Source organism: Suncus etruscus, chromosome 15 (assembly GCF_024139225.1).
Source record: "Suncus etruscus isolate mSunEtr1 chromosome 15, mSunEtr1.pri.cur, whole genome shotgun sequence".
In the NCBI taxonomy this organism is placed as follows: Eukaryota; Metazoa; Chordata; class Mammalia; order Eulipotyphla; family Soricidae; genus Suncus; species Suncus etruscus.
The window spans coordinates 12,818,087-12,928,940 of NC_064862.1; the positions used below are offsets into that span (position 1 = coordinate 12,818,087).

General features: G+C 38.7%; 3 protein-coding genes, 2 non-coding genes and 1 pseudogene across 6 annotated transcripts; 5 read left to right on the plus strand and 1 right to left on the minus strand.

Moving 5' to 3' along the window:
- Window positions 1-1,006: 1,006 nt before the first annotated feature.
- LTV1 (LTV1 ribosome biogenesis factor) lies at window positions 1,007-16,302 on the plus strand. The gene is made up of 11 exons (XM_049789351.1): window positions 1,007-1,116; window positions 1,998-2,129; window positions 2,913-3,086; window positions 11,177-11,264; window positions 11,850-11,991; window positions 12,320-12,572; window positions 13,477-13,604; window positions 14,472-14,611; window positions 15,170-15,222; window positions 15,396-15,596; window positions 15,697-16,302. Exons 1-11 carry the CDS (start codon window positions 1,114-1,116, stop codon window positions 15,805-15,807), a joined length of 1,425 nt encoding a protein of 474 aa, XP_049645308.1. The 5' UTR covers window positions 1,007-1,113; the 3' UTR covers window positions 15,808-16,302.
- A 12,672-nt stretch (window positions 16,303-28,974) lies between these two features.
- ZC2HC1B (zinc finger C2HC-type containing 1B) lies at window positions 28,975-57,785 on the plus strand. Its single transcript, XM_049787762.1, has 7 exons — window positions 28,975-28,978; window positions 29,131-29,192; window positions 32,082-32,201; window positions 33,328-33,466; window positions 47,876-48,015; window positions 51,615-51,723; window positions 57,721-57,785. The coding sequence occupies exons 1-7, from the start codon at window positions 28,975-28,977 to the stop codon at window positions 57,783-57,785; spliced, it is 639 nt and encodes a 212-aa protein (XP_049643719.1).
- LOC126031491 (uncharacterized) lies at window positions 46,749-46,929 on the plus strand (annotated as a pseudogene).
- A 3,864-nt stretch (window positions 57,786-61,649) lies between the features above and the next one.
- Window positions 61,650-110,158, minus strand: PLAGL1 (PLAG1 like zinc finger 1). Of its 2 annotated transcripts, none has more exons than XM_049789353.1 (8): window positions 110,092-110,158; window positions 95,499-95,540; window positions 84,705-84,778; window positions 83,476-83,507; window positions 79,549-79,618; window positions 77,737-77,795; window positions 69,439-69,932; window positions 61,650-64,002 (listed from the first exon to the last, which is right to left on the minus strand). In XM_049789353.1, the coding sequence occupies exons 7-8, from the start codon at window positions 69,588-69,590 to the stop codon at window positions 62,772-62,774; spliced, it is 1,383 nt and encodes a 460-aa protein (XP_049645310.1). In that variant the 5' UTR covers window positions 69,591-69,932; window positions 77,737-77,795; window positions 79,549-79,618; window positions 83,476-83,507; window positions 84,705-84,778; window positions 95,499-95,540; window positions 110,092-110,158; the 3' UTR covers window positions 61,650-62,771. The 2 variants fall into 2 exon arrangements, with proteins under 2 accessions (XP_049645310.1, XP_049645311.1); XM_049789354.1 differs by having other exon boundaries at window positions 110,096-110,142.
- LOC126031616 (U6 spliceosomal RNA) lies at window positions 73,889-73,995 on the plus strand. The gene has a single exon (XR_007503448.1). It is a non-coding gene; the product is annotated as a U6 spliceosomal RNA (small nuclear RNA).
- Window positions 86,243-86,349, plus strand: LOC126031714 (U6 spliceosomal RNA). Its single transcript, XR_007503546.1, has one exon. It is a non-coding gene; the product is annotated as a U6 spliceosomal RNA (small nuclear RNA).
- Window positions 110,159-110,854: the final 696 nt, after the last annotated feature.

Below are 110,854 nucleotides of genomic sequence, written 5' to 3' on the forward strand. Positions count from 1 at the left end.
AGTATTGTCTGGTGTACAGTGGGGAAAAATTCAATTTCATCCAGTAACATGCGGCTTCAGCTAACAAATAGACCAATCGTTAGATCCTTTCATAATCAAGTAACGATCAAATAATTTCTTTGTGTTTATTTGATTCCTGGTCAAGAGAATGACTTTATTATCTAGAGTCCGTACAGGCACAGTTAAATTTTTGTTAACATTTTCTAATGGTGGGGTGCCTAGTGATTTTTTTTTTCAGGATAAAAAGGGTGCCTTTTCGCGGAAAGACTGAAAAAAACACTGCTCTAGGAAGTGTGTCTAGGTGGTGACAGACACACATTGGGGTCCAATGTCCCAGGACTAGAGGGGATATATATATATATATGTATATATATAAAATATATATATGTATATATACATATATATATGTATATATATAACAAAAGTCTGCTAGAAGACTTGAAAAGAAACAACTGCAATGCTTGGGGGGGGGGGGAAACATTTTTCTCCTTCCAAAAAAAGGAAAAAGAAGTTCAAAGAGTTTAGTATGCATGTGTTTGAATGCAAGTTACGAATCCACAGAAAGCTAAGAGCTGATGCAGCCTCAGGTTGCCAAGGAAACGACTCAGGACCAACCGGAAACGGAAACGCGGGGACCAGGCAACCAGGACTCCCCTGGGCGACACAACTGTCTAGACACCTTTGTGATTCTAATCACCTCGGGACGAGAGAGCACTTTAGGGACGAGCCCCCTGGCCACCACGACCCCCTCATTCCCCCAAAGTGGACCCGGGGGAGGGGAATCTTTTGTCCCCGGCAGGCAGCCCTCTCAACAACGACCACTCCCGCCAGCGAGCCCAAATTCGGCTTAAAGAAGCCCCGCCTCTTCGGGGGCGGGAACATCCGCTTCTGTCTGCAACGTCACTTTCGTCTCGTAACTTCCGGTAACGCGACCTTTCACCTTTGCAAAATTAGCGTTGATTGGCTGATTCCCATTACCCGGACTTCCGCCTCGGCTTTCGGCTAGCTCGCACGTGTGGTGAGGCCGGAAGAAGACGCGTCTGGGGATTCCTTGGTTTCGGGTGTCCCTTCTCCGGCAAAGGCTGCACCTGGGCCCTTCCTCGAGGCTGCGACATGGTGAGGAGGTCTCGTGTGGGAGGAGGCAGAGTGTTTCTAATAGCTGGGGACTGCTGCCTGGTAGTGGGACGTCCGGGGTAGCGGGAAGTGACTCGAGAGAGAATGGCTCTCCCCGACCTTTAACCCTTGGGCCTTGACCTATGACCCCTGACCTCCTGACTCTTGACCCCAGCCCCCTCTAGTCCTGGGACCCTGGGCACCCATGTGTGTCTGTCACCACCTGTGCTTACTAGAGCAGTGTTGTTTTTTTTTTTGACCTTTCCGTGCAAAGGCACCCTCCTTTTCCTGGAAAACAAAAAAATCACCAGGCTCCCCACCATTAGAAAATGTTACCAAAAATTTAACTCTGTGCCTATACGGACTCTATATAATAAAGTCATTCTCTTGACTAGGAATCAAATACACACAAAGAAATGATTTGATCATTACTTGATCATGAAAGGATCTAATGATCCGTCTATCTTGAGCCGAAGCCGCATGGTACTGGATGAAATTGGAATTTTTTCCCACTGCACACCAGACAATACTTAACTTTGTGTTAACAGTGAGTGAGATAGTGACAGGCGTCTGTCTACCTGTGGGCTCTGACCAAAGGGTGTTTCTCCTAGAAAGGAGGAGCCTCTGGGTGGGTCCAGAGCTAGCTCTGAAGGTGGCCGGCCTGTTCAGATGGAAAGATGCAAGTGTACAGCTCTTAGGTTATTAGCACATCATTGTATTTTGTTTCGTTGAAGAAAGGTAAATACGTTTTATCGAAAAATAGTTGATGTTACCTTCCTAAGAGCCTACACTTTAAAAATCGGTTGATCCTTTAGGTAGCCTGCAGTGTCCCTTTCACTTTTTTGGTTTTAACGGCTTGTTCTCTGATTCTCTTTGCTTTGAAGCCTCACAGGAAGAAGAAGCCCTTTATAGAGAAGAAGAAAGCTGTCTCTTTTCATTTGGTCCACCGAAGTCAGCGAGATCCTTTAGCAGCAGATGAGACTGCACCTCAGCGGGTTCTGTTGCCCACTCAGAAAGTAGGTCCAGGACATTTGTAAGTGAGCTGTTGGTAGTTTTCCAATGAATTTTGTTGACCAGTAGCTGTTCTTAGATAATTTAGACTATCATCTGTGGAGACAGATCTGTGATTAATTTTTAGTGTGTTGATTTTTACATTGGGCATATTGATTTCGATCAGAAGACACACTTTTGTGAGCAAATCTTATGTGGGCTAATGGTAAGTATTTACTAGCCCTCCAGCTCCAATGCTACATGTAGTATATAAGGACATGTAGCCTCAGTAAGGGTACAGCCATATGCTGATCTCTGTTCCCCCAACATTCTGCCATTTCAGAATCATAATTTGCATTTTTAATTCCTGGTCACTTTTCTTCATCTGGAATGTAGAATATTGGAATTAATGAGTTTTTTCAAGAAGCCTGATAATTTGCTGAATGTAGTTAATGTGAAAGGGGTAATATTGGTTTTAACATTTTAGTAAAACCAGTTTGTGTTGCATATAAAAAAATAAGGAAAGCTCCTTTGATCTTTTCTTCAGACACCCCAAGAAATAAAACATTGTGTATTGGGGCTGGAAACATCATACAGCAGGTAGGCACTTGCCTTGCACACAGCTAACCTGGGTTCAATCCTTGGCACCCAGTGCGGTAGCCTGAGTCCTATCGGGAGTGATCCCTGAACACTACTGGATATAGCCTCAAACAAGTAAACAAACAAAAAATTGTGCAGTTTGATATTAATTGTTGTACAGAAATCTCTGCTGGATTGGATGCTGATTTGTTTTTGTTTTCTCACCTTAGATAAATGATGAAGACAGACGAGCAGAACAGAGGAAGTATGGTGTGTTCTTTGATGATGACTATGACTACTTGCAGCACCTGAAGGAACCATCTGGGCCCTCTGAGCTTATTCCTACCAGTTTTTCAAGTACATCCAACTGGAAAGATGATAAAGAAGAAACTTTAGTAATTCCAGTAAGACTCTTGTATAATTTAAATGTTAGAGTGTTTAGATATGTGTAAATAAGATCATTTAAATTTTGTTTTAATTTTTGGTTTTTGAACTACACCTTGTAGTGCACAAGAGTCACTTTGGCTGTGGTCAGGGGACTCTGTGGGATGCTGGGGATCAAAGCCAGTTGAGTCATGTAGAAGGCAAGTGCCTTACCTGTTATACTATATCTCTGTCCCCAAAAAGCCACTTTTTGAAAAAAGTTTTTAATACTGGTTTATGAGAATGTAAACGTATGTTTTAAGGATGAAGTGTTACCATATTATGCCTGCCACCAAAATTCCTCCTCCACAGTTCATTGGATACCCTTCATTCTTTCAGCCCATCTTCCCTCTATGATCATCACCACCCCCACCCCTACACACAGCATACACACACAGCGTATCTTGCTTAAGACTCTAAAGATGTACTTTTGTTGAATGTTATCTTGTCCCTGGCATTTTTGTAACATACCACATATGAGTGAGAGTGTTCTGTAATTGCTTTTATCATCCTTATTTTTTTTAGCATGGTCCCTTCAATTTCATCCATCTTTCAGCAAAAGATTAAGTTTCACCTCTTTGAGGCCTGAGAGATGGTACTGCTGGTAGGGCACTTAACTTGTACACAACTGACTCAGGTTCAATTCCCCACACCCCGTATGTTTCCCCTGCCAGGAGTGATCCCAGAGTGCTGAGACACTGATCCCTGAGAGAAACTTCCAGAGCCAGGAGTACATCTTGAGCACTGTTGGGTGTGGCCCCCCAAACAAAAAATTCATAACAAAAGAAGATAGGATTTTATCTTCTAGTAATGAAGTAGTATTCCATCATGCAGATAAACTGTGGCTTTACCTGCTCATTAGCTCGTTACATCTGTAATTTCCCAATCTTGGCTATTGTAAAGTGAACCCAGGTGGACTTCCATCTTTCAAAATTTTGTTTGTGGGTGCCACTTCTTTACTGTTAGTGATAGGGGTTTACATACATACATACTGCATACAAGATTGCAGTACCATACCATTCACTACTGTGTCTCCTCTCCTCCACCATTATTCCCAGGGTCCCAATTTTATGTGTGCCTTTCGCCTGTCCTTGATAAATTCATTTCTATGGACCATTTTTCTGTTGCCTTTAGTCATGTGTTATTCCCTACTGTTACCTTATAGCCCACATATGAGAAAGATCATTCTATTTTTGTCATTTTCCTCTAACTTCACTAAGCATGAGACATACCCTCTAGTTCCATTTGGCAAATAGAACATTTGTGAATAGAGAATTGATGGATTACATGGTAGTTCTGTTTTTACTGTTATAAGAAATCTCTATATTCTTTTCCATAAGAACTGGACCAATTTACATTCCTACAGTATATGAGCATAACTTTTTCTCTACACCTTCACCAACACTTGTTACATCTGGCCTTTTTGGTGTAGGCATTTCTTTGAATTCTTGGTGTTACCTCATTTTCCTGCGATTTGCATTTCCCTGATAATAAATGACGATGAACACTTTTTGTGTAACTGGAGGTATCTATATGTCTTTTTTTAAGAATTGGGGCCTTTTCTTGAGTTTTGTGATTTCTCCTGGCAGGCACGGGGGACTTATGGGACACCGCGATTCGAACCAACCACCTTTGGTCCTGGATCGGCTGCTTGCAAGGCAAACACCGCTGTGCTATCTCTCTGGGCCCGGTTTTTAAAAGCTTTTTAATGTTTTTTTTTTAATGTTTTTAATAACTAAGTGATTACAGTTACTATCTGGGTATTTGTGTGTATTTTATGGTTTGGGAGGGGGATTTAGGTAATTTCTATGCATAGTGTGATCCACTTTCATGCTTCTGATGTTATGGCTGCTCAGTTTTCCCTGCACTGTTTGTTATAGAGACTTTCCTTTCTTTATTATCTGATCTTAGCTCTTTTTTCTTAGAAGAGCTGTCCATACAGTATTGAGGATTTATTTCTGGACTCTTAACATTTTTCTCTTGGTCCATGTGTCTGCTTTTATTGCAATGCCATACCATGTGATTACTGTATCATTGAATAAATTATTTTTGGTTTGGGGACACAACTTCTGAATTTGTTTCTCTGGTGCTCAAGGGGGCATGGTGTTGCTGGGGAATGAACCTGGACCTTCTACATGTGCTCAGACCATTGAATACTTTCTGGCCACATTTTGTATAATTTAAAATGAAGGAGCAGCATGTCTTTGTTCTTGTACTATGTTCTCAGATTTTTTTAGTTATTTGAGGTTATTTGTGGCTCCATAGAGATTTTGGCAACATTTGCTCATTTCCTTTACAATAGTTAATAGGAATTAAACAGGTTCTCTGCATCAGCCAATGTAATACTTTGTACTGTGGTCAGGTTAGCAGTGTTAGACCATCCTTGAACATACAATATTTTTCCATTTCCTATGTTATCTATTTCTTTTAACAACAACTTAAATTTTAATATACAGGTCTTTCACCTCCTTTGTTAAGTAGGTTCTTCGGTACATAATTTTGTAGGGAATGTAAAGAGAGACTACAGCTATCCCAGGATGTAGAGAAACTCTGGACCAGTGCCACATGTGGAGGTGCTTGGAATCCTCTAGGATGTTCTGGAGCTCATGCAGTGCTGGTTATTAAACCAAGTTTCTGTGCATGCAAAACAAGTACCTGGGATCCTTGTGCTGTCTTCCTAATCCCTTAATTTTTTTTTTTTTTTTTTTTTTTTGGTTTTTGGGCCACACCCTGTGACGCTCAGGGGTTACTCCTGGCTATGCGCTCAGAAGTTGCTCCTGGCTTGGGGGACCATATGGGACACCGGGGGATCGAACCGCGGTCCGTCCTAGGTTAGCGCAGGCAAGGCAGGCACCTTACCTCCAGCGCCACCGCCCGGCCCCCTTAATTTTCTTTTTTAAAAATACTTTTGGGTTACTTGTATTCAGTAGTGTTAGTGTTTAGGAACTTTGGTATACAAAGATGTAGATGTAATTGGAATTGTTTTATTGATTTCCAGTTATTTGAATCTAGGAATGAAGCATACTTTTGAATATTGATTTTATAGCCTGACATATTTCTGTATTAATTTGTTTCTAGATTAGTAGTGGGGTCTTTTTGTTTATTGTTGTTTGGTATGGGGGACCCTTTCTAGCTCTGCTCAGTCAGATCATTCCTAGTGGTGCTTGGGAGACCATACAGGGTTCCACAGATTTGGGAACAGGCACGTGCAAGGTGAACACCTTGCAATACTATCTCTTCAGTTCTCTTTTTTAATTAGATTTTTAGATTTTTTTTGTGTGTGTGCATCATTGTAGTATCTGTAAATAGTGATAGATTTCTTCTTTCTAATTGGCAATTTGTTTCCCTTACATTCTCCTCCCACCCCCACCCACTTTTTTCTTGCCAAATTGTTATGACTAAGTACTTTGAGTACATGTTGAATAATAGTGATGAGAGTGAATATTCCTTGTCTTGTGCCTGGTCTTAAACGACAAGCTTTGATTTTTCATCTTTTTGTATTCCATATTTTGTATTATATGTGGCTGATGTTGATACATGTGCCTTAAGTTACCATTTTGTTGCATTCCTTTTTTAACTCATGGGTACTGAATCTCATCAAAATTTTTCTGCACTTACGTATTTGATCATATGATTTTTTTTGTTAATGTGATATAGTACATCAAATAATTTGCATACATATCGTCCTGGGAAGAAATCCCTCATGGTCAAGATTTATGATCTTTTTTTATACTATTGGACTGATTTGCATTTGTTTGAATGTTTGTGTCTATGTTCACTGAGTATATTAGCCTGTAGTTTTCATTTTGTGTGTGGTGTTTTTGTCTTTAGTGACTAAGTAAAGTTGACCTCATTAAAAATAATTAGAATGGCCTTGCTGCTTTTGGAAAGAATTTGGAGAGAAACCACCTTTTTCAAAAGTGAGCTAGAGAAAGGATTGGTTCCAGTCTTAAAGGCAAAAAGATAGGACATTACTTCACTTAAAATCGCCTATGTGCATAGGGCCCGGAGAGATAGCATTGCGGTGTTTGCCTTGCAAGCAGCCGATCCAGGACCTAAGGTGGTTGGTTTGAATCCCGGTGTCCCATATGGTCCCCCATGCCTGCCAGAAGCTATTTCTGAGCAGACAGCCAGGATTAACCCCTGAGCAACGCCGGGTGTGGCCCAAAAACCAAAAAAAAAAAAAAAAAAAATGCCTATGTGCATAGATTTACCACTGGAATAAACTAACCACCTAGCCTGTGGTGATGGGTGTCAAAAGAAATAAGCTGAAAAAGTTAAGATAAGTTAAGGTCATGTTAGATAGCACTTTCAATAGAAGAAAAGCAGCAGAGGTTCCATATGTTAAGGATATAACTGCTTCAGTATCTTAAACTACCTTAAGATTGAACCTCAAATTTTGAGTAACACTCAAATCTTTAAAACTTGAAAAGCACGGAGTGGGATTGATAGCACAGCGGTAGGGCATTTGCTTTGCCGTGGCCGACCTGAGACAGACCCAGACTCAGACCCGGATTCAATTCCCGGAGTCCCATATTGTCCCCTGAGTCTGCCTGGAGCGATTTCTGAACAGAATCAGGAGTAACCCTTGAGTGCCACACCCAAAACAAGCAAACAAACAAACTTGTAGAAGCAGAGACCAATTATAAAATAGTAAAGAAGATGTAGACTTAAATAAAGGTCCTGTTACTCTTCTCAGCAAAAATGAGAAGAGTAATTTTCTTAATTTAATTAAACATTGTGCTTCTAATTGAAATTCTACTCTATACCCTTTCTGTAAAGGATGCTTATGTTGCTTATTTTTGTTATCTTATTTTTTATTCCTTGTTAATAGAGAGTTGATTTTCCTGTGAAAACAATTTGTGTACATGTGCGTTTGTGTGTTAAAAACTAATCCGTTTCTCCTGCTTCTCATTCTCCCATCTAGTCATGGTCTAGGCATTCTTTTCCTTGGGGAAGTTCTGATTACAGCTCCTGCAGTCCAAAGCTTATTGCTTAAGGAGACTCAGAAGGCTTAGCTGTAGTAACATCTATCGCTACCACATGTTTTTCATGATAGAATCAACTCCTCTATGTCTTATTGACTACTTCATTGAGGGAGGAAAACTGGTTCAGTAGTATCTCAGCTTTTTTACTATATATAAAATTTTTCATGAAGTCCCACAGTTTTTTGTGTATTTGTTTTTTTTTGTTTTTTGTTTTTTGTTTTTTTGGTTTTTGGGCCACACCCGGTAACGCTCAGGGGTTACTCCTGGCTATGCGCTCAGAAGTCGCTCCTGGCTTGGGGGACCATATGGGATGCCGGGGGATCGAACCGCGGTCCGTCTCCTAGGCTAGCGCAGGTAAGGCAGGCACCTTACCTCCAGCGCCACCGCCCGGCCCCTTGTGTATTTGTTTTTAGGCCTCACCCAGTGATGTGTAGGGCTTACTCCTGGCTCTTCTCTCAACGATCACTCCTGGCAGGGCTTCAGGAGGCAGGTGTGGTGCCAGGGATTGAACTCAGGTTCATTGCATGCAAGGCAACTGCATGCAGGGCAAGCTAGTAAAACTTGGAATGGTTGCAACAAATTAAAAATAGACCCTTTAAAAATATCATTCTCTAAATTCTGTGTATATGGTTTCTTTGTAAATTCGAAAATTTTTTCTAAAAGTAAATTTAATACATTTTAGTCCTTCCCCCGTTTTAGCTTAAACATGCAAGAATAATTTCAGAACAGCATTCTTTTTGAATGAATAGAAGTAACATTTTACCACAATTAAAATATTTGTTATATTAAGAATAACAAATGAACACTTTATATAGGTGAATCATACATTATTATGAGTTAGGCATTACCAAATTATGTTATTGTTGTAGGGGGTTTGTTTGGGGGTTCAACTGACTGTTCGTTCCGGTTTTACTCCTGAATGCACTCAGGGATCACTCCTGACAGGCTCAGGTTATTTTATTTTTAAAAAATATCTTAGTGATCTGGGCCACATGTGCACAAACCCTTTTAATACCAGACCCTACTTGGTACATGAATGTTGATATGTATAACTTTTGGAGTGCCCTGCCCCAGCAGCACTGCCTCAGAGGACTGAACATTAAGCTCTCCTGCTCAGTTGGTTAAGTATTTCAAGGATATGTGGTTTTTGGAGCTTGTATTTGGTTAGGAGATTCCTACCCTCCCCCTTAACTTACCCTCATTGCCCACCCAACCCTATAAAGGGCTTCATAGCAATAAATCTACTCTGCTTAATCATTGTCCAATCTCTGTCTGTTCATGCCAGTGGAACTTAGTTAAAGACCACTGCATAGCTCACTAAGGATACACCTCTATATGCAGCCTTCATTTTGTTCTCTAAGCTAAGGGTTATGTCCATTGCAATGTGACTGTTAGTGGAGCGAGAATAGGGTGAGTGATGAGGTTCTTGGCGATACATCACTTGAGACAGTGGCCCTCACATTACTGTTTGGTTTAGAAGATGAAATGAAAGCATAAGAACCAGTCAGAAAATATATGCCAATAAATATAAGGGCAATACACACAAAGGAAAAATCTGGGATAGTAATCAGAGGGACTTCATGGAAGAGGAAAAGAAGAACTGTGCTGGATAGTAGAAGGTGGGTTCTTCTGAATGGATAAGAAAGAACATTCCAGTTAGAAAGAACTTCTAGTACTGGAGATTATTGTGTTTGATCCACACATACTTTATCAATTTTAAAAGTCTATGACATAAGGACTTGGATTTAACTTGCACAGAGGTTATATTTTGTTGGTGTAAGAAATTTAGTTACATAGAATCAACTTTGATTTTACAGAGCATTGGAAAGAATGAGAAATCAAAATCTTAGGAAGTCATAATAAAATATGACTCAACTCAAAAGTTAACTGAAATTTTAAAGAATCTAATCTGACAGAGATAAGAATATTGGATAAGTTTAGACTGTTGAAACAGTAGTTGTGGTAATTAAGTCCTGGTTAAACATGAATAAGAAGATGCCCAAAAGATTTGTTTTGAAATCACTATATGCAGAGTTAAAAGGCATCTAAAGATAGAGATTAGTAATTTATGACTGTCGTAGGATTTAAAACATTCAATTCAAAGAAGAACTGAGCTGTGCTATTAAAGATTGGAACATTATTAGTGCTTTAAGAGGGAAAGATTAATTTTGTTTTGAAAATTGAAAGTGGAGTTAAAAGATGTGATTCTGAGAACTCAACTTGTTTCATTGAAATATGCTGATATTTTATGAGGAGTAAAGGGAACAATATACTGGAGAAAGCATAATGAAGTACTAAAGGAAAGTTGCTTTTTTAAAATGACAAAGTAATATACATCATTAAAATGTTACTGGTAACAGGCCATATCTATGTTCAGTAGTCCAGAGAATGACAGTTCACAAAATATACTCTGTAATTGAATACCAAACTTCTTCTTACCATTTTTACAGTGGATGAAAACCACTTTGCTGATTGTCAAGTCAGATTATAAGGTAGCTTCCTAAAATAAAAATTTAGTTTTTTAAAAATATATGTGTGTGTTTGTTACTGGAACACAAGTGATAGAGAACATGAAATGTAGCTGTCTCAGTTTCCCAGGACGACCAACATAACAAGTTATGCTTTTCCACTGGGTGGCTTAAAACAACAGAAAATTCTTCATTCGCAGTTCTGGAGATCAGGATTTTGAAATCAAGATTTGGCTGACTTGGTTTCTTCTTAGGGGATTAGAGGGGAGATGCGTTCCAGGCCTGTTTCCTAGCTCTTCCTGATGGTTGCTGGTGGTTGCCAGCAGTTCTTGGTGGTGTTGGCTTGTTGCTTCAGACTCCCAACTTCGCAGGTGTACTCCCTTGTGTCCCTGTCTTCACATGAATTTCTTAGGAGGACACATCAGTTGTTTGGATTCAAGTCCACAGTCCAGTATGACTTCTTAATGAATTATATATACAAGGATGTTTCTTCTGAATAGCCTTATTCTGAATTTCTGGTCATGACTTGGGGGAGGGAGGTAGTATGCCTTTTTTAACTCAATATATTCAGAATATTTCTAAGTAAATCTAATTCTGTGTAATTTATTTTTCAAGAGCACTGGAATTAAATTGCCTTCGTCGGTGTTTGCATCAGACTTTGAGGAAGATGTTGGATTATTAAATAAAGCTGCTCCTGTTTCAGGTGTGTTTGAAGTTTTTTGATCGATGGAACATTGAAAAAAAGAAATGGCAGTAACATTGTAATTTAAAGCGAACACAAAAGTAGTAGTCCTTGGTTTTTGCTTAAAAGAAAATTTAAATTTAAAATTTAAAAATTGACTTAATTAGTGACTACCAGTTGCCATGGTGCCTTTATCCTTTCTACAAACATTTGAGTTTCCACTATTTGACAGCATTTTGAGGTTCATCATTTCCAAAAAGTGATAAGTGAGATATTATGATCACATACAATATAAAGGATGAATAGTGGTAGGCTTCAAAGTCAGCCTTGAGGTCTGAATTTGAGTTAATTCTAACTTGTGATACTCACTTCTAAGAATTAAATTTAAAGCCCACTTTCTTTACAGTTTTGCTAAATAGATAGATTTTTATTGTAGATTTGTAAGGATAAATTATTACCAGTGATTGTTGAGGAAGGAAGGAAGATTTTTTTTTTTCTGTTTGCAATTACCCATCTCTTTCTGTCTATACTGGTCTTAAGGTTCACAAACATTCATAAGTAGAACTCAGGTTATGAATTTCTGCTCAATTTTTCTTTGCTTTTCAGGCCCTCGGCTGGATTTTGATCCTGACATTGTTGCAGCTCTTGATGATGATTTTGATTTTGATAATCCAGATAATCTGCTTGAAGATGATTTTATTTTTCAAGCCAATAAGCCAAAAGATGAGGAGGAAGGATTGGATCTACCGTATGTGTGGTTTGCTTCAAAGTAGGCTTGACCTGTCTCATGCTTCAATGGGATGTTAGAGTGGAAAGAGAATTTCTCAAGTTAGAGCAGAAACTCTAAACTTGAGGTCCGTCCAAACCATCAGTAGGTGGGGCTAAAGTCCAAGTTGCCCAATTGCTAGTTCGTTGCTTTCTAGCAGTAGCAGATGGGTCCATCAGCGCAGTATTTGCCTGTGCTGCCTAAACAAGAAACCTCCCTGAAGTCCCCGCAAATGTTCCTTGTATAAAATCGTTTTTTCGTTTTGTTGCTTTTCAGATTGTTTTGACAGTTTGTTTGACTCTGGTTTTAGGAAAGCTGAAGATGGCAATGAGTGGGAAGATATGGATGATGATGAGGAGGAAAGTAGTGGCAATGAGAATGATGACTCTGCAGACTCATTATTAGATGAGGATATATCTGTCCCTGGAAAACCTCTTGGAGAACTAGAAAATCACTTTTTCTGGGAAGAGGAAACGAAAAGTCGCTTTACTGAGTATTCTATGACATCCTCTGTCATGAGGAGAAATGATCAGTTGACTTTGCATGATGAGAGATTTGAGAAGGTAGAAGGCCCTTAAATAAGATCTTTTAATGTTAGTTTCTGATAAATTTTATATGACTGTAGAACCAAAAAATAGAACTATAATAGATTAAAAAGTCTTATCTTTTTATAAAAAAAAAGATAGTAAAACTATCGTAGTTGTAATTCTGGAAAGAATAGATCAGAAGATTGCTGGTCAAACCTGACGTTTGTCTTTGAATTCTAACATTTTGATTCTGAATCTCTGACCACAATCCCCAGGATTAAACATTGGCCTGATTATAAACAAAATTCCACTCCTTTCTGAAATTCGACTTTATATGTATTTTTCTTATTCATTATCCTAACACTGCATCACATATATCATGGTAGAGGTTTGAGTTGCTTGAGAAATGAAGGTACATTTTCTTTTTATTTTCAATTGAAACTAAGGTAAGTGTTCTAACTTTGCTGTGTATTTACTAGGAATGATTTTCTACCTTAAAGTTATAGGTAAACCGGTACCGCAGTTAATGTCACTTAAATTATATCCCTCCTTTCACAAAGCCAGTGTTAATAGTGTTTAGTGCAGCTAAATAAGAATGGAATCAGTACATTGAAAGTCTTGTTACATGATTTATTTTAGCTTGCATAAGCTGAATATGAGATTATCAATAAAGTGTTTCATGGTGAAGATATCTGCTTAGTATTTTATTCTCCAAGCTGAAAGAATATCTTCCTTTCATTTTCATATTATATGGCAACCTATTTTTAATCTAAATGTAAGATTAAGGTGCTGGGTAAAATGTCTTCCAAAACATTGCTATTTTAAATATCCCTGCTGGTGATTAAGTATGGAAAAAAACAATTATTGTTAAAAATAACACTTGTAGCCATATTTTAATTAAATACATTCATTTCTTAATGTCACTTTTCTCTTATTTAAGTTTTATGAACAATATGATGATGATGAAATTGGAGCACTGGATAATGCTGAATTAGAAGGTTCCATTCAAGTAGACAGCAGTCGTTTAGAGGAAGTTTTGAATGACTACTATAAAGAGAAGGCAGAGAAGTACGGTGACTTTCTTTTGTGTGTAACTTTTCTCATTCTCAAATTATCTAGTTGTATAGCTGAATCTAAACAATCATCTGGTCAGTGGTACTTTCTTTGGAACTTTTGGCTTACCTTTTAAAACTGTTTTTTGCACTTGAATAGGATAGTGGGCAGAAACATTGTAAGCAGCCTCTTCTCAATGACTTTACCTATGCCTGATAGAATTAGCAGAAATTGTACAGTATAAGATTGTATTTCACTTAAAGAATCAGACCTTATAGCCTCTTAAACTACAATTATTCTGACTTCTAAGTGCAGTCAGCATATTTATTCTTGTTTTCATCTTTCTGAAAGGTCAGGTGTTCCTTAGAAAGAGGTATATATGATTTAGGAAAGGTAAGAGTTTTTCTCTCTTAGGACACATAACCAATCAACTGAATATTCGGGAATCAGCCTCTACGTGAAAGTTATTTCCTTGAGAAACTAGGAGTATTTACATAGGCTCAAAATTATCTGGTTCTTGATTATAAGTATGTTCAGATCCTGCAACAGGACAGGGACTGTATACTTTAAATGAATATTTTGAATACTTTGAAGAGTTGGGCCTAAGCCTTTTTAAAACTTTAAAAATGTCCATGTTTTAGGAAAGCTGTCATCTTGTTTAAAATATTACAACTTTGCAAAGACATAGATAACTATTTCTGTCAGCTGATTGTACAAAATATGCTGGAAAGGCAAAGTTGGGTAGAGCTCATTTTTGTAGGAAATGTCAGATAAAGATTAATGAGTAGATATGTGTTTTTTAATGCTGTGATTTCTACAATATAATAATTGAAGGATTTTTCTTCCTTTCCCTATTTTCATTTTTGAAAATTCAACCACAAGTTGTGTAAAATTAAATACTCTTGAACCCTTTGAGGATCAAGAGTTACCAATGAATGAACTTGATGGATCTGAGGAAGAAGAGATTGTTACTGTAGTTCTTGAAGAAGCCAAAGAAAAGTGGGACTGTGAATCCATTTGTAGTAAGTATCTTAATATCCATTTTATCATTAAAAATATGATATTAGAATGGATCAGGGAGATAAAGGACTCACAGGAACATAACTTGTATGCGCAGCACCCCGAGTTCAATCCCCAGCATTATAGGGCCCTTTGAGCACTGCTAGGTGTGTCCCACAAGGACCCCAAGCACCACCAGGTATCCCAGTAGCTCCTAGCACAGTTGGACTAAAACATTGTCTTAGCATTAAACCATTCAGCCCAGTTGGCCAAATATTACTAGGAGTAGACCCTAAACCCCTTACCATTACTTGGGAGACCTCCCAGCCTCAAAAATATGATAGTATACTTAAGATGTTGAGTATTTTATTTATTTGAAAAAGTAATTTTGTGAGAAATCACATGGGGATAAAGAAATACTCCTGTCACTGTCATAAATAATTTTAAAACTTATAAAAGAGACTAGTGTTATTTTGAACTGTGGAAATATCAAGATTAGGGAAAGTAGTAGAAACTGAACAATTGTTTTGCTGAAATAACTGTGCTCTTAAATTTAGATACTTAAACCTTTTTTATTTTAGGTACTTACTCAAATTTATATAATCATCCACAACTTATCAAATATCAACCAAAGGTAAGTCATTGGGACACATGATTAGAGATAGAAGTAGAGTATACCTATTATTTTCTCATAGTACCGTGATCGTTCTGGGATCACTTTGGGAAAAACAATAAGGATATTTGTTAGTGAGCCATTTTTAAATAGAAATGGAAAGTAACCCTGTGCTATTTTATCTTTTATTTTAGCCCAAACAAATTCAGTTATCTTCTAAAACAGGAATACCTCTCCATGTCTTACCCAAGAAAGGACTCACTGCAAAGCAAATTGAACGAATGCAGATGATTAATGACAGTGACCTGCCAAAGGTGTCCACCCAGCCACGTTCTAAAAATGAAAGCAAAGAAGCTAAAAGGGCAAGAAAGCAAGCGATCAAAGATGAGCGAAAGGTAAAGTACTTCCTCAGTCTGGGAGATTTTTAAGGGTCTTTTATTTACCTGATCTGCATCATTTTGTTGACTTGAGTAACAAGAATTTGTTTTTGTACAGGAACGAAGGCTGGAGAAGAAAGCCAATAAGTTAGCCTTCAAATTGGAGAAAAGTAGACAGGAAAAGGAATTGCTCAACTTGAAGAAGAATGTAGAGGGTCTAAAGTTATGACAGTGTGACAGTAGGACCTTTTTTGTTTTATTTTTTTGTTTTTAATGGGATATTTGGGGGTCATACCCAGCTGTGATCAGGGGTTACTCCTGGCTCTGTGCTAAGAAATTGCTCCTGGCAGGCTCGGGTAACCATGCGTGATGCCAGGAATTGAACCAGGGTCTATCCTGGGTTGGATGCATGTACGGCAAACACCCTACTGCTGTGCTATTGCTCTGGCCCAGACAGTAGGACATTTAGGGTAAACATACTGCCCATTAAGACTACTAAATAAGTTCAAGATCGAATGAAGTTCCTCAGAATCACGAAAATCACCTGTTGTTTTTATGGACAAATACTAAAAACAATACAGTATTTGTATTTTTATCAATAAGCTGCTCTGCTTTCTTGAAAATATTGTAAAAATTTAAAAATGTACTATAAGCTTAGGTTTGCTCTAAAATAATGACTTCATGAATATGAAATGTTTGGATAAAATAAAGGAAAATAACTTAATCTCTTATATGAAATTGGTGTTTTTTTTTCTTAATATCATTGTCCCAGTTGTTTTCTTCAGATGTTCTCAGATATTTCTTTGAAACCTCTCCATTTTTTTCTTAGGAGTGAAATGGTTTAAGTTTTATTGTAGAAGTGGAACAGTTAATTCTCAGTTTTGAGATGCTGAGTGGTGATTTCCTGAAAAGTTTTCACTTTCTAGAAACTTAAGTTTCCCCAAAAACAACCAAAGGGCTATTTTAAAATGATGGTAAAACTTGAATATTATAGTTGTTTTGACTCAGTTCCTGGATGACTTGCTTTGGGGTTTTAGGAATAGTGAAGGGAGGAAACAGGAGACATAATCAAAATTTCCTTGGCTTCAGATAGCACCTCGCTCAAAATTTAAAATATTCAGTTTAAACAAGAAAGTTTGTCTTTTCACCATTATTTAATAGCTGGAACCATTTGTACATGATTAAAAATACATAGTTGAAATTCTTCCCTGTTTTCAGTGGGTTTTTTTCTTGAAAGTTTTTAAAGGTTCAAGCAGACACACCATCACAATTGTTAATTATTTGGTAAACTGTCACTTCCCTGGCAGATAAGTTGTCAGTGAATCTTGTCCACATGTCAGTGCCCAAAGTGTTTGTCTAGAAGCTGATCTAAAAAAAAAAAATTCATGAGCACTGTTGGACAGAGTTGGGGGCAATATGGCAATGACACAACCATTCTTAGTAGGTGAGCTGCATTTGATACCTAAATTCCTAGAAAGCGTCTTCATTTGTAATTTATTTGGCTTTTTTCTGTACATTATAACTTTTAAATCTAATTGTAAGGGTTTTTTTTTAAGAGTTGTGAAAAACTATATATTTAGTACTCTACAATATTGATAGTAAAAAAAAAAAGACTTGGCTGAAGAGCTTGTTATTACAAGAATAGAATACTGACAAGCATGTGCAAATTTGTCACTAGTATATGTTTGTTTTGAAAGTGCTAAATCCTAAAACATCACCTCCATTTCTTTTTGATAGTTATCTCAGTTGAAATTTTAGTAAGAGTAAATTAGTAAGACTAACAGATGTGGGAATCTACTTGTTTGTGCTATTGGAATTTTATCTTAAGCCCCCTCATTTTTGCACTTGACCCAAAGTGCTTAACTCTGCACATTATATATTTTGTAATTAAAAGAATGTGAATGGATCTTGGAGCAATGTGCTATGATATAGGTTATTTATCCTGCAACTTAGTTTTTAAGTTTATCTGTAGAACAGATTTTACATAGTTTACATCAGCTTATATTACTTTGGAACAGATAAGATTTTGCTAGATACAAACAATATTTGAGAATTTAACATAAGCTTTATGCTAAATATTTGGAGTCCAGAGTGATAAAGCTGTTGCCTAACAAGACCAACCTCTGAGGAGGTAGGATGTGTGTGGCCAGTGCTAAATTGCTATGATTAAGGACCACATGAACTGATGGTCTCAGTACTGGCTGTTTACCCTAAAGTGCACTTATTGCAAATAAGCCTTCCTCGGTGTTGCTGTGCAGTTGTTGCCTCCCTGATAAACTGTTTCCCTGACCATGCATTTAAAAATTGTCCGCACATCTCTCTCCTGAATTCTCTGTTCTTTTTCTCTACATCCTTGTCTATAATACGACTTGGCATATTGATGCTCTAAAAATATATCTTGTCTTTCTATCTCAGAACAAGCAGGATAGGGTATTTGGAAATGGTAACTCTTCTACCACCCCAGTATCTAAAACAGTATCCAGCATTTGATAATTCGTCATCACTAAGTAGTATAAAATGAAATAGTTGGAAAAAGCATTCATTTCAGAAAAGAATTGCTTAAACTTGAAGGGAACAATAGAATCTAATGTTTCTCAACCATTTCTAGCCTTGTCTCCCAACTGTTTCTTTCCTGTAGTCCCGTAGTCCCCCACTCTGTAGGGTTGGTTTCCTCATCTCATTCTGTATACCCCCATTTGTGTGATTTTTCACTTGTGGCTTCCTTGAATATTGTGGAGGACCATTGAGAAATGCTGATGGAGAACTGGTATTAGAAACTAGTAAGGCCTAAGGGATCCCAGCTAGGAGCCATAATTATCAATACTTTTTCTGAATAACTTTTCAGATGTGAGTTCAGATGGTTTCTATCATAATAGTATTATCTGCCACTCGTGTATATTACCTGTGAGGCATACAGCCACCTGCCATTGTGATATCATCAAGTCACCAGGATGAAGGATAACTAGCCCTTCCTGTTCCTTTATCAACACTTAGATGTAGATAGTTTCTTTCTCTGTATCTTTATTAGTATGTTTTATCCTGTTTGTTGTGGGAGAAGATAAATATTCTAATAGCCTTTCATTTTATTTGTGAAGCAGCAAATATATTTTAAAAAGCTTGTACATACTATCCAAATAGAACAGGAGGCACCAGTTTTAATTTATTCCACTTGTCTTTGTTTTGATCTGAGAAGTACCAGTTAGCAGCAGCTTTCAGTGGTTAGTATTTTCTACCATTTGATGAAGGCAGGCAGCCTTGAGAAAAATGAGCTGAACTGTCTCATAGTCTGCTATAGCTTCTATAGTTAAGAGACCCAGGAAGACATACAAGGCACAAGATGTGAGTCCTGGGGAGCACAAGTCACCATGTTTGGGAGCCTAATGGATCTCCAACAGAAGCATGCATTGACACCATATACTTGCTTTACACATTACACACTGTTTCTATGCTCACCTTGGCTTGCCTCCATCAAGAAGTGAAGATTTGTGCAGCACCACTTGAATGAAATGTATTCAAGACATCAGAATACAAAAGGCTGAGCAGCCACTTCAGTGGTGCAAGCCCGTATCTAATAAAATGGGAGCATGATTTTACCAGTGTATATTAGGCAGAGACTGCAAAGGCAGTGAAGATGTTGACTGGAACAGCACTTGCTTGGTAGGGCTGGCTTTCATCACCACCTTTGTCGTGCACTGGTTGCTCTAGTAATGTGCAACCATTGTTCTGGGTTTTTTTCTCTCATGTGTTGAATTGCTTTTCATGGAACTTTTATTAATCTTATGGAGTATATTATCTAATAATATTTGACAAAGCACACAGAATGAAAATTTTTGAAAACTCACGTCAGAAAATGGATTCCTGGCCCGGAGAGATAGCACAGCATTGTTTGCCTTGCAAGCCTCCAATCCAGGACCTAAGGTGATTGGTTCGAATCCCGGTGTCCCATATGGTCCCCTGTGCCTGCCAGGAGCTATTTCTGAGCAAACAGCAAGGAGTAACCCCTGAGCACTGCCGGGTGTGGCCCAAAAATCAAAAAAAAAAAAAAAAAAGAAAATGGATTCCATGTGCATCTTTGATAGCTTGCCTGGTTATATATTATAGATTATTTCCCCTCAAATTTAAAGAATTTACCCTATTTCCATTTTACTCTTTGGGAATCTGAAGACATTCTGATTCCTCATACTTTATGTAACCATTTTTCCCTTCTAATTTGCTCCTGTTTCCAGCATTCTGAAATTTCATATTTCATTTTAATAGATATAGTTTTTTTTAATTTTTTATTTTTAGGCCACACCCATTGATGCTCAGGGGTTACTCTTGGCTATGTGCTCAGAAATTCTGGTTTGGGGGAACCATATGGGATGCCGGAGGATCGAACTGCGGTCCATCCTAGGCTAGCACTTGCAAGGTAGACGCTTTACCTCTAGCGCCACCACTTCGGCCTCAATAGATCTAGTTTGTGCTGAACCCTTTCAACATTCAACCTTACGGCCTAGGTTAAAAATTGGTTACGTGTTATTTGGTTTTCCTCTTTAATCACTTGAACTATTTTGAAGTAGTTCTATTTTTGGTGGGTAAGAGAGGGGTGTCACAGTCTGCAGTTATCAGGGACTACTAATGGCTTAAGGGTCACTCAACAGTGCTAGGGATCAAAGCTGGACCACCTGCATGCAGAGCATGTGCTCAGCCTGTTCAACTGTCTTTCTGGTTTTTGGAGTTTTTCCTTCTTGATAAGTACTTAAAATTTTTATTTAATTTATCTCCATTTCTGTGTCATTTTTCTTAGGCATTTCTCTAATTTTACCTTTCAAATTTTTGTTGACTAATACGTTTTTCCTACCAGGTCATTGATTTCCAAAAGCCTTAGCTTTTCTTGAAGTTTTTATTAGAGACTTTGTTTAAGGGCTAACCTGTTAGAGATTGTTCTTGGGTATTTGGAAATTCCTTTTCATTAAGATTGGAGATGGAGGCATTTTTCCCCTCTGGAAAAGCACATGTTCTCTCTTGAACATGTATCTCTCTTCCCTTGCACTTCTCAAGTATATTTCTTTCAATATAACTACTTTGCTGCATTAAAAAAGAAAAAAGCAAGTATTAAAGATGGAAAATGTGTGAGTAGCATCTGATGATTTGACTTTGATCTAAGTTGGTCTGTGTTTGTTTAGGGCTCTTCCCAATGTCAATGTCTATATGGATCATTACCAGGGAAGTGCTTGTTGTGACTTGACACTAAAGGTCTCAGAAGAATCCTAAGCATCATTGAAATTCATCCCTAGTTTAAACACAGAATCAGTTATTGTTGGGAACTCTTTGAAAAGTGCCTACTTGCCAAAATTTATCAACCTATTAAGTCAATATATATGGCACATATTTTACTTCACACACAGACGCACATGGCCAGAAGTTGGATTACCCAAAGTTCATGTTCACAGCTAAGGAAGGAGCAGATTGTATCTGTTTTCTTATCTTAATGTTCCTACTATAAACAAGTGTCTTTCTCTAATCAGTCCAGCACCACATTTTTCATGTTTGTGTTTTCTGGTGGTCATTTTTAACTATTTGAAAATTGGAGACAGTGAGGTTACATAGCTTAGGGCTTGACTTCATTTCTCTTATTCCAGTGCCATCAGTGTACCACTAAACCAAACATTAAACTTTCTAACCTAGTTGGCCAGGTTTTGCCAGAAGTAAACTCTGGGACCCCTGAACACTGCTTAGGATTCCCACCCCCAAAATGAATGAAATAGCTCCAACAGTGTGGGATTTCTGTCTAGGATTTTAAGCAGGCAAAGATTGATATGCCTTAGGAAGAAACAGCATCTGTGGAATAAGCTTCATTCAGATATGGATTAATGTTATTAACTAAATTTAGTGCTATTCAGAGTTAAGTGAATTGGCATTTTATAAATTGTGTTTAAACAGTAGGACATATATAACAAGGTTGTGCACTAAGGCTGACAGACAGGCAGAATCTCAAAGAGAAACCAGGGATCCTAACCTCATGTCTTGCTCTAGGAGCAATAGTTTAGCATTTGCTCATTTGAACTAATAGCAGGCTTATGGAATATAATTACAACATCAATGAGACTCAGCCATACAAACACACACACTGCTTGTCCATGCCTTCGCCTGTGTCTTACTCCTTCACAGACCTGTCACTGTTTTTGGAGATGAGAGTTAGGGGGAATCGTTTTCAAATATTTCTTTACTCCATGTCCTCATAGTTTAACAGTCTCATCTTGTCCAAGTTCCAGGGATGCGTGCTGATCCAGGAGTTCCTATGCCTTTGAAGAGATCACTACAAATCTGAGTGATTCTCTGTTCTCCCCTTGTAAGCTTGGAAAGTAGATTTATATGTAACTTTTAAGTCCTCTGGATCAGCAAGCTACCAAGACCTTTGCCTCCCCCAAATTCCTAAGTTTCATTATGGTTTTCACTCTTCCCTAGCCTGTGGGTCTCTGTGTCTCTTTTCGTAGGCTACTGATACTTTGGGGGTAAAAGTAAGACTAGATGTGGTACTCTCTCTGACATCCTAGACTACTAGCCTTTATTCTTTTTCTTGATTAATATAACTCATGTTCCTGAGAGAGGTTTATAAAATTATGGTCAGTATACCACTCAGTTGTCATAGGGTTGTGAATTATTGCATGTTTTAGACTGCAAAGGACTTACGAGGTTTTTTACTCTGAGCACTAAATGAAGAAACGTCTTTCTTTTTTCAGTCTTGACCATGCCCTTATAAGGAAATGTGAATTGGTTGATGCCTTCACAAAGCATTTCTAACTTCCAGCTCAGAATGTCTAGTTGAAAGAAATTTTCCCAATTCACATTAGCACAAATCCTCCAGACTTGTTATAAAAAAAATGTTAACTTCGATCTTTATGGTATCTACTTTTTTATTTAATTTAATTTATTTATTTATTTTTGTTTTTTCGGGACACGCCCGTTCCATGCTCAGGAGTTACTCCTGGCTAAGCACTCAGAAATTGCCCCTGGCTTGGGGGGAACATATGGGACGCTAGGGAATCAAACCGCGGTCCTTCCTTGGCTAGCGCTTGCAAGGCAGACACCTTACCTCTAGCGCCACCTCACCGGCCCCATGATAGCTACTTTTCATGGTCAGTAAGCTAAGCAAAATTGTTGCTCACTTTCAGATCAGTTTTCTCATTTTGAACATTACCTAAAATTATAAATTAATTTATAAAGATAATAGCCATTTTAATAGCTGCTAAGACTCCCATTAGAATAAAGATAGAAATAGTTGCTACTTGTTGTCCTTAGAATCTATCAAAAGGTAGATATTAGGTAATATCACTGTAATTTTTAAAACATCAATGCTTAACTTTGTAGAAAATTAAAAATGCAGGAAACTAAAGAAATAACTATACTAACGCTTAGCACTCAATCAACTATGTAGTGTGTATCCTGTTTATGTAATGTATATCCTTTCCATCATTATTGTAAATATATAAACATTTTTCATATGAATAAAATGATTATTTATAGTTTTACTTTTTGACTTTGGGGCCTAACTACTCTCTAGCTGTATTAAGATTTTACTCCTGGCTCTATGTTTAGGGACCACTCCTGACGGCCTTGGGGGCTCATACAGAGGGCTCAGAATCAAATGTAGGTCAGCTGCATTTAATCAAACACTCTAGCTTCTGGACAGTCTATCACTCTGGCCCCTTTTCTGCAGATAATTTTAATTACACCAGCTTCATTCACTAGTTGATAGCCTATTTTTATAAAACTTCAGTACATGTCCATGCCCTCACTGGGGGAGGCACACTTGGCTGTGGAGTGCACACTTAATTGGTTATTATTAATGTCTGCAGAGATTAATACTCTGACGTGATTTCAGGGATTCTAAATGGTAGTGTTATGTGACTGTAATTGCACTAGCATATGTGATACCAGGAATCAAACTGTTGCCCTCACACTTGAAAAGCAGGAGCATAATTATTGTTCTATCCTGGAATAGCCTTAATATTTGTAGAGACAGACTCAAATTTCCAATCTTGGTGTTACTACTTGTACCAGTGGTCTTGAATAAATCATCCAAACTTTTCTATTTTCATAAATTACCAGGAAAAAGAACCCACTGACTCACAGGATTACTGCAATGAATAAAAAGATCACCTCACAAAATGTTTGAATATAGAAAAAACCTGTACATATGTTATAGTAATATTCATAAAAACAAATAATCCTTTTCTTGGTGGTTTAGGACAAAGTTGCATTTTTAGAATTGAATTTGTTTTTATTAATAAATAAGTGAAGGGGTGGTATATTCTTATTGAAAAGGGACTTTTCAGATCCAGTCAGAACTAAGAGAAGAGAAGGAGAGTGATGTTTCTGGATGCTGTAATGGATTACCTGTGTTGCAAATGCAATACCATCTGGCATATTTGAGAAGAAATTTAAATCAACAATGTCTGTAAAGAGCTACCATCTGATTTATGTTAATCCAACCATTTTTCAAACTGTCTTTTCTTGATTTCCATGACCCTCTTCTAAGTCTTCTGCTTCTCCTTGCTTTATTATCATCATCATCATCTTGGCCCTTTAATATGGAGTTCTCCAGGGATCATCCCTGTACTTCTATTTCCATGACTTCTTCCCTGGCAATATCATGCCTTTACTTCATTCTCCAAACAAAACCTACATCTGTGTCTTTAGCTTGCACCTCCCTTGTTTCCATCCTGCTGGCTGGATTGCTCGATCTCAAGCTCTGTATTTCCAAAGCTGAGGTCATTTTTTTTATACTAACATGGCCTTCTTTGCAAACTTTTCCCAGCATCACTTTCTCCTTATTTCAGTGTTCTTCACTACCTCTCAGTTTTTCTCAAAATCAGTCATGTGAACTTTGAATAGGGCTATCTTTGCCTTTCATTTCAACCCTACACTTTAGTTTTTTTTTTATTTAGTCACCATGAACGTAATAAGTTATTCATAATTGGTTTTCTGCCATACAATTTTCCAATATTAATCTTTTCACCAGTATCCACATTTCTACACCAATGCCTTCCTCTTACCCACCTACCTGCCTCTCTGAAAGGCACTTTGGTTTACAGTACTGGTACTGAGAGGGTTTCATGTATAACACTTCTTTTCAGCACTCTCCCTTACTTCTAGTTGACCACTTCCCTCCACCATTTTTGTAGCATTATATCCTCTATTCTATCTCCTCCCACCGCAGCCCCTTATTCGGCATGCTTCCTTACTGAAAAACATTTCTCATTACACTTGTTTTTCATTAAAATTCCATACTCCCTCCCCTGTGCCATCTATTTATCCCTCATCTCTATTGTATTAATATTCCACAGCTTGTTCATTTTCTTCCTACATAGTGTCAATTGCTCCCCTTCTTTATAGGCTAAAAATGCCTATATTATTTAGTATAGAATCTCTGTAATCAATGTTTCTTTTTAAAAGTTTAACATACTCAACACAGATGAATATAGGACTAGAAAGTAAAAGTTTTTCTGAACTCCTTAAGTTTTACTTTTATTTCCTCATTTAAAGTAATTAATATATATACTTTCTCTCCTTTCATGCCAAACCCCATGTGTATTCCCCCAATCTTCCCACAGATTTGCATGTAACAGGTACTTAGTTCTTTAGTGAATGAATGATTAGTCCTGTGATAGAGGCACAATGCTTGTTTTATCACATAAAAATGTCTAAGAATTTATGAGTGCCCCCAGGCTCCATCATAGGAGCAATGTAATGACCAAGACCACCAACTATAGAAGATGGATTAAAACGACACTTAAGAAGCAGAACTGCTAGAACCACGAAGAAAGACTTCATCATAACCTCCGTTTCTTGAGCTGTGCAGACACTAAGATTTCTAGATACAAAGGTCTGATTTTACCATCCATGACAAAGCAGAAGTCTTCCCTACACCAAAAAAAGCACCAAGGGAAGAGTAAATGATCATGCAAGGAGTCTATAGTTAATCCCATGACAGTATACTTCAGGGGTGGAGAAACCCTGTATTTCCTAGGCCAAAGGAATTCCCTCTATAATATCCCCAATAATTACTGTACCTATGCAGGGAGAAAAAGAAAAAGCACAAAATAATCATTTTCCACATATAAATTTATTGATTGATTTTTATTGACGTCTTTATTTTGGTGTAGATATTTAGGTTGATGTCTCCAATTTTATTTTATTTTATTTTACTTTATTTTATCTTTCTCTTTTTGTACTCTGGCATGGTTTGATTTTAAAACCGAGACACTTGAGTGGTGCTTGTATTTATTGCTGTAGTGCTCACTGGATATTTAATTTGATATTTCTTTCTGTATTGATGTGGTATTTCAATTACCTTTTTCATGTCTTCGCTCAAACTGAGGTTGAAAGCCTCTAGAACGACTCTGCCATGTTCAGCTTATTTGATTTAATTTATTTTACTTTATTTTTATTTTTTTCTTATTTTTTACTCCATTCTATTGCTTTCCTTTCCTTCAAACAAAACCACATAACTCGAATTATCTAGCTCCACCTCTCAAATAGAGGGGGAAACAAGGGAGGGTACCAGGACCAAACAGATATATGATCACTAATAGTAAGCTAGACAAAGAGGGGACCACCTACTCTAGCAGCTCTGTGGTTGGTGGTGGGGTATGTTTGCAGGAAGGGAATTGGGATGGGGGGAAGACAAATTTGGTGATGGGTATTTCCCTGAGTCAATGTTAATATGTACCTAAAATACTACTGTGAAAGATATGTAAGCCAATATGATCAAAATAAAAATTAAAAAAAAATACTTAAAAAAAAAGAAAAGAAAATGAAAAAAAAAAGAATTTGAGTGCCTCTCTATGGGTCAAACAGTTTGAGATACTGCATAGTTTCAGCATTTACTTCTATGTTTGGGTTTATTCTTCAGTATATTTTATTTTATTTTTTGGCTGTAGGAGTTGGTGGGGTTGGGCCAGGCCGTTAGTGCTCAGCAGTCATTTTTGGGATGGTTCTGGGGATTGAATTAAGGTTGGCTTCATGGAAGTGTCTTAACCACTATCTCTCCAAATCTTCATTTTACTTATACTTCTTGTTTTGTTCTTTTCGTTTGTTTTGATGATGTTGTGTTGTTGTTGTTATTTTGTGTGGGGGGGGTTGTTTGTCTTGATTTGGGGCCATAAATGGCAGTACTCAGGGCTTATTTCTACTTCTTCGACTGGGATGACTCTCTGCCAGGAGTGATGGGTTTACTATATAGGGTACCAGGAGTTGAACCTGGGTCAGATGCAAGCAAGGAAAGTAACTTGCTTGCTGTACTGTCTTGCTGACATTTTTATTTAATTTTTAAAACACTGTTATAGCCCAACATTAAAACCAATAGAAACAACTATGAATATTAAGATTCTGGCTTCTGGGCCAGAAATTAAGGCACTTGCATTGCATCTGAAAAACATGTGTTCAATTCCAGGCCAATTATGGTCTCCCGAGCACTTGTAGGAATGATCTGTGAGCACAAAGCCAGAGTAAACCCTGAGCACTACTGAGTGTGGCCTAATCCTCATTCCCCACAAATAAAAGTATTATAGTACTTTGTTCATTCAACAATGAGTAAAAATGCCAAAAATGCTATTTGCAAGTCTCCTTAAAAATTTTGATGCTAAAAAATGTTTTGATGCTGGTCACCATCTTAAGATGATATTCCTCATCTTCATAACTTTCTATCTGTGAATGATATCGTTCTACTTGATTTGGATTCAAGTCCCCTAGTTCTGTTCAGTTTATTATAGCAGTCACTTTACTTAATACAAGTTGCTCCAGCAAATAAGTTTATCTGGAGTGAGAAAGACATTAGGAATGATGACCCTAAATTCATAATAAAAAACCCTTTCTAGATGACTTTGTATATATTGGATTACTATTATTTACTTCACATATAGACCTAATGGTCTAGTAGGAATCCAAAGATGTTATTATTGGATTATTTAAGACTTTGACAACTGTGACTGAACAGAGCCTACCTTGGGACTAATAAGGAAAACCCTACCCTAGGTTGTAGTCCAGGACACATAAAAAACAACAGCAACAACAAGATGTCTTAGTGCAGAGGTCCAACTTGGACAACAGAGACTGAGCAGAACCTTTAGACCCATAATATCCTAAGCTTCGGTTTAGGGACTGAACAAAAACAGGGAGCAAGTGTTACAGAAGACTGAACACCACAGAACGATGGATAGGAACCTCTAGAACCTAGAGACTATCCTAGACCCTGATCTATAACCTGTGCAAATACCAAGATTGCTAGCTACAGTGGCTTGATTTTCTCACACACAACCGAGAGGGAACTTTCCTGGCATCACAAAAAAGCCTTTGGGATGGGGTAATGAGTATATATGGAGCCAGGGGTTGATCCCATGATGGTATGCTTCAAGGATGGAGAAACCCTGAATCTCTTAGGCCACGGGAATTCCCTTTCTTCCCCAATGCTTACTGTGCCTATGCAAAAAAAAAAAAAAAAAAAGTTGGGGGAACGCCAAACCCTACCACTCCAGCACCCATACTTTTTCTTGTTTTGTTTCGATTTGTTAGTTTTTGACTTTATTTTCCTTCTTTTTTTTCTTCCACTTTTCTCTTTCTTTTTCACGCTTGTGGTTATTATTTAGAGATTTATTTTTATTTGCCGGGTCCATTTTTTTTCTTTTTTCTTCCATTTTTCTTTTCTTTTTTTTCCTCTCTCTTCTTTCTTTTTTTGCTAGTTGTCACCAAATTTTTTCTCCCCTTTTTCTTATCCTTTTTATCTCCAATGACGGTGGAATGGATGCTCAATCTACAACAAGCTGTAAAGTGGAGACCAGTTGCACTAGCATACTGGGGGGTAGAGGAGGGAGATATGGGATGCATACTGGGAACAGGGGCAGAGGGAGGACAACACTGGTGGTGAGAATGCCCCTCATTGTCACTATGTACCATAAATGATGCAGTGAAAGATTTGTAATGCACTTTGGTCACAATAAAAATTTAAAAAAAATTTATTGGTAGGTGATAACTTTGTATTAATATCTAAAGCAAAGCTAGCAGATACAGTTTAAGACTATATTAAATAGAGGCAGGAAGATAGTACAGCCATTAGGACATATGCCTAGAATGAGCCTGACTTCATTAGAATTCTGGCAGTACCACATTGTTGTCTCCAAGCATTGCCAGCTCTGGCCCTAGGGACATTATGAATGTGGCACAGTCACCACAGGAAACCAAAGCAATATCCCATTCTCAGACCCTTGTACCAAACTATCAGGCTTATTGGCAGATAATATCTATTGGGGCCTATGGGCCTTCTGAGCACCACTTAGATGCCTTCTCTACCCAAAGAAAATATTTATACTCTTTCTGAAGCATGTAGAATTTTGCTATGAAGTTAGAATTTAGAAAAATGGGTAAGTTTACAAAGGATCTTCCTGAGAAGTAGCTGATGGAAGCAAAAGGAGGGTGAGCATATCAAGCTAGTGAGATCTCCTGCAGTTAGTCATTTCTTCTCAGGCAGGCAATTCCATGAAACTAATATAATGTGCTCTTGGATCTTATACAGATGGCAATCAGGAATTATTTCCCTGTGAAGTCTGTGGAAGACGCTTCGCAGCAGATGTTCTGGTAAACATAGACATTTTGTAGATGTGTTTCACTGGAGTTAAACGAACTGTCAAGTTAGTGAGGAGGCCTCAGTGGCAAAGATTAAAGACAGATGTGGAGGGGGGAAGCAAGGAAAGAGAAGTATGTAACCAATGGCTGGTGCGCCCAGAGGACCCTGAAGTAGATCAATACTGTCCCATTCCAAAGGAAACTTATTTAAAAACATCTTCTTACTCTAAAGATGCCAGATGAAAGTGTCTTGGCACAGCTGACTGTCTCATGAGAGATTTGGACTCTTCGTTTTTCTATAAGCATCAAAAATTCAAATTTTAAGGCTAAAGCACCAGGGAAATTAGCTAGCTGAGAGGAATGAACATTGAGTTCAGAGCATCTGGAAGCTTGGCTTCTGGCTGCATATTTGTCACTAATTCTGACAAGTCCTTTAACCTCCCCCTGCTTCCTGCTTTGCCACATAGAAGAACAGAACCCTTGGATTTCAGGGGATTTATATAATTTCACAAAATGAATGTAAACTATTCTAAGATCTTATTGTCAATCAGATTCAAGTTAGCTGTATGTCAAATCTGATGGAAGGCTAAAAAGTTGAATGAAAGATTCATTTATTTCAAAATTAGGAAACCAAAAAAGGTATTTGGTTTCATTAACACAAAGGGATACCTAGGTAAGGAGGGTTTTTTCTTTTTAGTTTTGTTTTTTTAAGGTGAAAATGCATTAGTTGGGATACTGTAGATCTAGAAATCATGTCAAGATTATAGAATTTGAATGATAAGCTTAATGAAAACGGAGTTAAATGCCTACAATATCAGGCTAGAGATTTTTAGTTCTCTGGGGAAATTTGAAAAATGAAATTTCAGTTCTTCTCATTTCCTATAATTAGAACTTAGTGGAACTAGACTGAGAGCTTACCTACTCTATTATGACCCAGGAATGGATCATTAGCCCTTAAGAATACACTACATTTGAAACATAAGAAGCTACACTTAAGAAGGCTCATTAAACATTAAATATGTCTTGTGGGTCGGGATGTCACTTCCAGTGGTACTCAGTGAACCAGTTAGAGATTCAGTGCCAGTCAGGGCCTGAATATGTGGCACTGTTCAGACCTTTCAGGACTGGGGCCCATCAAGACTACCCTCTAAGGTACTTTGATGTCTCCACAGTTACACCCTGTAGTGTTTAGAAGATCAAGTCATCTCAGGAACTAAGCATGCAAATATACCCTAACCCCTATATTTTCTTCTTGGCATTATTTTATTTTTTATTTATTAATTATTTTATTACTTTATTTGAGTTTTGCTTCCTAGACCTATCGCTATTCTAATGAAAACCCTGATCAACAGTCAGATACATTGGTTTTTATAGACTCTTAACACACTTTATCTGGACAAGGCACTTTTGTAAACAATTGCAATTTTAAGTTCCAAAGGCAAGGCAAAGTCAGTGATATAATCCATAACGATGAAAGCAAAGCTCTGGGTTAGTTTCCTGATTTCTATAGGGTTAATAAAAGACTACAGTTGGAGCAAAGAAGGTTTTCTCTATTAATCTTGTAAATATTATAATGTAATCTAAAGATGTAATATGATAAACTTAGATTTGCTTTGAAATGACTTTATGAATTTGAAATATTTATTCAAAGGAATCTTTCTTACCATATTTTCCGGCGTATAAGATGACCGGGCATATAAGACGACCCCTAATTTTACAGTTAAAACATAGGTTTAGGCCTATATTTGCTGTATAAGACAGAATGTTCCTGTGCTGCAACTGTATCTTCCACAGTGAGCCAATCACAACAAGTAAAGGTCCAAAGGTTATACTGTAATAGACGTCCTCTCTGACTCTGGCCAATCTGAGCAGACTTTTTACATTGTAGATTTGGGTACAGAACACTGTCTAATTTGCATGCATCAAAAGCCTGCTTGGATTGGCTGAGTTAGAGAGGCGGTCTAAGCAGCCTGGCAGTGATTGGTGCAGGATTGAGTTGGAAAATTTGTTTTGTGGCAATATTCAGACAATTTTCATTTAGTGGCATATTGAAACATTTTTCGGGATATACTCGGCGTATAAGACGACCCCAGATTTTCAGTTGATTTTTTTGTTTCAAAAGTTGTCTTATACGTCGGAAAATACAGTAAGTGGAATTGATGTAATCTTCATTTACTTATTTATCCCATGTGTTTCCTGAAGAGATTCTCAAATATCTTTCCAACTTATTTTTAGGGTGAAGTAGTTTAATTTGCCATAGATATAAAACATATATAAAGCATATAAAACATAAATAAAAGATAGATATAAAAGTTAATTAGACTTAACTTTGAGGTGCTGAGCTGTAGGAAGAAGATTATGTGGGTTTCAGTGGTAGATAACTGTTCTCCTAGCTGTCCAGAAAGGGTTATTTTAAGAGGATGATAAACATAAACATAAAGGATATTGGAGCTCAAATTTCCTGTTCCACTGCTGGATGACTTGCTTCTGGGATTTAGGAACTGTAAAGAAAGAAAACAGAAGAAATGATCAAGAAAAATTTTATTGGCTTCATTTAGTACCTAAATCAACATCAGAAATAGGTTGTCTTTTCAATATTATTTTATGCTTGGAACCATTCACAAAACCTAAGTGGGAGAGTTCAATATGTAAACCTCTTCTTTTGCAGAGGCCTTTTGTTGTCCTTTGGTGCCCAAACATAATATTAGCAATGGATAAAGGATAAATGGATAAAGAGGGCCAGACAAAATGGTTCAGCTGTGATTTAAGAGGTGGTAGGAACAAAATTGGCTCTGAAAGTGCAACTCAGTACCCATATTGAGAGCTGACCAAGGCATTAAACATTTATGAGAGTATATTAAAAAAAAAAAACATTTTAATCCCCACTCTTTTTTTTTCTAGGAAAGGCATGGACTAATATGTAGAAAACTCTTCAACAAAAAACGTAAACCTTTCAGTTCTTTAAAACAAAGATTACAGGGCACTGACATTCCCACTGTGAGGAAAGCTGCTCAGTCCAAGGTACTCTCACTCTTCTTTATGTTCCTGGTCACATTTCTGAGTTTCTTAAATCCCATTTCTGGCTCTTGGTCTCATTTTTGCTTGATAGTGCAGTCATATAATGTCATATAAGCATGATCCACCTTCACTGTCATCTTTTTAATCGTACTCTCTCAGATCTCCAAATGTATTTCAGATACTTTTCATATGTGGCCAAAATAAAACATCTTAAATTTATATTTTTATTATAGCAGTACTAAATGTAACAGTTAGCTTGGGAAAAGTCACTTTTAATGCCATATATGTTTTCCATTCAAGATGTGTCATGGCTTTGTTTTTTTGTTTTCTTTTTTTCTTTTTTTCTTTTTTTTATCATTTTGGGGTGTGTTTTCCCCTCACTATTGTGACTTGCCATTTTTTTTTGTTCCAAAATTCACTCAATTCTTTTGAAAACAAATCATTTGATCCAAATCCCATAGTCCTGTGAATTCAAATCCCAGCTTATATATGTGTGTATGTGTATAGTATAAAGAATTATATAGTTATTGTCTAGGTTATTAGGTGCTGGTTTTATTATTTATTTAATTTTTAGTAGGGGTCAGATCAAGCCTGGTCCTGGAAATACTGCAGTAGAGGAAGCCATGAGTAGCTATACCATTTGATATATACTCTCCAAGCCAATCTTGTTTTAGTATCATTATTATTTATTCTAATTTTGGGTCAAACTAGGCTGTATTTCTGACTACACTCAGGTCTTAATGCTGGTGATGCACAGGGGACCAGATCAGGTGCTGGGAATTCAACCTGGTTAGATATGTCCAAGTCAACTGGCCTACTCACTATAAGATCATTATTATTATCTTTATTATTATTATTACTATTATTTTATTATATTTTATTATTATTTTGGTTTGGGAGCCACACTTGGCAATGTTCAGGGCTTACCTTTGACTGCATGTTAAGGGAATCTCTGAACAGAAAGGAGACCACATGTGGTACTGGGGATCAAATTTGAGTTTGCTGCACGCAAGAGAAGTGCTCTATCCATTGTACTAGCTTTCTGGTCTTGGTCTTTTATTATTTGTGTGTGTGTGTGTGTGTGTGTGTGTGTGTGTGTGTGTGTGTGTGTGTGTGTGTGTGTGTGTAGCCTCCACCTGTGAAGAAATCTAACTGGAGACAACAGCATGAAGACTTCATTAATACAATTCGGTCAGCAAAGCAGTGTATGCTAGCCCTTAAAGAAGGCCGGCCTCTTCCACCCCTGTCCTCTTCATCTGTCAACCCAGGTTGGTGGACTTTATGGTATGCTTCTCACAGTTTACTCTTTAGCTTAACCCAGTTGAAGCTGTGCTTGATTCTTTTTTCTTTTCTTTTTTTTTTCTTTTTTTTTGGCCAAATCACCATTCTGTCATGCCTTTTTTGTGCTTCAAAATGAAAAATAGCAATTAAATTAGATAAAAATAATTTTCTGAAAAAAATTATTTTATTTTTCATGTTTCCAGAATCTTCTTTTTTTTTTCTTTTTACTCTGTCTCAACTTGGTACTGCCACTTTTCCCCCCTCATGCCCACATCCCTCCAGAAGCCCCCCATGACATAACTCCAGGGGTCACCATTTATATCCAGGGTTCTGAGATGGTGCTCTGTGGAGTTTTTGATAATGCCACACTAGTTATATAATGTCTTTTAATCACAGCTGTTTTTATTTTTGAAACAAAATCTCAGGGCCGGAGAGATAGCATGGAGGTAAAGTGTGTTTGCCTTTCATACAGAAGGTTCAAATCCTGGCATCCCATATGGTCCCCCGAGCCTGCCAGGAGTGATTTCTGAGCATGGAACCAGAATTAACCCCTGAGCGCTGCCGGGTGTGACCCAAAAACCGAAAAACCAAAAAAAAAAAAAAATCTCCACAATAACATTCACACTTTAATTCATTTTTTGTTGTTTCTGTATGACTTAGTGACCCATAACTTTTCTACCCCAAACTTTTCCTTAGAAAAATTTCAAATCTTGTACTAGCAGCCCAGGAGGCAAAGGAGGGGCGATATGGGATGCAGGTTGGGAACAGGGGTGGAGGGAGGACAACATTGGTGGTGGGAATGCCCCTGATTCAATGTCACTATGTACCTGAAATACTACTGTGAATGATTTGTAATCCACTTTGGTCAAAATAAAAATGATTACTATAAAAAAGAAAAATTTCAAATTTGTATAAAAGGAGTTATACAATGATAACTTATTATTTGAATGTCTATACTACCATAATAACTGTAACAATATATTAGTAGTATTGACTGAATAGAAAAGGAACTCTAGATATATTTTCCCACCACTTGGCCCCATATAGGAGCAATTAATATTTTAAAACATAAATTATTTTATTTTAAAGCCATATATTTCATAATTGATTGTAATACTTTTGTTTCCAGATTAGTGGGAATGAGTTATTTAAAAAAATAAAGTAAGCAAGATAGGGGGAAAAAAGTATAGCAACAAGCACATTTGTGAAAATCATTGCATCTTGCATTGAGGTCATTAAGTCATTATCAGAATACTAAGCTCTTGTTGCTAGTTGATTTTCCTCTTGCTTCTTTTGTCTTTTGGTGGATTCAAACACACATTGGTATCTGAATACATATGTTTCTACTTGGATGACAGTATTAAAAGATTCGAAATTTTTGTGTGGCCATGTGGCTGTGTTCTAGGAATTCCAAGCACTATGACTGATATAGTGGCTTATGTGGTGTGTATTCTTGACTTCCAGGCCTTTAGGAAGACAGGGTAATGGTGCCCACACTTACTCCACAAAGTCTAGGCGATGTCAGCCCAAATACTGGTATACCTGGAGTTTGGGTCAGATTAGTGTTTCTCCAGAAAACTGTAGATCTGTGGTGAAGCTGGGCCATTGGTGAAATGGCAATTGTGGTGACAGTTTTAGCTTGTGAGGCATTAGCAGAGCAGGTAATTGGCCCATCTCTCCTCCTGAAACTGCCATCTTTCAGCAGTGTAGCTGATATACCATCTTTTTTGATGGCTTGGTTTACATATCTTTCAAGAAGAGGTTGTGTATATGGAGTTGGTTGGATGCAGAAAGGCAGCTTCATTCAGGAATGTCTGACCAATTGATTTTTGACAAAAACAAGATGATGAGATCATCTTGGACCTGAGAGTATAGGGAAAAGGACAGAGAAAAGAGCAAATCAAAGATGATGAGAAAGAAGATGAGAAAGGAAAGTAACGGAGGAACAAGGATTAGGGGTGTCAGGTACATTAGTAATGCAGAGGAGTAGTATCACTGTATATCCAAAACACACTCAACAACACTGAGAGCATGAGATCCAAACTATAATCATCAAACTTTAAAATGTATCTGTCAAGGTGGCATATTGCTGGTTATGTGGAAACTTGGCATTATTGCTAGATAGAAGTTTACAGTGGTTGTGAGATTGGTGTTAGAATGCCAATATCTAAACACCAGTGTCTAAAACACAACAATCAATAACTTTGTAAATCATGTCTATTTAATTTTAATTAAAAAACCTCAAAAGTTGGTTAATATGGAAAACAATAGTCTCATTAACAAATGATGCTGAGACCATTTAATATCAGTATGAGGAAATGAACCTTGCCCTGAAACAGATACAAAAATTAACGTATATAAATTACTGACCTAACCTAAGTAGCAAAACTATAAAATTTCTTTAGGCAAATAACAAAACAAAAAAAACAATCTTAGATCTTAAGTTTAAGAAAGGTTTATTATTTTGTGGGATTTTTATTGTTTGTTTTGCTTTTTAGTTTTTAGGCCATACCTTGCAACACTGAGGGGTTACTCCTGGCTCTGCCCCCACACCTGGCAGGCTCAGGGCACCATATAGGGTACCAAGGATTGAACCTTTGTCAGCTGCATGCAAGGCAAAGGCCGCTCCTGCATTTCTACAACTCTGGCCCCAATCAAGAAAGTTTTTTTAAAGGAGACAAAAGATAACATGCCAGAGATGCAGATTTGTGACGTGGAAGACTGAGACCCAAGATAGTGTGCAGCATTCAGGCAGAGCTAACTGTTGTGCCCAAACAAACAGACCTCAGCCTGCCCACACAGGTCAGAAGCTATGCCCATAGGCACAGATATGCCACCTGGGATGAACTAGCCTCTTGAGTATACAGCCACTTATGTGACCACAAGGTAATCTCTCACATATATAAGCTCCCCCAAGAACGCACTTGCACTGGGATAGGCTGATGGCGACATAAGAAATAAGTACCTTGAGACTGCAAAAGGAACCATGGAAAAACAGCACAAAATACCACCATTTCTTGTGGGTCATGATTGAAATCCTGCAGACCACCCTGTAGTAACTTCTTATATAACCGCTCCAAAATACAGTACTGTATTTTCCAGCATATAAGACGACCCCTTAATTTTACAGTTAAAACATAGGTTAAGGCCTATATTCGCTGTATCAGACAGAATGTTCCTGTGCTGCATGTGTTCCTGTGCTCATGTACCACAGTGAGCCAATCATAACAAGCAAAGGTTCAGAGGTTATACTGTAATAGACTTCCTCTCTGGCCAATCTGAGCAGGCTTTTTACAGTGTAGATTCGGTACAGAATATTGTCTAATTCGCATGCATAAAAAGTCTGCTTGGATTGGCTGAGTTAGAGAGGCGGTCCGAGCAGGATCGAGTTGGAAAATTCGTTTTGTGGCAAAATTCAGACAATTTTTGTTTAGCGGCATATTGAAACATTTTTCGGGATATACTCGGCATATAAGACGACCCCCAATTTTCAGTTGACTGTTTTTTGTTTCAAAAGCCATTTTATACGCTGGAAAATATGGTAGCTCATAGTGGAATGCTTATAATGTTTATCAAGCTCAAAGAAACAATGGAACATATTGAAAATAAAATATAAGAGAATATGTGAGCAAAAATGAGAAATAGATACAACAAATGCCCAAATCAAAAAATTTGGAGATGAAATGAAAGACTCATTGGAAGAACTCACCAGCAGAGTAACAACTTCTGAGGACAGATTCAGTGAGCTAGAAGATGAAGTGCAGATAACCTTCAGAGAACAACAGAAGGCAAAAAAGCCTCAAAGTAAACTAACATATGACAAGAGAACTTTGGGATAAATTCAAAATCAACAACATAATAACCATTGTAATCTTAGAGAGTCAGGAAGTAAACCCTCTGAAGAAACAATAGTCACAAACATTGCTAAGAAGTTCACAGAGTTGGAGAACACATGCACCCACATCCTATATGACCCAAGAATACCAGATGAAAGAGACCCCCCCCAAATACTCCAAAAAACATTGTAATTACAATGATGAAAACCATAGAGAGAATACTGAAAGCAGTAAAATCAGAAAGAAAAAAAAACATACAAAAGAGTATCCTAAGATTTACAGCAGGGGCCAGAGAGATAACATGAAGGTAAGGCGTTTGCCTTGCATGCAAAAAGACGGTGGTTCGAATCCTGGCATTCCATATGGTTCCCTGTGCCTGCCAGGAGCAATTTTTGAGCACAGAGCCAGGAGTAAACCCTGAGCGCTGCCGGGTTTGACTCAAAAACAAACAAAAAAATAAATTAATTAGTTAAAAAAAAAAAGATTTACAGCAGATTTACTAAGGTAAAAATACAGGCCTGAAGATAGTGGGTGAACTTTAGTGAAAAAAAAAAAAAAACCTCAATGAAATGAATATCTCACCAAGAATACTTTATCCAGCCAGACACTCATTCAGATTTTAAGGAACTATGCACAACTTCATGTATAAAAATAGTTCAGGAACTTTAAAGATTCAAAATCACCTTTATGAGAAAAACTAAAGAGACTAAGGCAAGGTGAAACTCACAAACACACCAAACTTCTATTGAAAGACAGCACGAAACTCCATTGCAATAATCTCTCTTAAGGTCAATGGACTAAAACCTTAAGACAAACAGAGTGGCAGTATTGATTAGGAAATTGAATCCAACATTCTTCTGTCTACAGGACACTTATTTGCATAGCCAGAGTGAACTCAAAATCAAAAATTATAAACAATGATTCAAGCAAAAAATAAAACCTTAGAAAGGTTGTGGTGGCCATACTAATATCAGGCAACATAGACTTCCGGCTTAAATAGGCTATAAGAGACAGTGAAGATAACTTCTTATTGAGACATGTACATCATGAAAAGTCCACACTTTTAAACGAATATGCACCTAATGAGGGGCCAGCAAAATACTTAAAAACAACTAGAAATAGACTTGAAGGAAGACATTGATAGCAACACAATAGTAATAGGGAACTTCAACTCTGATCTGTCACTTCTCAATATATCAACTAGACTAAAGCTTGGTAAGGAAATACTTTGAAGGAAGAAAAAAAAAATAAAGGAACTTAGTAGAACTTTTCATCCCTCAAAAGTTTAAATATGCATTTTTCTCTAGGGCACCAGACATTCTCTTCAATAGATCATGTACTTGGATACAAAGTATATTCACAAAGTTAAAAGAACAGAAATCATACCACAGTTACCTTCTCAGACCACAAGACATTGAAAATAGGTGTTAATCGCAATCAGGAACAGAGAAACAATGCAAATAAATAAAAACTAAATAGCTTTTTCACTGAACAACCAATAATCCTTAAAGATTCCTATAAACTAATGAGAATGTGGATATGAACTACCAGAACTTGTGGGAAAAGCAAATGCATTGTTAAGAAGAAAGCTTATAGATTTGCAAGCATTCTTCAGAAAGGAAGAAAAGGCCCACACGGACAATTTGACTGTACAACAAAAGAAACTGGATAGTGACCAACAAAAGGACAAAATAGCTGGAAGGAGATAAGAAATTATAAACTGAGAGCAGTATTCCAGTCAATTATGCCTAAAAAAAATTAGATGTGTATGAGAGTGAAGAGAGAGAGTAAGAAAGAGAGACAGAGAGAAGTTTCTATCATAGGGGAAGGCTAGGTTTTGGTATGGGATGATGGAACGGTAATGGGGGAAGACTTGGTTGTGGGAAATTAATGTTGGTGAACATTGTCTGACCAAAACTCAACTATCAACAACTTTATAACTCTGTATGTGAGATTTAATTAAAAGTAATTTTTATCACACAAAATATATTAACATTTAAAATATAAAATTGGTATTTATTTTAGCTCCACTAAAATAAAAACACTTCAGGTTTGTTTTTGTTTTTGTTTTTGGTTTTGGTTTTTGGGTCACACCCGGCGGTGCTCAGGGGTTACTCCTGGCTGTCTGCTCAGAAATAGTTCCTGGCAGGCACGGGGGACCATATGGGACACCGGGATTCAATCCAACCACATTTGGTCCTGGATTGGCTGCTTGCAAAACAAATGCCGCTGTGCTATCTCTCCGGGCCCTCAGGTTTTTTTTTTTTTTGTCACACCTGGCAGTGCTCAGGGCTCTATGCTCAGAAATTGCTCCTGGCAGGTTCGGGGAACCATATGAGATGCTGCGATTCAAACCACAGTCCTTCTGCATGCAAGGCAAACACCCTACCTCCATGCTATCTCTCCGGCCCCTAACACTTCAGTTTTGTTAAAAGTTAAAAGTCTACAGAGATGAGCCATAGGCTAGGGGAAATTATTCCTAATATATTCATACAACAAAGGACACATTTATGATAGGCTAACAATTCCTACTTTTCAGCAAAGAGACAGACAATGCAGTATTAATTAGGCAAAATGTATATTTGAACAAATATATGGCAGAATAATATTCAATAGGCACATGAAAAAATACTCAACAGGGGTAAAAAAGAAAAAAATACTCAACATTTTCATAGAGGGGATGCAAATTAAAATTACAATAATATACTATTCAAAACTCACATGAATGACTGAAATTAAATGGCAATATAACCATTGATTAGGAGGGGAGGTCAAGATTAAAATGTCTGATATTCGACTAATGAGAATGTAAAATATTACAGCCACTTTACACTGTTATTTGCTTATTACATTTTAACATAAAGTTGTCTATATAAAATAATTCTACTTTTAGGTACTTATGAAAAATAAAAATCATGTTCTTAAAAATAACTTAGTGCTCATAAAGCTTTATTCATGGAGAAGTAACTAGAAATAATGATGGTGTCCATAAAGTGAACAGCAGTACTGAAAAAATGCAGTAGGGGTTAAGTAACCAACTCCAGTTCCACCCTCCTTACCTCTTGTGTTTTCTAAGCATTTCCTAGGAGTGAATTCTGAGCTCAAAGTAGCCTGGAATAGCCTGGCAGCATCACTAGGTATGGCCAAAAAAATCAAATCAAACCAAACCAATCAAATTGATAGGCAAATTGTGGAGTATTTACAACTCAGCAGTAAGATACGCTGCTGCAGATGGAGTAATAAAGATGGTCTATTTTATAAAATTATAGAACAAGTAAAACCGTTAGAGACAGGAAACCACATTAAAATTTTTATTGAGTCACCATGAATTACAGTCATTCATGATTGAGTTTCAGGCATACAGTGTTCCAACACCAATCCTTTCACTAGTGCCCACTTTCCTCCTACCCATTGCCCACCTTTAGGTAGGCACCTTTTGTTTTTCCCTTTCTTTTTAGCTATGTGGTTTACAGTACTGTTTCTGATAGGGTATTATTGCATATCACTTTAGTGTTCCTTTCCCTGTCTTATCTCCCTGATCTCCCCCCCCCCACACACACACACACCCTGCGACATTTTTTTTTTACTATAGACCAGTTATCATAGTCCTTGAGTCTATTGCCTTTGGGCATTTGTTATTCCCCAAATATTTGTTTCTTTATCTTCCACACATGAGAGAGATCATTCTCTGTCTATCCCTCTCTGACTTACTTCACTCTGCATGATACTCTCCAAGTCAAAAACTGTATGTTTGAGATTGACTTTCTTTGAGATCAGTCTGGACCTCGACTTGGGAGATAGTGACTAAAAAGGACCTGGCTTTCAGATATATAGTGACTACAAAGGGCATGTGAAACATTTGTGGATGATACAGTTATTTTATATTTTAATTGAAATAGGTATTTTATACATATTGTTGCATTTATCACAATTCATTGAACTACCTAGTTTTTAAAAGGTGGTTTAATTACATGTAAATTGTGATGTATATATTCAATGAAATACAATATAGCAATAAGAAAAGCTGAGGGGTCAGAGAAATATCTCAGTGAGCTGATGTAGATGCTTTGCATGGAGGGAATCAGGTTTGATCCCAACAACAAATAGTCCCCCAGAGGGCCCACAGCACTGACCTAGGAGCACCATTGCCAGATATGACACAAAACAAACCAAATAAAGAAGGATAAAATCTTACCTTGTTCTACATTGTGAGTGGAGCTAGGGAATATTATGTTAAGTAAAGTAAGTCAGAGGAAGGGCAAATATGTCATATCACTCAGGTAAAGTATAAAGAAATAAGGCAAGGGAATAAACAGTGTAGTCATAATACACCTGAAATTTTGTCTGCAGACTAAAGTTAGCAAAAATTGGTGGGTGGTTATGTTCAAAAGAGGAAAAAGTGGACTACAAGTGACAATATATGGACAATGGTGGTGAATCTTTGGAGCTTTGGTTGTTGGTGAATGTGCAGCAAATATTTACGCTAAAATCATAAATATTAACACTTATTGTAACCATGTTTACTTAAGTATAATTTTAAAAGAATAATTTAAATTTATTAAAATTATATAAAAGTAAAAGTAACAATCATATAAAGATAAACCCCCACCTGTCAATCTAGGGGTAGCTTTATATTGCTCTGGGGACTAAATTTGAGGCATGAGGAACATGTGTTGAAGAAAGAAGGTGGGCTTGAAGATGAAATCTGCCAATAAACAGAGACAGAGGATAAAAAAAAACCTGGAAAACAAAACAAAACAAAACAACAACAACAACAAAAAACCTGGCCTCAGATAGCAGGCTTGAAATGAAATTTTGAACAGAAACATTAAAATAGTCACCTTCATTGTATGTAATAAATAAAGATAAAAGTGCGAAAATAAGAAATCCATGTAATCATATTATAAAATCACCTGAAAATTAATCAACTGAACTTTCATGCCAGAAAATAATCTTTACATCGTTCTGTTTTTTGCTGAGTTGTAATGAGAATGTAGCTTAGTATAACATGTTCGAAACTTAAAACAAGAAGTTTTCTTCGGTTTAGTAAAAATAATCATTGAAACAATATGAAAAAGATTAATAAGAGCCTGTGTGAGGATAACACACACTTTGCAAACATATTCTACATTTTTTAAAAATAAATAAAACCTTAAGATTAAAAGAGATGTTTAATAAAAGGATGAATGACTTTGATATTGATAATATTTTGGCAGTGGTCTTCATACAGAAAAACTCTGAGAAATGATTTCACTTGAATAGGAAAATCTACAAAGCTGTTGATTATTTTTAGTTTCTTCATTGACTGCGTTGAGTATGAAAACCCCTGGGAAATGCTTGGCTATTTGGATTTCTTTAATTTCTATTTTATATTTAAATTGTAGGCAGTGTTTCTTTTAAGTAATTAATTCCATGCAGTAGTTTTTCACAAATATACAACTTCTTTTTTGCCCTTGGTATTTTTATTCTAAAATATGCCTTTATAATTAAGTCTTTCCTCTATCTTTATTCTAATTTTATGAACCAAATAAAATTATTATATACAATAGCACATTCTCATTACTACTCAATTATGGGGACTCTGTAGGGATTTTCTATTATTTTCATACTTAAATGGTAGAAGATATTTATACAAGTATAACTAGAGTTACGTGCAGAGGACCTTGAATGCATGAGTTTGCAAGTAATTTCCATTCCCCCCTCCAGCATAATTTCCTACTTCATGACTCGATTTTTGTGACATGCATATAATTATTTTAATTCTTATTGACTTAAGTTCAAGTCTGTCAATTCTTCCAATGTCCACTGTCTAGAATGCTGACAAAGTTTGTGGGGACAGAGATACAGAATATTTACAACTGGAGTTTTTTGTGGGGATGAAGCTCTTGCCACTATTTTATAGGGCCCTAGCACACATGGAGACTCAACACATGCTGGTGCTTAAAAGTGACTCTTATTTTTTTTGTTTTAAAGTTTTAAGGATCTGGGTCATCTTCCCTATAGTCCTCATCAGAATCCATTGGTAGTCAGATGTCTAAAGCCATTAAGGGAATCGGCATACTACTTTTTGATGTCATTATGGAATAGGTTTAATAGGTGACTCAGATTGAGAAAGGGATCAAACATACACTCACCCTATTTTTGGATGATTAGTGCAACATTATTTTAAAAGACAAAAAGGACTCCTGACATTCTCAGAGAGGCTGAAATCCTTGTTCTCTGTTTCAGGAAGTCTGGGCATCAAGCATCTCCCTCTGAGTGTCCTGGGATACCACTTTTCTTGTTCTGTCCAACCAAGTGATGCACAGTTGTCACTACCTTTGCCTAGTCCTCTCCTTGTCTCTGCAGTTTAAAGGCCAGAGCATCCCTTTAAACTTCACTGTCTTTTATCCTGACTCTTAGTGCCCAATACCATGCTATGTGGCAATGAACAAATGAATATGTCTGATGAAGGATATAATTCACTTGTAGTTGTAAGCATTGTTTTTCCTGACCTGAGTAGGTTTAGCACTTATGAGGTAAGACTTAACTTTTCATCTGAAGAACAGAAATCAAACCCAGAGCCAAATTCTAGCTGGTTTTCTAAGTGAGTTCTGTGTCATAATGGCTCATCTGAGTTTGCCTTTCTAAGCAGGTCTCTACTCCTTTTGGTAGTTATACATACAACCTTGATTGGCCTGTTGTCTTGGAGTGATTGTATGTTATTCCCTGCCCATTGGGCCAAACCCTCAGGTGCATTATCTTCAGTTAACTTTCACAAGTGGATGAATTGAGTGATATGTAGGCACTAAGGAAAGTGAAGCTTAAGGATATTGAGTAACTTGCCCAAGTTTACAAACATACAGAGCAAGTGACGAGCTGAGGTTCAAAACCAGTCAGGCGGGCTACACAGCCTTCATCATTTCCAAACACTGTCCTATTTTTTCCCAAGGAATTTGTCACTGTGGGAACCTTTGGCTCAGTCACTGATTGCAGACACATTATCTAAAATAGTGCCCAGCACAAAGAGGGTGATCATTAAGTATGATTCCTGGTGCTGGTACAGAAAACTGTGCTAGTTCCATAGATGGGATCCAATTGTCAGGAGTGTTTTCTGAACATCTGAAGCTTAAGCCAAGTCACTGTGACAAATGTTCAGGGTGTTAGGCCCCACTACAATATAAAATTTATGTATTCCTATCCCTATTAGATAAGAACTTGTTTACACACATAAGATTCCCCCATTTTAGTGTGCCTATGCTAAAAGGAACAATGCCACATGATATTACTGGTACATATGGGGGTAAAAATAACAAGCTAAACATTCCCTATAACCTGGACCTAATGTGAACTCAGAACCCAAGAGAAACTTATCTACTAGAATTTCCTAATAAATAAATCCAACAAAAGTAGAATGGGGAAAACTACCACTGCATAAGGAAATAAGACAATAAGAATTATGCCTATTAAGGAAATACATCTAGGGGCTGGCGAAGTGGCACTAGAGGTAAGGTGTCTGCCTTGCAAGCGCTAGTTAAGGAAGGACCACGGTTCGATCCCCTGGCGTCCCATATGATACCCCAAGCCAGGGGCAATTTCATAGCGCTTAGGCAGGAGTAACCCCTGAGCATCAAACGGGTGTGGTCTGAAAAACCAAAAAAAAAAAAAGAAAGAAAAGGGAAATATATCTAAAGAGATATACAAATGATATATATATATTGATATATATATATGTATATCCCATTTAATTTTTTTTGAAATAGTATGGGGGTGGGGATAAAATCCAGAGCACAGCTTCAGCCTGCAACATGATTTTGTGGAGTCTGAAACATGGCTCCTAGGAGTCCTAGAAGTATCCTCAAGCTTGGGGCTTCTCAAAAACTAGATCGGGTGGCAAGCAACAGTCCACAGTGAAGGGAGGTGAGAGAATAGGGGCTGCCATGAGCAAATTAACAGCAGCATCAATGGCAGCTTCTTCTCGGGCTGAGGCAACACAGGCTGGGAATCCGTTATTTTGCTTTGGAAGCTGGTTGGTAGATGGTTGAGGTGGGGGGAACATTCCATTTTCTGAGGAGTTAAGAACTGAGGGTAAAAAGGATTAAATAAACAGAAATAATAGATTGGGCGAGAGAGTGAAGGGATAGGAAAGGGTTTATAATGTGGTAAGCAGTGCGGGGGAGGAAGGGTTGTATATAATAGGGGGAAGGACAAAATAAAACATAGACAGATATTATGTATATTAAAGATGTACATTAAACAGATATTGAGGTGGTCAACACATATACTCACACACACACATAGACAGACACTGAAGTTTGATCCATGGGTTGCAGTTGAACAGCTTACCCAGGTAGAGTGCATCAGAATGCTTAAAAAATATAAATCTGGCAAGTCAGATGAAAAGCTTTTTCATTTTCTAGGCAAATCATCATTGGTGAGGGTAAACTTTACTTAAGAAAGGCTTCTTGGGTTAGATTGTGTATAGAACATTCTTAAAACAATCATAGGTGGGGCCAGTGAGGTGGCACTAGAGGTAAGGTATCTGCCTTGCAAGCGCTAGCCAAGGAAGGACCGCGGTTCGATCCCCCGGTGTCCCATATGGTCCCCCCATGCCAGGGGCAATTTCTGAGTGCTTAGCCAGGAGTAACTCCTGAGCATCAAATGGGTGTGGCTAAAAATCTTAAAAATATATAAAAACAAAACAAAACAAAAAAGCAAGCATAGGATTTTTTTGACTGCATTAGCCCAAAATGCCAGAAAGATTATCAAGTGGGTGCCATTTTAGAGCCAAGGGAGAAGTTATTCCTTTATATAGTTCCTCCCCATTTTACCCCTTAAGCAGCAACAGAAATATACAACCTGCAGTCCCCAAAATTGTGTGACATATCCCTGTCAGAGGACTACAAGACAGATAGATTTGCTTCTCACCAAATGTCTGTGAATGCTGTTATAAATATCTACATGGGGTCCAGAAAGATAATACAGGGGTGAAGTTCTTGCCTTACACGCAGCTGACCCCAATTCAAACCCTGGAATGGCCCATGTTCCCTGAGCACTGCCAAGGGTGACTCCTAAGCACAGAGCCAGAAGTATTCCCTGAAAACTACTGGGTGTGCCTCTCAAAATAAACCCTAACATTTTTTTAAAAAATTGTACAGTTTTGGGTATTGGGATCAAATTTATGTGGGCCACGTGCAAGGCTAGTATCCTACCTGCTACCTCAGTTCCAAAATTGAAAAAATATTAAAAAGAGGGGCCGGGTAGGTGACGCTGGAGGTAAGGTGTCTGCCTTGCAAGCGCTAGCCAAGGAAGGACCGCGGTTCGATCCCCCGGCGTCCCATATGGTCCACCCAAGCCACAGGCGATTTCTGAGCACATAGCCAGGAGTAACCCCTGAGCGTCAAACGGGTGTGGCCCAAAAACCCCCAAAAAAAAATATTAAAAAGAGAAAATAATAATTGCTTTCAGTCTTTTGGCTAAAATCAAGTGCATTATATGTTATCAGTTTAATACCTGATATGTCACTATTCACAGACAATATATTAAATGGCTTTTTGGAGTAGGGAGTTGGAATAGGAGTTTGTTTCGTCCACTTTACACATCTACCTGGTATTTTTAGGAATGGTACACTGGAAAAAAAAAGAGCAAATAAATATCCATCTGGCCCTTGACATTTCATTTTAGTTGCCTTTAAGACCCTAAAGACACTTGGAATGAAACAACACTAAAACAGAACCCCCTGTTACTATCGGCTTTAGGAGGCCTGGCTTTGAAGTGAACATCTCCAGTATTATTTGGTTATCACATTAGTAATAAAGAACAATCCTGGGCCCTGTTGAAAGAGATGATGCTATTTTAGGACCAGCTTTTATTTGACATCATTTGGCTTAAATCCTGGTTCTCAAGACTTGTTGATATCATTCTCTGAGGCCTTGCAGTTAATTGTGGTGTTCTGTATAAACAATCTAGCTGCTGCTGCTGTATTACTGCTAGCATCATTGACTTCAAGTCTTATCCCCAAAGCTTATGTTTAAATATCTTCCCCTCTGGCTTCATAACCCACGATTGCTTTCTAGTACCACAACCTAAGTCTTTAAATCCATGGTGCTTTTTGGTATCATTAACACTAGCATTTTATGATGGCAGGATTACTTTCTTTATGTAAGGATGTATTCAAGATTGCATTTAATGGAGAAATTCCTGGGTATAAACCATTTTCAAAAAAAATACCCCTGCAATCTTTATAAGGGTACCCACTTAAAAGTAATAGATAATGAAAATCTACCTTCATGTCCACCTTCACCACCTTCAAATAAAGGTGAACTTCTAGGACAGACTGCAGCTAGATCTGCTGATGTCCCATATGGTCCCCAAGTGAGGAGCAATTTCTAAGCGCATAGCCAGGAATAACCCCTGAGCATCACCTAGTGTGGCCCAAAACAAACAAACAAACAAAAAATTTAGGATCATGTTCTTTCATGATAGAGCCAAGAGCACATTCTATTTATATCATTTTATATTCTCCATTCCAGCATGGTTTTCAAACTGCTGATTTTCTTTTATTGTCACATTTGCATCCAGATTATATTCAATGCCCATACTGTATGAGGAGATTCAATGAAGCTGCAGCCAGTCGCCATATCAATTTCTGCAAAGATCAATCTTCTCGCCGAATCTTTGATCCAATCAAGACAGCTGCCAAAATAGCATCTAGAGGACAGGTAAATCTCTTCCCTCCTTTCTTCTTACACTGTTTCTTGAACTTTTGCTTGCCTAAGAGTTTCCAGACTGCCAAAATTTCCCATTTGGATTTTTCTTCATCATTTTTATAAGAATTGAATTCCTCTTAGTCAGTATTTCTTGGAAACAAAGCTCACATTAGGTGTTGTAGAAAAATATTTTTAAGTGTCAAAAGCCTCGTAGGAGGGAAACCAGAATATATGTTATGTCTTAGGAGTACTGTGGCAAATTATACTACTATGGTAAAAATTCTAAAAATAATGCTATTCTAGTAAACATCATTTACCCAATGGAGATTTTTAGCATAAATTAACAAGGAGGATTAAGTCACCCAGAAAAAAATTATGGCCTGCATGGAGGGAAGTGGCCTCAAGATGTACTTAAAATCATGTGTTTTTCTCTAGAGAGGGATGGTCTTTAGATTTTTATTTAAAACCAAAGAATCAACAAGTCTAAGTGGATAAAAGAGAGAAATTAACACAAGAGGCAAAAATCATTCTTTGGACAAAGGGACCAGGGAAAAATAGATTTCTGAATGCAGATGAAATTAGAACCAGCAGGGAACACATCAGAGATTTGGGGATCATGCCTTAGAGTATAGCATAAAACCTGTTTATTTAAAAAACATGGCGTAGACACTAAGAAAACACTGAATCAGCTTGAATACTGAAAAACATTTAGAATGAGCTCCACATTATCCAGTATGTTATGGAGTGAGACCCTTGCTACAACTTTTTCACATATACTAGATTATTAGAACTCTCTCTCTCTCTCTCTCTCTCTCTCTCTCTCTCTCTCTCTTTCTCTTTCTCTCTCTCTCTCATTCTCTATCTTCCTCCCTGTCTCTCTCCTCCCTCCCCATTCCCCCTGTCAAAGCCAGAACAATAGTTCAGCAAGCAGGGGTCTTGCCTTGTGTGCAGCCAACTGAGATTTCATCTCCAGCACTCATATACCCCAGCATTCATAGACCCCTGAGTTTTCCAAGAAGAGTGATCCCTGAGCACAAAGCCAGGAATAAGCCCTGTTAATCACTAGTTGTGGCCCAAATCCATTCCCCTCCCAAACAAGATCTTTATCAGACACAGTTAAGTGTTGCTTGGTCAGAGGAACAAGTGATGTTTGTGAAGGCATAGTAATTGATATATACTGGATTATTGGTGGGAAGATGGGGAGAAAGCACTGTGATTCATGGAGAAAACATTTTCCACAACTTACAAATCTGTACATCATCCCAGAGCTGAAGTTTGAAAGAATATTAGGCTTAACATTTACAGTTTATGACCTAAGGAACATAGCACAAGGCTGAAATATGAAATGCCTGTTGGAGAGTGACTAGGAATGGTATGCAAGTCTTATCTGGAGGGGATCTAACTGAAGCCTGTTCAGAAAGGAGAAAAAGAGCAGTTAAGTGGAGTTATTCTTGGAACTGGCTAATCCCCAAGAAACCCAGAAACCTCTTCTATCTTCCATCTCTTTTTGTCTTCCTACTCTGTTTCTGATTTTTTCCCCTCTCTGTAGGCTGCATTTTCCTAGCCTTCCTGCTGTCTGTTCTCTACTATTGACCTTCTATACTGATCATAGGCAGTTTGGGCTGATTGAGAAGTACAGACTAGCCTAACATGGAATTGGTCTTTTGGAAAGATCACCTATACTGTTGATAGTCAAGATGGATTGGTGGGAAATTAGGTTGAAGACAATAGCAGTTGGGAGAGGAGAGCCTGCCAGACAAGGACCCATGGGATTCTGTGTGTGAATGGGAGAAAGTTGAGAAAGAATAAGTAGGACCACCAAGCTGATTTGGGATAATTGGGTAAAAGAAGATTAGGCCATCTAATGTGGTGGTCAGCTCCAGAGATGCCTAGATGAAGAGCTACTGATACTGTACATCCTCATCAAGGAAGACAATAGGGAAGCAAGGGGTGTGTTGAGGTGGCCAAAGGTGGTGATGATGAATATAAGTTTCAAGATTGAATCTTCCCATCTGGAATATTCTCTCCACCTGCAATATTTTGGAAGCTGCACTATGTGGAAATAGCCTGGATTCGACAATCCACACAGTTAGGGTTGTATTATAAATAGAAAATCTATAGAAAATGATTTCAAGTACCATTTTTCATCTGTAAGTAAATGTAGAGAAAGACTTAAGTCTTTGAGGCTCACTTTGGGGTGTATTTTGCCAAGTTTTGTGGGAAGGGAGGTTGGAGGAATCATCAACAATCTAAAGTCCTGAGCTTAATGTTGTGCACAGTGGGACCTTTCTGCCCTACCTCTTTTCCATGCCCCCCTTTTTTTCCACTCCTGGAATCCTTTTCTGTCAGTGGGACATGCAGCACAGTGTGTATGAGGAAATCTGTCAATTTGGGCTTGAATTCAACTTAAAATTGGAAAGGTTTTCTATGTATGATTCTCTCCATGCTTTCAAAGCATTAAAAGGTGGATTTTATTTTTTAAATGGTGTTTCTAACTGTTCCGTGAAGCTTTTTGGCATAAGTGGGACCAAAGGGAGCTGGGAGAAGCAGAAAGAGGAAGTGTCTTTTAGTCCTGAAGAAGGCCAGCTGGCTGTCCTGTGTGTGACCAATGAGTTGGCTCCATTCCCCGCTTGTTTCCCAGAGCTAAGTGGTGATGGAGGACACAGAAGAAAAATAGCTTGCGTTCTGAGTAACATGCTTTCTGAGGAAACTCACTGCTGAGTGTATGTGAAGGGCAGGTATTGTTCCTCCTGTGCCCACCTTGCTAGGTTGTGGCCTTGCCTCATGTGTAGGGAAGCTTGTTCAGAAAGGGACAAAAGAAGGTGGGGGGCAGAGAAGGGTTTCAGTTTTTGAAGGGCTGTAAACAGCACGTCTAAAATGTGTTTCTATTTTAAACGCAATAAAATTTTAAAATGTGTTACACCTTTGACCAAAAGATGGTCCTCTTAAAAGAGCATTCTTTGGCTGAGGGTGAACAGCCTGGTGTAATCTGGTAGCAACCATTGTCCAAATGAAAATGCTCAGAATAACAGCTTGCCTCTCTATTGCAGTTTCCATGGAAACAGAGGTGGGATCAGTGGCCAGGTCAAAGGGATCCCTTACGGTGCACTTTGGTCCTTATTCTGAATTTATTAGACATTCTGCTACTGCCAGTTGGCAGGGAAGTGTAAAGTATGGGCATATTGGAATTCCATGTTTAAAACATGTGCTGCCTGGCCTATGTCTGCTTTCCTTTTCCATTCACATATTTAAAAATTAATCATCCAGTGTCATGAAAATGAAAATATTCCACAATGACCCTTATTGACATTAAGTGATTTATTATGTCTCCATACCACTAATTTTATGGGATTGGCATGTCACACCTCCTACAAAGGTTTGATTATGGTACAGAAGCTCCAAAAGTCAGACATGGTATGCTGCACTATCATAGAGAATGGGAACTAGGCTCCTTTCAGTATAGAAAAGGCATGGTTTATTCCTTTGGGTGCCCAACAGGTCTGGAGACAATTTCACCCTGCTGCTAGTTAAGTGAAAACACTATAATCTCTTAAGTGGTGCCAGCACTTGCAGAAATATCCTCCACCTTCTTCTCTTTTTTCTCTCTGTAGGATGGGTCTCAGGTGAGTTCACCCAAGGAGCCAACAGTAACCAGTGCTGTGGGGGTTCTGCTACAAAACAGGGCCCTGGAGATCTTGAATGGGGGCCCATTCAAATCAGGTGAGTTGCAGTAAGCCGCCAAGCTCTCAGAGGATAGGATGCTGGAACACTGTTGGTTCTGAAATTGGCCAGAAGTTGGCAAAACTTCTATCACCAATGTTGCTTGATGATAGGTTGGGTTTGTTTGAAGATGTACCTTTTTTTTTGCTGAACGGTAATGTTTCCTAACTTATCAGCATCAGGTAACTGTCCATCTACAAGGTTAGGTCCGAATACCAGAGCAGGCTCTATAGTCAATAATCTTGTATGATTGAGAGAGATTAAGAATAGTAGATTATGGGGCCGGCAAGATAGCATGGAGGTAAGGCGTTTGCCTTCCACGCAGAATGATGGTGGTTCGAATCCTGGCATCCCATATGGTCCCCCGTGCCTACCAGGAGCAGTTTCTGAGTGTAGAGTTAGGAGTAGTCCCTGAGTGCTGTCGGGTGTGACCCAAAAACCACACACACACAAAAAGGTAGACTACTATATGTCCGATATTCTATTAAAAATAAGAAAATAAAGTCTTCTCTCAAAAGTATCTGTATTTTCACAATACAAAAATATGAAAACAGCCTGAATATCTCTGATGGGTGAATGGATAAAGATGATCAGATATATATATATACATACACACACAGTGGACTATATCAGTCATAACAAGGTACTTCTACCACCTGCAGGTTCAGTAGCAATGACATTATGCTACTGAAATAAGTCAGAGGATGGCAAATATTGAGTGTATTGTATTTTTAAAAAACTGAGGAAAAGTCAATCTCATAATGAGTATAAGAACATTTGTTAGATTTGGAGAGGATGGGTACTTTTTTGGTACCGCCTTTAACTTACCTGTTAGAATTGATTACAGCATGTATGAAATGTACAATAAATACTTCTTGATAAAATAAATGGGAGAAAGTAGATATCCTTTTTTTGTTTTGTTTTGTTTTTGGGGGGATTGGGCCATACCCGGCAGTGCTCAGGGGTCACTCCTGGCTGTCTGCTCAGAAATAGCTCCTGGCAGGCACAGGAGACCATATGGGACACCGGGATTCGAACCAACCACCTTTGGTCCTGGATTGGCTGCTTGCAAGGCAAATGACACTGTGCTATCTCTCCGGGCCCAGAAAGTAGATATCTTCATTCTTTAATTTCTCATTTTAATTGTGAACTTATGACTTGAACTGTCATGTCAACTGGCTTTAAGAGATAGCTTTCTTTATTTAATTTTGGTTTGTGGGTCACACCTAGTGATACTCAGGGCTGACTCCTGGATCTGTGCTCAGAACTCACTTTTATCGGGGCTCAGAGAAACATGTGGGTGGTTTAGTGGCTCAAGCTCAGGCCAGTCACAGTCAGGGAAAGCACCCTACCTACTATATTTCAACACTAAACAACCACTAATAATATCTATCACCAAGATAATTTATTATATGCTGGAGAAATAGTACTAGGGCTTAAGACAACACCAGCTTGATCTGTGTGGCTCTGCATTTGGTCCTCCCAAGCACACATTCCTGAGTGTCATTGGGAATGGCTTCCAAACTAAAAAAATAACTTTTTTTAATTATATATCTATATTGCTATTGTGAATACCCTACATGATGTTGTTGGAAGAGCTGAGGATGTGTGACAAGCATTGTCAAAGAAAACCTAGACCTTCATACATAAGCAAGGTTTGTGTGCTCTCAGTTAAACCATATTTCTGCCCCTAAATTTTAATTTGTTATTCTTTCTGGTGACCTTGCATGTTCCCATTTAAAAAGAATACCTCTGGTGTGAGAATGTGCTTTTAAATCAGTCACATTTCCCCAGAGTCATTCTGAGGAGGGAACAGAAGCAGACCTGCAGACAGAAGGGAGAGGAATTCCCCAAATCATTGACATCTCAGTGAAAAGCACTTAGGAGTGAAGTGCCATGTGAGACTCAGATTCACATCTGTGCTCATTATGTTTGTTCTGGTCATAATAAATGGAATCACATGGAGGATCTTATTAAAGATCAGTGTTGCTAATGAGCTTTGCTACTTCTACACTGTAGAACAGGGTATCAAGCTCTAGGAGTCACTTATTGGTATGGACTTCCTCATGAATCCTATGATAGTCTTTCATCTGACTAGTAAACCTAAATCTCTGGTTTTCATTCTTTTTGTTTTGTTTTGTTTTGTTTTGGGGCCACACCCGGCAGTGCTCAGGGGTTACTCCTGGCTGTCTGCTCAGAAATAGCTCCTGGCAGGCACGGGGGACCATATGGGACACCAGGATTCAAACCAACCACCAACCACCTTTGGTCCTGGATCGGCTGCTTGCAAGGCAAACACCGCTGTGCTATCTCTCTGGGCCCTGGTTTTCATTCTTCAAATCTCTTGAGTAATATAAGTTTTTAGTGTCTCTCTTGTGTGATGCTTTGCTTCACATCCACATTCTGACAAAACATGTAAGTCAAAATCTTCATCTATGCCCAGACTTTACGGAAAGGTTACTTACAAGGACAGTATCTCATACCTGAGAGCATGTGTGAGCACAGTACATGAAGCTGACACAACACTGTCCTCTGTGCTTTAGGGAATTTGTTCATTCTATACCCAGTTGCCATATGTAGCCACAGCTTATGCTGTGGAGTCTTAAAGTCTAGTGGGGGAGAGATATATTTAATAATTTCCTAATAATGGATGGAGTATAAATTACTAACGAATATAAGACATAAATTTCTAAGGAATACATGACTCCTTATGAGATAGATGATGAGTAGAAGAAGTGGAATTGTTTGGGATGAACCTTCAGAATGAGCTTGATTTTGACCAATGTAGAAAGGTTGTAGAAAGGTCTAAGTTGTATAGAGCTAATAACAAAAGGGGCTGGAGAGGTGGCTCAAGTGGTAAGGTGTCTGCCTTGACGGCACTAGCCTAGGATGGACCACAGTTCGGCACCCCCCCCCATGTGTCCCATATGGTCCCCCAAGCCAGGAGCGATTTCTGAGCGCATAGCCAGGAGTAACCCATGAGCATCACCGGGTGTGACCCCCAAAAACCCAAAAACAAACAAACAGACAAACAGATAAACAAGAGTGAATTGGTACACCTGGAAACAATTGGCACATTTGGCCAAAGCATAAGATTTGAGGGGAGAGAATGGGAACTGTAGTTAAAATGGAAAACTGGCAGGACTGCTTAGAGGGCTGGAACTGTCCAATGAAGGGCCTTATACCACATGTGATCAGTGCTGATCTTGGTGCTCCGTCCACAGGCACTCACATTTGTGTAAATTAGGCAACTGTGGAGGCCTGGGAAGCTTCATCATTATCCACTTTGTTATCTTGCAAAACCTTTTACAAAAGTACCCAAAATGTGAAAATTTGTGTTTACTGTAGATGAAACTGAAATTATATAAGTATGAAGCAAAAAAAAAAAAAAACAAACAAAAACCACTCAGTTTTACCCTGGCCCATGATAAAGTTGATTTGTTCTCTTGGTATTTTTCTGTTTCTACTTTGTTTTATATTGCCCTTTCACCCACCTTTTTATTTACTTTTTTTTAGTTTGGGCCATACGTATGGGCTTATTTTTGATTCCATGCTTTTAGGGATCATTCCTGGTGATCTTGGTGGGATGATAAGAGATGCAGAGGACTGAGCCTGGGTCAAACTCATGAAAGCAAGTGTCCTACCTAGTGTGTTTTCCTTTTTATTAAAATTGAATCACAGTGCCTGTATACATTCTGATTTAAATTTTTTTTTTGTTTGTTTTTGGGCCACACCCAGCGGTGCTCAGGGGTTACTCCTGGCTGTCTGCTCAGAAATAGCTCCTGGCAGGCACAGGGGACCATATGGGACACCGGGATTTGAACCAACCACCATAGGTCCTGGATCGGCTGCTTGCAAAGCAAACACCGCTGTGCTATCTCTCCGGGCCCTCATTCTGATTTAATTTTTATGATAAATAATACTTTGAATAGTTTCTGTTGATGAGCTGGTAAAATATTTTTACTTTTATTGTTAATGTGGAAAACTCCCTTTCTGGATAATACCACAAACTTACATTGTACATTCTTCTAAATACCTTCTACATTATATATTAACTCATTTAGTTCTCTCAATAACTCAAGCAGGATTTTCGGAATGTGCACGATTTTGATTAATGTATAAAGGCTGTAGAGATAGTGTAGAACTGAAAATAAAACTGGAGTTGGTACACCTGGAAACAATTGGCACATTTGGTCAAGGCATACGGAAGACTTGAGGGAAGAGAACAGAAATTGTAGTTAGAATGAAAGGCTGGTGGGAAACGTTTAGTAAGTTGCCTTAGGCCATCTGTGAGAAGTTCTGATACTGGTGTTCCTTCTACGGGCACCCATCCAAGTTTGTGTAAATTAGGCAAGGATTTTTAGTATTAGTTTCACCCAGATCTATAAGCTTGATTTCTTCCAAAGAATCAAAAACTGACCCTTTTTTCCTCATTCTATTTGCTACACAATTAAAGTAATAGAGAAGGCTCTATATGTGCAGGTAAGAATCTTAACAGTTGGATAAATAAACTGGATTCCCCCCTAAAAACATCCCACATCAGAACTTTTATAAACTTCATAAACTTTCAAAAAAAAGTCTGTATTTTTCATGCAACTTACTAAATTTATAAATCAATATAGCTCTAGAAACTAGATTGCATTTCCACAGCATTCTCTATCTAAAGGTACTGAAGAAACTGCTCTCCAGTGATTCCTTCCAGTAATTCAAGTCCTTTATCAAAACCTACATGAAAATATCCATGTAAATATTTTTTTTAAAAAAATATACAGAGTTATTCATGGTGGTTCTCAGGAGTTAATTCTGGTTCTATGGTCAGGAATCACTCCTGGCAGTGCTTACATGACCAGGCTTCGATCCCAAGTCAACAATGCACAAGGCAAGCTCCCTAGCTCCGGTATTATTATTCTGGTACCAGTAGATATTTTTTAATGGTATAAACATATTTCCCATCTGAATGTTAGAACAGGCTAGGGTGGGGGGCGGGAACTTGGGATACTGGTAAAAGAAAGGGCACACTGGTGGTTGGATTGGTGTTTGAACATTTAATGTCTGAAATGACTACACTATGAACAACTAGGCAAATCATGGTGTTATACATAAGACCTTTTCCCCCTAAAATTATGGTTAAAGCCTGAAGCAATAGTAAAGCATTCAGCCAACCTAGGTTCAATATCCAGCATCTGATATGATCCCCCAAGAATCCCCAGGAGTGATTCCTGAGTGCAGAGCCAGAAATAACCTCTGAGCACCACCAGGTGTGACCCCCAAAAAAACAAACAAAAAAGAAAGAATAAATTAAAGTTAGAGAGCTAGCAAAGCCTGGTGGGGCTCTTGTCTTATAGTGGGCAAACAGGGTTTGATTCTCAGGATTTCATATCTTTCCCCCACCCCCTGCAAAATTGATCCCTGAGTAAAATTGATCCAGGAGTAAGCCTTGTGTATGACTCAATTACATCAACAACAACATTTTTTCTGAGCACCCTGCCCATCCCTGTGGGTCAAAGTCTATGGAATGGGTGTTTGTACCTATAACTACTATATATAATCCATCGTAACAGTGCTGCTGGAATGAAGGGAAAGGATATCCTGTAAACAAGTGTTAATTTTGATGAAAATAGCCCTGAATGAAAGGCTTCCATAGCTTTTACCAAACCCTTCCAGCCTGAAAACTGGTAGACATAATGTTTATTCAGGATCCATTTGGAAAGTCACGGAGACTTATCCGTAATGAACTGCCTGATGATGGTTCAAGAGCCCCTTTTTGGGTCAGTGAATGAAGGGAAGGAACAGAGGCAAAAAAGACCCTGAGTCAGTGCTGGTTTCCTTATTACTGGGACCAGGAGAGAGCATATGTGTATGTGTCACTTGTTTCAAAACTAAACCAAAGGGATGAATTAGAAACTTTGAATCCAGTGCAAGGATATCATACTTATTTTTTCTCTTGTTAATGTTCCCTTTCACATAACAAATCCGTTTATGTCTGCGAATGATTAGCTGTGGACCCTCCCTCCGGAGCCAAATTTAAACAAGGATCTACTAAATCTTCGAAAAAGGATTAACTCCTAGAGACCAGGTAAGGGAAAAGCAACTCCACCACCATCGCCTAAATCAGGGGTCTCAAACTCCGTACAACATTTTGTGGCCCTTGGCCGGCCTTCAAATATTACAGTATTCGCGATTATTCGCTTACCGAATAATCGCAATAAAAATCGCATTAGTAAGAAAAAAATCGCATTAAACATTCGCATACCCCGAGCCGTTCCGTTCGGGGTATGCAAATGTTTAATGCGATTTTTTGCAATTTTTTTTTACTAATGAGATTTTTTATTGCGAATATTCGGTAAGCGAAATCCCTTATGCGGCCCTGCCTCACCCCGACTTTGCCTCCTGCGGCGTCCAGGTAAATTCGGTTTGAGACCCCTGACCTAAATAGTTCAAGTGCTACTGTTTAGCTAAAGTGCAGAGCCAGCTAGTGAACCACTGGGACGTTGAACCCGTAAATACCAGGCAAACCAGAAAGGCCTGAGAAGCAAATCTTGAGTTGGGGAATCAAATGTCTGCTCTGGAAACTTTGTGTGAAAAGTGTATTTTGAAAGTGATGTTCCATTTCTTTTTTTGTTTGTTTGTTTTGTTTTGTTTGGGGGGGGCACACCCGTTTGACCCTCAGGGGTTACTCCTGGCTAAGCGTTCGGTCGCGATCTTTCCTTGGCTAGGCTTGCAAGGCAAGCCTTACCTCTAGCGCCACCTCGCCGGCCCCTGATGTTCCAACACGGGAATCAGTTCTCATTTGATATGTCTCCTTTTCTAATATATGTTGTACCAGACAAGACCAGTTCCAGGAGATGTAGTTTGACTGGATTGCTCCAGTATTAAAGCCTTTTTGATAGTGACTTTTTTGCTAAAACAATTTCAAATGAATCAATTACTTGTAACAGGGGTGGGAGGCTGTTTCTTCTAGGGCCCTTCCTGGCAGTTATTAGCTTACCAGGCTGGAAGTTCAATATGAAGGTCTGAGGATGTGGTTCTGCTTTGAACTCTGCAGTGCTCAGGGGCCACTATGGCTGTGCCCAATGATATTCAGGGATAATGAGGAGCCAAGAATTTTGTTGGGGCCAGCCACATGCAAAGCATGAGCCGTACCCCCTGTATTATCAATCTAGCTCATAATTTAAAATCGGAAGAGGAATTTGTTATTTAAAGTTCTCACCACTACAATACTCTAAAATAAATGTCTTTTATTCCTGTTTTCAGAATGGTTCCCTGAAATTTAGCAGCCTGGATGGCTGTGTGTCCAGAAATACCATCAGAGAAGAAACAATAGATTCTGTTCACAATTCCACAATTTCTCTCATGACAACATGTAGCTTCAAAAAAATTGTACCCCATTCAGAATTTTCAAAAGACAATTAATAAAGAACATTTCAACCTATATGATATTTGACTTAAAATTCACTTCTACTAATTGGACATTTATTAGGTTTTTTCAGAAAAATGTAACTTTGATGCTAGAATTGTTTTAATAAAAAATTTTAAGTACTATAATTTACTTACTAGGATCATTGATTCTTTGAACAGATTTGTTCTACACAATAGCTGTAAAATGTCAGCGTTTTCATTTGCTTCTAACACTACTAATTTGTAACTATTATATTTTTTCATTGATGTAACAATGATTTGGCAGTGTGCAAATGTAAATAAATTTTATAGGGGCACAGAGTTAGTATATCACTTCTGCAACCAAAGTTCCAATATTCTTTCCCACTATTACAAGGGCACTTTCCATCCCTGTACTACCCCCTGATTCTTGGTAATTTTGATGTTTGGTCAGTATCTAAGTTTTTTATTGCACATAGTCTGTTCCATTGAGTTTCTTCTTATTTCTCTACACCTAGCAATGTTTAAGGCTTACTCCTGACTCTACATGAAGGGATCACTCCTGACATAGCTTGGGAAACCATAGCCAAAAAACCTGGGTCAGTTACATACAAGATATACAAATGCTCTATCCACTGTTACTATACCAGAGCCCTGATTCATTTCTTTATGTGCCACATAGGAATAAAATTTGATATTTGTCCATTTCTTTCTGACAGTTTGGTTAGCATGGCTTCTTGTCTTCATCCATATTGTTTAAAATTTCATCTTTTCTTGTTAACTACTCCAATCCTAAATGTTAAAGTGTCTGTCTACCATGAAGAAGTGCCTCATAATTTCGGGGAAAGGAACAGGTTACGATGATTTTTCCACCTCAGGGAGCATGCTTCAAACGACCTCAGGCCTTTATTGATCATGGCTAAATAGAAGTCAATTGTTTACTTCTTTGTTGGTAGTGTTTCAATGGTGCCTTTCTTTTATTATCTTAACAGTTAATAAACTTTTATTTTTAGTTTTTTGGGCCATGCCCAATAGTGCCCAGGAATTACTCCTAGCTCTGTGCCCAGAAATTACTCTTGGTGGGGCTTGGAAGACCATATGGGTTATGGAATCATTTAAACTGAGTGTGTGTTTTATGTTTGAAGATGATTTGCTTTTTTTTTAAATTCAGGAAATTTCAATTAGCAATTAATCAAGACATCCTTATCCATTCTTAATTGAAGTAGGGACTCCCAAGTCACTTCTATGTGTAGTGCAGTAAATCTAACTACTGAAATTTGTATGATCTGTGATTTGAGAACCACATTCTAAGTTTGTGCTTCAGTAAATTGGGTATTTGCCTATAAATGAATCTTGGGAGAATTTTAGCCTAAGGTGAATGACTAGACTTTCTCTCCCCCCACCCCTTTTCTCTTGCTTTGGGGGGTGCCTTCTCTCAGAGAAGTTAGGAGGCTGATTTAGACTTCCTAATGCAGCAGATTCCTAGTTGCTCGATTCATTTTTGTCCCTTCTCTTCCTATAGGTATAGGATCCTCCCTCTTTGTTTCATCTTGGTCCCAGGGTACTTTGTCTGTAGGATCGCCTCCACCCCTTGATGGAGAACTGTGAATCAGAATTTCTCACAACTAATTCAGGGTGGAAGAAATCTTTGGGGAAAATTCCCAGTAAGGGGGCCAGAGAGATAGCACAGCGGTGTTTGCCTTGCAAGCAGCTGATCCAGGACCAAAGGCTCGAATCCCTGTGTCCCATATGGTCCCCCGTGCCTGCCAGGAGCTATTTCTGAGCAGATAGCCAGGAGTAACCCCTGAGCACTGCCGGGTGTGGCCCAAAAACAAAACAAAAACAAAAACCAAAAAAAAAAAAAAAAAAAAAAAAAGAAAGAAAATTCCCAGTAAGAAACAGGTCAATTTCTAATTTGTACTAGAAATTAATGGTAAAGACTACTCAAGTGGAATTATATAGCTGAGTAGAATGAACTTTGGGCATTTAGTTTTCTGACTGACACTAAGATTTTTTTAAGTTACATTGAAGAGACTCAGAATGTTAGTCAATTATTGACCATTGCATGTCTTAATTTAAGCATTATTTTGATACCCCACTTCCCCACCTTAAAGGTACTTTAGAATATGAAGAGGTTGGAAATATTATTTATTTTTTAAAATTTTTTAATTGAAACCAATTTGAATTCCAAGTCTTTTCACAGTTGTATTTCAGGCATATAGTGACAGTGAATTAGGACCATTCCCACCACCAGTGTTGACCTCCCTCCACCCTAGTTCCCCGCATGCATTTTCCATACCTCCACCCCTAGCCCCCAGGACCACCAGTGTAATATCCATTTTGTGTTATAGTTTGGGTCTCTTGATTCTATTGTTGATGACTTTGGCTTGGATATTTATATCTGATCATTTTTTATGGAAATGTTATTTCTGTAGGATAAGATGACCATGAAGGAGGTATGCAAAAGTCAGCTAAGGAGCTGAATATGTCTTATATCTTTATGTGAGGTTCGCTGGTGTCGCTGAAATAAAAACATGGATCAAGCCAAATGGAGATTTTGAACTTTATTATATGTAAGATATATATTCATATAGAAAGCCTCTAAACACAACTTGACAAAGAAGTTTTTCAAAGGAGGTTACACTTCATACCTTTAAAACTCATTAGATACCAAATTCAAGATTACAGTTACATTGTAAAATGTTAACATTTTTTGAATATAAACTAACATTGACATAAATGATGAACTTTAAATGCATTTACTTATTGTTGATTAAAAATAATACTTCAGCACTTAAGCAGAGTAGTATTTTAAGCCAGAGCAAAGAAAATTCTTATTTAAGATATATATTTTTAAATTCCAGTAATATTCTCTTAAATTCCTGTTAAAATATAATCAATATTAAAGTCAGCAAAATGCTTTTCTTGGCTGACACCTGGATTATTTTACCACTTAATCAGGTTACACAGTTGGCTTTTTTTTTTTTTAATTTTTTTTCTGTCAGGTTAACTGACAACCAGTTTAGTCTTTAAGATAATGAAGTACATGATAACTCACATTATAGCATCCCGTGGAAAACATTCAAACTATATTTAAAGTGTTTTGTTTTTAAGTGTTGATGTCGATTATTCCACAAGAAATTGTTTCAAAAACACTACAGGTTGACTATTACAAGAGTAACTAAACTACATCAAACTCCGAGGGCAGAAAAATCCCTGAAAAGAAATACACAAACTAGTAATAATATGTGATAGAAAGGTTATTTGCTTATCTTAAAGATTCTTTGAACTTTGGGAGAAGTCCAAAGAATTCCATACTTCCCTTACTGTAGGCACCGAGTGCCCTTGTAAAGTTAGTCAACATAGTCAATGGCTTATGATTATACTCAATTTGATGAACATCTAAATATAGCAGCCCGTGTGGATGTCGGTATGACGATACATATATGTAGTTCTGTTATAGAATACTTGTAGAGTCAATTTGGTACAAAGCATGAACACTCAAGACAGATTGGCACGAATACATGCAGTTCAAGAACTCTCTATCCCAAATTTAGGCATCACAGAATAAGCCAGATTTCCCTTCCAGTTTTCCAAACTTTGCCATATAGCATGAGATGTTTTAAGGGCGCAACTTAAAACATCTAGCATGAGTGTGCCCTAAGAGCCATTCATCTGAATGCATGGTGGAAATGGGGCAGGATAGCCGGGCCTGAGGGGGCCGAGAACACATGGGGGAGAGGTGGCAGGGCCAGCTGGCCCAGGCTCATAGTGCCCATGCCTAGTGATGGATCTTGCTGCTGCTGCCCCAGACAGCTTAATCTATGGGGCAGAGCCTCCCCCGGCCCCATGGCAAGACTGCTGTTCCCAAAACCATTTTGGGTAGCAGGGGGCAGCTGCCAAAAACCCAGCAGTGGAGAGAGATCCAAAGAGGCAGGTAGGGTTAGGTTCACAGCATCTGGGGAGAGCTCTTTGGGCAGATTAATTTTGCCAGCGCTCCCCTTCCCCATATCAAAACCTGGGCTGAGCTTGTGAGGTGACTGAGGCTCTTGCAGAGGCAAGTCCTCCAGCAAATTCATGCTGCAGTATGGTTTTGTCTCGGTTTTGAGAGGCAGATTTGCCAGTGGAGCATAAGAGGTAGCACCGGTGGTGATGTACTTGTGATTCTGCATGGGGGGAGGAGAGTTGGGAGATGCCACCTGGTGAAGGGGCATCAGAGGCTCAGGCAGAGGCATCATAGGCTGCTCTGAGAGATTATGGGGGTGGCTGTGCACCTCAGTTGGCAAATTATTTGCAAGCCCATTCTGGACAGGAGCCCCTAAAGGGAAAGGAGCCAAAGTGGCAGCACCCTTCAGCTGGAACTGGGGGGAGATCGCATGCAAGGTGCCCAGAAGATCCCCAGGTTTCAGACTCTCTTTCAACAGCTCCTGCGAGTGTGTCTTCTTGGTGTGGCGGGTGAGGTGATCTTTGCGCCCAAATCTCTGGGCACAAAACTGGCACAGGAAATCCTTGCATCCTGTGTGGACCACCAGGTGGCGCCGGACATCTTTGCGGGTGTAGAAGCATCTCTCACAGTGGTCACACTGGTGCTTCTTCTCCTTGGTTGCCCCATGGGGCTTCTCTTCAGCATGGGCTTTCAGGTGGTCAAGAAGCACCTCGGTGCTCTTGAGCTCTAAGGCACAGACCCCACAAGTGAGGTCGCCACTGCTGGCCGCGTGGAGGGCCAGGTGCCTTTTGTAGCCCAGCATGGTGTTGTACTTCTTCCCACACTCCTCACACCCAAAGGCCATTTTGTTGGGGTCATGGGTCTGGAGGTGGTTCTTCAGATGGTCTTTCCTATTGAAGGTCTTCTCGCAGTGAGCACACTGGTGAGCTTTTTGGGGTGAATGGGTCGCCATGTGCCTAGGAGCAGAGGGAAGAAAAACCAATCAGTCGACTTTGCTTTTTGAGTTTTGTTTTTGAAGAGGGAAAGAAAGGTGTAGAAAGCAAATTAAAATGTGAGTAGCTGTTTTCTCTAAGTGTAAGAGTACATTTTCATTATCAAAATAATTTTCTTAAAAAATAATTTTCTTTTATTCTCCAGATTCTACAAACACCTTCAATGTTAGAATAGTTAAAAAGACACTAGTTGAAGAATAATGTGTTTTTTTTTTTTTTACCTGTAGATAATGTCCTTTGAGAACCTGTTTTTAATCTATACAAAGATATTTCTAAAATATATTAAGGACACACATTTTAATAATGTGATTAGAGAAAATATTTTAGGAAGAAGTTTTAAATGGATAATTTCTGCCTTTTAGAAATATTCAAATTTCTAAGTGATCCAAATTTGTTCTCTACACAGATTCCTATAATATCAGTGGTTGTTGGTTTTTGCTTATTTGTTTGTTTGTTTGTTTTAGTTTTAGGTAATTATTCCTAAATAGCTTCTACCTTATCGAGATTGTCACAAAAAATATAGGCCATGGGCCTGTTAATTTTAGAACAAATGTCCAGCCGGATGCAGAATGTCAATCTCACTATTGTGAGATTGTGCATCCCATGACATAGGTTATGTTTTATACTTAACTGAACCCCCAAACCCCCCTCAGTATTTGTGTGTGTGTGTGTATGTGTGTGTGTGTGTGTATCACCATCATCTCCCTCTTTGTTATCTTCAAACCACTTTCTAAAAGTCCTTGGTAATGGGGCCAGCGAGGTGGTGCTAGAGGTAAGGTGTCTGCCTTGTGAGCGCTAGCCAAGGAAGGACCGCGGTTCGATCCTCTGGCATCCCATATGGTTCCCCCAAGCCAGGGGCAATTTCTGAGTGCTTAGCCAGGAGTAACCCCTGAGCATCAAACGGGTGTGGCCCAAAAACCAAAAAGAAAAAAGTCCTTAATAATGTCTTCTTCAGCTAAATTCAAAAGGACCCTTTGTACAGCAAGGGTTAAGCTACACCTCCTAACAATGGTTTTTAAGTTTTTCTTAACTGGGCCTTTGGGGATAATCCTTAGTCATCCAAGTCTACCTGGAATCTCAGAAAAGGTAGTTTATCCCAATTCCATTTCTATCACAGTCCACTGAATTCCTAAAAATTCCTAAAATCTTAACAGCAATATAAGGAAATCCAGGGTAGTTATCTTGAAAAGCTGTATTTTACTAAGTGATTATATCATATAAACAACACCAATACTGTAAATTAGGATATCTTTTAAAAAGGGGGCGTTCTTTCAAGGGATCTAAACTTTAACAATCTAAACTTAATGGGGCCTATTATACTGGCAGGTCAGGGGTTAAAGGGTGGTGGCATAGGATGCAATCTGGGTTTATTGGTGGAAGGAGGTCAACACTGGTAGTGACAAGTGCCCAGACTCATTATATATCTGAAATTCAGCTATGAAGGACTCTGTAGATCTCAATTGTTTCAATAAGACAAATTTTTTTTGGCCACACCCGTTTGACGCTCAGGGGTTACTACTGGCTATGCACTCAGCCAGGGGATCGAACCACAGTTCGTCCTACTCTAGCACTTGCAAGGCAGAACCTTACTTCTAGCACCAACTTCCCGGCCCACAAAAAATTTTTTTTTGGTTTTTGGGCCACACCCGGTGGTGCTCAGGGGTGACTCCTGGCTGTCTGCTCAGAAATAGCTCCTGGCAGGCACGGGGGACCATATGGGACACCGGGATTCGAACCAACCACCATTGGTCCTGGATCGGTTGCTTGCAAGGCAAAAGCCACTGTGCTCTCTCTCCGGGCCCCACAAAAAAAAATTTTTAAAGGGCATTCTTAATCACAATTTGTGGCTTATAGATACAACCTAAGTTACTTTATGTTCCTTTTAACCAAAACCTTTTTTGAGGTACTTCGCCTAAAAGGCTTAATGCTTGTTCTACTGACAAATACCCTTTGATAGAAAATTATTTCCAATAATATGCTTAAGTCAAAATCATATTATCTAGGGAAGAGATTAAAACTAAATTAGAACCTTGGGGTTATTCCCCAGTATTACACATACACAGAGTATTAATTATTACTTTCACTCAATATTCTATCCTATTGTACATTACTGATCCTTTTCTAGAGTAGGCCTGGAAAGAGGTATCCTAAAAAAGGATGGTCATTATTAGGAGGCAGACAAGACACCAGTTTAAAAATCTAAAGTCAATGTGTGCCATATTTTCTTTTTCTTAAAAATAAACCTCAGATATCTTCTTCATTTCTTCCCTTAAAATAATAGCACCCTGTTATATACTAGTAGACTGAGTTGCAACTCTGCCCCCAAGACAAAAAAAAAAATCTTGTCATTGAAAAGGGCTAGAGTATGGTGGGTGGGCTTTGGAAGGCAAGGCAGAGACCATACACAGGGAAGGGCAGGAGTCAGACAGTAGTTCTGTGAGAGGTCAGAAACTATGTCTCCAAATTCTAGATGTATTTTGTACATTCCTAAGAGGCATAAAGAGGAAAAAAGGCAAAAAGAGGAAAATAACCACACTCCAATTGCAGAAAGGAATCCAGAGAGTAATGACAGGAAGAGACAGGGAAGAAGCATTTCTAAGCAGCCCTTTGCCTTCTGTTCAGTTCAGTCTTAGTAGAGGATTTCAGCACTGTCCTACATTTTCTCTTCTTGCCTCCCTACATTTTTGCTTTGTGGAAGATTCCCTTTTTCATCCATGGATAGAGTAATGCTACAGTTATGGGTCTAGTTCTTCCTACCTCTACTTTCCACTAGTAGCCTATCTATGAGGAAGAAGAACCCAAATAGGCACAAGCAGAGTCAGACCTCCCTAGAATTCACCAGCTTGCAGCCCTTGCAATTTTATTTCAACTCTCCCCTTTGGCACCTGAATCTTCCCTGTCAGTCATTCCCTTTCTGGCTGGTGCCTCAGTCCCCATTAAGAAAATTGCTGTCAGTAATTCCTTCCTTCAACTTTTCTTCTTTCCTCACCACCCATGAAACCCCCTGGTTGAGTGTCTCCATGAGGTAACACTAAAGTCCACTATTTGGGCTTGTCAGCTGGATGGTGTTACTGAGCTTAGAACTCTCCAGGGCTTCAGTCTGCCTTTGTTAAATCACCCTGTCTTGCTTGGTGGTCTTCATCTACTTACCCTAATTTGGTCTATTTCCCCCTTCACCCTCTGCTTAGAAAGTGGAAAATGGAGCTTATGTTGTTAACAGTGGAGGTAAATGGGAAAGATGGATGCTGCCATCCTCACTGCCCTCACTTTATTTAAAAAAAAGAAAAAGGAAACCTAAGTCATCCTGCTACTCCACCAATCCTTTAAACTCTTTATGAGCTCTCTGCTCCAAGCCAGAAGCAAGATATGCTGGTAGCTGTGGCAGATGTGGTGGTTCTTGCTAAAATACACTGCTTCCCTTTTTTGCCTCACTTCATGTCCTTAACTGAACCAATTATTTCCGTCACTCAGCACTACCACCCCCTAAATATTGCTCAAGATATTTTCAGTGCCGTTTACCCACAGTAATCCCACCTACCTTCTTTTATTCTGTTATCCCAATACTCTGTTGGCTTCACTGCCTTTTCCAAATATTTTTGGAAATATAAAGCCTTATGTTCAGGGCTTTACCCAGTTATACTCATTATACCCAGTTATTCTCATTGTGGTTTAACTGCTGTAAAGGTAGCTTTCAGAATTTGATGGGGATAATTACTGTGCTCATGGCCACAGCCTGTTGCAAAACAGGAAGCTTCTGCAACCAAATCGGTGCACAAAACACACAGTAGGTGCTCAATGCTTACATTTACTGCAGCCGGAAACCAGCCTGTGTATAGAGCACATTTGAATTGGAAAACAGCTAAGCACTCACTAGGCTTCATTTTTCAGTCGGCTAATTATAACGACTAGACAAAATAGTGTAATTCTTAAGAAGACAATCCACAGGATAAATTAAAAATCTCGTATCTTGTCTTTAAATCCAAAATAGCCCCAAGTTTTGATGTTCCTGTGGTTCATGTTAGTACCACTCAGAGGAAAATCTTCTTACTTGACTCTCACCTCTCTGTTCTTTTACATGTGAGTAGTCCTGCAGCTAATAGCACTTCCTTTCATAACTGTCAGTACAAATGCCAATTTTTCTTGAATCAGATATTCAAAACAGTGTCCATCAGTGAAAATCATGTTCATGTGGTAGTACTGAGAGAACCCACATATAGTCATATAGTGCCCACAGCTTTCACTGTCAAACTCTTGTGCAACGTAACAGCTTTGGGATATGTTATATCCTTTCTATTATCACAAAAATTCCTTGCTGGCAGAAATCACACCTCAGATTTTTCACTTCTCTCATAAAAATGAGTGCATAATAGGCTCTCGAGAAATAATTAGGGGGCAATGATAGTACAGAGGGTAGGATACTTGCCTTGGATTTGAACCCCAGGGTACCACATATTGTTCCCCAAGTGCTGCAAGGAAAGTAATCCCTGAGCAGAGCCAGGAGTAAACTTTGAGCACCATCAGGTGGGACCTTTGGTGTGCCGTGAATGCCTTTGGAAATATGATGAAATGCACATAGCCAAGATGCATGAAACTCACTGATTTCAGTTAGGAGGGTGGCTTTTAAACCCAGCCTTAAACTCCTCCAAAGTCCACAGGAAATATTCCATCCTCTGCAACCAGTTAAGCCCAGGCAAGCCCTCCACTTTTCTCATACCTGAACTATTACTACAGATCTCAGATGTCCACTTGCCTCTTTCCTTTTGCCCAAATGACTGTCCAAATCACTCCCCCCCCCAACATCCTCCTCAAAGCCTGTGTTTCACTACTGAAACCCATTAGAATAAAAGCAAATCTTCAAAGATAGGTGCTGCCTCCTACTTGCCTACATCTCACTTCCAACATTAGTCTCCTGCAACAATGTGCTTTCTGACCCAGACTTACAGCCAGCCTGGCACTTCCTCTCTGCCTACTTACTTTCTGCCTTTCTTTTAGTCCTTTCCCAAGTCCCTGCTGAAGAGCAGGATCTTCTGAGAAGCCTTCCCTAGCCTCATCCCAAGAGGGTCCAACCTCCTTCTCAACACACAACTCTGCTAGAGCACCACAGTTCATTTCCCTTGTCATTGTAGAACTCTTCTCAGCTGTGGATCTCTAAAACAAAACTTTTTCTCTTTCTGCTCTTAAACTAGGCGTGATCTCAGTATACAAATAGATGCTGCAAGAATGAACAGGCACAGGCCAGTAAAACCGTCCCCACCCCATTCTAATCACTAGTGATGCAACTTTAGAGGCTAAGATTGCATCCACATTCAGCATCTCTTTTCCCCCTGCCATGCTGGCTCTGAGCTCACAAGGTCACCTTAAGATACGTGACCACGTATATACCTTTCTAAAGCCTCTCACCTCATTAATTTATATCTGGAGACGAAGGCTTTGCCACACTCTGGCTGCAAGCACTTGAAAGGTCGTTCCCTGGAGTGGGAATAACTGTGGACAGTGAACTTCTCCAGGGTGAGGAACATCTTGCCACATAACTGGCAGGGGTAGGTGGCCATGAGTTTTGCTTCGTATACCTTCCTTTTCAGATGCGCTGACCAAGGGTTGTGCCATTTAAGCACGAACAGAAGGATGATTGGCTGAACACATGGGCAGAACCATGGCAGCAGAACCCTTGGGGTGCAGCGTGGTCTACTGAAGGTAGTCTACTGAAGGTAGGAGTGGGCCTACCCACGCACTGGCCTCTCAGTAATCACTAGCTCGATTTCCTGCTTTCCCACATCCCACTTTATATGCAGTCTCAAGTTGGAAGAAGAAAAGCTGAGGCAGAGCTGAGATTCCAGGAGCAGAAAGGTAATCTGCATCACTAGAGCTGGGACATATCCCGGTCACCAGACTGTCTGTGGAGAGAAGAGGAACAGTTGTCTTGCATTAGCCATTGGAAAGCAGTGTTAGTCCTCCCCATCAATGCAGAAGCAGCATGTTCCAGACAGGGGCGCTAATGGAGCTCCAGCCCACATCCTGCGTGTTTCTGGAAGTCCTTCTGCCTAGAAGGAAACACACCCATCTGAGGAGTGAAGCATAGGGTTTTTGTTTCTGTTTTGTTTTGTTTTGTATTTCCCAGCTTATTCAAATCCTGACTGCTGACAGAAGTTGTTTACCACACCTGTTTCAATTTCCAGGGAATGAGGCGAAGTCATTTGTTTGTCTGAATTTGTTTGAAGCCATGCAGGACAGATGGAGGCCAATACTGAAGAAAGCCTCTAGTCACTCAGAGTTGGGTAGGGCAACTAGAAACTCTGAGAGAAACAATTCCAGGGCAGCAAAACTGAGGGCTCGGGTGAAGAAAGCTCAGACTGGCTGCAATTAAACATACTGGGATGGGAGCCTTCCTTTAGTAATGGTTTTGCTACTTCCTTCCCCTTTCCTCAAGGGGAGATTTCCTCACCTCAGTTCCACCCTGGAGGTCAGTCTTGTTAGTAGAGCATTGCTAGGAGTTGGGTCCAGCAACCCAACAGCACCTCAAATCAGTCTCTTCTGCCCATGTTTGAATGGCCTGACAAAAGGTTTAAACCAGCAACCTGAGCCATACAGGGAACCTCTGAGCTAGGGCAAAGATTCCAGAGAGTCATTCTCCATGTGGGTGGATAGTCTACCTTTCCTGAACTTTTGCAGGGCCCACATGGAGCAACGACAGGCACATTTCCCACATGTTGCTTTCCTGCAGCCAAGTCTTTAGAGAAGCTCATAGTATTAAGCATTTTTTTTGTTTTGTTTACTCTTTCAGTTCTGGGAAGATGATAAGGCCATGTTTTGTCAAAGGGAACTTTTATTATCATAACTTTTTAAGTACTATCATCATGTAGGACATGTCCAAAACCATGGACAAAGATAGCAGCACACTTTCTGTAGCTCAGGTGTTTTTAGTGTTTGGTCATAATTTACAATGACTCCTTCCAGGCTCTTGCTGTTCTGCCACACCTGCCAGGGAGTCTTCAAAGCTGACATGAACACTTTGGACCTGAAACCTTAGCAGTGATCCTAGATGGAGACTCAGGCCTTCTCTGCCAGCAGCCTGGCACCAAACTGTCTTTCTGAAGGCAGTGTACACAGACTTTTCTTTTATCAGTAGTCATACTGGGCTGGAACAGTTGGCTTTGTTCAAAGCCCTATCCCTGAATCCCATGTTACTGAGTTCAAGTTCAAGGTCTATTCTGGATCCATACCTGAAAATCCTTGCTACAAAAAAAAAAAAAAAATTTTTCCTTCTAGGAATTTTACCCAGTGTAGCCAAGTTTCTGCTGCCAGGTCTAGTGATCTGCCCTATTTCTCATCCAGCCAAAATCTGGCACTAATACAAATCCTCACTTAAAAAAGGGCATAGAATTGACTTCCATCATGAAATATAGTCATTTGCAATTCCCAAGTTCTTTCTAGGTCTGTTAAAATAGATTTAAATGTACACACATATGCAGCTTGCAAAGTAGCTTTTCCCAGTTCCCTGTGTAGCTAGCTGAACTCAAAATAGCTCCAGTCACATGGGTGGAGGAGCTGGTTTGGAGGTGAGGGTTCTATTTTTCTCTTGCTCACACCAATTCTGCTTCTATTCTTTGGTCAACTTCTCTCAAATTCCTGTACCCCGCTTCATCTAACAGAAGTTAGAAATGTTGGAAATGTCACATGTGGGATGGCTCCTGAACGTTGGAAAATGAGAAACAAGCTATTTGACTTAAGTCTAAACAGCTGCACACGTGGCTAGTGGCTGCTGCGGGAGACAGCACAGACTTAGGCTCTCCATGGAGAGTGAAAAAAGTAACTGGCTCTGCCTGCCTGCAGGAACCACAGCGCTGCTCCTTCACTCAGCTTTCCCAAAAACCTGGAAGGATCTCATGAAAAGCCAAAGCTTCCCAAGTTCGAATGCTGTCTTTCTGATTTAGGTTATCCCATTTATACTTCTGAACTGAGTTAAGTTCCCATTTTTTCATACCTACGTGATGCTGGGATGTGAAAGCATGCTGTGATAAGACACACACTGGACAAAGAGCATTAATGAGACAATGGGACTACCAGGGAGAAACATCAGCTGTACTTTAGTGCAGGGTTCTAAAAGTACATCAGCTGTACTTTAGTGCAGTGGATATAATGGGAAAGAGACACAGGTTCTCTCCCTATGAATTATCCACTATTTATTATTCATACTGGGAGGAACCAGTAGTCTAGATCTTATGTGTACTCTGAGATTGGGCATACAAGGTTGCAAGCAGAAAGTCTATTCTTTGTTGTCTAAAAACATTAACTTACTAATATATGTAGAATGCAATAGAAAAATAAGGTTTCTTCCATTTTTTTAAAAAAGGGACTACCCTTTAGCACTTGGTAAAGTTTCTGCACATTTACTTTCCAATTATATCCAATAAATTCCTCAATCATGGTTATAATTAACCTACATTTCCCAGGATTCCCCAAAAGATAATGGATATAAGAATGAGATTTAGATATGTCCATGTTTATTTTAAATATGAGACACTTTCTCCAGCTGTCTGCTTTTAAAAACCAAAATAAGGTTGTCGAACATTTCTATATTTATTTCATGAATAGCCTCTGAATATGAGGTCTCTGTGTTTAATGTACCCAGTTCCAACTGAAAGTACTAAAGTTGGTACTCAAATCCTTAATCTGTATTTTCTTTAACTTCTTTAGAAGTCCTTTGTCATGAACTCAACTTCATACAAGGTATTGCATTCACCCAACTAGTCTGTCATTAATGTAGACCTTCAACTATAAATGTCAGCAGTTTTCCACAGTATAGTTATGAAAATGATCTTTCCCAACAGAGTCTAAATTCATGGTGGCCAAGGATCAAAGCTTAGCTATTTTTAAAAAATCAACTTTGTGGATTAAACCCATCTCCCATCATCATGTATGTGATGAGTATTGGCTAGAGGCTGCTGATTCCAATCTTTGTTGAAACCTGATTCACTTTCTGGCCACATCCTTTAAACATACTGTGATTAACTTTATATTATCTGGCAAACCACCAACAATCCTAAGAGAGAACTGACAAATGATCCGGATGATGATCAGTTTGTTCTGTGACCTTCCAGTGATTGCATTTAAGTCTTAAACACGATAGTATTTCAACACCTGTTACCAATGGAAAGATAGTAAAGTCTTCACCCTGAAACATCTCAGGACATAATTTCCAATCCTCTTGATTCTAAAAATACTGACTCAAGTGATACAGATCCCCTAGTATGCCAAAGAAGGCTGTGCCATCTGCTTCATTCTGATCATGCTGATTATTTTGGGGATGAGAGGATCAGATTGGAATAAGAACATATATATATACACATATATATGTATGTATGTGTATGTATATATATATATATACACATATATATGTATGTATGTGTATGTATATATATATATATATATATATATATATATATATATATATGGCAACAGCCAGGAAGAACTGTGTTCCCTGAGGGCTGCTGTGTACGGTGAGGGGAGAGGTCAGAGCACAAGTGGAGTTCCAGGATGTCCCCATTGCTGCGTAACACAATCAGCTACTGAGGGACAAATGTCTTACAACATTCTCAAAATAAACTATGGCTCTGGCTTCTATTTCTATTGTCCCCAGTTATACAATGTAAGGCCTTTCCATGAGGAAATTCAACTTCCATTTTTAGTCTTTCAACATGACTGTTCCAGGTTCCTTATGTTGACTTTATTTATCGTTCATCATCCCTCCCCATGAATTTGAAGGTTGTAATCTCTTCTGTATTCCCAAAACCTGTTTTATTTTCATTTATCTATAACTGAGTTGAGGATAATGTTAAAAGTGTGTCTAGTAGTGCTCGCTTCGGCAGCACATATACTAAAATTGGAACGATACAGAGAAGATTAGCATGGCCCCTGCGCAAGGATGACATGCAAATTTGTGAAGCATTCCAAAAGTGTGTCTAGTAAAGTTGTATTATTTGTACTATCATAAACTAGTGAATAGCCTATTCCTATAGGAGACTTTCTTCCCTGGTAAAATTAAAAAACTGGTTAACCCATATTCTCTCCAACTCAACTCCTATTTTTGGCATTTCCTTTTGCTTGCCTTCCCCCCCACTTCCATTAAGTATCCACTATATTTGACTCTTTCTGTTTTATTTCTTAATACCTTACCCACCATAAAAAATACACCGGAGTATTGTTCTACTCTTAAAACAGATTGGCAAAAATTAGAAAGTCAGGTAAAACTAGTGCAAGAGACACATAGAAGACTGGAATCATGGACAGGACATGTACCAAGATGCTCTTCCATAGGCATTAACAGGTTCGGTGCCACTTCATTACTTCTAAAGACAAATATTAGAAAAGAGGCAAGTTTTCAACCACAAGGTGAGTAAGAACTATAGCTCTATCCTGTGATTGAGGATTCTTGTTTGTTGGGAGATTACAGGAGATTGCAGGGGCAACTCTAAATTCAAGTTGAGCCATCAATAGGAATTCAAGGGCAACATGGCCCTTTTCAATCTGTAGAAGCCACACACCTATTGGGTCACAACACTGACAAAACTTGGCATATGTAGGCAAGAGACACTGGTGAGGACTGGACCCATGGGTAAGGACACCACCGAGCTTCTGCCATATCTCTTAAGAGATAATGGTGGCCTGGAGAGGAAGAGAGGCAGCTTACAGATTTACACTCTGTAAATAGATTAAGTTAGGATTTAGGGAGGAGGCAAAGAAATAAATGATAATGGCCAAGGGAAGGGAAGAATGAGTTCTGGGAGAACCCAGTGAAACACAGGAGGCTGGGAGTTGAGTTCTGGAAGTGTATGGTCAGTATGCTGACTGGGAGATGCCCAACAGCATGGGGAAATTTGCTGAGGCCTGTCACCCTGTGAAACTGGAGCCAACAAGACCTTAGGCTTGGGGAAAGCAGGTGTACTTTGAGCTCAGGTTCTGTGAGGAACTAGATAAATCTTTCCTGGCCCTCTGGGAGTTGGTAGTGTGTCCTGTCAATCATAAGCTATGCAACCCCACTCACATGAGTACACCCTTTTGAAGGACTGGCCTTGGGGCTGAGGAGGAATTTGTTCTCTTCATGGTAGGCTATTTCTACACTGATCTTCTCTAGATGATGTGTGCTTGACTTCATGGAACAAGATGGTAGCTGGCTGTGGGGACATGCTTCAAGGACAGAGGCAGTCTCCCTACCTCACAGGTCCCTTCCCCTGCTTTCCCAATCAATGGATTTATATGTTTAGGGTGACAAGAATCAGCAAAATGAGGTACTTAGTGGGTTGGTGCATGTGCTGAGCATGCAGAATTCCTGGCCTCCATCTGTGGCACCACCAGAAGCTCCCTCTTACTCCAAACACTGAATGTGGGTTAATAGCTAAAGTATTGCTAGGTGTTGTCCTAAACAAGTTTAAAGTTTTGCTGAGATGTTCCAAAGGAAGGCTGGAGAACTAGTACAGTGAGTAGGGCAATTGTCTTGCTAGTAGCTAACACAGGTTCAATCCCTAGCACTCCATATGGTTCCCTGGGCCTGCTCAGGAGAGATCCTTCAAATGGTGATTTGAACCCTGGGGCTTATCTGCTTCCCTACAAGAAGCAGGCACCATGGTCTCTTTATAGGCTTTCTGATGCCTTCCTGGATGGAAGAGAACACTACTCACAGAGGCAAAGTGAGGGTCGTGGGAAGCAAAGGCAGAGAATGCCAACAAAACTGGTAGTCCTCTGACATGGAGCAAAGTAGCTCTAGGAAACTTCGGAAGAGGAAAGAAAACGGAGCCTCTAGTGATTAAAGAGTACTTCAGCTACGCAGGAAAGGCTGACTGTCCCCCAGGACCTCCCAGAAGAAAGAAGCAGGACTCCTTTCTTTCTGGACAGAGTGGAGCAGGGCTGGAAGAGGGGCACCTCCAAAGCAAAACCCCAGGCCTTCACTTCTGCCAACCCCAGCAGGTAGACAGCTCACAAACACTGAACTTTCTAGAAACCTGTTCCCTGCATCTGTACATTAAAATAGAAACATTTAGGAAGAGAAAGGGCAAGTGTCTGTCCCCACACACAAGGCAGATAGGCTTGTGCACAAAGCATGAAGTCAGCTACAGGTTCCTGTAGAGAGGGGACAAGGCTAGTTTCTAAAAAGAGGATTAATGAACTCTGGGAGCGAGGTGGGGGCAAGGGGTGGAGAGAAACCTGGTGACCTTGAGACCTTGAGACCTAGATGTCAGCTTTCGAATTAGAAGATTTGCTAGTCATTAGAGTCAGCAGGGGGACAATTCCTTTGTGACAACTGAAAAACATATCCACTTTACCCCCAGATCCTCCACAATTTGCCTTTAGAGGGGAGTGTGCTTCTATAACTTACAGCCTGGGACACAAAGTCCAGGCATGGAGGTAGGAAAAACTTAAATTAATTAGCAGCTGTTCTCACACAGATCCAATTCTAAGGAAAAGAAAAGGGGATTTCTTTCCTGGAAGTGCTTGAGGGTAAAGGAGAAAAGATTTCAGAAAAGCTCCCCAGTCCTGTTGAGGCCAAGGCACCAGATTTGGAAGTTGAAATTTCTCAAGGGGACCCTTATACTGATACAACTTGAGTCTAAATGGACTCCTTAAAGACACAAGTATCAAGGACAGAGCACGCTGTGTGTTCTGTGGAAGTCAGGCTGGTGGCATGAGTGATGACCTTTCATTGTCCTCCCTCTCAGGATCATGAAATACACAGTGACAATGTCTGAGGTGGAACCTAGAACTGGGCAGGACAGGCAAAAGAGAGGCAAAAGGTGAATTATAGAGCTGAGAGGGGCTACGTCAGAGAAGCCTGAAGCTTGAATCCAGAAATGTCTGACACAGTACAAGGCAGCTTAGAAGGTGGCTTTAGTCAACTGAGAGAACAGAGGTAAGGAGCATCAAGGAACTAAGCAAGGGGATAGCCAAAAGGTTCAGAGACTCGATGCACCAAGGATACAGAAAGGTCTAGAAAGAAGGATTTGGGGCAATTTTAGAGGGAAACAGAGGCCAGAGAATGTGAGGCCTTCTCATCAATATTATTTCACTGAAACTAAAAGTGATCAGGAATTACAAAGACCTGCCCATGAATATGCTTCCTTGCACTGAGGGAGCCACAGGTTTGAAAGGGATATGCTGAAAAGTCTAAAATGTTCTATTCACTCAGATAAGCCTGAGACCAGATCTTCTGATTACCCAAATGCAGCACAAAAGTTTTTTTGTTTGCTTGTTTGTTTTTGGTTCTTTTTGTTGTTGTTGTTGTTGTTGTTACACCCAGAAGCACTCAGATGTTACTTCTGGCTCTGTGATCAGAAATTACTCCTGGTAATAATAAGGGATGTGGGAATAGAACCCAGTTTGGCCACATGCAAGAAAATTTCCTACCTGCTGTACTATAACTTCAGCCCCATGACAGCAATTTTAAGAAATGACACAGGCTACTCTTTTTCTCCATTCCTTCTCCTATGCCCCCCAAGGAAGAGAATTCAGGACATGAGCAAATGGTGTGTGTAATTCAGGAGGAAAGTAAGATCGGGGGCCCTTGTTTCCATACCACTCACCTTCCTGCTGAAGTGCATGTATGCAGGACATAGGCTGCCATTTATTTGACAAAACTACTTGCACAAGATCTGAGGTAAAACAAAAAAACAAAAAAACAAAAACAAAAACAAAAAAATTTCCCTTTACCTTTCTTGTCTCTGTCAACAGATTTAGAAGACGTGAAGCCAGTGATTCATCCACAAGTCCTGAGGTTGAAATAAAAAAAAAGTGTCTGTCACTAGGACTGGTTTTTGTCTTCTTTAAACTGATAACCCTTTTAATCAAGTTTCCATTTTGAAAGGAAATGGCCTTTGCGAGACCAGACTACTTTTCCAAGTTACTGCCCTGGCCCCTCTGAAAGGAGAAAGGAATGTCAGGGAATGGAGTGGGGGAGAAAGCTTACAAAAGATCTGGGGGGCACTAGTGAGTGGCCTCTTCTCCTTTTCACCTCCAGTCTTTTCTCTCCCCCATTCACAGCATTGGCTCCTTTGTTTGTTTAACAAACCATTACAATTCCCCCTTCCCATTCAATGGGAAGAATGTGAACTCACTAAGGAGCTGTCCTGCAATCCTCATGTGTGGTCCATCCCTGGGGCCCATCCACAGGCTGCCCCAGAGGCCAGCACCTTGCTCACAATAGGCCCCATTTCCCACAGTCGCATGCTTGCTGCTCCTTCCCAGTAGCCTATAGCAATGTCTCAAGTCCTCCTTCCTTCCCTGTTTGCCCAGCTACTCATCAGTTCCCCACGCCTGGAAAATGCCCTTGTTGGCTGCCCACACTCCCTCCCACCACCCCACTCAGTCCTAAACAGACAAACTCCAGGACCCCGCTGGTGATTCCAATGTACCCTAAAGTCTCTGCTCTAAGGGCAAGATCCACACCCCTAACTGTGAGAAGTTAGTCACATCCTCGTTAGATTCTGCTGTGCCCATTTATATCTACCCCCAGTGCTAGATGAATTTTAATTTCAGCCCAAAGCTTTAGTATGAGAATTGTAGGTCAAAACACATTCATAAAACCATCTAACAGTGACTAATGAAATACCACAGGCCGGTTATGTGAAATCAAGTACCTCACACTTAGTGAGGTTCCCCCCAAATGTTTGCTTCCATGAATATTATTACCGATGATGAAAAGAGTGGTGACCAAAGGCCAGACTTAGTTCTTTTGAGCTAAGATGACTGCTGTGCTCATGAACTCCAGTCTATCTGCCCAGCCATCTGCATAAGATGTGGGCTTTGTCAATGGCTGTTCCTCCTACCTTTCCAAAGAACAGCTCTGATCATGCAGTCATACGTCCTAGGGTCATCACTTTGTGATTAGTATTGTCCATAAAAAGAAGCTCAACCTTTCACATATGTTCTTAGAGATGCAAATTCAGAGAATTGATCAGAGCAGCTTTTAAGCTTTGTAACCAACAGAGTGGTCAACAGCAAATTCTGCAGGCATGGTCAAGGCTATAGCAGACAATTGCAAAGTCTCTCATAGAACCCAATGATCCCCAGATGTGTAGAGTGTGCTAATGCCTTTCAACAAGGAGAATGCACAAAGATATCTCTGTTCTAAGGTATGTTGCAGGAAAGAATGTCTCCCTTTGAAGATTCTTGGACTTTCTGTATACCCTTGAGTCGTCATTCTCCATATATCTTTAACTAGTTTTACATGTTTTCCCACATAATTAAAAAAAAAAAAAAACTAACAGGGACCGGAGAGATAGCATGGAGGTAAGGTGTTTGCCTTTCATGCAGAAGGTTGGTGGTTCGAATCCCGGTATCCCACATCGTCCCCTGAACCTGCCAGGAGCGATTTCTGAGCATAGAGCCAGGAGTAACCCCTGAGTGTGGCTGGGTGTGACCCAAAAACCAAAAAAAAAAAAAATACTAACAAACATCCCTAGATAGGAGTTATAAACAAAAAAGAAAAGAAAATAAGTTGTAAGAGCAATATCACTTGCATACCTACTCGTTGAATAGGAAGCAACAGAGGCAAGATGGCCACGGAGTCTTCTTGAAGCTGAAGGATTTCAGCCTGAAAGAAAAGAACTTACACACTTTCACTGAAGGAAGCTGGAAAACAGCCCCAGCTTCTCACTGTACTACAACTTGAGTTTTGTGTCAAGGGCACCCAGGCACACTTACACACACATACAGACAACTGATATGTAGAACATTCCTACCACTTTTTCATGCACTATAATAACTTTGTTTTAAACATTTAATTAACTCTTTAGTATGTGACCTCAATAGACCCACCACCCTTAATTTAAAAATGCCTCAGCTATACCAGCTGGCCAACATATAAATCATTTATAACACCTAATAGATTTAGAAGGTGTGATAAAGGTCGGAAGGTTGTCAATTAAAAGATTTTCAAACTCTCATTCAATGTTGCCGATAATATCTTCAAGTATAACATATTCTTTTGTCCTACTTGCAAGTGGATTAGAAAAAAAACCTGAAGTTTCCCCCAGCTTTCTGCAAGTAGAAAAAAAAACACAATGTGAAATTGCTTATATGAAGTGTTCAAAATAGCGTATAGAGGAAATCAGATCTTTTAAACAGTGTTAGCGTACTATAAACAGGTATGCACAGCTATGTGATAAACAGACCTGAAGCAAACTTTAAATGGAAATAAGTCAGTATTCACTAGGGATCGTCATCTCTGACAAAAGCAATAGATTAGCTTGCAGGAATTTATTAAATTTCTAGGGTGAGCAAAAGCAGCAATCTTCCACCTGAAGACACAATTTGATGGCCCCTAAACCTGACTGTGCCTTAGAATGACCAGAAGAATCTACCCACAGCAGAGATCACTGGGCCATAGGATCAAGCACAGCTGGGTAGCTTCACCAGGGCCCCCCTGAACTACCTGGGTACTTTTGACTTTTACCACCTGCTGCCAGCTTTGCACCACTGATGCCTGGTTAGCACTAAGAGTCTGTATCTCAGTTAATCAATTCTAACACTTGGCTTCTTCCTACTAAGACTATTCAAACCAGCCAATATTCTTGCGAGGAAGGGGTGCGTGGATTTTGAAGATTTTTCTTAACCAGTACAAAAGTACTTCTATCATGAAACAAAGTCAATTATACCTTACCTAATCGATGAAGTCACTGGGCTGCCTGCTTTCTTCTTTTAATTTGCTCAGAAAAAGGTTATGTCCGTTTATTTTGTATGAGAAGAACCTTTTACATTAAAAATGGAAAAAGTAAGGCCATTTTATAGAACAGTAAAGTTGGGGAGGGCAATAATCATCATGAGTCAGGGGTGGGAACCCACAGGTGAGTTGGTCTTCTGAATCATCCAGTGAATTTGTTTTAAACGTTATTCCATGCTTTGCATGTATCAACCAACACTTCACAAATCCCCTTCATGGTCCATTTCTTGTCTTAAAGGATTCAACATTTATCATGGCTATTAAACAGCCAAGACACCTCCCGATGCCTTGTATTTGCTTCTTTAAACAGCTTTAAAAAGAGACACTACTACAAGAGTGCAAAAATTCCTGATTTTCTGCTCCTACCCATCTTATTGGAGGAAAAAAAAACCTATTTATGAATTGGGAGGGGGTTCCGTTCTGCTTCACAAGAAAGGGTACACATGACATGAAGTAGGCAAACCCAGCCGCAGAGTAGCTTAGCCTCATTGTCACAATATTCAAATGATCACTAAAAGAAAGCCATTCCTTTCTGATTTCAACAATGCTCCTTGGCCTCCAAGGGCTCACACAGGAGCTTATTCTTAAGCTGTTCAATGTAAGCAGCACTGGTTGAAAGAGGAGAGTGTTGGCAGGGAGGAGAGCATGTCCCTCCCTTCCCCACCTGCCATCTCAGCGCCAGCCTCATTCTCAAAGAGTTAACAATGCTCTGAGAACCTGAAAAGCATGTGTGGCCCCCGGAGGTAGAGCCGGGTGCAGCATAGGACAATTTAATAAAGCAGAGAAGAGGCAGTTAGGGAAAATAACACATCTAACTTTGACAGGATGCTCTTACAGGCTACTATTCAGGTCAGAATTTCCCTTTCAAAATCAGAGAAAAGTGTTTGAATATGTCTCAATTATTAGGGACAAAGTAGATGAAGAACAGGAAAGAGAAGGAAAGAGAGAGAGAGAGAAAGAAAGAGATCCTGTTAAACATTTCTAAATGGAGACATTTTAGAGCACCTGAGTAGCAAGCAGAAACCACACACCCCACTTTAGGAACAGAGATTGGCCCCTGGTAAATAATTTACTTTAATCATCACCAATAATGGTAAAATTTCAGTGATAAAAAAAAGTGTGATGCATTTGCAGCATATGGCTTCTAGAATGCATCTTCGCTGCCACAATATGTTTTCTTGGGCACTTGCTTCTGAGAGGAGAGTTTAAGAACCTGTCCTTTTCTCCTTTAATGAACTGGGTTAGCTGCCTGCTGTGCATTCACTGAAACTCCATTGAACAATAGGATTTCCTTCCAGTTTCAGCTCATTCACTTCTAGCTACTCCCGATTTTGCTTAAGTAAATTCTCCAGACTGACTTTTTCAAAGGCTTTGAGTGGGAGAAAAAACGGGCCAGCTCCCAACTGTGGCACGTCTGCCTTGGTCTCCTGCAAAAGGCTCCTTTAGATAAAGAGGAGTCGGTGTTTGAAAAGTCACCCAAGTCCGTGTTTCTAAATTTTATTTCCTAAAGACTGAGATTCCAGATGGCAACGAGTCCACCTAATCTGCTAGATTACAGCCCACTAATCTTATTTCTGTGATCACAGTCAACAATGAGATTATACCTCTGAAAGTGGAGAGCCTAACTGCGATGGTCGTATTCATCTCCAACAACAAAGTTGCTTTAAAACTGGCACAGTGGGCATGTTGCTGGAGGGGTGATTGGCATTTGAATAGATGGAGGAGGAGCAGGGAGCTTGGCAACTTCGGGAAGGAACTCTGGGGAGCTCAAGTTTCAAAAATTCCTTGAGATAAGAGGCCTCCCCCATTTTTATCTTCAGCTCTGCATTTTCAAAAATTACCGATGAACTCACTCCCCTTTTTTCCTGCCCTTCTCAGGTACCCACAAAGGCCACTAGTAACAAGCTTGGGTGGCATGCAGCTAACCTTTCAAATGTACACTTTCTCCTTCCCTGGAGCAAGTATTTTTAGCTCATGGCGTCACTATAAAATAACAGCAATATCTGCTGAATATCTCCTCTTCCACATGTGAAGGAAGTTTTAATCAGTTTACTTAACGCCTCTAACTAATCAGTGGAGTAGGACTAACCCCTCTTTATTTGGGAGTGGTAGTTCATGCTATTAGCTGGGTAGCCATGCTAACTGGCCCTTGGTTACACTCAAAGAGCAGCTAGGCTGCGATGTACATACAGCGTTGATCTGAAAGTCCACATTACAAACGGAACTTCACCCGTTCACTCGGATCCTCTCCAAAGTTAGAAATCCAGGGTCTTACTAGAGGCTTCCACTGACTGAACTCCACAGAGCCTCAAACTCACTCTGTCTCTCACAGTTCCTGGGCTTGGTTTCCATAGTTACCACTGTTTGGGTGCTGTTTTGCCTCTAGATCAGCATGGCAGGGACGACTCTGGAATTCCACTCTTGTCCTCCCAGAGCTTTCCTTCCTGGCTCATTTAAAACCTGTGCCAGGCTTTTGTGATTCTTTGTATCCCAGAAGACAGCATGAGCAGGGTGTCAGCTACTAGCCAAGTCCCTTGAGTGGGCCAGGGAAATCTCCAGTTCCTATGACAAGCACTGACTGCAGCAGTGGTGCTGCAACTGTGGCCAAACACCCCAAATGACTAAAAGGATATGGGCTGGATTTGAATTAAGATCATGATAAGGAATGAAGAACCCTGGGACGGACATAGAAGGAAGGAAGGAAGAAAATGAGAGAAGAGTTTACTTACAAGATTAACTCCTCCGATTCCTATGCAAATACCTAGGAAGAGAGAGGGAGATGAAATTATCTTTAAGGCCTTCATCTAACTCCCGAATTGCTTTAAAAAAAAAAAGAGAGAGAGAAATGGAAACCCAAAATGTACAGAGCATGGGAGAGAGGTCAAAGCTGTCAGTTCTGGGGCATGGAACAATTCTATGGCCTTCTAAAGCCACAGAAAGGGGGGCTTCCATTTGGTAGCAGAGGTTTGTGCAAAAGGGATTCCCACTCTCCTCAAAGGAATAATATCCTCAACAGGAGAAAACTGGTAATTCTTAGATGCTAGACGATGGTGTCAGATGAAATATAGGGATTCAGGGCTAGAGAGATAGCATGGAGGTAGGACATTATTAGCCTTGTATGTAGAAGGACGGTGGTTCGAATCCCGGGAACCCATATGGTCCCCCAAGCCTGCCAGGAGCGATTTCTGAGCTTAGAGTCAGGAGTAACCCCTGAGCACTGCCGGTGTGACCCCCCCCCTTAAATATAAAAACAAAATAAAATGAAATATAGGGATTCAGACTTTAGGCCAGTCATGTCCTTCAAGCCAATGCCATTGAGGTGATGTTCAGAGGAGTAGCGAAGGGACCAGCCAAGGTGTGATCCTTGGCTCTGTGAACAGGGATCAACCCTGCCAGTGCTGAGGAGAACATGCTGTGGGCCAGTACAGAGCCAAGATGAACCATGTGTAAGAAAAGCACCCTAACTGTCTGCTTGCTATCCAAGCTCTCTTCAGGCCAATTATGGCTTTTGAAATTTCAAGAGCATGAAATATTGGAGAGGGTTATTTCGTGAGATTTTGGGAGTGGGGAATCAAGCATGAGGTAGACTCTGAAGATATTTTTAAATATCTGGGATAAAGAAAACAATGACATTTTGTGCAAAACTGCAGTGTGGTCAAGAATGACCATGAAACACACTATTAGAATGGCTACTTCAGGGATGGAAAAGACTGAGGGTGAAAGTGTGAACAGACTTCACCAGGAACTAGGACACAGAAAGGAGGAAAAGGAGCAAGTGGTGGAATATGAACGGTCTGCTTTGGAAATGTGAAGAAGATGATCAAACGTAATCACTACAGGTCTGATGGAGAGTCACAGGCAGTGGGGGAAGGATGGTGGGGGGAGTCTAAGAGATGCAAAAACTCACACTGCTGCCCAAGGAAAGCCACCAAAGGCAGTTTAGCGGAGACATACTTACCTTTCAAAGTTTGCAATAAAGAGGGATTTTAGATGTGATCAGAAACAGAGGCTCCTTCAGAGGTCAGAGCAATCCTAGAAAAAAAAAACAACAGACTTAAAAAAGTAAAAAATGGCATTGGAAATAAAATATACTGGAACTTTGTAGGTAGACAATTCTAGACAAGCTCAAGAATGCCTGAATCCTAGCTTCCCCTCCATCAACATACCAGAGCAGCCCAGTCGGACATTCCAGAGGCACACCTTGAAGTTTGTAAAGGATTTTTCATTCTAGTCGTCTAATATGATGGTACAATTAGAGGGTGGCCTGAAGTGTGGAAATGCCTGGCCTCCAAGGACCTTCTGGAACCATGAGGATAGCTCACATTTTGAATCTCTCTCTCAACTTCCTGGCTCATTAAGCAGAGAGATCTACTCTATTGCACCTAACTTAAAGTCTTCTATTTTATTTGGTTTTGAGGCCCTACCTAGTGATATTCAGGAGTTAGTCCTGGCTCTTCTCTCAGAAATTACCCCTAGCAGGGTATTATATGGGATACCATAGGTCAAACCCAGGGTTGGCCACATACAAGGCAAACACACTACCCATCCTTTTAGTATGTTAATCTGAGAGCCCAGTAAGCAAGTAGCATTTGTGTATTTAAAATTAAATTAAAAAAAGAATATGCTTAAATGAAAAAAGTAAAATGCTTTTAATAAAAGAGAAAATATATTAATTTTATCATATCTAAAAAATTATCTTCCAGAGTCTTGCAATTCAAGCCTTGGGCAGAAATTAGGCAGCAATCAGAACTTGTTAATAGTGTCAAGCAAAAATTCTCTGGGGGGGGGGGAGGGAGGAAACATCCTTGAGCAGGAATAAGGATCAAGTGGAGAGTTAAATTTTAAGGAACAAAGAAAGGCCACTAACAAGCCAAAGGGGTTGGGTGTAGAACACCCCCCACCCCTGCCAATTTTCAGACAGAAAAGAACTTCGCATAACTTCTCACCCCTACCCCCACTCCAAAGCCAAATTTATGTCTAAGAAAACAGACTGGAGCACAAGTTATCCAATTGTCATTTAAAATCCTCCTGTATTTTAGAACCCTTTCCTGCAGCTCATCAAATAGACAAGGAGGAAATATCTTGGTAGAGATAAGCAGGCTTTTTTAAGGATTGCTTTATTTGGTCAGTCTGGAAGGCTGGGACACCATGTAAGAGAGAAGTATCTGGTCTCTTTCTACTAGGAAGCTTGCTTATGTAGATAAACACAGAGAGATCTAATATATGTCAATCACCAAACCTATTTTGAGGGTTTGACTCTTAAGTGACTAGAGACGATTTTGCAATTTTTCTTGGGCTTTACCACTGTCTTCAGTCCAGAGGAAATGACTCTTTAAGTAGAGGACCATGAAGGGACCGTTATCTGATTCTAAGAACTGGCCAGTAGAGTTTTTAACTTCAGTCTCTTTCTTGTCGGTGACTCTTTCTATCACAGTGCACAAAAGCATGCATGCCTCACTTCTAAAAGCTGAGGCATCAAATAAAAATGCAGGATTTGTGCTCGCTTCGGCAGCACCTATACTAAAATTGGAACGATACAGAGAAGGTTTGCATGGCCCCTGCGAAAAGATGACACACAAATTCACGAAGCGTTCCATGTTTTAAAAAAATGCAGGATTTGACTTGCTACTTTCCAGTCCCTACCCCTCCCTACATTTTATGATGCCACACAAAATTACTTACAGAACTGGGCGAGAATCCGCAGTTCTAAAACTAATTGCTATGTCAACTGCTTATCTCCAGGTTAATATTTCAGGGCAGTGGTGGGGGTTAGGGGATGTTGTAGAGTGTCTATCAGTGATCAAGGCCATGGTACTTTTCCTGTTTGGCAATCAATCTTTGAACTCACAGAAGGGCAACCTGTTGAATCGATTATCTGTGTTTGACCCCTGCAAACATCCTACAAGATTTCTACCCCAGTTCATCAAAGTGCAAACTTCGATTTCCAAATTCAATCCTACCATTCATCAAGGAAAAAACTCCAGAGCTCTTTAAAAATAATCTTGGTGATACAACTAAAACCAAAGCACAAAGAATCAAGTATTAGCCAGTTTCTGTACTTGTGAGCCTGTTTACCTTCTTTGCTCCACACTTTCTAAAAATTTCCATTAAGATTTTAAGATGTGGGGCAAGAGCAAAATTTTACAGCAGATAGGGCATTTGCCTTGCATAGGGTTCAATCTCAGGCATCCCATATAGTTGGTCCCCTGAGCCCACCAAAAAGGATTCCTGAGCACAGAGCCAGGAGAAACCCTTGAGCATCATTGGTGTGATCCAAAAACCAAATAAACAAATAGTTTAATATGTTAATCTTGCAAAGAATACATAGCTATTTTTCCCCAACAATTTTCCATGTTAAAAAGACATGGGGCTAATTTGAGAATGGCTCAGACATGAGGCATGTTGCAGGGGTCCTCAAATTTTTAAACAGGGGGCCAGTTCACTGTCCCTCAGACCATTGGAGGGTCTGACTATAGTAAAAACAATACTTATGAACGAATTCTTATGCACACTGCATAGATCTTATTTTGCAATGAAGAAACAAAACAGATACAAATACAATATGTGGCCCGCGGGCCATAGTTTGAGGACCACTGGGAGCCAGCCTTTCCTTCCATTTCCTCTACTCTTTACAGAGGTGTGAAAGTGGCTCAGCTTCCTTGGAAAATGGACTCCTAGAAAGATACTGTGTCAGATTTGATTAGGGAATTTGTCAAAGGATATTTTGGTTTTGCATTATTTAACATGACTCCTTAAAATTCAATCATGTAAGATGAACACAGGTCTCCATTTCAATCATTCTACCTTGTGTGGAAGACCATACAATTTCCAAATTAAAAGCATTTTTCGGGGGCCGGGCGGTGGCGCTGGAGGTAAGGTGCCTGCCTTACCTGCGCTAGCCTAGGAGACGGACCGCGGTTCGATCCCCCGGCGTCCCATATGGTCCCCCAAGCCAGGAGCGACTTCTGAGCGCATAGCCAGGAGTAACCCCTGAGCGTTACCGGGTGTGGCCCAAAAAACCAAAAAAAAAAAAAAAAAAAAGCATTTTTCATCTTCCTATGGAAAATACCTAAACATTATTGAAACATACTTTTAAAAAATTTTACTAGAGAAGAAAATTTGGATTTGTGAAAGGTAATAACATACACTTTTTAATGTCTCCTGAGGCTGATGGAGTACAAACAAACTTGTCAAAACAAACAAACAAAAAAAGGTTTCATAATTATCCATGAAGGAAAGATGTTTAAAAAGCAGATGCCAATCAGGTGACAATTGATCATCAGTTTTCCCTAGAAAATTCGCAATTGGAGCCTAGATAAGTAATTACATTTAAAGTAATATACAAGGCACTATCAATACCCATTCATTTAAGGGCATTCAGGAGCCAGGGGCTGTGACTAGGCTTGGAGATATAAAAATGAAAAAGACACAGCTGCTTAACTTCCAACTAAGAGAATACACCTAAACAAAGGCTACAGGGCAATGTGTTAAGTGCTATAATAGACGTGTGCACAAAGGACTTGGGGCCAAAGGAAGAAGCCATAAATTCTTTCTGGGAAATGAAGCAAGTGAAAGGAGCTGTGAAAGAAGGTCTGGAGATGTTTCTTGGGATAAACTCAAGACATTTTCCTTACTGTGTCCTAAAATAGTCAGTTGCAATTGCAGATTTATAAGCCATTGTGATGACAAAGGATCTGTTGGCCTCGTAGAGGCAGTTTTGTTTCTGTTTGACACACTTCCAGCTACACATTCCAAGAATATGTTTTTAAAAATAAATGTGTTATCCTGCTATTCCCATGCAACACACACACAAAGTCACACAATCCAGAAGGGCAGTAATAGCTAGCCCAAGTGAAATTTAGACACAAAGTTCAAAGATGTTTTGAAACATGGATGGATTAAAAAAAAACACACATTCTTGAGGTTTAGTAACACAATATTAATCACGCTGACTATAAGTTTCAAAATTTCCTTCTTTTGAAAGAAAAATATAAGGATCCCCTGATTAGTCCATTTGACATTTTTGCCTTGACTTTTCTGTTTCTTTTTTCTTTCTTTTTTTTTTTTTTAAAGGAGGATGTTGGGGCCAGAGAGATAGCATGGAGGTAAGGCGTTTGCCTTTCATGCAGAAGGTCATCAGTTCGAATCCGGCTTCCCATTTGGTCCCCCATGCATGCCAGGAGCAATTTCTGAGCATGGAGCTAGGAGTTTCCCCTGAGCACTGCCAGGTGTGACCCAAAAACCGCAAAAAAAAAAAAAAAGGAGGATGTTGAATCAACTTGTACTTCATGGCCATGTATTATGCATACCGTATTCCAACGTATTCCATAGTTGTGACAGAACTGCCATTGTTCATTGCACACTGGTCCCCCAACTCGAGTAATTCTAATGTAAGCATGAGAAACCCTCGTCTCCTTTGGGGTGAATTTCCCAAGTCCTTGGTGTTAAATTGAGGTCTAATTTTCCCTGTGCCTGGTTTTCACAAGAAGGCCCATTCCACCCCATGCGCTCCTTTTCAGCTGTCAATAAACAGAGGCAGTGAATTCCCCCATGGCTTCACAAAGCTAGTTAGGCAGAGCCATTGATTCCTTCAGGAAAACAGGGCATTGATTTCATCGAGTTCCCAGGGCGCAGCGACAACAAAGAGATCAAAGGCCCACCTCTCTCTCCCTCCATTGCTTTCATTAGCCCAGACCCAGACAAACAGCGACAGGTTTCCTTGAGACTAGGCGAAGGCCCGCAGACCACCTCATGGGTCAATTCAAATTCATCCGTTTCCTACATTCCAGTGACAGTCCAGAATGCTAACCATGACAAACCAGCACAATCACAGGGCATAATATACTGCTGGCTAGTTCATCCAAGGTCAGAGGGGGAAAACAAGCCCTGAGCAAAGTCCTGAGCTCCAAGGGCCTGCTGAGCTTCAATGGCCCCCTGACATTCCATAAATAAACTTCTCCTGCTTACTCTCCCTTTCTTTTTTCCATTCTGCAATCCCACAAGCCATGGCCTCACTTTATCTGTAATTTCGTTTGTGTGCCAGTGCTCCAACTACACGGGCACTTTATTCTCAATCTGATGGTTCTAAAGGTAAATGTTGAGGCTGGCATTGTGCACCCTTGGTGCAGAGAGCTGTGGCTTCTCTTGGGGCTGATATTCGTCCACCTAAAGGCACATACCCGAGACTTGGTGTGTGAGAGTTTGGTTTATAAACCGTAACACGAATCAGGTACAGTTTACTTTTTAGATTTAAAATTGGTGATCACTGAAACTTGTAGTCCAAGCTCCCAAATGAAAGTCTGTGAGTGAATAAAATGTATTTGTGGGTGCTGGTAGAGGGCTGGGAAATAAAGTGAATAATCCTGATTGGTTATCTACACTGAAATGAACAGATGTAATGAATCCCTTTCTACTTTCTCCTTCAAACTCTGTTTCTTGAATGTCACTTCACTGAAAGTCTGCCACAGAACGGGTTGCTAATGGAGCTCTGTTCACTTCCCTGAGTCCTGGTAAACCTGGGAATACATGGTTAAATTTCAAAATTCCTAAACCCAAAAGAAAATAAACAATATTGGAACAAAAGGTATGGAACATTCATTCCTGAATATAGGACACTGTCTTCCTTCCCCTTTGCCCCCAGATGAGTTTCAGTGTTGAGCAGAGAAATCAACCCAGAGGCCCCCAGACCTGGACTCATAGTGATTATTTCTCTAAATGCCCACCAGGTCATTTTGCATAGGAAACTCACACAGATTTTCAAGTTGGGAAAGAAATGAACTTGGAAAAATGCAGAACTTTAAATTGTGCAGGAAAGGGAGCTTCTAAGTGCAGTGTGACATATGTAATAAGAATGATGAAACCAACTGGCACTCATGCGCTTGGGCCTCTGGGTCTTCCAGAAACAGAGGCAGAATATCTGTCAAGAATTTTTTACAAGGCATTGTGAAATGTCTGTTTCTCCAAAAACTGATGTATCTCATAAAATAAAATGTGTAATACTCTGTGCTAGATCAGGCGAACTCTGTACATAAACTAACTTTCTTGAAATCAAATAATTGTATTAAACACACTTTGAAAATATATTAAAGACAGGTTATGACAAATGATGATTATGCTCTTCAATTCATTTATATATCTTTTAAGAAGCATTTACAAATCACTTAGAAATATCCACTTGATTTTTAGCACAGCCATCTAAGATAGGTGGTTTTGTTAATTTCTCTTTTTGATCAAGGAAAATAGGCTCAAGAGAGAAAATAAATTATTTTCCATCACCACTGAATAAATAGCAGCAGTGGCAACTGTTAAGCATTTTAAGCCCCATGCTGATTTCCGTCACCCTCACTACCATGTACACGTATTCACTCGTGTCCTCTCATAAAAAAACTCTATTAAGTCATAATAATGCATTTCCAAATCTAATGCACTGTATGCCACTTTTATTCTATGAATTAAGTACTTCAGAGGATGGGCTCTGGGGTCAAATAGGCACATTCAATTTTTGTCACTTTTTAGTAATTTATCAATTCAGCAATCAATGCTATTATCAGAACATCTTTGTTCTCATCTGTAAATGCATTGTGATAAATAATATATCTCCTCTCATCAGGTTAGTAAAATATCCAATTAGATCACTTGTACAAAGTGCCAAGACCAATCAGAGCAGACAACAAAGGCTCCATAATGGTAGCCATTAGCATCAGCTGAAAATCAAAGCAATAAAAAAAAAAAAAAAATGCCTCCCTTTGAAAAAAAAAGATGTAAAAGTGAGCATTTAAACCTTTGGATTACACGACTCTAGTACTAAAATTTTAATCCTTGAAGTCTAGATTTTTATAGGAACCAACTAATAAGCTACAATTTGCCAATCTGTCATAAGAGATAAGCTCCTATATGTAAAATATAAATATTAATTGGATTATCTTTTAAAATGATAAAATGAGGCATATCTCTGCTACAAAGCAGCATAGTGATTTTCCTGGACCATCAGCTTTACTTCTTGCCATTTAACCATTTGAAGTAGAAATATATTGGGTGCAAAGCATAAATTCAGGCTGTTTTCACATAAAGAAAAAAAAAGAAGTTTTGCATGCAAGTAAGATTCCAAGAACAAATATCAACCTTTATTTCATTCACATTAGTCACTAGGAGCAAACTGATGAACTTCCTAGCACAAGAAGAAACTTTCAGTGACATATACACAAAATCTTATTTTAAACATTATTAAAGTATTTTATTATAATTTAGGTGATAGGATTATGATAGTGTTTTTAAGGTTTTGGAATTGATATACAAAATTACTGGCCACTGAGGAGTCCATGAGTCTCCTTACTCATTCCTTTTCTTTCCTGGGAAGGATAGAATGAAGGAAACAAGGGAGCAAGTAATAGGGGAATGTGAGTAGAAGGTCTTGAGCACATGGGTGGAGGTAAGGGAAGTAACAGTGTGAACCAGACCGTATTTTTAACTCCCTGGCTCATTTTTCATGACATATATATATATATATATATATATATATATATATATATATATATATATATATATATATATATGGTGGTATGAATATGTATCTGCATAGAAGACGACCAGGGAAAGGCAGATACAGGGCCATTAAGTCAAGAAGAGCAAAAAAGGCATTGGAGCATTGGTGAGATTTAGCTAGCCTTTTCCCAATGCAGAAAATAGTGTCTAGAATATTGCTGATGGTCTCTGAGCTTGTAGAGACTTTTCTCTGAATTGTGAGGGTACCCCCCTTATTGAGTCCTTTGTACCTTTTGTTAATTTGCAAACTTAAGTTTATCCCCTGCTCAATTTTTCAATTTGAGACTTTGTATTGAAAGAAAAGGGAATTCTTTGAGGCCACCCACTGTGATCTGACTACTGAATACCACTTTTCAGGCTCGACAGTTCTGTGATATTTTTTTTAAATTACTGCCCACTTCTTACCTTGAATCACTTAATATGTAACATAGTTCAAAGTTGTAAGTTAATCTATAGTCTATTAACATAGAGAAATTTTTTTTTCACTCACTACCGCTTACCTCAGAAATTAAGAATTTGAAAGAACACTTAAGGATAGCTAAGGTTACAGGTGTTTCTAAAAAAAAAAAAAAAAAACAAAACAAAACAGCTTGTGATGGCAAAGCATGCAGGTTCTTTTTCCTTTAAGTCACCACCTTCTCCAACAGTTTCCAACATGAAACTAACTTGTTTCTAAATCATAGATAGACACACACTATTGAAGAAAACTCTAACCATTTCTTCACAGTTAGCCAGCCATTAATTTGAGACTTTGCTAATACAGGCATATGGTGCTTGCAATTTTCTCACTAATCTATAATTGTATCCAATTTATTTAGAAATGGGTTTCATTTTCATTTGCTTCAAACTACTTACTAATTTCTTTTTCATTTTTTTTTTTGGTCAAGCTATTATCTAAATTTCACCTGCACAACACTTGAGTCTAGTGTTTCCTTTTCTAGGAAGTTTCTCCTTTCTTCCTTTAAATTATTAACTTGATTTCTTTCAAAGATATAGAGTTACTCAGGTGATCCATTTCTCTATGAGTGAGCTTTGGCCATTTGTATTGCATTTTTTCTAGGAACTGGTTCCCTTTCATCTATGTCATTAAATTTGTGGGAGAGACTGGAGCATTCCCTTCAAGTTCTAAAACATCTATGATATCAGTCATTGGCCTCACCTTTATTCCTGGTCTTTCTCCCCCTAGGTTAGCATGGTTAACAGTTTATAAGTTTATCAGTATTTTCAAAGACCCACCTGGTAGTGCTCAGGATCTACTTCAGACTTGGCCCTCAGGGGCCCATGGTACTTGGGGGACAGGGAACCTTGTTGCCAGGACTCAAACCTGATCATCCTGATCAAAGCATATCTACCCTAGTTTGGGTTTAAATTTGTTCTAGTTTCTAGATAGTTTCTAGTGTCTACAGACTTGTTTGGTGTTTAGAGACAACTAGTTTCCATAGGTAGACATAAGTTATTGAATTAAGGTTTTTTTCTATTATTCATTACAATTTCTGATTTCCCCTATATTTTCTCTAATTTTATTTCTGTACTATTAATGTTTGGTTACCTAGCACATAGCAATTTTTGTAAGTAGTCTAAAATCAGCAATAATTTATTGTATTCTCTATTTTGAGATTGGAATTTGGATATTGATAGTTTTATTCTATATATGCAGTATATTCTAGTCTTTCCTTATGTATATGAAATTTTACATGTATTTTACTGAATTATCAGTTAATAACTAAAGAAATCTGTGAAGATAATTTTATATGCATTTTACCAAATTAAATTCCTGAGAAATGTTCAGTTGACCTGGCTAAGCCAGACCAAAGTAGGCCTAGGAAGCAAAGTTTCCCTTAGCTTGAGTAATTTACCTGCCTTTGAAATTAGAGTACAAATAAAATGGAGATTAAGCAATGGCAGTTACTTCTACCTTTTCTACATCTGCTCCTCATCTTTGTGAATAAAGCATGCAATTCCTACCCTTATGCAGCTTATTGCTGAGTGAAGGAAATAGACTATCAGATGTTGATTAAAATAATGAGGCAGAGCTAGAAAGTTCTGGGAAGTTAATATGGGAACAATAACAGCAGTTTGAAATAGGCTGGTGAGAAAGATATAGGTAAGCACATGACAATTTAATAAAATCTTTGAAGGTGGTAAAAAAAATAGTGTGCATGTGGCCATTCATGGAAACAACAAAATCTCAATATAGGAACAAGAATACTATTACAGCTAAAGTAGTAAGAGTGAGGGGAAGGGTGGGGGCAGATGAAGAGTTAAGTGAGAATTAAGGAGGCCCATATCACGGACATGTTAAAATTTCTGTAAAAGGTATTGTTGGAGAAGAAAGATCACATAACCAGGCATAACAGTTTTAAGTAATTTATGTTGCTATTATTGTGAGTGATATAGATATAGATAGATAGATAGATAGATAGATAGATAGATAGATAGATAGATAGATAGATAGATAGATAGATATGAATGTTTAGAGGCAGGTAGAATTATTAGATGATTTTAATTTTAAAAATGCTAAAGGCTGGGCCGGAGAGATAGCATGGAGGTAAGGCGTTTGCCTTTCATGCAGGAGGTCATCGGTTTGAATCTCGGCGTCCCATATGGTCCCCTGTGCCTGCCAGGAGCAATTTCTGAGCATGGAGCCAGGAATAACCCCTGAGCACTGCCGGGTGTGACCAAAAAAAAAAAAAAACACAAAAAAAAAATGCTAAAGGCTTGGACTAGTGTAGTGCAATAGAAATTCAAGTTATATACAACCTCAGCTCCATGGGTGGTACTTTTGCCACTGCTAAACATATCTCATGATAGGAAGTCATTCCAAAGAAACCAGATGAACCTACTCCAACATGTACAATTAAAATGAATTTAAAATAGGCCTGCAGAGCTAGTTAACAAAGGCAGGCACTTCCTTTTCATTTGGCCAACTCTGGTTCAAATCCTCAGTCCACTAAGTATTGCCTGGTTTGACCCCTGAACAGAGTCAAGAATCATGCCCGAGCACTGACAAGATGTGGCATCAACCAAAGTATTCAAGATTACTATTACTGAAAAATATCAGAAATAAAAGGTAAAGAGATATCTAAAAAATCAACTAATTAAAAGTTTTGCTCCAATTTTTGTTCTAGATTCTCTAGAAAGTTACTTTACTATAAATAGATAAGACAATCTATTGGAGAATGGAGAATAAAATATTAAAATATCAACTTACAAAAGTCAATGACGACAATTCTGTCAATCCGGTGGCAAGGGCCTAAAAACAAAATCAAATATGGGTTTTAAGAAAAATGAAAGACACCCTTGTAATAATAATTTTCAGACACAAAAGAGAAAAGAGCTGAAAGTTCCAGCTCACCTCAGGAAGCTCACCACAAAGAGTGATGAGTTTAGTTAGAGAAATAACTACATTTTGAACTGTCCTAATATTGAGAATGTATGAGGGAAATGTAGAGCCTGTTTAGGGTACAGGCGGGGGTTGGGTGGGGAGGAGGGAGATTTGGGACTTGGGTGATGGGAATGTTGCACTGGTGATGGGTGGTGTTCCTTTTATGACTGAAACCCAAACACAATCATGTATGTAATCAAGGTGTTTAAATAAAAAAAAATTATGCAAAAAAAAAATAAATAAAATACCAAGTACAAAAAAAAAAAAGAATTTTACAAAGTACACATGTATTTTTAATTGTAATTTTGAGATAATTACAGGTTCCCAATGTGGTTTAAAAAAAATCTCGAATACCTGTACTCAGTTTCTTCTGATTGGAGAATTTTATGAAATGATACTGTACAATACATTTATATTAAGATACCACCTTAAAATATTCAGCTATTTATCAATAAAATAATTAAGTTCAAGAAATATCTAAGGTTAGGGAAAAGAACCATCTTTCTAAAGTTAAACTTTTTGTCTAGAACTAAGATCAACCCATATTTTTATTCAAAATTTCCCTCAATATCATTTTTTCTTCTTTTCTATTATAGATACTTCTCCCCAGTGTAAAGCTATGCTTTAAGAATTCTCAAATAAGTTTATGAGACAAAACTCTTCACTAACCATCAGTCATTTTTCAACTCAAACAATATTTCCTACTCTATAGTTCTTGGGGTGGGAAATTATATCATCCCCACCGCTTCATCTTGTGTTTGCTTTCTAACTTACTACACTTTGGCTCTTATCTTCCACTCCATCAAAAGATTTTTTTAAATCAAGGTCATCAGAGCAATTTACATCTTCATTCCTAAAAAACTGGTACCCTAAAGCTAGAGACAACAGTAGGTTGAGATAACAGATTCACTTTTTTTTTTTTTTGGCAATCAACAAGAGTTCAGGACTGCCCAAAAGCAGCTTCTTTGGCATCACACTCTTGTAGTTATGTCTTTCTCAAACACTTGGCTTTGATTGCCATGGAGGTAGTCATTGTAAGCCAAGAGAATAGAAATTGATCTGATACCAGCAACAGGTTAAAGTACCTTCTAGGCTTTGGAAACTCTGCCAAAAAGTATCAGTCAGTTAAATAAATTCTTACAATGACCTTTAATCTCTAACATCCTAATATATATATGAAAGAAGCAAGCACAAAAGTGCTTGGTTCTCAGGTAGAACAAAATATCTACTCTCCACATCATATATGACTAAGGTAGTTAGAAAGAACCCTAGATGTAGAGCCAGTTCTCCGCAAACAACAAACAAGATAGAACCAGCAAGAGCTAAACTAAATTGTATGAGAAACAGTACTTGTATTGTTTTTATGAAATTATGAACGAGAACAAGAGTAGCACAAACAGAAAAGCAGTTTATGTTCTGTTCTGTTATTTTATTGTGTGCACTGCAAGAAAACTGGTTGTTATGGACTGAATTGTGTCCCCAGAATCCACAGACCAAAATTGGTCTTCAGTGTGACTGCATTTTGAAGACCAGGCTAGTAGGGAAGTAATTAGATTAAATGAGCTTAAGGGTAGAGCCCTAATCCAATAGACCTGTGTCCTGATAAGAAAATGAAGAGACACAGAGATCCCTCCACTGCCTGAGCACAGAGGAAGGGTAATGTGAGGACACCAGAAAGAAAGAAGCCACAGGCAAGCTTGGAAAAAGAAACTTTATTGTAAATTTTCTGGCATCTTGATGATCTTAGAATAAGATTCTGCTGTTAAGCCACTTAACCTGTAAAGATAACTTGAACAGAATACTGCAGATTAGATACTATGAAGTGGGAATTATACTATAACAAATATCTAAATATGAGGTGGTGGAGATGTAACTTAGCAATAGGTAAGAGAGCTTTGATTTTTATGTCAAAAAAAAAAAGTTTAGGGCCGAAGTAATAGTGCAGCGATTGGGCAGTTGCCTTGCATGTGATAACCTAGGACGGACATCGGTTCAATCCCTGGCGTCCCATATGGTCCCACAAGCCAGGAGCAATTTCTGAGTGCAAACTCAGGAGTAACCCCTGAGCATCACCGGGTGTGGTCCCAAAACAAACAAACAAACAAAAGTTTAGATATCCTTGATGCAATGGTTACTAGAAATATGAATGTTAAAGGTGATACTAGTGAGGAGCTCAGATGGAAATGAATGACATACTCGAAGTTGGTGGAAAGGTAACACTTGTGCTAAATTGGCAAATATTTGAATGATGGTGTGGTGTTTGGTTGCAGGTTCTATAGAGCTTGCAAGTGATAAAAGGGACATTTAGCTGAACTGATTCCTAATCAAAGTGTTGGAAGTAGGATCTGGCTTTTCTTTTCTATGTGCAGTAAAACTTAAGAGGTGACAGAATACACTGAAGGAATCTTTAAGGAAAAAGGGACTGAGAAATTGAAGATTTGAAAAAAAAAAAACAAAAACCAACCCAACAACCTCAGTCTATGTTGCAAAAACTGAGAAAGCATGTCCTGGAAAGAAACACCAAGGGTGTGGACAATTACTCCATAAAAAAAAAAAAAAAAAAAAAAAAAAGATTGTCCTTGGAGTTTCAAATAAACCCAGTCAGCAGAAGTCAGGAATAGACAGATGACACCAGTCTGAGATTCTGCCAGTTGGGATTGACATGAACACAGATGGAATGAAATAAAGGAAGGCATTGGGATTACTGAGATTCTCTGCATGATTTGATAATAAGCGCGCTATATTTCTCAGAAGAAAGAATGACTCCAAAGGTCACTCCATTTCCACAGCAGGGTTTCTGACTTGGTTTCAAAGGGTGATGGCCCTTAGTTCTAATGGGCCAGGCAGTACATGCCCGGTAACTTAAGAGAATAGCTGCCAAAAAATGTCTGCTGGTATGGGGACAGAGGGCAGTAGTAAAGCCTAGAGAATTATTTTTGAGGCCACAATGTAATGGAAATTGCCTGGCTAGAACTTAGACTTGCCTGGAACAATTCAATTCCTCTTTCATTTCCCATGTCTTCTGTTGAGAATGGGAATGCCTCTCTTATGTCGGTCCTGCCATTTTAAAGACACCTATCTTGTTCAATATCACACATTTACAACTCTTGAGAGGAATTGATTTTAGTTGAATTGTACTTCAATTTTATATAGATGGCATAAAAATAAAACTTTAGATTCTAGATTTCTAAACTGATATTGGAGTTGATTGATATGTTAGGCTATTGGGATAGAATAAATTAAATTTGCACAGAAGAAAGATATGAATTTGGAGAACCAGGGTTAGAGACTCCATTTGTTTTCCTCCAAAATTCATTTGTTGAAGTCCAATGCACCTTGGTGTCAGGGTTTTCAAATAACTAAACAGGACAGAAAATTAGAATGGAAACTGATAAACATAGATTTCATTAAGAAAGAAAAAAGTCACAGATTGAGGGGATATTTCTGAGAAGAAATATAAAAGCTCCAGAGGAGAGTCAAAGACTGAGATATGAATCTTACTTATAATATATATATATATTATTCATACAGTTTTATAGATATATCCAATCAAGCACTGGGATCCAAAATGTAACTTGCACAAATCAGTAAGATGACAAGCATTGCCTACCACCAAATGTGTTAAAGTCTTGGAGTACTGAACTAAGCAAGATGATCTGTGACACACTTGCGAAAACTTCACTGTTTAGCATCATTAAAATGAATTCTATGAGTTATCACTTAACACCCACCAAAGGGCTTACTACACAACCAAACAGTATCAAGTGAGAGAAAATGAGAAATCATTATTATTCTCTCCAGTTTCTCCATTAATATAAATGGGGGAGATAGTCTACTGTAAACAAATGCCCATCAAATAAACCACACAGAACTGTGTACAGCATTTTTTAAAATAACTTAAACTGGACCACAAACACAATTTTTGATGTTGATTCAACAGAATGCAACTCAGAATAAAAGAGACAGAAATATTTTAATTGAAAATTTAATAAAAACTTTTATTTGCAGAGGGTATACCTGGCAGTATTCCTGAGTCACATTCCTGACTCTGTATTCAGGAGAGACCCCTGGCAGAGTCTAGGTTGAACTACGGTCAGCAGGTTGCAAGGCAAATGCCTTAAGCCCTGTGCTATTTCTCTGGTCTTATGTAGAACATTTTTTAAAACTATACTAAATTTAAACATTTAAATAAAAGAATACACTGTATTTTTAAAACTTACATTTAAAAATAGCTATAAGTAGTAGTGTATGGTGAGATAAATCCAAGTATTATCTCTAGATTGTGCTGGTCATAAGGTACAAGAGAAGCATTTTCTTTCTGGGTAGATAGGACTTTGCTTATCTTGATCTAATTGCTTTATATATATAAATATATAACATTTATATAAACATATATTTATATATAATACATAAATATATAATATAATATAATATTATAATATATAAATAAATAAATATAAATATATATTCATCAAGCTGTTTATTTGTTTAATATTGGAATTTTCAGTTATCTACTAACAATTTTTAGGCAAATGCAAAGTTTTCTGCTAAAACAAATCATGTGAAGTTTCTGTTTCACTGACCTTCAAATTAGTGAAACTTAAGACTATTTAAACAATATCGATTAGTACCAATGAAAATTTGAAAGGAAAATTCAAAGAACATAAGAGCTTTTCAATGAGTCCATAAAGAGTACTTTGGTCATTGAAACGAATACTCGCAGTAACACAAGCCAATGAAAGAAAAGCTATTTCAGCATATTTTTACTATAAATACAGCTTAATAATTGTCTGTGGCTATTTATTTTTAGTACCAAGGCAATATGAAATAGAATAGCAAGATCTTTTGCATCAGACAAACCAGTTTTGCCACTTACTAACTATAAGGTGTTGGGCAAGTTTCTTAATCTCTTTGATACTGAGTTTCTTCACAATTTAAAACAGAGAATTAATTCTTACTTTGCAAAACTGTAGCACAATTATAGTAGATACTTAAGAGTAGTAGCTATTTAGCAATATCTGTTTGTATGCAAAATATCAGGCTAGGTACTGGAACCCTATCTCTAAGAACCTGACCAACTTGAAGTGATAAAAAGATTGATGATGAAAGGGAAAAAATTAACAAGGGCTATAGATTACAAATGATAAGGTTTATCTGGATAGCAAAATTGTGGGATAAGAATCCTCTGAACAGGACCCTCCAAAATCTAATCCACTTAGAGTACAAGAAATGGTATATATAAAAGCAATTCTCAAGAAAAAAGTATAGACTTCAGGTTCTAATGAATACTTATGACCATTTTATAATTGGTATATTTCTGAAGAGTGAGACTATAGACTAGATATGGAAGAACCAATGCTAGGGAAAAAAATTCTTTTCTTGGGATCCCCTAAAGAATTTTTTCAGGGAGTTGGCCTGATCACACAAGAGAACTCTCAATATACGGAGACCCAGCATAGGATGCTATGGTCATAATCTAAGATGCTGAGAGGAATTTTTTTTTAATAGAGTTCAATTTTATCAACTAAAAAATAAACACACTGACTATATCTCTGGGATGATTCATGTAGGCTTGCCTTCAACATGTAAAACAACAGTCTCTTTAAAGCAAATTGTCACCCCCAATGGGCAAAAGACATCACCTGTAGCATGAACAATATCTATACTTACAGCTGATACTGGTAGCTGATACTTTTAAAACATTCCAGATATTGAAGCCACAATTCAGTGTTCTAGGCAAAAGATGCTGAGAAGCTAAAAACATGTTTTCTCTCTGCGGTGGCCATTTCACCATAATATACAGCAAGTTCTGAATTTACTTAACTCAATATTTAAAAAAGAGTCATTTGCAAGAACTATCATTATGCTCTATCTCTACTAAAAGCCTCAGATATAAATCGCCCTAGAAAGTTGGGAATGTTGCTATCTCAGTTGCTGAGCACTTGTGTAATTTTTTTGAAATCTACCACTTATTATATCCTTTATTGTAAAGGAATAGCCATTGAACAGGTCATGAATATACACAGAAAAATGGAACAATAAAAGAAATCCATGTCATATAAGTGTAATGCTTATATAAAATATCATTTAATTAATTTATAAAATCATCAAAATAATTTAAAGTCAGATAACTCAAATATATATACATATATATAAGCACCTTCTAGGGACTAAGGACTATTTTCAGTTCTTCTTTGTATTAACTTATTTTATTACCTGAACAATCTTCTATGGTAGGTCCTTATCTATACTTATTAGAAAAAACTAAAATACAGAGTATTCCATAATTGTCCAATATTACATTACATGGCAAAGAGGAACAGAGAAAAAAATTTTAACCCAGGCATTCTAGCTCCACAATCAGGATTCTTTTTTTATTTTAAATTAAAATCTTTATTTAAATATCATGATTACAAACAAGTTTGTAGTTGAGGTGGAAATATTAGAAAAGGAGGGCTTTTTATAACTGAAATACAATCAGAATTCTAATGATTGTATTTTACTGCATAATCACTGCCTCTTTGACAATTAAGTGGTCAAATGCAGTAATAGCAAAAATGGAAAATTCATATTAAATGTAGTAATTTCTACAGATAAGATCAGCAGCATGCTAAGAATCAGAGGGCAAAACTTTAATGAGAAATATATTTGTTATAACTTCAATATTTTTCTTAGTATAATTATTAATGCGGAAGCTTTTACATATATCTACTAATTGATTGTCTGCCCTGAAAATAGACTTTTTCTAACAGACCAAAAAATTATCAAATAGTTGTATCAATGAAGAAGCCTGGCAGATACTGCATATACTATGGTACTGATTTTAACATGTAGGTGTGAGTTATTATGGAGCCCCAGGTCTGATACAGAAACAAGAGCAAGTAAATATCTGGGGTACTTGCCCCATAAACTTCCATTTGCTAGTCAAATCGTGAGACATAAGCAAATTGAATGTCATCAACAAAATACATGACTAGTAATCTTCAAAAGTGGCATAGCCACACAAAACATGACTTAAAAATGGTCCCAGATTAAGAAAGCAATAACTAAATGCTTGGATTTGATCCAGGAAGGGGAAAAGAACATTGCTGGGGAAACTGGGAAATGTGTATAAAGGTTGCAGTTAAGTTATTGCACAAATGTTAATTTCTAAATTTTTGGTAAATGTAAGATGATTACATAAGACATTAACATTAGAAGAAGCTACTATCACTATCACATTTTTCTAGCTTTGCAACTTTTCTGTCATTTAAAAGTTAACTTCATTGAAAAATTTTAACTTAAATGTCCCATTTTAAAAACAAATCTTAATGAACCAAGGACAGAGATTTTCTTAAATGCAAGAAAGAGCATCTAGTAAGAACTGTACAAAAATATCCTTAATAGAGAAGTCATTTCTTTGAAATCAGGGGAAAATGAGAATGTCCATTTTAACATTTTCTTATAAATAAACTTGGTTTTTTTTTTTTTTTTTTGCAGCCAATGCAATAAGGAAAGAAAAGTAAATTGGAGATTAATTCTGTAAGTTAATGCAACCCAATTGATTCGTAATTGTTTTTCTTTTTCAACTAGACACTGACAAAATTATTCTAGAATCTTTATTATTTTTGTACACTGACAAAATTATTCTAGAATCTTTATTATTTCATACACAGAGCCACCAGTGAGAGCCACTCCCAGTGGCTTACTCCACTCAAAAATGTTGTTCTGTTGGCTCAGTGCTCTAGCTTGGGGACAGTGCTGACCCTCCAGAGCCACACTTGGCAGTGTTTGATTATACTAATGTGTGTACATACATGTTTGTGTTGGAGGGTGGCTGGAACATGGATTCAACCAGAGATAGAACTCAGTATCTTAAACTCTACTATTTTTCCAGTACCTATTCTAATATTTATATGAAAACACAATGCACTTAAGTAGCCAAAACAACTCCTAAGAATATGTGATTTCTATATCAAGATTTACTGTTCTTGGGAAGTTGGTGGAGATAAGGGGCACTCTTGTGGTGGGTGTGGTATTGGAACAATGTATGGATTTAAAATCTGACTAACCCTATTGTAGATGATAATACCTCAACTGATAAATGGTAAGAAAAATATTTACCATGAACTACAACAATTAACAAAATAAGGTATCAATGAAGGAATTGATAAATTGGAACACAAGAGTCTATAAAGATAACCAAAGTATGATCAACTCCAATAAATAAGACAACAATTAAAGAAGAAAAAGGTCATTCAATAAAAGTATGGACCACTTAATATTAATTTGGAAAATAAAACTTGATTCTCTACCTTGTGTGTGTCCTACCACATACAAAATTACTGAAGAGAAATAAAATACCCAACTGCAAGGAATAAGATGATAACATTTCTACAGAAAAACATAGAGCTTTGTTGTTGGTATGCAAAAATAAGGATGAGAGAATTTTTTCTGGGAAAGGTGCAAAAAGGCAAATTTATGCCCACTCTAAGACATGGATTAACATGACTATAGAAACAATTCTGTTTCTCTAATGAGACTATTAAGAAAACAGACAAATTTCAGACATGAAGAAAATAATTGCTAGTGTGTGAATAAATATTTCTGGTCCATATTTATAAGGAACTAAACATCCTTCATTTTTTCCTTTGTTCTTATACACCCAGTGGTGCTGGAGGAGAAACATATTAGTGCCCGAAAATTCAGGGGTCTCACATATGCTGGGCAAATGCTCTACTATTTGAGCTATATCTTTGGTTCAAACTAAAAATTATTAACAAAGCATAATTTCATAAAAAGAAATGGGTAAAATATTTAAAGAGGTACTTTGAAATTTGAAAGGCCAATATATAGAAATATGCTCAAATTATTCATATTCATGTAAAATACACCAAACTTACTCAATTACTCAGCTCATTGGTAAATAATTAAGAGGTACCAGTATGTGTGCATCAATCCATTGCAATTTCAAGGACATTTGGAGAATTTTATTTATAGTAATAAAAGCCTAAAACCAACTTGAATGATTTAATAAATTGGTATAACCATATAATACTACCAATTTCATTACAGCATCACCATTTTTGGTAAAAGACCAGTAGTTCATAGTTTCATAGTTTGGACTTTATTGGTAACTTAGTCTCTGTTTCACTACAAATTTCCTAAATAGATAAAGCAATGTTCAGTGAAAATTAAAAAAAAAAAATTGTGGGTTGGAATTGACCCATAGATTATAGTTTTCCACCCTTGGTGCTAACGTGTAACAAAACTAATTCATATATGCAGTATAGATGACTCTTAAATATACCCTATGGATAAAAGAAATACAATAAAGAAGAAACTCTTCTATTTATATGAAGCTTGAGACCACTTAAAAATAACTCAGAGTGATAGAAGGTAACTGACTAAAAATGGGGATGACTGTAATGACAAGCAGAGATGGGGAACTTTAGCAGAAATGAAATTATCTTATTCATTTGTCTGGCTGATTATTCCACACATGTATACATACATAATAGTTTCATCAAAATATACTTTTTTTTTGTTTTGTTTTTTTTTGGGCCACACCCGGGCTCAGGGGTTACTCCTGGCTATGCGCTCAGAAGTCGCTCCTGGCTTGGGGGACCATATGGGACGCCGGGGGATCGAACCGCGGTCCGTCCTAGGCTAGCGCAGGCAAGGCAGGCACCTTACCTCCAGCGCCACCGCCCGGCCCCCCAAAATATACTTTTTTGTGTTTTTTTTATCATAGACAAATTATAACTTAATTTGCAAAAGTAAATTAGTCAAAGGCCAGAATATAGATCTGAAGAAATCTAGAAGTAAACATGGAAGAAATGAATCAAAATGATAAATAGCAGATTAAGAGGTATGGCTAGAGTGGAAAAGAAAAAAAATCTAATTTGAGTTCTTGAATAGAAAAAGGTGGAGGAACGGCACTGCTGAAAGAGGTAAAGGAAAAAAACCTTTTAAGAAGTCATGAAAGAAAATCTTAGAGACAGGAAACACTAAGTTGAGGATACATGAAAAGTTCACACCTAGACAAAATGTTGTATAACTGCAGAAGACAAGAAAAAAGAGATGATCTGAAAGCCATGAAAAAAAAAAAGACATATTATCATTAAGTAACAGTAACTTTAAACAACTGTTAACACTGAAAGTAGAGATAGAGTGGTACTCTAAAGGGCTCTGAAAATGTCAACATTGAACTATTCAGTGAACAAAATTATTACTATCAAAATAAGCCCATTCTCAAATGGTCTGTCAACAATATTACTTTATTAAATAAGTCCCAAAAATATGTGTTTGAGAAAGGGAGGAAGAAAATCTGAAGTATAAGAAGTGAAGGATCCTTATAGAAAAAATGATAGTGTTAAATTACTGAAGCATCAGGGAAATCAAGATGGAATTAAAATTCTGAATTATAACCCCAAATAAATAAGGTTTACTGGTATCAAAGTAACCTTTAGATATTTAGAAAATGAAATAATTTAATCAACTTTATATTAATTTTGCATGTTAAAATTTAAGGAAGTTACTAAAAGTAATTTTCACACTAGTCAAGATGGAAGAAAAACACCACTATCCCAAATCAAAAGGTGACAAAGAGAAAAGAAATAAAACAAAAGGACAGAATGGAACAACCACAAATAGAATGGTAACTTAAATTCTAAATAAATCTGCAATTGTATTGAACAATTGAGTTCAGAACTTGAGCTACAGGCTAAAAACAATCCTGGTGGATTAGCTAGGACAATAAGGCATTACCTTTTTGAAAGACATATTCTAAACAAATGCTAACTAAAAGAAAGTTGTGCTTACAGCATTATCCAAAAATAATTTGAAGATTTTTGGCATTTATGGGTGGACACAGACTAGAGAGTGAGAAACTGCAATTTTATAGAGAAGACAGGGCAAATTCAAATTCTTATAATTATTTTCAACTTCTAAAAAAAGTCCATAGAATTATAATATTTGCAGAAAATGTGTGATTTTTCTTTATAACTGTACCTATCTCAGTAGTTGATAGAGCAAACAAACTAAAAAATTTAGGAAGATCTGTAAAGATTCAAATGCCATAATTCTTTTGTTTGTTCTATGACAAACAGATATAGATATATGCTCACGTATTATTTACACAAAGACTGTGATTGCATATTCTTCTCAATCATCCAAGAAACAGAAATTTAGTCAACAGGCCAAAAAAACAATTCTCAAGTTTCAAAGAAATGGTAGCATAAATCCCCCATTTGCAGGCTACAGTGTGAGTTAATAATCAGTAACAAAAGATTAACTTTTACATTTTAAGCTAGGAAACATTCCAAAAGTCTTATAGGGAAAAAAAAAATTCATGGAAACAAAATTTTAATTCTTAGAACAACAACAACAACAACAAAATACTACAGCTAAAGCAAGAGTAAATAAAAGTAAATAGTATTTGTAGAGAGAGATGGAATTGTTTTAAACTAAATAAATAGATCTGTGGTCCTGGGATAATGATCTTTTCACATGGAAAAAATGAAGATGAATTAAAATAGACACTATGAAATGCATGCATATACATAGGTAAATAAAATATATCATCTATGAGTATACCTAAAGACATATGTATGTCCCATAAATTAACTCAATGTGTACAGATACAAATGTTAAAACGTTTAGGAAAAAATTTCAAAGTATTTTCCTTAATGTCAGAGCAAAATATCTGGAGAAACTCCCCACAGCCCCTAACACAAAGAAAGACTGACTGTAGTTTATAACAAAGGATTTGTATCTTGAACAATGTTTTCCAACAGAAATTTTTGCAATGATGGAAATAGTCTGGGCTATAATATAGTGTCACATTAAAAAATCTGCCATAATAAAAATACCATAGCCATGCCACAAGTGGCTTTGGAACAGTGGAAATACCACCTAGAGGGAAGAACTGAAATTGTTTAAGTATATAGGATATGTTAGCATTTAGAAATTCTTGATAATGGTTCAAGCAGTTGTTATTTTTTACATGGTACTTTTCAGAGTTTAATTTTTTATCTAAAATTTGACTTTTACTATAAATTGTGATAAATGTAATTCTGGTTACAGGGGGATTAATCCACTTTTTATTTTTAGAAAGTCAATGACTTTATCTGAATGATTTCCACTTTTCCCTAAATATTTTAAATAGTATAAATACGATTCAAAAAACAAATAATGTGATGAACTTGATGTATTCACCATAGAATTACTGATATTGCTTAAATTCCTTAGGCACCTCTCTCTGTGCCAAACTTCTTTTTCTGTCTTTCTCTCTCTCTTTTTTTAAGAGCTGCTGGAAAAAATCTGATCAACAGACTGGAGAACTTGGTTCTTTGAATCAGAACATTATTTAATGATGCCATATCTTCATATATATTTATATCTTCATATATATGTAATACATATAATGTCATATCATTTAATAGTTATAAACACCTATTACCTTAAGAGAAAAAGTATCCTTTGCAACCCAAAAGCCTTAGGGTAACCCCTTAACCATCAAGCCTTCCCTCAAAAGAATTGATCACTAAGGAATTGAGTGGATTTTAAGGCATTACATTACTTTACATGAAAGGCCTAGAATAATGCATTTTTAAATCAAAGCTTTATTTCATTGGGTTCTGGATTTCATGTAGATGACATGTTATAGTATTTTTGGCAACTTGCCTAAGTTCCCCCCTTGACATTACAAATACATAGATTCGTATAAACTTCCCCCCAAAGTATTCTCTTTACTAGCTCATGGGATGGACTCCATTTTCTGAGTGGTGCGTCTTGAGGTGGATCAAGAATCACGCCCAGCGTTGGACTCAGAAACCAACACTAGTGCAAAAAGACCCATCGCAGACCCGTCTGCAAGCACCTCTCTGCACGATTTTATTTAATCTAGGGCAGCACTTTCAAACTTTTGGGATCGTGACTCATAGTAAGCAATGACGTTTTCCATCATGACACATATCTCTGTGTTTGTGTGTGTGTTTTGTGTGTGCATCAGAAAAAGGATAAAAAAAAAAAAGTCCTGAAGTGAAACACCCCCAATCCTGAGAACCCGCCTCTTGTTTCCTAGTCTGGGAGCGTGCATTTTTACAAATTGTGTTCCTTCTCCACTTAACTGGCAGCAACCACCCACGGCAATGTGCTTCGGGCTTCCGACTTGGAAAACAGCCCTCAGAGGGTTCGAAAGGGTTCAGACCCAGGAGTGAAGCTGCTAAGTGTGTGTGCAACCCTGAACCCCAGAGTCAAAGTCCCACAGTCTCAACTTTCCAATCAGGGTCGGAGCCTGGGTGGCCACCAATGCATCCCTTCATCCTGGCAGGGCTCAAACTCTGAACTCGCAGAGTTGGGTTATCTTTGCCATTATCTTTGCCATGGGTCGCATGGTCAGCCAGCATTAAATTAATCGCTTACCTACCGGGTGCCGAAGATCCCCAGGGCTCAGGACGAATCCTAGGAGCGTGGAAGGGAGGGAAGGGAAGAGGAAAGAGGTAGCGCGGTGTACCAGGTCATCTATCTGAATAGAGACCTCGGGAAGGCCCCCCGTCTGGATAGGTAGGGAGGGATTAGGAAAGGAGTCCTGGGAGGAGGAGGACCTAAATGGGAGGTTGCTATTTTTAAAGTTTATTGGTTTTGCCTAAAACATAAAAGTCACACACTGGTTGGCAATGAAAGAAAAATAAAAGCCAAGATGACAGGCGTGGATGGTTTATTGAGCGCAACTTCCCGCCGGCGTGTGTTGCTGCAACTCACATCCCTTCCAGCCGAACCCCCAAACCCATCACTTAGTCTAATCGCGGAAATTTTGTCTGCTTCTGCATCCTAAAATAGTGTTTTGTTGTTGTTGTTGTTGTTTTTAAATTGGAGTCGATCTTTGCAGAGTCCCACCTAGTGCAGTATGAAATAAACTGTACTTGACAGAATAGGAACAAATGCAGAAAGAGAGGCAAGGTCCCATTCACTTTCGAGACTTATTTTTTGGTGTTGTTATTTTGCTTTTGAAAAGGTCCGTGAGTGCCAGGGTTGCAAAACACACCCCAAACCCACGAATTTCAGGCAAACCATTAAATGGCCACGAAGGCGTCCCCAAAGTGGTGTCCCCAAGCTACCCGTGTCCGAAGGCACCGTGAGGAGTTGAATGCAATGCGAGTGACTTGGCCTGGCCGACAGACGGGGTGACCATGAGTCGGACTTTCCCACTGGGTCCCCGGGCGCCCCAGATCGGATGGGATCGAATCCCATCGCAGCACAGACGAACCGCGCGCGCCCTCCCCGATAGCGTGCAATCTTGGGGACTTGGCTCTGCGCACCCATGTCGCGGCTATCCCGCCACCCTTCCAGCCTGCCACAGGGTCCCCGCCGCCCACCTTCACCACCTCCCCAACACCCCTGGAGCCCACAGCCCGGGGACCTCCACCTTACCTACCTACCCTGGAACCTTGGAACCCTGAAAACTCAGGCGCGGTGGCCGGGGCGCACCGCCTGCAAGGCCATGGCTCCAAGGGCCCCCGTGTGGGGCAGGTCCGTCTGTCCGTCTGTCTGTCCGTTAGTCTGCTCGCCAGCTCGTCTCCTCGCAGAGTGAGGCCCGAATCCGCCCCCCGATGGCGTCTAAATAAATGAGGACTCGGGGCGGTCCCGGCTGGCTGAGTGACAAATGGCAGATGCCGTGGGCTTTGCCAGGAGGCCGCGCGCGCGCGCCGGGCGCACAGGCGGAACCCGGGAGGAGGGCGCTGGGGGCCCCCCTCACACGGGCGTCACGTGGCAGCGGGAGGCCCCACTGGGGAGCCAGGGGGTCGGCCTAGGCGGAGGTGCTGATGCTTGGCCAATGGAGTCATCCGAGGGGGCTCAGCCAAGGGCGCCCAGGTGCAGAGCTGGCGCAGGTAGCATGGCGTGCTGGACCGTAGCTCCGGAGCTGGACCCCTCTCTAGTGTCTGCCCCACACCCCCAGACTCCCACCACCTTCCCACTGCAGGCACCAAGGGGAGCCTGGAGTCACCACGCTGCCAATGCAGCGCCCCGAGCTGCTCCAGCCTAGCTCAGAATGCCCCAAGACCGATGCCCCAAGACTGCCTGCCATAGGCCAAACTTCCTTCCTTCTTTCCTTCACCTCCTTTGGCACGGGAGGAGAAATCATGGCAGCCCCAGTGGGGGCCATTGGCTCAGACCCGGACAGCATTCTTGAGCAGTCT

Coding starts and splice junctions, on each gene's coding strand:
- LTV1 (XM_049789351.1), top strand. Junction 2,130..2,912: donor TTCTGTTGCCCACTCAGAAA/GTAGGTCCAGGA, acceptor TTCTCACCTTAG/ATAAATGATGAAGACAGACG. Junction 3,087..11,176: donor AAGAAACTTTAGTAATTCCA/GTAAGACTCTTG, acceptor TTATTTTTCAAG/AGCACTGGAATTAAATTGCC.
- ZC2HC1B (XM_049787762.1), top strand. Junction 32,202..33,327: donor GGAAAGCTGCTCAGTCCAAG/GTACTCTCACTC, acceptor GTGTGTGTGTAG/CCTCCACCTGTGAAGAAATC. Junction 33,467..47,875: donor CTCTTCATCTGTCAACCCAG/GTTGGTGGACTT, acceptor ATTTGCATCCAG/ATTATATTCAATGCCCATAC.
- PLAGL1 (XM_049789353.1), bottom strand. CDS start 69,590: ATGGCCACCTACCCCTGCCAGTTATGTGGCAAGATGTTCCTCACCCTG. Junction 64,003..69,438: donor TCCAGATATAAATTAATGAG/GTGAGAGGCTTT, acceptor CTCTGCTCCTAG/GCACATGGCGACCCATTCAC.